Genomic DNA, 115,399 nt, shown 5'->3' on the forward strand with positions numbered 1-115,399 from the left:
GCGATTCATTAACTCATGATTAATTAAGCATTATCTAAAAATCTTTAAAAACAAATTAATATATTTTTCAAATATATATATATATATATATATATATATATATATATTTGAAAAAGAACACTGCTTAGCAGTTAGGGAAGCGTGCACACGAAAAACGATGGAGCAGAAGTTGGAAACTTGACTTGCCAAACACACTCTAAATCTGGTTGCAAAAACCATTTCAACCTCTAACTCATAATGGGCTTGATCTAACGCGGTAGAACTCACCTAGGAGAGAGTTAACCCTAACCTTGCTTTGGGCTACCCGAAAATCCTTCTAAGCCTGAACCTTTCATCTAATTGTTAGGGTCCCTAGGAGAGAGCTTTCTGAAGATATCATGATGCGTTGTAGTCGGTTTTACGGTTGAGGCTTGTGGGACACGATTGAAACTGGATTCTTAGATCATAGACCTAAAGTGAACTTAGGAGGGGTCAGGCTTAGGGACCCTTTCTGTTTCGGCCTAACTAGCCGAACAGAAGGCCTAGCCCATCAGGCAGCACAGCCAACCTCTTTTCTTCCACCCTAGCGACCCAGGCAAGCAGACCGGGCCAGCCCAGCCTGTAGGCGGGCCACCCTTGCCTCTCCCTTTACTGGGCCACCAGAAAATCAGCAAGCCCCGCCCAGCCGTAAGCTCTCGACCCAGCCGGGCCAGCTCATTTACCAGCATGATCTTTTTGCTTTAAATCGAATTTGCTATATATCTGTCGACAAATTTTTCTCCAAAAATTTGTCAAATGTAAGTACAGTACGATCGTAGTATAATTACACTGTAACTTGCATATAATTACACTGTAACTATAATATAACTTGTATGTAACTTTCAAGAATCTCTCGGTAATATGTTATTTCAGTAAAATAGAGGTCGTGGGAACAAATCCATTCACATATATGTGTGATGTGATTTTTTTTCTTCCATACCAGAACAAATCTTGTAATAGATCTAACGATTCAAAATTACGTGAAACTTACATACAAGTTACACTGTAGTTACATTCAAGTTACAATGTAATTACATACAAGTTACAATGTAATTACACTACGATTGTACTATAATTACATCTGTCAAATTTTTAGTAGAAAATTTGTTGTCAAATTTATAGGTGGTTCCGCTTTAAATTTGTTGTCAAAATTTAGCAGAGGTATGTTCCATGTAATTACAGTACAACTTATATGTAGCTTTTAGAAAACCTTAGGAGACATGCTATTTTTGTGAGAACAGAGGTAATGGTACTGAATCTCCTTAATCCGTGTTGGTTGTAATTCTTTTTACTACCTCCATGCACGAATTTTAAAGCAAATTGAAGAGTTCAAAATTATATTATAGTTACATACAAGTTAAAAAAACATACAAGTTACAATGTAATTACATTATGATTATATTATATTTACGTCAGTCAAATTCCAATAATTATATAGCAAAATCGCTTTTATGTCATCAAACAAAAAAAAGAGTCGAAAAATAATAATAATAAAAAAAATGGCCCACCGTTTTCATCTCCTTCCTTTTACTATTCTAGGCTTCTAGCAAAGCTTCGCCAATCGAGGCGACGCTTAAAATGGGAGAGCCCCGGAGGCGCGCGCAACCGCACCACGCTCGCCGGCGCCACCGCGCCACGAGTTCCACGGCCGCGGCGTCGTCGTCGTCGTCGTCTACGGTCCATCACCGCCCCCGATCGATGCACCCCGTGCCGCCGCCGGTGGCCGCGCCTCCTCCCGCGCGCCGCTAGGTCTCCCGCACGCGCCTGCATGCGGTATTGCGGTGGCCGTGGCGGTGGTTGACTGACCCCATGGCGTCGCGGCACCGGAGGGGGGCTTTCCCCGCGGGGGCGAAGGCGGCGCCCGAGGCCGAGGCGGCCAAGGAGAGCGTCGCCGTCGCCGTCCGCTTCCGTCCCCTCAGGTTTGGGTCGTTTGCCTGCAGGTTGATTGTTTTTTGGGGGTTTGGAATCTGGGGGGCAATGGTGGATTGATTTGGGCGGTGGTTTTCATGGTGCGTGTGGGGAAGCCCGCGGGAGGTTCGGCGAGGGGAGAAGATCGCGTGGTACGCGGACGGCGAAACCGTAGCGCGGAGCGAGCAGTCCAACCTCGCGTATGCCTACGGTATGTGTTTGATTCGGTACGGGGGACAGGGGGAGTTATTGGTGGAACTTGTGCTATTTCAAAATGGAGTAGCTGCTTTCTCAAGATATATCAATGTGGAATTTACTGGATTTTACTGACTCCCCAATTGTATAATTGTATTGGATATGTGGTGGCCTGCTTGATGTAGGAAGTAATAACCAATATATTCATCAAAGTTCAAACTAGTTAAAGGGTAACAACTGTAGTCTTGGTTAATTTTTATATGTGCTTGATAAATACATCAACCTGGATATTTGGTACTGCTTGATCTTTATGGTTTGATTGCACTTGTTAATACATGAACTATATCACATTTTTCATGCAAGGCATTGACTGTGTTGCTGTCACAATACAAATAAAAGATGTTAATGATTGGGTGACCATGCATATTGGGGCAAAATATGCCTGAACACTGTAATTTTTGGCTGTTTCATTGCATATTACATATAATTTTCACATGCGATGGTATTTTCCAATTCACACATCTTTATGATGGCACTTATCTAACTTTCTCAGTAAACATTTGAGGAATTCATGTTTACCATCCCATCTAAATTGAATTTCTTGAATTTGCTCGGTTACATTTAATGCAGTATCAAATTTAGAAGCCCTAATTTGCTTTCGATTTCTTCTTCAACTCACTGTTTATAATACATGAAACTCATATCAAGCCCACCTAGGTATATATAATATTTGAGGTAACTATGTTCAATGCAAAGATAAAATACTTCCTTTCTGAGGTAACTAATAGAGTACCCACAAGACTAACAACACTCCTTTTTTTTTAAAAAAAAAACAATTATCAGAGGCTAATACAAGATTTCATATCCAGACCGAGTCTTTGGACCAACAACAACAACACGTCACATATATGATGCTGTGGCTCAATATGTTGTTAATGGTGCCATGAAGGGAATAAATGGTATTGATCTTTTGTTCTTTTATTCCTATATTTCTTGTTATTTAAATAAACTTTTATGGTTACAAGAATGAAGAATAGTTGTTGCTCTTTTAGCAGACTTTGAAATGATTCAATTGTTTATTTGAGTTTCAAAAATGTTCAAGATATGCTGGGAACATAACTGAAGGCTTTGCAGTTTGGGAAAAAAAATGATCCATCTGAAATTTCACATATAATATGATCTTCAGTGGTGAAAGATGCCGCAACTATTTATTGCTTCTATTATTTGGGATGAATGTCAAACTTCTGCTTCTTGTTCTCTGCCACAGGTACAATATTTGCATACGGGGTTACAAGCAGTGGAAAGACACATACAATGCATGTAAGAACATGTGGATCAAGGAAGTTGCTTTAAATACTTATGTTTTCAATAAACATGGTAGTTAATGATTGATTCATTTGAGTATGCTTCATAAATTATAATGGAAGTCATCCAAAATTTTCTGGTAATATGGACATGTGATTCCAGCTTGGTGCTGAGTACTAAACATTGTCTGTAAATTACACTGCAATCTAGATTTGCATTACCTTCCATTTCCATTATAGATCCAACATAACTTTTTATTTAATTTTACTTGACTGTACATCAGATATGCTGCTTACTCCTGTAATCCTGTAGAGTTAGTTTTCTGCCAAATAATCTGGTTATAAGTTGTTCCACTGATCCTTTCATTGAAGAACGATAATTGTATCTCTTTCTTGAAGCGTGCCATTCGCGTTAGTATGTATTTTTCTTTACTTTTACTAGTAGACTGTAATGCTTTACATATTCTAGAAACCATTTATTTCTGAAGTTCTTCATCTACACTTATTTAATGAGCAGGGTGATCAAATATCCCCAGGGGTAATACCTTTGGCTGTGAAGGACATTTTCAATATAATACAAGAGGTAGTCTTTGGTAACCATACCTATGACCTGTCCACCATAATTCAATCAATCCTTTGTCATGGCGTGATCTATGGGTTTTTTCTTATATTTCTACTAATGTTTTATCTGTAGACCCCAAATCGAGAGTTCCTCCTTCGTGTATCATACTTGGAAATATATAACGAGGTTTATCATCATCCCAGTTTGTCTATTTTCTGTCATCGTGATAATTTTAATTCTAAGTACTCCCTCCGTCCCTATTTAGAGGGCGTGTTATTTTCTGGTGATGTCCCATTTTACAGGGCGTGGTTGTTTTTCTGCTGATATTCTCCCGGGAGTACCCCTTCACATGCATGTGAATGACCCTTGGATACCTGGGCTTAATAACTGAATGATGCACCATTTGGCCGGCCGCATGATGCGTGGTACCAGGAGGATTAACTTGTACATGCATGTAGCCGTTACAAACCATTCACATCCCGTTTAATTAGGTGCAATTTAGGAAGAAAGTAGTTTGTATGCGAGCCCTTGGTCTTGGTTAAAAAAATTTGGCGCCCTCTAAATTGGGACAGAGTGAGTAGATCCTATGTACCTTTCTGGTTGTTTTCATAAGAAACAACACCTAACCATAGTTTATATTTAAAAATATCAACTAAAGAAAAGAGAGAAAATAGTATAGCCACTGCAATCCTTTTTCCTTCCTTTTTTTTGGGGTAAATTAACAACTTGTAGCCAGAGTTGCTTCATGTGATTGAAAAACTAGCTATCTGTGCATGCCTGTTTTACTTACATTTTTTTGCCAAAAAAGTTTTGGAGCTGCATATTGGAAAAAAATGAATGCCATATTATTTATGTTGAGTGTGTTGTTCTGAACTAATCAACTTACATAATCTTGCTGCTTGTTTTATATTGTATTAATTAGAGATATTTACTTATTACAGGTTGTCAATGATCTACTAAATCCTGCAGGGCAGAACTTACGGATTAGGGAGGATCTTCAGGTATGGAAAGCCTCCTTTGTTAAGTAATGAAGTCTTTGTCATACTACCATTTAGTCTTAGTCTTCACAATCTTCACAATCTGTTGTACACTTTCACTTAGACAGTTACTGGCCGATGTACTATGGGATCGTTTTGATCCACAAAGTGTGGATACTTATGAAAACTCACTATTAATGTCGGATACCGTGGAATTTCCATGATTTCAAAAGGAAGAGAAATAATTGGCAATACCTCCAATTCCCTGTTAGGTAGTTGGTCTATGGTGGATGTAAAACTCGTGGATGATTTTCTTTCCTTAATGGAAATAGGGGGGCATCCCTTTCATAAAAAGATAAGTAGTGCTATGCATGTGTCCAAATGTGGGCCATAATTGAGTTAATTTGACCAGTGGAATATGCCTAATTCATTCAGAGTTCCCAATATAGAAATCACTTGATGGAGGAATAAGTATCTGATTTGATCGCGTGTCAGATAACAAATAAGCTGTGAATTGCTGGATTCGTGTCAGATAACAAATAAACTTAGTTCAAAACATTGTATTATCGTTTTGAACTAAGTTGCTGATTATTCTTGACTTTTGCTTATTACATCTCAGGGAACAATTGTTGAAGGGATAAAGGAAGAAGCAGTGTTATCTCCTGTACATGCTTTGTCCCTTATTGCAGCTGGAGAAGGTTTTTTTTCCTCCCTAAGGTTTTAGATGTCTGTTTTATGCACATTTTATTATCATGATTGCTTGCCAAGGATAATCCTTAATTCACAAACTTATCTTCTTTTCGATAGACACCAATTGAACTATCATGTTACAAAGTTCAATCCTCATAATAGACAAGGTGATGTGAATTGGTAGTTAAAGTAATTGGAGACCATCTTTTACCTGCCTTAGATTTCTTATGAAATAGGCGATAGAGCTTAGTGCATATGTAGTGTGTCATGAATCAACTCATATAAAACTACAATGAGTAGTTTATATGAATTGCAAACATGCTACTTCATTTTTGCTTTGGATGAAGGGTTACATCTTGCATTGCCGTTGTTAAAGGGAATAACCTTTTTTTGAGAGAGATGACTAAATGGATTACCACTGAGAGCTAAAAGTGTAAAAGGTCACTTACCTGCATCTAAGCAAATTGCTTTGTCGTACCTAGTGAAATTTCTGTTTCATGTGGTGCAATTATTGCATGGCCATGCGTGGTATTCAGTGCAACGGTTGCACATGCGTGGTATTCACCAACATTGGGCTGATGCTAGTATTTTCATCCACAATTCATGATTCCTGCAGTTAATTTTCTTTCCTTAGTTGTTTTTTCAGGAGGTGGCTGGCATATAAGGCCACTGTGTTTGGTTTGTGAAGTCAACCAAGAGATTATTCTGTAGTCTATTCTCTTCCTTCAGTCTTTCAATTTCTTCTTCAAATGCCTTGACTTTATCTTGTTGCCATCATGGAACTGACCAAAGCTCAGGGATTTGAATCCTCATTCAAGCAGGCCCTGTCGGGCCTCTTTGTTACCAATACCTCCCATGATGTTCTGGTACCAAATTGTCAAGGGCCTAGGTTAGGCACCCCTAACTTCAGGAAATAGATGAGAAAACAGAGAAAGGAAGTGAGAAGTTAAATCTTTGATTCTTATCCTGTAAACACCATAGGCAGGGACTCAAATAGGCAGCACAACTGCGACTTTAACCAGCCAGCTAACAATATCCTATCACCTGCCGAGACTAGTAAAGTGGTGGATGAAAGAGGAATTTCATTCTACCTGTAGAACAGAATAGCACAGCTGTTTTGGCTCGTAATAAAGCTAAGGTCCTGATTGAGCAAGATGTGCGGGCACCAGCATAGGCTTAATCCTCATTTGATTTGCAAGAACTAGAGTACTGACCAAACAATATAGCAAGTTGATAACAACTGGACTTCTGGACTTATGTCTTAACTAAATCAACCCTGTTGATCCCCCTTCTGGTGCCAAGGCTTGGTCCTGGACCAACTGCGTTGGGGGCTGCTGATACTGCATTCACCCTGTATGCACATGCCTGCTATTTATTGAACATTTATGCAAACTGATTGCCAGTTGTTCAAAGGCAAATTTTGCTACAGAACATCCCAATTTCGTGGTTTTAGCCCGTAGGACACCGCACGAACTCACGTTTGGGAAAAGACACTCCATAATCGTGGTAATTTGCCAACAGACACCGCGCCGACTAAAATAATGTATTTGTGCTGATAAAGTGCTAAGGGTCCCGATTTTTGATGCGGAGTGACCGAAATACCCTTGCGCCTTTCCGGTGCACCTTGGCTGCTCGTGTTCTTACCCTCGCCCACTTGGACACCACAAAGATCCCTCGGCATCATCGGCATGGGCGCCGGCGCGGCGCGCAGCGAGGTGACGAAGATCTTGGTCTCCACCTGGAGGCTCTGCTGCTGCTCCCCCCTCATCTTGAAGCTCAGTCTGCAGCTTGCCGCTGGAGCCAGCGACGCCTTGAGCACCGTCTGCTGCACCGCATTCGTCCACGCCGCTGGAGCGGCGAGCTGCCCATCCTCCACCGCGGTCTCATCATCCACCGGACACGAGATGAGCACCCCCATCACCGCAATGCAAAATCTCTTTGAAACAAACCAAAATATCATCTTCTGACACCAAAACAACCAAGAACAAGGAACCAATCCAATCACTGCAAACAAGAATACACACTTGGTTGTGTAAAAAAAAGGCAACATTTAAACGATCACCCACCTTGTTGTTGACCCGGCTAGTGTCTGGGGTCAGTGAGAAGCGTGTAAAGAGCAGGTGAGCAAGGGCATTTCGGTCACTTCACGTCAAAAATTGGGACCCCTAGCGTGTCATCAGCACGGATACATTATTTTAATCAGCGTGATGTCCACTGGCAAATTACCACGATTATGGAGTGTCTTTCCCCAAAAGTGAGTTCATGTGGTGTCCTACGGCTAAAACCACAAAATTGGAATGTCCTGTAGCAAAATTTGCCTTGTTCAAATGCACCTTTATACATGTGTAATTTCTTTTCTTAGTATCTGGTGCTTCATATTTTGTTGGGTCTGTAGTACTTGATTGTGGATCAATGCACTTACAGTTTATTGTGTTTGGTCTATTTTTTCAGAGCTTAGACATGTTGGATCCACTAACTTCAATCTGCTAAGTAGCAGAAGCCATACAATTTTCACACTGGTAATAGGAGAGAGAATTGTTTCTGTTTGTACTTAAAAGAAAAAAAAAAGTGAATCCCTCTATTTGATGTGTATATATCTCTATTGAGATTGATGCATGTAAATCAGCAAGCAACATCGTGCTTATTTTAGAAAGGAATTAGACTCTTATTAAAAAGACCTGCATTTGACATTGTGAGTGCATCTTTTATATGATTCAATTGATTTTTCATGCAGACAATAGAGAGTAGCCCCCGTGGTCAGTCTAACGAAGCGGAAGCGGTTACCTTATCTCAGCTGGTGGGATGATAATCTTCTCTTCCCCTTTTCTTCTTAGCCCATCACTCTTACTACTAAAATGATATGCACATATGTTACGCACCTGCATGTCTGCATTCCAAATATGTCTGTTTATTTAATCCATATTTGAATTTTATGTGTATTCATGCAACCAAAACACAATGGTTTCTTAGTTTTCTTACTCATTTGCAGAACCTCATCGACCTGGCAGGTTCTGAGAGTTCAAGGGTTGAAACTGCAGGAGTACACCAGAAAGAAGGGTCTTATATCAATAAAAGCCTGCTGACTCTTGGAAAGGTAGTCCTCATTTATATAATCGACATTCAATAATGTAAATTTCCACTAATATTGAAATATAGACATGCTGTACTCATGCTACTAAGATTCCGTAAGCCTAGCCATTTCATTGCTTCTGGAATGTATGTGTGGACTGTGGCTTTGTGAGTTTAGACTCTAAATCCTTTCTAAATTTCCAATGCCACAGTCCACAGGTATACTTTCTGCATGCAGTAACTGCTGAGGGAAAGAAGACAATACAGTTTCTTAAGTTTATTCATTTCGTGCAATTTTGTTATTTGATATTTTATAACTTTACCCATTTTTCCAGTGGTAGGAGCTTCCCTTCTTTTATTTGCAAGAATAAAGTTACCCATTTTTTTTATTTTGACTAAAAGAAGTTAGGTTGTATATTTCAGGTGATATCAAAACTGACTGATGAGAAAGCTACTCACATTCCATTTCGAGATTCAAAATTAACGCGGTTGCTAAAGTCATCCTTGAGTGGTCAAGGACGTGTTTCTGTAAATTTCTCAGGCACTGCTTACAAGTTAAAATACATTCATTATTTGATCAAATATTTGCATTAATTTTTTTTTGGTACAGTTAATTTGCACAGTTACTCCAGCATCAAGCAATTCTGAAGAGACACATAATACATTAAAATTTGCCCACCGTGCAAAGCACATTGAGATCCAAGCAACACAAAATAAGGTAGATATGCTTATTCATCAGAAAATTGTCCCCATTGTTTAATCTCCTGTTAGGTATTTTCTTATTGTTGCAAATACATTCATGAATTTCAGATTATGGATGCAAGATCTCTAATCAAGAAATACCAAAATGAAATTCGTCAACTAAAGGAAGAACTTGAACAGCTGAGAAGGAGTATTCGTACTGGAACCCCTATAGAAGACACCATGCAAAAGAAACATCATTTGTTGGAAACAAAAGGTGATTTTGGACTTATTGCATTATTAGTGCTTCGTGGTTTTGTTGGTATGCACTTTACCCATCATTTTTGAAAGAAAATGTTTACCATATCTATTGCCATCACTTGGGTGCATTATGCCTTTATTATAATCACCTATGATGCATTCATGGTTCATTGGTGGATTCTTAATTCCTAACACAAGTTCATCACATGGAAAGCTAGAAGATTGTAATGTCAAGCTTCAATCTAGACTGGAACAAGGAGAAGAAGCTAAAGCTGCTTTGCTTGAGAGGATAGAACATCTAACAGAACTAATTCTGGTTTCCGCAAAGGCAAGTCGGACTACTAAATCGTCTCACTGCCCAAGGCAAAGACATTCTTTTGGTGAAGAGGAGGTCTGATTACTCAAATAATTTTACTAAATGTTATAATTCGAATGAACTTGTATTGATATTTTGAATACAGTGTCATATTTATTATATTTAGTACCTCAAGTTCTTTAAAGTTTGTGAGCTGCTTATATCTGCAGCTTGCATATCTCCCATATGAAAGGCAAGACATCATACTGGATAATGAAAGCAATATGTTGTTTGTTCCTATCGAAGGATTCGGTGAAAAATTTAAAAGCTCCCCCAAGGAGGAGACGGAAAATCAGAAAGGACACCTTAACTGGCTGAATCTATGGGTATGCACATGAATGATGTTTAATCCACTGCATTTTAAACACTTTCTATCATAGTGAAGAGTTGTACCATTTTTTTTCATGTATCACTTATATTAAGCTATGAAGGTTTCAGAGGAATGGTTACCTTTAAGGAATACAGGGGACCGCGAATCACATATTCACATCCTTACTAATGTCGCTAACTTCCATTATGACAATCCTATACTATGATAGTGTAACCTTGCATGTAATACTCATATTCCGTGGCCATATGACATCATTTGTTTCTAAATGATTATGCAAGTTGAATTCTTCAAATGTTCTTTGCAGATTTGTACTTAGATTATGGAACCAAAATATAATGATTGAGTTTGCTTTTGTTTGTTAGGATTCTTCCTCTTACTGACCTTTTTGTGATTTGACTGCATGCAGAAGTGTGATAGTGGTTCTACTAATCTGACAAGTTCGGATGGTGAAAACCCTAGTTCGACCAAATCATTACCTGCCCTTTCCACACCTCTGGGGATCGGATTTTTTAATGTCACATCAGAACAAAGGATGTCAGATTATATGCTTGCTGAGAATGTACCGGCTAATCGGTTATGTGTTGGCCATGGAGAATTTCCTTCTGACAGCCTTCCTGTCCAGGAAACACCTTTGGTACAAAATTTGTGCTCAATGATTTTTCAATTTGTTGCTTGACACCTAATGTTAATTTCTCATTAGCTGGACAGAATTTCTATGCCAAAAATATTTATAATCTGGTACTGATGTTCCTCTCTAGAACATTTTATTTTCAACTAAACACTGATTATTTTTTCTCAAAAATTTGCCTTTTATCTCACACTAGGGAAGGAATAAGTGAACCAACATTGTGTACCGCCTATTTCCAATCAGAGTAGGACTAAACTGAAAATTGTAAAGGTTGCTATCATACATTCATAGAAGACATTCCACAATTTTGTTAGATTTTTTTAAAACATTCATTTTTTTTGTTAACAACAAGCGTAGATGTGTTTTCTGTATATACAAATCAGAAAGAATGGTTAAAGTTTGAGTTCAAGGGAGATTGGGAGAAAGAGAAGGTTGAGTAGGAGTAATGGAACAGCATGGCAGCAATAGTCTGGGACTTGGATTAATTATTTGATAGATGTACATTCTATTATAAATGTCTGAGCAGATATCTGTAAAAAATAGTGATGGCATGATCTTTTATGTCAAATAATAACAGGTTAGTAGAAAGACTTCAGATCATGTGGACATATTGAGAGAGCAATTCAATATTTTATCAGGGGAGGTTGCACTCCATCAAAGTGTTCTAAAGCGCCTATCAGAGGAAGCTGGAAAAAATGCAATGAATGAACAGATTGAGGTAATCTTTCTACTGTCCACTGGTGTGCTCTATGATATATTATTATAAGCACTCTTGTTTTCTAAAATGTGTTTCTGTCTATGTTAAGATGGAAATGAAGGTGGTCAATGATGAGGTTAAGCTCAATAAGCAGAAAATAGCATCTTTAGAAAGGCGGATTTCTAATTCAATGTCAGATAGTCGAGGCATGCATGATAATTTAGAACTCTCACTGGTAATGTTTACCTGCACCCAAGTGTGATTTCCAACTTTGTGTTCTTCTAACTATATACATATCATATTGTTACATTGGTTTTGGCGTTGTGCAGCCTTACATTGAAATACCTGAGCAACTCAATGAGAAAGCGTTTCAACTTGAGGTGAACAAATTGCTCTTTTATGCGTCTGTTCTATGGCAGTGAGCTTCATGCTCCTGGCTGGTAACATTAAAGCATTGTGTTCTCCTCTTAATGGAAAGATACATCATTCTAAAAAAAAGTATTAGATGGAATGGGAACTGAAGATAAGGTTCTTGTGGGACAAAATGGTAATACAATTATGCAAGTACTCCAAGGATCTGCATTGATGAAAATAATAGCATTTCAAATTTCCATAGTAACATCATGCTAGGGCCTTTCCATTTAAAGTGGTACAATGTTGTCGTACTCCTACACCATGCAGTATCTACAGGAGGATATGGTATTATTGGCATGAAAGCACAAAAGGTAGAATTTTCAGTGTTCCAAACAGTGATTGTAGTGATGTACTGATGTTTTCGCAAACAGAATCTTATTTTCCTTCAACAAGATGATAGCAGTCACAAATCTGGCTGTTAATGCTGTGAACATTGGTTGGTTGTGGGTTTGAGGACTGAGGGTAGGGTAGTTGCCTTATGGCGCTTTCGCAACCAAGGCTGCAAACTCTGGTAGATACTCTCTTTAAAATATATATCTGCTTGACCTGTAAGAGATGCGGTTGAACGTTTTGACTACTAAGAAACCTATCTCTGTTATCAAGTAGATATCCTAATACTCTTATTTCGAGTTGGTTAAAGGCCTAAGAAAATTGTAACTAACAGCATAATTTTTGCCGGCTGTTTCTTATTTCTTGCCACCCAGCCCACCTTTGGAGGCTGCAGTTTCCAGTGCTTACATCTGCTGCAGTGCACCGCTTGCGACAAGCCAAAAGGCAAAAGCCTGTAGCAGCTAAAGATTGAAAATTTCATTTTCTCATGTAGATCTTTGATAGCCTGCAAATTTGTGCAAAGAAGTTTTGCTATAGATTACTTCCTCCGTTCTAAAGTATAAGCATTTTTTGTATGTATCTGGACATCCCTTCATCCAGGTACATAGCCAGAAATGCTTATATTTTGGAACGGAAGGAGTATTTGTTTCCGTGTTGTTGACTGTGTTGCAGAGTCATTTTATGTCTCCATTTTGAACATCACTTTTTTCTTTAATTACTGCTGGTAAAAACAGCAGACGGCAGATTAATGAAAGACGAGCAAAAGATGATTAGTAAAATTCGTGGAGCAAGACAAAAGCTTGTAGTATTACTTATAGTTTTCCCTGTTTGCTATCAGGCAAGTGAGTGCCAAGAGTTTCTGTTGTCAGAAAGAACCACATTTCAGCACAACACAGGCATTGTCCAAGAAACAGGATCTCAAGCTCACAAAGGAAAGCCATTGCCCAGTGATGTATCTGATGAATTTCTGAAAAAGGCGTCACAGGTTTGCCTTTTCTCTGCACTCTAGGCCTGCTGTCCTGCTTCCTTCCATTCGAACTTCAAGCCAGTGATATGTACTCCCTCCGTTTCATAATGTAATACTTTCTAGCATTGCCCACATTTATATATATGCTAATGAATCTAGACACACATATATATCTAGATTCATTAGCATCTATATGAATATGGGCAATGCTAGAAAGTCTTACATTATGAAATGGAGGAAGTATATTGTGATTCTCAGGGATAAAATCGAAATTAAACTGTTCCTCCAGCCATTTATTGGCTCATATTAGTCATATATCTTGTTTCTTTTCTACTGCTTTGCTTCATAAGATTGAGTGATTGACCAATGAGAAGCTTGTAGCCAGGTGATTGGTGCTCTGTACTTAAACCATGCTGTCCTGTCATGATGATGTACACTTGTGCTGATAATTAGTAGTGTTAGTATTCCTATGGGATGACATGGGAATTAGTGCTTCAAAACAAAGGCACCGGAAGTTGACATTTGTGGGAAGGTTTTATCATGAAATGTGTTAGCATCTAATACTACCTCCCTTTTTTAATAGATAGTGCCGTTGACTTTTAACATACTGTTTGATCATTTGTCCTATTCAAAAATTAAATGTAAATATGCAAAAAAAAAAGTCACGCTTAAAGTTTCTTGTTGGATAATGCTACTTGTATTACCTAGAATGGTGCTCTTATGTTACACATTTTCTCTCCAGGCAGAGATTGATGAACTGAAGCAGAGGGTATCTGAACTCACTGAAGCCAAATCTCAACTAGATTCTTGTAACCATAAGCTTCTAGAGGAAAGTACATATGCCAAGGGCCTCGCCTCAGTGACCAGTGTTGAGTTGAAGGCACTATCAGTAAAAGTCACCAAACTGATGAAGCAGAACGAGAGGCTTAGCAGCGAGTTGGCATCAGGAAGAAACCAAAGAAGAGGAAGCCATGGTCCGAGGGGAGCTAGGAGGGAAAGCCACACGAAACGATATGAACCAGCTCGCAGAGGAGACATGAATGCTCTGGAGGCCATGCTGAAGGAGAAGGACCAAAGACAGGCAGAACTTCATACGAAAATTGAGGAGTCAAAACAGAAGGAAGCCTTCCTGGAGAAGGAGCTTGCCAATATGTGGACTGTACTGGCAAACTTGAAGAAAACCAGGGGAATTGACCAAGAAGATTTTGACTCCAAATACAATGGATCATGGGCCTGAAAGCACTGAAGCAGGTCGTGGTAGAAAAACAATCTTCCAATCGTCTGCTCTTCAGCAATGTATAGGCAGCTGTACCAGATAAGCAGGGTGCTTTTTTTGTACTCCATATAAGCAGCTGTACCTGGGTTCTTCTCCAGTCTGAAGTTTGCTGTCTGTATACTCCTGAAATAAGCTTCCAGCGTGAGTAAGTGCTTGTTGCTGGAATATTCACTGCTAACTGCTCCCGATTGATTTACAAATTACAAATGTGTGAATATATGTAAAGTAATGTAAACTATTTTATTTGTCCGTTCATCTTGTCTTTTGTCTTCAGTCTCTTTCACTAGGTTGCGTGAGCATGATATGATAAGTATACAACCAGATCTGGGCTTTGGAAGAGTGCTAGACTGCACACATGGTTTAACATTTGCCACGTTTTTTCTTTGTTTTGAGATCACGTTTTCATTTTCTTGTTCCGGTAAGAGAACGCATATACTTTCACTTTGATGTCATTTTCAACCTTACCAAGTTTTGATAAAGTTGCCAAAAAAAATGATAACATTTAGTTTGCTATTAAATTTTGGTAACTATACAGGAAATCCTACCAAAGTTTTGGCAATGCCAAAAATTGGTAAGGTTTTTTTTGGCATCAAAGTGAACAGGCCTTTATACTATCTTGTTTTTTTTAAGAATACTTTCCTGTTTCTTAGTATTTTTGTAGTCATTCCGTGTTGGTTTAGTTGCAAGGTTTGGTATAGTAGAGATGTTTGGTTCCGTGCCTAATTGGGGTAATACAGAATTTTGCTAGGACAAATAAACTTTGATAGCCCTCTTTACTCGCCTATCTTGTTCATCGGAAGCATTAACGCTGAACTTTTCCGTGGTGGAGATCAACCTTGCAGAAAGTGAAGCGGATGAACGATTGATCGATCTCGTCCTGTCGATCAAATTGCTCGCATTTTTCAACTTTCTGCAAGCACCGATCGGCCGGCTCGTGCGAGGCGTAGTACAGTACAAGGTGTCAGCGCGTAGACAAATACTTATTCTATCCTATTTTAAATGCAATTGTGAGTTTTTTATCTAACGTTAACTGTCAGTTTTATTTGAAATTTTTAATGATTAGTATTTTATTATTATAAGATAATAAAATATAAATAGTATTTTATGCGTGACTTATTTTTAAAAAGTTATATAATTTTTTTAAATAAGATAAATGGTCGAATGTTGGACACACAACCTATAACTAGACTTAAAATAGAACACATGGAACGCAGGGAGTAATACAATTACCTCTGGACAAAAGATTGATTGTATGTGTGTATGTCTGCCTTGGCAACCGAAAGTCTTGCACTCAATTGACTTCCTTGCCTTCTGGTTTGACATAGCTACACGTTGCAGAGAATCAGCGATCTTGCGATGTAACATCGGGCTCAGATGTGGCTGAGCAGAGTTGAGCTCGCAGTGTTCTTCAAACATGACGACATTGGGAACAGTGGAACGTGATCACGACAAGCACAAAAAAAAAGTGAGAGAACGGCAGAATATTAATATCATTCTCAACCCAAGACCCTAAACATAGTTTTCATAAACTCCACATCATCAAGAAATTAGTACTAGACACTGTTCTTCCAATGCAAACACCACTATTTCATATTTAACTTTAATGCTACTTATCTCACATGATGTCTTAGATGTTGTGTAGAAACAATGTCTCATGCAAGACATGGTTTTCTCCTCTTTCCTTATTTATTCACTTGCCACATCATTTTTCATTTTAGGTGACAGCTTATTCAATGCTATGAACACTATCTACTTATTGGGTCACTATCTACTTATTGGGTTGGGAATGGCTGGCGGTTAATTCAATTTGCTGCTGACTATTAGCCCTTGTCTGCAAGTGTTCCTGACCTGTTAGCATGTTGCTTTTGCTGGAGTAGTACTTCTATTTATCTTCAAACTTTAGTCATCTCTTTTTTTCAACATAAAATTTATAAATGCTTGAAATGGTGTTATAGGAGTACTATCTAATGGTCAGTGTGACAAATATAACCATGCGACTTTAATCCATCATAATCTAATAACCGAAAATTTAGTAGTAGTGTAGTACTACTACTCTATAATACAATTACTCTTTTGTGCTTATATATTATGTTACTCTATAATACGATGAAAAGTAGTATTATTTGTGGTTAGATGGCAATAGTTAACCATGACAATTATTCGAGTAATCTATAACACTGTACTACTCTGCATTGCATTTTGTGGGCCTAAAAGATTGCTGTACCAGAGAGTATAATACACCATACGTACACAAATAATACTGCTCTTTAAGGACCAAACGGGAGTCACTAATGAGCTTTTGTAAACTAGGAATAATCAACGCATAATAATGATGAAACAAAGTGCATAATTAATCATTCTCCCCAAGAATCAAACCAAAGCTCCATCTGATGACAAAGATCCAAACCTTTTGCCATCACCCAAATTAAAGTACAACAACAACACCACACAATGGAAAGCCGGGCCCACTTTATGACGAGCATTCTCATGGTCGGCGCCACGCGTCGTGCAGCCATTGGTGGCACGTCAGCATCATCGTCAAGGAATGGAATCCCCCGGGCTCTCACCTCAAGCAAAGCTACCTCCATTCCATCGCTTTCGCCTTCTATATAAACCCCTTCTTCTCCATGAGCTTGCAAGCATGTGTGTAGCAGTAAATCTGCACAAGAAAAAGATTCAAGAACAGTTTAGATTTCAGAAAAAGAAGTGATCGATTGATTGATTGATTCTTGCACATGAGCATGGCGAGCAGTGGCGGCTACTACTCCTACTACAACGGCCACCAGCCGGCGCCGTACTACTACGGCTACGCGCAGCCGGCGAGGGTCGCCGGCGGCGGCGGCGTCGGCGGGTCGCAGCGGCCGTCGGCGCACGCGCTCCTCCTCGTCGCGACGCTGCTGCTCGTCGCCGTGACCACGCTGTACGCGCGGTGCGAGGAGGCGGTGGAGAGCCTGCTCGACCAGCTCCGCGTCCTCCTCATCCTCTCCCCGCTGCTGCTCATCGTCGCCGTGCAGGTATGGGCCGCGAGCGCCGCCGCCGCCGCCGACCGCCGTGGCGCCGGCGGAGGCCTCATGTACCTCCTCGCGCAGCTGATGGGCATGGGCGACGGCGGCGGCTCGCCGTACGGCCGTTGGCACGGCGGCGGCGGCGGCGCGTCGTCGTCGCCGTGGGGCGTGGCGCTGGTGCTGGTGCTGGTGCTGTTCTTGGTGTCGTACCAGTCGTCGTTCCAGAGCTGGTGGTTCCCGCTGCTCAGCCGCCGATGAGAATTGCAAAAGCTCGTGCATGTAAAACCATGGTGAAAATATAGCAGAGGCTTCTTGGTTAATCAGAGCTAAGCTCGGTGACGATCGAGCTATATATAATTGAGCACAAGGGCGGAGCTAGAGCGAGATGGAGGGATGCCACTTGTTTAATTTACTCTGTTTTATATTAAGTTCAAGCTAATATGGGTGTTTAAATTTGTATTGAGAGAGGTGCACATATGGTGAAAATAAGTTAGGTATAGCTATATTTTTTTCTTGACCGGGTTCCTGGGTACCCCCCTCAATACTCTAGCTCGAGCAGATGGCATTTGGGTGCCGTATAATTATGCTTGTCCGATCTCCAACCGTAGTAACTAAATCCAATTTACCTGTGACTTTCGAGCGAATTTCCGGTACTGATATATATACTCTTACATATTTACCTGAAGGGGTTTCTCCTATTTTTGGAGAGGTATCAAAACTAATTGTATAAGTTAGAATAGAATTGGGAATCCATCTTTATGACTTTATTATGTTCTAGATATTTTTCTTCCTTTTTTGAGAGGTATATGCATTTTGTACCTCATAGTGCATAGTGTTAGGAGATGTATACCTCCAGGATCTATGCACTATGAGTTATGTATACTTTCTATGCCTCCCGAAAATCAGAAAAGTGTTGGCCAACTATAAGCTTGTCTTTTATTAAGTTTGATTGTTCTTTTTTAACCTCTCAATCAGTTAGGAGGTATATACCTCTATAAGGATGGGAGAAAACATTTTCACTAAATTATGATGGCAGGTGAAGAAACGACCGGTTTTGATAGTGAAAGTATTAGTTCAACTTGTTTTCGACTCATTTTCTTCTTTGATTTCAACATGTTTTGCAAACTGCATAAAAATGTAACTATATATGTTAACAATAGTTGATGCAAAGCTACTACTTCTATGATAATGGTATTTGTAGTATAATTTTTTTGCTGTTATTGTTAAGCATATACAGTAACAAGACAAGATATGGTTATGTTTGTTAATGACATACTATTTGTTGTTTGATGCTAATTTATATATGTCAAACTCCATATAATAGTATAAAAGATGTCTTGTTACTTTATAAATATGTGGATAGGGTTGGGATTGGGATTGAGAATGAAATAGTCCCAATTATCCATCTCTTCCATATCCCTATAACAATTCCACCTTTTTATTACCTAGCTACATCCATAAGTATCTGCGAAAGTATATATGAATATGGTGAGTGAACTGAAAGATATAAGTAAGTGTGTACCACGATGAATAAGGTGAGTGAATTGAAAGATATAAGTGAGTGTGTACCGCGATGAATAAGGCGAGTGAATTGAAAGATATAAGTGAGTGTGTACTGCGAGGAACAGTCAAAAGTGTTGTGGTATAAGCTATCTGTTCTTCTTTTTCTACCAACTTAATTTAGTTTTTAGGTGAATTAACTAGTACATACAGCTCAATATGATATTATAATCATGATGTTTTGAGTTCAAATATCATGGTTGACACAATATTTCAAGCTTTTAGATGAACAATGGTAAGGTACATAAAAAAGGACCAAGAATGTTCTAGGTCAAAAGTTCTTTGTTCTGCGTTATCTAGAATCTTCTTTTGTTGGCAACAGCACACAATTCTTGCCTCATCTTTTTCACTTCTGTTTATACTTATAAATCAAAATTTAAATTTTCAACTCAAATCTAGAGTTAATTTTGAGGTTTTCTTATCGTAGTTTATTTTTCAGCATTCGCTTTTAGATCGTTAAGAACACTTATATAAAAAGTTCATTTACAAATTATTTTTCGTTTACAAATATACCATTTAACTTATTTTAAGCTGTACATCCCAAGCGATACAAAGAAGCTCCTGTCTCCATCTTTTCGGTGCTCTTTTTCTTTTCTCTGCTGAAATCTAGTAAAAGCTCTGGTATTCCGGTTGCGACTAGATATGATATGATATATGATTACCTCAGCCAAAGCAGAAAATGCAATTTTGATTCTCAAACACACTCTTTCATTACCTGGCTTTAAGCAGCATTACCGTGCGATGATGTTCTAGATTTTGGAGCCTTGGAATATTAATACGTACGATCAGGTCTAACTGAGCTTGATACCACAATTATACAGAGTAGTTAAAATTTTGCCTTGGAGCTTTTGGCATTTCTTTATTATGAGATAGTTGCAAGTTGATTAATCAAATTAGCATCGAAGATTACACAAGCATGCGAGGGATAGATATAGATATAGCTAGACTAAATAAAGGAAGGAAGAATCTTCTAACTTTTGTCAACAATGGTGCCGTCCCCTCTCTTTCGGCTCTCCTTGATAGGTGACCAAAGTGACTTTCTGCGCTAATCATACGTGTGGGGCTCTCTCCACACGTGCCACCCTGATCCCAGATATTCTGTGTGATCATGAGGATATAATCACTTCTCTGGACGATAAGACTGTTTTTTTATACGTGATGCTGTTACTATTCATCATATTGAATATATATATATATATATATATATATATATATATATATATATATATAAAAGTTATATTTAAAGTAACTTCAATAATAAAACGAATCACGAAAATAAATAAATTAATTCATTGGATCTTCTCCAATAGACGGCTCACATTCACTCATATGTATATTTAAAAAAAATAGGGATTGTATCTCGTTTCAATGTGGTGATACCTAATCGATATTATGTGATACTTGTGATACTTGCGATACCGGTTAGGTATTAGGATATAATATTTCAGATGTACCATTTCGTTTGAATGGAATACCGCACATAGCATTCCTCGTAATTAAAGCAAGTCCAGAGGTAGTTCTTAAAAAGAATGGTCCAAAGGGGATAAACATCAATTAAAATTCCCTTGGGTAGTACTCGACCATGATCATTCTATACACACAGAAATTCATAAATTTAAAATGGTCCATCATCATGTGGGGATCGTCGTACCGCAAAATCATTTTAATTCGATCTCTCCACTCTCCAGATTCGTAGCGATCGGCGATTCATTCCGACGGTGTACTTAACGCCTGCACGTGCTCTCGCGTGCATATCACCGGAGGATTCGTTGCCGCCGTGCGCTACGACGTTGAGATCGATCCGCTTCATCGTCGTGGTCGTCACGTCGTCTCACGGCGCGCGTCGTTAAATTTGTCTCGCCTCGTTTTGGACCGAATCTGCATGTTGGTTACGGCGCCACTGGGCTGGGCTCGGTGTTGCGCGCGCGGCGGAACTGGGCTTTTGTCGTCCTCTTTTGGGCCCGAAACTGCAAAATGTACAGACTGATATGCCGCCCTCCGGCCCAAGCACTAAGGCCTGAGCATTAAGGTTTTCGTTTTTCAAACGGTCAAACGATATATTTTGTGAAAAAAAACTTTCTATGTAGAAAGATACAAATTTATTTTTAAGTTTGTAGCGAGTAAAATTCGATTAAGCATGCACTAGTGGTTTTCTTGTTTTCCGTGTCCTAACTTTATCTTCATCTTCATTAGAAACGAACACCACTTTAAAATATAAAACCGTTAGAATTTACTGAAAAGGCCGTACCGTCCCTGAAATCACGTCTGGTTCCTCGAGGTAAGTTTGTACACTAACAATTTGAAGTATATTTTTATGTCTCGACTCAAATTTATATTTCGATTTAAAATCGGGTGTTTTTATGTTTCTACGTTAAAAATTAAAGCTTGAAAACAAGTAGTAAACAACATCTTACGATGGCCCAGACGCATGTGGATTAAATCGCCAAAAGTCAACCAAGTTTGGCGAAGTTTTAATTGTTCGTGGATGACTTGCATCATCATTGTATGCGGGCACATGATGATTTTCCTGTTGGTTCAAGCTTCCGCAATCTCACTGGTCACTACTGTCCCCAGCTGCCATCCCTGATCCCTGTGTCCGCTAACCAGACCGCACAGCGACCGTCCGTCCCTTTCATTCCCCCGCATGCGTGATCCCCCATTCTTTCCGAGAAAAAAACCCGCGTGATCGCGTGATCCGATCCGATCTCCAATTCTCCATCATGGGCTACGACTGTGACGCCGCGCGTTGCCTCTCCGATCTCGGTGAGTCCGCCCCTTCTCTATTCTCCCCTCCATGCTCCATTTTTTTTTTATTTTTAGACCTTTTTATTTTTTTAGTTTTGCAACGGGTAAAGGTAATTTTAATCATGTATACTAGCGGAAAAAAATATATAATAATAATAATAATAATAATAATAATAATAATAATAACAACAACAATAAAATAAAATTACAGTGACCTTTGGTAAAAAGATAAAAATATAGAATTAATTTTCCATTAATTCCATTAGCTAAAAATAATATAATATGAAGTAGGAAAGTTATTCTCAAATTTTAGCAATTTTCAAAAAGCTTAAATAGAGCAAACTAATTATATAAATGAAAACAAATTTAATTACCTAAATAAAACAATTAGACCTGTAATTGAAAATCTGTTGCCGGTTCAGCTAAACATAAGCCTGTGGGTGTGTGTGGTATATATCTCTCACTCGTATGTCGTGGTCTTTTTTTTACATAGAAAAAATGCCCGTGCGTTGCGACGGGTAATTAAAATTATAACAAATGTAAAAATATTATATGATTAAGGTTTAGTTTCACATGATATGAGCTCTTTAAGAAAATATATTTATAATGAAATAAAAAAGTTCAGCTGAAGTGACCTAAAGTGAACTTGTTCCATACGGAGCATACACATGGTCCATGAGGCGGCCAAATAGTGTGGACGGCCTGAAAATAGAATCGGGGAGAAACAACTTAAGCGACCTAAAGTGAACTTATTCCGTGTGGGCGGCCTGGGAATGGCGTTCGGCCTGACGCGGGAGAAGCCAGAGCCGTCCAATCTGATAGACGGTCATCCCGACCTATATAAAAGTTCAACAGCCCAAACCCTAACCCTAAAATCATTTCCCCTTTCCCCTCTCTCTCAAAACAATGTGGCGGCGGCCCGACATACCAACATCCCTGCGACGGCGGTGGCAGTTCAGCAGCGACGGCGACATACTCCCCTTTCGGCGTCGGCGTTTTCTTAGTGTTCTTGAAACTGATCTTGTATTCTTGTAGTAGTGTTTTCTTTAGAATTTAGGTCCAAATTTGATGCGGTCTCTCATTTTTTTCTTTCTTTTCTTTTTTTTATTATTTTTCATTGGAGAGGGATTAAAGCGGATCGATCGCACATGCAATGGAATTTTTTTTATGGACGAAAACTTTAACCCATAAGCCATACAAATTTTTTTAATTAGGTATATATAGATATTGAATCAGATTTTCCTTTTTTTTCATTTTTTCGTCCTTTTTTCGTTACTACAGATGTCAGAAACGTCTTTATTTTTTTTACTGCGTCAGATATAATCAGATTCGATTTTTTTCGCCAATTTCTTTTTCACGCTTTTTTTCATGGGTGGACGACGGAAACACTTTTTAATTTTTAAGTAGTAGAGATTGAGATAGAGATATAGATAGAGAAACGGAAAACTTTTTTCGAAACTTTTTTTCTGGAATCAGACAGAAAAAATTTTACGTTTGCTTTTTACCGCGTCGATGGAATCGGATTCAATTTGTTTTTTTACCACGCCGTGTCACATATAATAGGATTCGATTTTCTTTATAATCGTACAAATACTTTTTTCTTTTTGGCCCTTTCTTTACCGCGTCGACAGAGTCGGATTCGTTTAAATTTTTTTTCCTTTTTTCGCCCTTTTTTACCGTGTAGACCGAGTCAGATTTGTTTTTTTTTCCTTTTTATCGCCCCTACTTTTGGATCGGACTTACTTTTTTCTTTTTTTCCGGTTTTTTTCCCTTCTTTCGCCCTTTTTGATCGGACATGTTTGTTTTTTTTTTCACACGGTTTTTTTTCGCCCGCAGATTTTTCTGTTTGTTTCGTCCGTTTTTTTATCGGACATATTTTTTTTTCGCCCGGTTTTTTTCTCCCATGGTTTTTTGACGGACGATGGAAGCACCTCTTATTTTTTTAGTAGTAGAGATTAATAAATATTTTCGGAAACTGAATTTTTTTGGCCACGCCAACACTACCATGTCAGCTGCACGTGGCGTGATAGAGTTATTTGGCCGCGCCAGACGGGCTGACGTGACCAAAAGATTTAGATTTAGAAATACTTTTTAGAGTGTTCTATTAATAAGGCTAAAAAATAAAAACTCTCAAAATTAAAAGAAATAAAAAAATTTCTCCATGCTCTCTCTATAGGTATACATGCATGTATATACTCCATCTGTTTCAGAATATAAGGTTTTTTTCTTTGTTGGATATGACATTTCTTAGTACTATATATTTGGACTCTTTGTCTAGATTCAATATCCGATAAAAAGACTTAAATTCTGGGCAGAGAGGGTATGTTATATACATGGTATATGTGCATACAAAGTTATACACACTATATATAATTTATGTATACGCATACAATGTGAATGTATAAAAAATATATATACATGTATTAAAAAACTAAAAAATTAGAAAAAAACTGAAAAAAATGGGAAAAAAAACTAGACTGCTCTCTCCGCACATGCCATGTGGTTGCGCCGCACGGAGAGAGGGCGTGCGATAGCAGTGAAATAGCTTTTTCGCGATCTCTTTCGATTATGGGCCTGTTAAGTTTCTAAACAAATATTTTTCACCATATCACATTGAATATTTAGACATATATATAGAGTATTAAATATAGAAAAAAACTAATTACACAGATTACGTGTAAAAATAGAGACAAATCTTTTAGGTCTAATTGCTCAGTGCTTTGACAATGTGGTGTTATAGTAAACATTTGCTAATGATGGATTAATTAGGTTTAATAAATTAGTCTCGTTATTTTCAGGCGGAATCTATAATTTATTTTGTTATTAGTCTATATATAATACTTTAAATATATATCCGTATATCCGATATTAAAAAAAAAATTTCATTCGCGACCTAAACAGGCCCTATGTCACGGTACCAAACTATCACGCCGGTTATGAGCTGCAGTTAATTGATTCGCTGGTTGCTTGCTCACGCGCCAACGTACAAACAAAACCTGCGTTTTCGCCGTGCACTCAAAACGCAACCGAGCGATGGAGCGAGCAGGAGTTGTTAATACTCTCTCGTTAGCAGCAGGGGAAGTTGCCGAGTTGGGCGTTGCTGCTGAATCGGCAAAGGAAAATGGTCAGTTATGGCAACTGACTGACTGTGACTTGTTCAAAAAAAAAAAAAAACTGACTGACTGTGACCGTCTCCGACCGAGTGCTGCCTCATGGCTGTCAGCTTCAGGTTTGCTCATCCCATACTGAACAGAGTGTATGTTCGTACTAATTTCGTTGTCAAACACCATCATTCGTAATGACATGGTGGCCCTTGTTATTATTGATGTGGAAAAACTTGACAATGTTTGCAGTTTGTTTTGTCCTGCGTGCAACATTTGCAGTTTAGTGGTAGTACCGCATCAACTTTGGATAAGCACCGAGAAAATAAGGGACCGGAAGTGTACTTGTTGCATGTTACAATTACTCCATTAACGTAGCAATCGAAGATGGATAAGCACCGAAAAAATAAGGGGACCAGAAGTGTACTTGTTTAGGATGGATATTATTTATTCTAAATTGTTATATTCTAAGATGAATATGGTATGTTACTAAGAAAAACCTGCCGAGTATAATGATGGAGCTCTCGTTTTTTTTTTCTCTACACAGAAATACGAACGCTCGTTTACGTAAGCGATGACTTATGAAGCAGCCATGCTGACTCCACATGGATAAAGATTAGCAAAATCATTTTTTACTAGCATCTGACTTCCGATTCATGGGTACACGAAAATTTCTGCTAAGTTGGATTCGTTTTTTCTCTCTCTCTCGATTTTTTGTGGTCGCGGAGAGTTGTAATAGTAGCACGAGTACGCGTGCGTAACGTAATTACGTAAACGTGCCTAGAAAAGACGACGAGCAGGAAATTTTCCAGCACGGCTCCGTTGTTTGGTATTTTACATTACAGACCTTTTATAAGATCTATTTCACAAATATGTCCCTATAAACCTAACTGCTAATGTGGATCCTGGATCGATGCCAAGTGCCATTGAGGTTACATGTTCTTATGTTGGAAATGTTGGCAATATGCGTGGCAGCCGGGGCACATCACGCTGATGTACCCAGGAGCTAGGTCAACACCGTACTCTCTTGGTGGTGATGTCTAGCTGACAAGTTAAGCTTGGAAATCACGTGAATGGCAGAAATACCTATGAACCCACATGTCAGCTCTCTCATATCTCTTCTCTCTCTATCCACTCATTTCACACTAGTTGGTCGGTGCCATATTGCATCACCGCCTCGAGCCATGGCTAGCGCTGTTGCCACCATCGCAGCCCCTGCCGAAGAGGATGCCGCTGTGTGGGAGCGCGCCATTGCAGCGACCGTCAAGAACGCCCCAAGACCCTAACCCTCGATGGCATAGTCAAGTCCACCATGGGCCGCCTCCCCCCGGAATGCTAGTTCGCGCGCGCGTTACCGGCGCGCACTTCCGGCCCACAAGGCCCACCGCATACGCGCACGTCTCTTTTTTTCTTTTTCTTTTTTTCGCAGTTTTTTTTCTACCGCTGTTTCTTCTCTTTTTTTTCTTTTTTCCACAGTTTGCTACTGCATGGATAGGAGAAAAAATCGTAATTAGTTTACTAGTGATTAGTTTCCTATTTTTACTAGTGATTAGTTTACTAGTAATTTTTAAATCTTAACTTAAAAGTTTTCAAATTTGGACTTGAAAGTTTTTAAATCTCGAGTTGAAAGTTTTCAAATCTCGAGTTGAAAATTTTCAAATCTCAAGTTGAAAGTTTTCAAAATTTTCAAATCTGAATTTGCGAATCTCGAGTTGAAAGTTTTCAAATCTCAAATTGAAAATTTTCAAATCTCAAGTTGGAAGTTTTCAAATTTTTGAATCTGGACTTAAAGTTTTCGAATCTAGAGTTGAAAGTTTTCGAATCTGAGTTGAAAGTTTTTTTTAAAATTTGACTTTAAAATTTAAATCTTAAATCGAAAGTTTTTAAATCTAGCTTAAAAATTTTCAATCTATTAATAAAAAAATCTCCAACAAAAAATTTTTAAAATCTTTCCTAATACTATAACTAATAGTATTAACTAATAGAGGAACTTAAGGGGAGTGCGCGCTAGCGGCGCGTACACGCCAGCTAGCCACCCCCGCCTCCCCCTCGGCGTTGTTCCTTGGTCGCTACCTATTCCTCGAGGAGCTCTTCGTCGTCGGGGTATGCCTTTCCTCATTCGTAAGCCTCCTGCGCCTCTCGGTGCTCCGCCGTCTCTCCCTCCCAGACAATCGCCTCATGAGGCCCACCTTCCTCGTAGATGTCGTCGAGTCCTACGACGCCACACTCCGCCACCTTGATCTCGGGAAGCGCTCCTACACGGCGGAGATGCGATGCGGTGCCAACCAATCAGTGTGGAAGGAGGGGACAGAGAGAAGAGAGATGGAATAACTGACATGCAGGTATAGGGGTATTTATGACATTTCACGCGATTTCTCTCCTCTTTAACCAAAAGTTATTATTTTAATAGGTGTGGTATCCAGCAGCAAATATCTAACTTCTAAGAGTTTATTCTCCAAAAGTCACTCCGTGCGGTGTCTTATAACTAAAACAGTGAAGTCACGATATTCTTTAGCAAAATTTGCATATCCTCAATTAATTTTTTGAGGGTTTATTTACAAAATAAGTTTATATTAAGATGCCCAAATGTAAGAAATCCAGCTCCATTTCGGCCAGACTCTCAAGAGTCCAAGAGAAGGCCGGCACGCCGGGCTCCGACCCGGCCAAAAATTCCCAAATCCAACCTGTACGCGCCTCTCTCTATTCTGATCCACACCACCCCACCACGCCGCCACCACCTACCCACCAAATAATTCCAACTCCAACTACTTCTCCTTCCTTCCTTCTCCTCCTCCTGGGCCTCCGCTGCCAGCGATCAAGCCAGCACGATCCCCCCGCGCGCGCCCCCAGTCAACCCCGGCGGCCGCCGAGGCAAATGCCGGCTGCGGGATCCAGGCGGTGAAGGAGCGGACGCCGACATGGGTGGGCTTCGTGTCGACCTCTCCGGCGCGGAGATCCGCGTGGACCCCGCGGGCGGCGCCGCCGCCGACGATGGCGGGAGCCCGCCCGTGTTCCTCCCCCGCCAGCCCGCCGCGCCCCCGCTCCTCGCGCTCGACATCGGAGGTACGCGCGTTTTCCTTGCTCTCTCACGCGCGAATTAGACGATCGTGGTGGATGAACTCGCTCCGGGGTGGTGTTTTTTTTTTCCGCAGGGACTCTGATAAAGCTGGTGTACACGGCGAGCTGCGGTGGCGGAGGCGCGGAGCTGCGGTTCGCCAAGTTCGAGAGGCGGAGGATGCAGGAGTGCTTCGACTTCGTCAGGGCGCAGGGTCTCGTCCACCGCAATGGTAGTGCGTTTTTTTGCGCTGAATTTTGGTTGATTCTCTAGCGTTCTAGCTCCATAGTTTTTGAGACTGCAAAAACTATGGATGGTAACTGCCTAACTGGCGTGGGACTTCAATACTTGATGAGGAATTGTTAGTTGCTCTCAATTTAGGACTGTAGCCTGTAGGAGCTCATCACATTTGGGAATTTCTGTGGCTATTCATGCCGGCATCTTTGTCTGTTCGTGATCAACAAAGCAAGCTCACTGTGGCTGTTGGACATGGCCGGTGACATTTGCAAGCGTTTCACTCCATCATGCCGGCGTGAAGAAGGCTATATATATGACGCGATTTTTACTGCGACCAAAATTACAATTTCTGTTGTTGGAGCTTCCTGTGTTCGTGGGAAGAAAAATGTTGGAACTATCTGTTGTGAGCTTAATTATATTTTTTTAATTACAGGATCAACTATGGGTTCAAGCAAAGAAAATATAGCATTGAAGGTATGATTTTTCTTGTGCTATGTATTAGTGGTCCGGAAAATCAAGATATCAATGCAAGTGGAGACCATTCCAGCAATCTGCTGTTTCCTCTACATTTATTTGCATGTTCATATGAATGTTTTACCTATTATCATACCCAAAGAAAAATCAAGAGCTTTGAATGGCTTCATTATTGCTCACTAGTGATAGCGGATGTATGATGGGCTTTGTATGGCATTCAATAGTTTACTATCATATGATTGGATGTTGCTGCTACAATCCATTGAAATCATATTTATTCGGTGGAACTCAAAAAATACAAACATAGAAATTAGTTGCTTACATTTTGTATATCATATTAGTTGCATTTAATTGACACAACTAATTCTCGAATTTAATTCATGGAGTTGCACTGCCAACCGATGCAGAGTTACAGAAACAATGTTGCAGTATCCCCAAGCAGCGGAGTGTAACTTTTTATCATTATTATTTGAATATTATTTTATTTAGCAAATCAGGGCTTTCTCCTCCTTGGTATGGTATCACTACATCATTATAGATGTTGGCAAGTATGCTTTTCGAGCATTTAATGCACAGCTTTGTGTGAAGACGTGAAACATTGTTGAATATATGATTTAGCAGCCTTAGTTATTGATCTAACATATATGATATTATCATCATCTTTTTCTTTGTTGACCTGAATAGAATTTAATGTGATCAACACTGTCTGCAGGCCTCAGGTGGTGGAGCATATAAATATACTGAAGATTTTCGTGAGAAATTAGGAGTTTGTCTTGACAAGGTTGATGAAATGGATAGTGTTGTTTCTGGAGCAAACTTTTTGTTACAGGTCAGTCATATGCATCTATATTCATTGTGGCCGTTAAATAAATCACTGCACATCTTGACCACTCTGTAGATTTTCAATTTGTATTTTGGATGGGACCACCAAATTCTTGAGAAAATTGCAGGCAACTTATCGTCTGTATCGTCTGGATATTTATTTCTTATTTGGAGATTGTTTTGGTTAAACTGATACTTTCTTGCAGAGTGTTCCTGGAGCAGCCTTCACACACATGAATGGAAAGAAAAGTTCTGTTGATATTTCCCCAAATAACTTGTTTCCTTACCTTCTTGTCAACATTGGCTCTGGAGTTAGCATATTAAAGGTTGCACTTCTTCCTCATGATACCTGTATGGAAATGCCTTACAATGCAGCTCATATAAACATGTTTTATCAAGTTTAATGTAGGTCACTGGAAATAGGAAATTTGAAAGGGTAACTGGGACACATATTGGTGGCGGAACAATGTTTGGTTTAGCAAAACTTTTAACAGGCTGTAAGAGGTAATCCCTATACTTTTATGTCATATATTGTCTTGGCTACTGTTTCCTCACTGATATGGTATAATTCTCTAGTTATGACGAGTTCTTACAATTAAGCCAGAAAGGGGACAATTTTGTTCTTGATCTAATTGTGAAGGATATATGTGGGGAACTTGTTTGCCAGAAGGTTTGCCTTTACCCTTTTCTTGTTTTATTTGATTGACCAAGACCTCTTGTCTTGCAAATTTAATTTTCACTTTGTCCTTGTTTCTTTTGTTTTAGTTTTGGTAGGCCAGTCGTGCTTTTGCATGCGGGCTAACTCTACCATACTTGATTGTATTTATTTATATGCAACAGATTTATTCTTTTAGCATCATTAACAAAGCAGTATGACTTCTAGGATTATTATAATTATTAATGACATGCACCTATTTATTTATCTTCAGCTATCTTTTAAGTTTTGAAGTGTTGATCCTTTCATTTCATCATTGAATATTTGTTCTTACATCTTATGGGTCCCTTCTTATATGCTCCAGCAAGGACTTTCAACTTCAACTCTTGCTTCTAGTTTTGGGAAAGTTATCACTTCTAAGAAGAAGTTAACAGATTACAGACCTGAAGATCTAGCATCCACATTGTTGAGCGCTTTTACCTATAACATTGCACAAGTGAGTTTTTGTTCGACCTTTCTTCTAGCTATTAAGTCATTACAGATTATGTTGGAAGTGGATAACGTAAGACAGAGGAGCTTAGTTAAATTCTCTTGGTTCCTTCCTCAGCTGTGTGCATCTATGGTACAACCACACTAGTTAACAGCACTTTCTTGAAAGAAATTACCTGGGAATATGCAGTTATAATTTGGAATAAGAAAAGCACAGTAACCAACGGTTTCTTCTGAACCTAGGTAGGGATAAAAGAAACATGTTTAAACTTAAGAATGTTTCAGCAGAAAGCAGTCTAGGCAAATGACCTCAAACATGCTGGTAAAACTTTATCAGAAAGAACTCTTGTTTTACCTTTCAACTTATGCAGTTCTGTTGTTACTATGTTTTCAGTTACTGGTTGTGGTAAAATAATCATGGTATTTGTCATTCAGATTTCTTTCCTTGTTGCATCAATCTTGCGTCTCAGAAGAGTGTTCTTTGGTGGATCTTATATACGTGGACATAAGAGCACGATGCAAAATATTTCTTATGCAATTGACTTCTGGTAAATACTTAAAACTTCCTAATATTTTAAGTGTATCAATGTGGATGTCATTTTTCTTCAAAAAGTTATATAAAACTGTATATTCATAATTGCAATATTCCATTTGTTGGGACTTTAATATGCGAGGTCTGTTATTCAGGTCGCAGAGTAAAATGCAAGCTGTCTTCTTGCAACATGAAGGGTATTTAGGAGCTCTTGGTGCCTTAATGAGTTATGGTGATTCTGGAGATAAAAACATGAACCTTGAGGAAATGAAAGAGGAGGTGAGTTAGTGAGTTACTAAGAAAATACTGTTGACTGTTTATCATTGTCCTACTACTCCAAAAAGAAAGAAAACAAATTTGGCTCTCATTCTTTATGTTTTTTTATCCAAGAAAAAGTTTATGTGCTACTAGATACAAATTACACAAAATCTAGAGTAATTCACAAGTGGAGGTGTTATCTGCATCAGTCTATTTGCAACACATGTCCTTTTGTAAACTGTTTGATATTTTCCAATAGGTGTTTATGTCATTAGGATTATTTCTAATTCCAAGCTCAAACGTGGGAGTTTCTTGTGCTCTATTTTATGTTGCTGTAGGAGAACATCCATGAATCAGCAACACCTATTGATGAGACATCAACAGATGAACATAATGATGGAAACATATTTCCTTATCTCCTTGTTAATATTGGATCGGGTGTCAGCATGATAGAGGTTTGCCAATACACAGCTTCTCATTGCATTTAGTATTTTATTTACAGGACAGTTGTTAATAGAGCATTGTTTTGTGAGGCAGGTAACTGGAAATGGGAAGTTTGAGCGGATTATAGGATCTCACCTAGGTGGGGGCACTATCCTTGGTCTGGCGAGGCTTTTGACTGGTTGTTCAAGGTAATATTCAGTATTCATTATGATTTGTTTATTTTATATCAATATTGGGATTTTATTTCATACTGGTTAATTGCTTTTTTTTTTGTTATTAGTTATGATGAATTCTTGGAGTTGAGCCAGAGAGGCAATAATTTAGCTGTTGATTTGACTGTTGGTGACATATATGGGGAGCATGGTTACCCAAAGGTATATATACCCATACTCTGACAAAAGGAATTTTTTTTTTGGTGAAACGTCCTGTGTGATATTAATCATTACTAAGCCAAACAACTAACTAAAAATACAATACATATATTTTTTATTTTTCCACCCTTAGTTCTTTGGTGGAAGTATCCATAGTTTGGTTAGCAAATGTTAGCATATATTTTTTCTGTCCACCATTTTATTTCCATTTAAATATGTAATTGACTCTTGTTTTTTGTTACATTACTCTAGTGATTGAAAATCACAATGTCCACTTGTTATTCTCTTTATGTTAGATTGGTCTTCCTGCGTCCACTACTGCAGCTAGCTTTGGAAAAGTGAGTTCAAGTAGACTTTCGGAATACAAAGTAGAGGATCTTGCGGCAGCTCTATTGAATTCTTTCACCTACAACATTGGGCAGGTATTTCCAGATATCTGAGTTACTAGGTGTCATTCACCAATAATGTGCTGACCTCATTTTGTTTCTCTTTTAGATAGCCTACTTTGTAGCTAATCTTTCTGGTCTGAAGAGAATTTTCTTCCGAGGTGCTTATATCTGTGGCCATGAGAAGACTATGGACAAGATTTCCCATTCCCTCAAGTATTGGTAAGAAATTCCTGTTAAGTTTGCTATCCAGGAACACTTTAATGCTCAGTTCAATGCGATTGACTTGTTACTAGTTCATTACAATTTTTCTTGCTCTCAGGTCCAAAGGCCAAGTTCAAACAACATTTCTGTGCCATGAGGGGTTCTTGGGAACACTAGGTGCATTTTGGAGCTATGAGAACATGGGTATTGACGGCTTGGCAGCACATGATGTCATAAGGGAGGTCTTGCTTGGCGCTCCTTACACTGGGCAGCTTCCATCTCTGCCTCTGACTCACCAACAGGACAATGTAAATATTTGACACTGACACGTTTAGCTGCGTAGTTTAATTACCCTATGTTATTTTTCCTTCAGGAGTGCAAAACCTTAATACTCTCTCTCTCTCTCTGTCTCTCTCTGCTGTTTTTAGGGAGAAGATACGACCTTTGAAGGAGAAGTAGAACGGCTTCGACATGACAATGCTGTGCTGAAGGCTGAGCTTGAACGGTTACAAAGGGAGAACACAGAGCTCAAAGCGAAGCTGGTAAAATCTGGCAAACCAAATACCTTTTATCATTAAACATAGGATGCAGTAGTGAAGCATGATTCCATGGCAACAAGAGAAGGTGTTTGAGGGCAAAAGTTCAATGGCCTTGTTATGGAGATCGAAGAGGCAGAGGCTGTTCAACCAGCCGACCACCTGGTTCAAGTCTTATGAACGACTCGGGTAGGGCCCAAATTTGTTAAGAGACTGAGGTGTGTGAGCAACATGGAAACGGATGCAACAAACAGCCTGATACTGAGGTGTGTAAGGTTGTTGTAAACTGTAACAGTTTGGCAGTAGTTTTGATTCAAACATGATTTTTACAGAGGAAGTGTGCACACAGGTAGTTTACCCAGTTAACATTGCTCATACATATTGAGCTCATGTTGTATATTTATTTATTTTTCTTTACTTATTTTTGTTGGTGTAACCTTTTCTCTGTTGTTCTGTATCTTGTAAATATGGAAGCAGCCGTGATAATAAACATATATGGTGTCTTTGTATATTTTGCGAAAATGTCTATATTGTCATCAAGAACAGTACAATACAGAAATGTTCATGATACTTGTCGAGCAGTTGTCTTCCCTATTATAAACCAAATCTTAACTATTGAAAGGTGAAACTCAAAATGAAATAAGGATGAGCCACATCATTCGATAAATATTAGCCGTTGGATTCACTACAAGATAAAAGAGGATAAATGAATCTTAATCGTTGGATTAGCTGGATGGTAAAAATAATAATTTAAAAAGTTTCCGGGGATGAAAGTACTAGAAAGAAAGAAAGAAAGGAGGGGAAAAGCTAAAAGAATAAACATATGAAGGTATAATGTTATACATATAATTTACGATATGTAACCAGTGGCGGATCTAGAAAAAAATTAAGCCTGGACAAACCTCATAAAGTAACAAGTAAACACAAATACTATAGTATTTTATAATGAATAGAAGCAAAATTGGGTTGCTGGCTAATAACTAAGTATGATAATTAGTGCTAATCTAATGGCGCATGTGCAGCTAGACTAATGGCTAAGCATTTTATTTAGCTATAATGTATGGATGCATGTGGCAGGGCCTGTTCACTTTGATGACAAAAAAAACCTTACCAAAATTTGGTAATGCCAAAATTTGCCAAATTTTGGCATAGTTGCCAAAATTTTGGTAGAATTTCTTATATAATTACCAAAAATTGGCAGCAAACTAAATGTAGCCACTTTTTTGACAACTTTACCAAAATTTGGTAAGGTTGAAAATGGTATCAAAGTGAACAAGCCCGCAGAGCCTGGGCTCCTGCCCATGCTGGCCGGGCCTTGGCTCCACCACTGTTTGCATCTATTGTAAAAACTATTTTACAAATAAACCCTCATCATAACTAAAGATTCATGGGTAAAGATTGAGCTATTTCGACTTTTCGAGTATATACAAAACGTATGTTTATTTGATTAATTTTGTTTCTAACAATTATTTTTAATATATTTGAGAAAAATTACTATAAGGACATGTACAGTTATGGTCACCGAATATAAGTTAAATGATTTTCACACGAATTTAAACGAAATCAAACTCATTCCTTAAAAACCTACAAATATTTGTGCATAGCCTATAAAAAGCATGTGCCAATAAAAAGTAAGGGGTCATGCAACCACGAAGACATGTAGAACAATAACTTATAAAATTTGTAACAAATATTAAGTTATTTAGTGTATTATCATAATATATTAGTTAGCCTAACCTATGTCTAACCTATGTTTTTTATGAGCAACGATAAACCCATAAAAAAATTACCACTCCCACGTACCACATAATAAAATGTCTAGAGTCGTGCGAATGGGCGATATAGGCTAGTTCAAAGTGAAACAAGACTGAAAACTTGGAAGGACTTTGTATCTATCCTCCATCACCTGTACATAAAACATGAATTTCGTTTTTTTAAAAAGACCAAAATTCTAATTCCATGATGGTTTCATTTACTGCGTATTATTCTCTGTATAAAGTGGTTCTTTTTTCTTTAACAATTTCACGATTTACTGCAAAGTATTCTCTGTATAAAGTAGTTCTTTTGTCCGTAACGAACAAAATTCTTTTTTTCCCTTAACAATTTCAAAAAAAATATTGGCATAAAGGAGTTTATTTTTACTTAACGATTGTACGACAAAATTATTTTATTCTTAACAATCTCACAAAAAAAATATTGCCATAAAGGTGGTACACTGTAACTGTGAAAACAAAAATTAAAAAAAAATGAAACATAACCATTGTCATAAAGGAGGTAAAACAAAAATTAAAAAAATGAAACATAACCATTGTGTCATAAAGGAGGTAAAACAAAAATTAAAAAAATGAAACATAACCATTGTCATAAAGGAGGTACACTGGAACACCCAACAAAAACAAACAAAAATTCACGACGCCTGAGAGATTCGAACTCTCGCGGGGAAACCCCATGTACTTAGCAGGCACACGCCTTAACCACTCGGCCAAAGCGTCGTCTGTGCCAAAGGTACAAAGCGCCTTTATATCTCATAAAGCGATTGCTTTTCACAAAGCGAGACTCTGAAGACATGAAGATATCTGAATCTGATCGGATATCCATCTCTCCTGCTATCTGCACTAGAAGAAATGAGACGCTAGCAAAGGACTTGGGATTTGAGAAGCAAGCATGACACTGACGTTATAAGCCACTGAGCACTTGCTTGGCTTGCAAGAGCTAACTTGCCTTGGAATACTGCGTCCAGATTAACCTCCTGGCCGCCACGTGAACTCACGCTGTCCTGCCGTTGGGTTTTTGTTCATTCTAAAGCTCCAGCAGTCCAGCCTCCAGCACACAAGAAAAAAGCTCAAAAAATGGATCACCTCACTTCCTTTGCCAATTCCAGCTTCCTTCTGAGAAAGGTCTAACGATTAGCCGCAAGAGCACACTTGCCCGCACGGAAAACGGAGCAGCGATTAGCAGGTGATTAATTAAGTATTTGCTTTTTTAAAAAAAAATAGATTAATTTGATTTTTTTAAGCAACTTTCGTATAGAAATTTTTTGCAGGGAGATGAGTTGAGAAGATGGGCTGGCTCTGCTCTATCAATGCATGGCGAATAGCATACCACCTGACGTTAACTTCCTGAACCAAGCAAAGTAGTACAATAGTACATGTCTTCACACAATCAAACACATTGACATATGTAGTACCTCTGTGGACTAGCTTTAGCTCAGAGCACCCGCAATGATAAAGTAAGATGCTCTCTATAAAATATGTACATCTCAGCAATAGACTAGATTAATAGTAAACTACCTCAATAGTATGTCTACATTGGTATCTATAGCTCTCTAATGCATTGCCTCGTTTTTCTCTATAGACTATCTCCAAGTTAGTAGATAGCTTTGCTCTCTCTCTTTATTTAATATCTTCCAAGTAGGAAAATATGCTGACATAGATCTCTTGTAGAGAGCCTATAGATAACCATTGCGGGTGCCCTTAGAAAAACCGAAATCTTGAACCGCCCCACTCCATGTAGCAAGGGGTTGTTTGATTTACAACTAAATTTGCCACATCTAATCTTAAGGCAAGCCACACTTTTTGATAGATAGTGTTTGGTTTCTGCCACAATTTTACTTTACCTAACTCCTAGCTACTTGGCATACATGTCATATACTCTATGGTACTCTTTTTTTTTTTTTTGCCTAACTTTGTCTAAGCTTAGTTTGTCATTTTGTTTGCCATAAAAGTTTGGCAAGATAAAACTTAGCCACCTTGGCAAAAAAAAATGTGACAAATTTAGTTGCCAGCCAAACAAGCCCTAAGGCTCTATTCTTTCCTTATTAGGGGCAATTGTAAATTTACCATAGCTTTGAATCGTTATTGCAAGATTGTCATTAGAAAATTGCAAAAACACCGCTAGAATTGTCATTTGAGTGGCATCCTTGTAAAATTGAAAAAACTAGTGGAAAATTTACAAATGCCCCTTTTTATTGAGATGAGAATTTTATCTCGATTTTCATTAGCACATATTTTAAACAGCTAAACGTTATATTTTGTGTTAAAATTTCTTATATATAATTGTTTTAAAATAATAGATAAATTCATTTTTTCAACTTTGAAACGATTAAAACCTAATTAATCATCCTCTAATGGTTTTTTCATTTTACACGCTCGTACTTAATCTTCATTTTCATTAAACTCAAACGAATTATTCTAACTAATCTTAAAAATTAAATATCCTAGTTATAAGCTGTCCCCTCCATAGTTAGTACTATAAGTTATGAGTTATAAGTTATAGGATTGAGATTCTCTACAGTCAAATGCACGGTGCTTTTGTCACTGACATGTGGACTCAGGGATTATTGGGTCCACATGTTAACAAAGTCACGTGATTTTGATTACAGAGGATCCTGAATTCCTGATCCTGAGTTTTGAGCAGTTGAGCACTCATGTTCAGACAGAGAATTTAACCGAATTCAGACAGAGAATGAATGATGATTGATGGGTCATGGCACAAGGACGCTAAACCGAAGTTCAGGTGTGGGAACGAAACGTGCAGGCTTGTTGCACCTCATTTCCCTTCCTTCACAAACCTCAGCACAAAACCGAACGAAGCCAAAGGCACCGCGTATATCTGCTGGACTCTGGAATCCAGCACACTTCACCGGTTGCGTGCAAGCCTCACTCCAATCCAAATATCCAATGACACCAACACCATCAATCCTCAAATGCTCATTCTCTATATAAAAACCAAACCCAAGAACTCCTCCAAATCGACTAGCTAGCAGTGCCTCTCTAGTCTAGAATAAGAAAATCTCATTCTCTCTTGGATTGCAAGCTACAGTGTCTGCTCGGTGCAGTCACAGAGCTAGTAGCAATGGTCGACATGGCGGAGGCGGCGGCGTCCATGTCGCCGGAGCTCGCCGCGGCGCTGGCGAAGGTGGCCGTGTTCGCGGTCGTGCAGGCGCTGGTGTACCTCATCCTGCGCAAGTCGTCGGGCGTCTTCTCCCCGGACAGGACGGCGGCGGCGGGGTCGAGGTCCCTCAGCTTCCGGCCGATGCGGAGCATGAGCGTCCGCCGCTTCCTGGCGGCGCTCTCCGACGTCCCCGTCGGCGTCACGGAGGACGGTGGCTCGCCGGCGCCGGCGCCGGCGCCGCCGCATCGCGGGCCTGCAGACCTTGCCGAGTAGTTCATTGTTCAGTGGTTTCAGCTAATTAATGACAGTAGTATACTCGTAATGCATTTGTTCATGGCTATTGTGAAGAAGGAATCATTTAACATTAGATATACTTAGTAAGTTAGTATGTGCTGTTTGTGAATTATTATGATATAGTTTGGCTTTGTACACATTAATAAATCTTTTATTTTACTGTCCATCCAACAGTTAGACGTATGGTATACTCGTGTTTTACAGATCAATCAATTAAACTGGATCATTCAGAGACTGATTAAAATACGTAGTAGTACTACCTGACTATATCAACTGAGAATATTCAGTACAAAGTTTTCAAGTCTACATGTATAAAGCATCTGAACCCGAATACCCCCGTATGCAAATCTGGAAACAGAAAATCACACAATAGTGAAGCATTTTGTTCAATTTGGACGCTGCTATCCACTAATATTGTCTTCTTTTATGCGCCATCGTAAAAAGATAAATCGCATGTAAATAGTAATGTAAAATGTTTGAATGTATACTGTTTGGACCATGAATTTGTCTTCTTTTTCTCCACATGTAAATCAAATTTTGAGTTGATTTTTTATGGTACTATATATGTTACAGTATTCTCGGAATCTTTTCATATTTTATTGTGATTTTTTATGCACTTTTAAAACAGGTAGCACGGTAGCTCATGAGATTATCTCGTATGTGTGAGGCCCAAACTAAGTAAACTTTAATTTTCTCTACTTTCCTTGCTATAGTTGTTGGGAATAAGTTCACTTTGGATCCCTCACGTTGAGAGCGAGTTTGAAAAACAGTTGAACCGTAATACTAAATATAATAAGTCCCTAATATTATAAAACTGAATTAAATGAGGTCCGACATTATAGCACCCAGTTTTGTCTGACATGACGCTTTGACTATAGTCAGCAACTCAGGCACTCACGACTTAGCCTAACTTGGTGTGGGGCTATGCTGAGTCTTTACTTCTCTCCTTCCCTCTTCCCTCTCCCTCTCTTGTTTGTACATCTCCCTGTGATGGAGCAAGGGCGGTTGCCCAAAGCAGTGTAGCGGTGAGGAGAGTGGTGTTGAGGTGGGGGAGAGCGAAACCACTGATGCCGTTCACGAGGAGGCGGAACATATGTTGTGGTTGTGAAGAAAGTGCATGAGGATGGCGCAAGTGAGCTCACTGGAGGCGATGTCGAAGTCGTGGGAAGCCGATGTGGGTGCGGTGGTAGATGTAGAGGTCATGCGGAGCAATATCCCAAGGGTAGCATGACTCGCTAGGTCATGCAAAGATGTCGATGACTTGATAGAGAGGGCTGCGACTCGGGCCCCAAGGTGATGGGTGTTGGCGGTGGGAGCTACAGGTGGTTGGTGAGGAAGAGGGGGTGGAGAGGCTGACGAGGATGTGGATGGAATTGAGATGGAGAGAGCACATGGTAACGATGCAGCAAGCAGATGCGCTAGACAGAGGGGAAACAAGAGAGCTCGAGAGCCGAGCGCTAGCTTGATGCTCGAAGCTCTAGAGGTTGGCAGTGACTTGGATTGGGCTCCTGGTGGCAGCGAACACCCTTCTCCTTGCCAGCTTCTCTCCTGTCGATCGCGATCCTTCTCCCTGCCTTCTAGCCAACTTCTCTCCCGTCGGCCATAGCCCTTCCCCCGCCACTTGCCGCACACCACCCTTCTTCCCGCCAGTTCCTCTCCCATCGGCCGTGGTCCTTCTCCCTGCCGCCCACAGTGCATCACCCTTCTTCTCGCCGGTTGATCTCCCCACCGCTCGCTGTGCGCCATCCCTTCTGCCTACCAATTCCTCTCCCGTCGGCCGCCGCCTCATCCTTCTCCCCATCAGCCATTTCCCTGGAAAGGATAGGGGAGGGAGAGAGAGAGAGAGAGAGAGATGAGGAAGAAAATGCTGACCACTGACATGTAGGTCAGCGTGGGTCTTGCTGTTGACTCAGCCATGTTGACCATAGTCAACTCGTCACGTTAGTTATAACTAGGCACAATACTGTCCTAGAAGGCTAGAACCTCGGATAATCTAGTTTTGTATGTTGAGAGACACGACGTGATCCAAACTCGACGTCAATATTAGGGATCAAAAGTGAACTTATTCCTGGTAGGTAGCTCCTAATGGGCCGTGAAGCCCCTATTCAAGCCCGATCTGGCTTAACGGATACACACACACACCCCTTACGTAAACCTGCAACAGCAAAGGATTGGAACCGGAAAAGAAAGATGCCATTTGCGTACATGTATACGCATAACGAACACATGCCACACACACACACACACTGGCACACTCCATACCCCTCCCGTAACGATCGAAAAGCAGTTGGAGATGGCGAGAGTAATTGCGCAATTGCGCAATGCGTATATATGGTCCCCCGGCGCCGGCATCACCCGAACGTGCCGTCCATCCATATATACCACCACCGCTGCCAAAAGGTCAACACCCCACTAAAGTAAACACCACTGCCACCAGGACGCGAGAGTGACACGGACACTTCCACAGACACGGCCGTCTCCCGGTCTCGTCTCTCGCCCACGTTTCTCGTCCATCCCGACAACGAGAGCCGATCGATCCATCGCGCGCGCGCAGCGGAAACCGGCAGTATCGCTCGAACGACGTACGGCTCGCACACCGCGCCCTGCACCGACGCGCCGCGAGACGCGAGAAGCCAAACCCGGTGGAGTCCAGCGCGCGGGCGGCACCGGTGGCGAGCGGGCAAATGCGCTGCAGATGCCGCGTTCGGGCTGGGGGTCCCCCGTGCCGTGTGCCTCACCATTTTTTTCGGTGATCTGAGCCCGAGGGAGGGGTGGGGTCCGTACGTCCGGGTACTAGCTCGCCTATTGGCCTCAAAAGCTGTAAGTTGGCGAGCTCTGTTTACTCACCTGTGGCCCCCTCGGCTGATGGCACATAGTGGGCACGCTACGGCGCCTGCGAAAATTCGGTGATCTCTCGGTAGGCTCCTCGCAACTGGCATCTGGAATTAACTCCAAGTACTACTTATTACTACCTCTGCCCAATAGTTGTATTTTTAGGATTTAAATTTGTTTCAAAATAATTATCACAATAACATACTAATGGTTTCATTAATCACTTCTCGTTCAAATTTCTTCCTATTTTACTGTCATTTACCCTTCCACTCTTACATACATATCATTTAATAAGGGGTATCATAATCTTTTTTCTTAAATTTTAATATATGCTAAACAACCTGAGTATAGGATGGAGGTAGTACTTATTTAGTGGACAAGTATTTATTCAGATTAATAGTTAGAAATAGCTTTTTTGCGAAACGAGAGGCAATCAATCATTAGTTTGGAAAAAAACAATTAATCCCTCCGTTTTAAGTTATAAGATGTTTTTGTCTTTGGTTAAAGTCAAACTACTTTAAATTTGACTAAGTTTATTGAAAAATATAATAATATATACATTACCAAATTAGGTTTATTAAATTAATAATTAAATATATTTTTATAGTAAATTTATCTTGGGTCAAAAATAATACTATTTTTTTCTATAAACTTAAATTTGTGTCTGCATTGTGCGTTCCAAGTAACTAGCTTGTCTTTTGTCTCGCAAGATTCTTCCATCTTTTGCTCATCGTCGGTGGGAGATCGATCGACCGATCGATCACCAGCATTTCTCGCTTTAAAGCCATGGATGGATGGATCGATCACAGATCAGAGATCACCAGGCCATGGTGCAGTGCAGCACAGCTCCATGATCGATCACATGAGCCCATTATATAGAGCTCCCACACATATGCCTCCTTTTATGCCTACGCTCATGTCGTCGCATGGCATTAAGCAATTAGTTGGGGAGCTTTGCTCGTTTTGCTTTAACCTTTTTTACAATGCTAGTAGTACCATACTTGCAAAGCCACCATTAAAGCGCCATGCCCTTGCCTTGCTTCAAACGTACTCCATGGATCTGCATCTTTAGTGTAGTAGTGATAATAGTACAAAACTCTTTTCCCTTGGGATGCTAAATTCATCATGATTATGTCCTTTTCTTTCGTCGGATGAATCATGCTTAACCTTGTGAAATTTGTAGGATCAAATCACAAGAACTAAGCCAATCAGAGGGGGGTGAATGGTTGGTATACCCAAAAACCGAAAACTTTTAGTGGAAATAAAAGTTACCCTCAATTTCGATGAAGATCGGTCTTATCGGAGTAGATTAGCCGGTCTGACCGAAGCGTAGCCGCCGGTCTGACCGGTGTTGATCTTCCGGTTGGACCGCCCTGGAATCCTTGCCGCGCCTGATGTCGCCGCCGGTCTGACCGCCTCGCTCCCGCCGGTCTGACCGCCGATGAGTTACCGGTTAGACTGCCGAAACCCGGTAAACACAAATCGAAGAACTCTTAAAGTAGATGACAACTTTATTGATTCTCTCTGTGTTTACAAAGTGCACCAACAGCACTCCTTACAAAAATTTCTACTAAACTCGAAACCCTAACTCAAAACTCAACTCAATTGCTCTCAAAAGCGATACCGGGAAGCCTCACGCTCCCCCTCTATTTATACATGAGGTAGGCAGCCTAAAGCCACGAACCAAACTCATATTAAGAGTCCTAAACACCTTAGGAAACCCTCTAGTACAAGAAAGAAACTTTACATAGCCAATCGTACCAAATTTAGACTCCTTCCAAATTCGACTCCGCATCCCATACGCACACAATACCTCCATCGTATGCCATATGGAATCTCCATCAACCACGTGCATCAACTCTAGCCTAAGTATCCCGCATGATCTCTGACCACCACGGACGTCGTCTTATCCCCAAGCCGACTCCCGGTCCATCACCGCAAATACTCTCCCGAGGCATCGAGTCACCTACACATGAAATAAACAAAGAAACCATATTCCGAGACCAAGCTATCTCCAACTTGACTGATTAGTAGCAAACAACAGTATTACATACGTATAGCATCCATCTAGAAACCATAATCATGAAATAATCATGGATATCCAAACAAACAACCCGAAACCTAAACCGACACAGCGTCGGCCGGTCAAACCGCGGGCTGGCCGGTCCGACCGCTCGATCACCGCCGGTCTGACCGGCACACACTACCCGGTCTGACCGGTCACATAAAATAACGAACCTGCGATTCACCTGTAAATCCAATCATCTCCAAAACCACTTCGTGAACAAAACCAATAATCTCTAATACCCAATTATTCATCACAGAATAATAATCAAAAACACCTTTGATTTTATAATCTCCCCCTTGATGAACACATTGGCAAACCAATAAAAAATGTTTTGGTGTTTGGAAAAATAAAAACAAAAGTGATAAAAAGCACACTTCGTATAAACGTACACATCGTGCTCAAAAAAATCCAAAAGAAAACTTCTCCCCCTTTTTAAAAGAAAGAAATTCCCAATTGAACCATAAAACATGCTCTTCTTAACAACTCCGAAAATACACCTTGCTTCTCCAAAATTCCAAAAATTCCAAAACATTTTCACATTACTTCTCCCCCTTTTGACAATGATTTCATCAAGCATAGGAATTATGTTCATTAATGTAGACGAGCTTAGCATACATATAGCATATCATGTCATGTGTTGCAATAAAAATAAGATGAACCCATCTATAATATAGCAAGCATGCATTAAAGTATAACCATGAACCAAAGATTTTACAATTAAGCTTAAATCAACAATCAAAATTCATGATTTCATACAATTTATAATGCAACATCTTAACAAGCACATAGGTTGAAGAATAAACACTAAACACATATACCTATTGTATTTATCACTCTTTCTCAAATAACCTTTAGCACAAAATAACCAAGAGAATTCTTTTAATTTTTTCTTTTCTTGAGCCTTTTTGCTCATTTTTTTTTCTCTTTTATTCCAGGTACGTCCCTATCGTCAAGACTGTTTCCAGGGATTCGGCACCCATTATTTTGCTCACATCGAATATGTCCTTGTCGTCAAGACTGTTTCCAAGGATTCGGTATTCATTTTTTTTTTCATATTTTTTATTCTCTTTTTCACAATGAGCAATTAAAGATATTTGAGAAATAACAATTCAATAAAGAATATATAGAGAGCATTTATAAATCAAACCATATGCTAGCATCAACATTGTATATTTTCTTAATTCAAGTAGAATTTAAGTGTCATGTATCATCTCCCTTAAAAGCAAAATCTAAATCTCATGAAAAGACTAGAATACATACAAGCTATGCTAGAGACAAATAAACCTTCAAAGTATTGCTAGCATACACAAGAAAATACCATATGTATAAACAAAGCTCTCTTTTCTCAATTTTTTCATTGTCATATTATTGCTTGATAAAACCATGAGGTACAAACTCCCCCTCAAATTATGCCAAAAGGATGAATTATTCCCAATTCACCACGAAGAAAAGCAAAACGATTAATATCCAAAGGTTTAGTGAAAATATCAGCAAGTTGCAACTTTGTGTCCAAAAACTGCAATTCAACATCTCCCTTCTCAACATGATCCCTCGAAAAACGAAAACGAATATCAATGTGCTTTGTGCGTGAGTGTTGAACAGGATTCTTAGCAATGTTAATAGCACTAGTATTATCACAAAAGAGAGGTACTTTCTCAACTTTAAGACCATAATCTTTTAAAGTAGATAAAAGCCAAAGAATCTGTGAACAACAACTAGCAGCAGCAACATATTCAGATTCAGCAGTTGATTGAGCAACACTAGATTGTTTCCTAGAAGACCATGCAATCAATGATGTACCAAGAAAATGACATGTTCTACTAGTACTTTTCCTATCAATTCTACAACCACCAAAATCAGCATCGGAATATCCACTTAAGCATATAGAAGATGAAGTAGAATACAAAATTCCAAACTCAAGTGTATGATTCAAATACCTCATTATTCGCTTGACCGCTTGACAATGTGAAGCACGAGGAAAAGCTTGAAAGCGTGCACACAAACACACAACAAATTGTATGTCTGGCCTAGAAGCAGTTAGATACAACAAAGATCCAATCATACTTCTATATTCCTTCTATTCAACAGCTTCACCATCTTCATCAGGATCCAACACAGCTGTAGAACCAATTGGTGTTGAAATTGGCTTGCAATTCTCCATCTTAAACCGTGTCAAAAGATCCTTCGTGTACTTCGTTTGATGCACAAAAGTACCTTGAGGTGTTTGCTTAATTTGCAATCCCAAAAAGCACGATAACTCACCCATCATGCTCATCTCAAATTCCCTGCACATAGTCTCAGCAAAATCTACAACCAAAGCGTGAGTCGAACAACCAAAGATGATATCATCCACATAAATCTGAACAAAAAGTTAATTATCACCATGCTTAAGAACAAAAAGCGTTTTGTCAACCTTTCCCATTGTAAAACCTTTCTCAAGCAAAAAGTTCTTAAGCCTATCATACCATGCCCTAGGAGCTTGTTTCAAACCATACAAAGCTTTAGACAGTTTAAAAACATGGTTGGGAAAATCAGGATTTTCAAAACCTGGTGGTTGTTTGACATAAACTTCCTCCTATATAAAACCATTTAGAAAAGCACTTTTCACATCCATTTGATACAATTTAAAACCTTTTGAAGCAGCAAAAGCCAACAAAAGTCTAATTGCCTCAATTCTAGCAACAGGAGCAAAAGTTTCATTAAAATCCAAACCCTCCACCTGGGTAAAACCTTGAGCAACAAGTCTAGCTTTATTTCTCACTATCAAACCATCCTCATTTGTTTATTTTTGAAAACCCACTTGGTTCCAATAATATTATGTCCAGAAGGTGGTTCAACTAAAGTCCAAACTTTGTTTCTCTCAAAATTTTCAAGTTCTTCATGCATGGCGTTAATCCACGATTCATCAGTTAATGCATGTGACACATCTTTGGGTTCAAAAGAAGCAACAAATGCAGAATTTGCACAAACATCATGAGTCGTTACCTTAGACCTTGTAGTCCGCTCACCTATATTACCAATAATTTGTTCCGACGGATGTCGTCGTTGAATGTGCAAAGAAGCAGCAACTTCTGAAGTTGATCCACGTTCTGTATCAGTACTGGTCGAAGTAGTAATCTCTGGAGAACCATCTTGAACAGCATCAACAGAACCCTCAGTCGACGACCCTAGCCGGTTGGACCACACTTCCTGTGCCGGTCTGACCGGAGGTGTGCCGGCGGTCAGACCGGGCGCCCGGTCTGACCGGCCGAGCCGACCTCGTCGTCGTCGTTGTCGTCGCTCTCGTCTTCAAAAATACGACCATCCTCCCCCTGAACCTGTGACAGTGTACCTGCAATATCGGGTCTAGTTCCTGGACTAGCCTCATCAAAAGAAACTTCGCAAGTCTCAACGATTTTGTTAGTCTCCAAAATAAGTACACGATAGCCACGAGTATGTGCGGGGTAACCAAGAAAAAATCCATTGGTAGAATGTGCCTTAAACTTATCCAAATTTCCAGATTTCAAGACAAAGCACTTGCAACCAAAAACACGCAAATGTGAAACTTTGGGTTGATGTCCAAATCGAAGTTCATAAGAAGTTTTTCCAAGTTTTGATCTCAAGAAAACCCGATTTGAAATATAACAAGCAGTGTTAATCGCCTCAGCCCAAAATTTTCTTGGAGTTTTATATTTATCCAACATCGTTCTAGCCATCTCAACCAAAACACGGTTTTTCCTTTCAACAACACCGTTTTGTTGAGGAACGCAAGGAGAAGAAAATTCATATTCAAGACCTCTTTCATTCCAAAATTGTTCAAATGAAGCATTTTTAAACTCACCACAATTATCACTTCGAATTCTTTTCAAAGAACCAGAAAATTCAAGATCCAATCGAAAAAACAAACCATGAAAGTGTTGAAAAGCTTCGTCCTTAGTTGCCATAAAGAAAACCCAAGAATATCGAGAAAAATCGTCAACAATAACCAACACATACCACTTTCCTCCAATAGATTGCACTCTAACTGGACCAACAGTGTCCATATGTAATAGCTGTCCCGGTGCATCCGTCATCACAGAAACAATAGGAGTATGTGAAGAAGAAACCATCTTAGCATGACAACATGGTGTACAAACCAAATCAAGATCTTTCTTAAATTTAGGCAAACCACGAACAAGATTCAAACCACTTAACTTAGTGAGATGATCAAAACCAACATGTCCAAGTCTACGACGCCAAAACATCACATCTTTATCAAACTTAGCAACCAAACATGTTATCACAGGTGAAACATGATTTTCAAAATCAGCTTTAAATACTCTTCCATATCGAGAAATATTCAACACAGAATCACCACAAGAATCACAAACTTTACTTCCAGTTTTCTTAAAGTGAACCTCAAAATTTTCATCAACAATTTGTGAAACCGAAAGCAAATTGTACTTTAAGTCCTCAACCAAAGCTACATTCTTCAATTCAAATTTTTCATTTACCTTAACCAAACCGGTAGCGAGAACGGCACTTGTAGAAGCATCACCAAAGATAATCGATTCAGTCTTAGATGCCTTCTTGAGTGAGGAGAACCAATTTTTATCACCGGTTATGTGCCGCGAACAACCGGAATCCACGATGCACACGTTCTCCTTCCTTGCCACCAAAGCCTACACACAAGTAGAAGTCGAAGCCTCAGTCCTGGGAAAAACACCTTTGATTTTACAAAATTTTCAGAAATACTAACTAACTACGAAATGTGATTCATCAGCGATTTCTCCCTGAAACTGTATTATTAGTTGAGTAATTGCAAAACGTGAAGGGACATGTTCCTTTAATTAGTTATCTCAAGAGTCAAGACAATTCCTCAAAAGAAAAAAAAAAGAGTCAAGACACAATTAAGATCGAGTCTTTATTTCAAGACATAATTAAGATTGAGACACCTGAAAAAGATCCAATCTTTGGAAAGGAACCACTCACCAAAACACTGTACCGGGCCACACAAACAGTAACGGATCGGACCAGCGGTTTTTGTGATAAGAGTGCCTGCATGGGATCTGTCTAAGAAGACAATCTAATTACTCCTATTATAATTAATTAAGCGCTAGCTGAATCATGAGCTGAGCTTTGGATGGTGCAGCTGCGGTGCATGTGATTAGCAAAGAATGTTCTAGACAGTATTCGTTTCAAAAAAATGTTCTAGACAGTAGGTTATTAAGTACTAGTTATCCGTATTTTAATGCATACCGCCGGTGACTTTTTAATAAACGTTTGACCTTTTGTCTTATTTAAAAAATTATATAATTATAATTTATTTTATTGTGATTTGATTTATCATCAAATATTCTTTAAGTATGATATAAGTATTTTTATATTTGTATAAAATTTTTAAATAAAACGAGTGGTCAAATATTGATTAAAAAGTCAACGATGTCATACATTAAAATACGGAGGGAGTATATTGTATGACAGGATTAACAAATCGATCGGCTTTCGTAAAAAAAATGGTCGGTTTCTGAGAAACCGTCGGTGGTCAGTTTTCGAAAACCAATTAATTTAGTAGCTAGCTTTCGTACGTCGGTGATCAAAATTTATCAGTTTTTATAGGTTTTCGTGCAGTTCTGGTAAACTATTGAAGAGCGGCGGTTTCAATTTAAAAACGAAAAGGTAAGATATGCCAGACCCAAAGAGGGGTATTGTGTTGCACTGTTGCTTTAGATCCTAATTACTAGGAGACCAACACTAATTAATTGCTACAGAATAGTACGTATACTTTAGTCATAATTACTACTTACTCCATTCTAAATTGATCTATATATTTTATAGGTACACCAAGACCAAGAAAAACTAATAACTCTCTCATACCATATTTACTCTAGCAACAAACTCGATGCATGCACTATCTCCACTATTTTCTAGCCAATAGCAAATCAAGATATTGCATGTGGGTTATAAATACTTATGTGCATGGATGCATGTATCAATGTTTATTTACTCCAGTACACAAATAACGAATATACTTAATAAATAAACACAAATATGTAGATTATTTAGGAATAATCTAAATAAACTATATGTAGATTAATTTAAAATGGAGGGAGTACTGAATAGTAGGAGTAACAGTAGGAGTACAACTTTAGTCTTGGCTCTTGGTTACATCCATGGGTCATGTTAATTATCAGGCCGTACATTAGCAAGGGTGTTAATTTTGGTACGTACTGTAGTGGCAAGCATGCATGCGAGTAGTAGAAATCTGCCGAATTGCTCCACCGAATTGAAAGAGTGGAGTTTCTGTATATAGCAATTATACAGTGGATTCAACCGTGCGCCCACTTTAAATCTGAGTGAGTTCGTACCTAATTGCGTCAATTTTCTCCTTTGCAATACTATCTTTATTCCGTGCACGTTCTTTTCATCTCTGCGCTTCTAGACAGCAATCTAGCTAATTCCCTTTTTTTTATGTATGGATTTGTCTCAGAATTACTCTCTCCATTCACATTTACTCGTCGCTTTTAACCTATAGCATGCATATTTAGGCAATAATTTGCTTGGATATATGAATGGCCATGCTATACCCTTCAAAACTAACCAGAACATCCCAAACCCACCAAATATGTGACGGATAAAACAGTAAGGAGAAAATTGATAGGGTAAACTGGGTAAAATATATATTGGGGACAAGTATTTGTGGGTGGATAATGGTCCAAAAGTGACCGAGTAAACACGAATGGAGGAAGCTACCTTTATAATATGTGTTATTTCGGTGTAACTATTTAATTATTTAATATTATCTATGTTCACAGATACTTGTAATTTTAATTTTAGGTCATCAAGCAATATTTTGCCAATATTTTTCTTTTTAAAAAATCAAATTATGCAGCATCGAACTTATAGCATTAGGTCTAAAATCGATTTTTTTTACTAAGTATATATATATCCTACTTTCAGAGCTAATGATCGCTTAAAATAATAATTATATTTTATATATGTTTAATCAAAACTGATAAATATTTATGAACAGAAGAAGAGTAGACAAATTTGTCTCCGAGAAAACTTGGGTTGTGTGCCGGTAGGCTGTGTTCATTTTGAGATTTATAACATTTTACGTATAATGGAGCAACGGATTAATACATGGTTAATTAAGTATTAAAAAACTTGAAAATAATTAATATGATTTTCTATTGCAATTTTTTATGTTATGTTTAAAAGAAACACGTCATTTAGCAGATTATAAATTGGGAAAGTGTAATATATAACACAATTTAACCTTAATACTAATATCGCTTTCTAAATATTAAATTACTCCGTACGCTTGTGGACCAGGTCTCCCAAAGTCCAGCCTACACCGACTTCAGCCTTCTTCGGCAGAGGACTTGGCAAAGCAATGTCGCGGACTCGCTTGTACACGGCCCGGTGTAGATTCCAATTTTTTTTTAACAAACTTCTAACTTTTCTGTCACATTGAACTTTTCTACACACATAAACTTTTAATTTTTCCGTCACATCGTTTCGATTTCTTCAAACTTTCAATTTTGATGTGAAACTAAACACAACCCAAACCTCTCTGGCTCTCTCGCTAAGAATTGCTTTGTCTATAAGCGTTCGAGGTACATTTCACATGACATGGCGTGTAAGGGTGTGTTTGAGGAGAAGAAGATTGAGGAGATTGGGAAGATACGTAAAACGAGGTGAGCCATTAACTCATGATTAATTGAGTATTAACTATTTTAAATTTCAAAAATGGATTAATATGATTTTTTAAAGTAACTTTCATATAGAAGTTTTTTGCAAAAAACACACCGTTTAGTAGTTTGGGAAGCGTGCACGCGGAAAACGATGTGCATTCTCACTCCCTATCACCCAAACGAACGCAGCCTAAGACCACAATTAGCAGCAAACATAGTTTGCAAAGTGCAAATACAAACGGATTCTGGCCTGCTTAGGTTGGTGATTGGATTTGTACCTTGTAAAATTGTTTTAATTTGTTTCCATAGTTTGCAAGGTTCTTTTATTTTTCGTTGGGACAATTCTTCCCTTGGTAGTACATGTTGCATAACACCAAGTAGTCGAAATCCACACCTAAATTTATCCAGGTGCTTTAGGGTTGAAAGTGATAAACAAAAATATTTTAAGCTTTTCATAAAACCAGGTTTGGTACGATTTATGTAGCCACTTTAATTTTTTAACACAAACGTTTGTGTTTGTTGCAAAATTAATTCAGTGCTGGTAGCATGGTGCCATAGTCGTGGGTCCATGTTGCATCCACTATGATTTAAAATCTGATGCCTAAGCTTTTCTACGCATGAGCGATTGCACTATCTATAGGTTTTGTTGAGATTAGAGATTTATCAGTAGTCTCTATCTTAAGCATGTGTAAGAGGAAATATCTGTGTGTGTACAAGTGTGGTATATGTGAGCTTAGGTGTCTTTAGTATAATCGGGAAAAAAAATCATTCGTGAAAAATCTCGATGTTACCACATTTGATTCCAATAAGATAGTGAAAAAAAAAACCTAACTTGTCAGCAATATGATTACTCCTATATATGTCCATGCATACGTATCACGTATGTACATCATGGCATCACGCATGTCGGCATGTGTGCTTCTTCTTTTGTTATTCATCATGTCCGCTACACCTATAAAACTTCTTTCTCTTTTTTTTCTAGTTACGTCCTCCCTAGTTATAATCTTGTAATTATTTTTTTTCTATATCGTTATGAATTTCGCACTATCGTTAAAATAAATGAAGCTAAATGTGGTCGATCTCCTGATAGTCTGCTGCAAACCGCGAGGAAGACGTACGTGCTAACGATATGTTTGGCGTATGACACACAGCCACATTCAATTCATCAGTTAGGTTATCGTCGGCCGGCCTACAGCTCGCGCCTCGCGGCACGCCGGCACGCGGTCTCGAGTCCCGTGGCCCCGTGACAATCCCCCCCGGTATTGCCGCTCCACATGTCAGCGATTCAGTGGCGCCTCCCGCAATTTGATGCGGCTGCGGCACAGGCACCACAAAACACGAGGGATAGCACGTCCGCCGTCGGTGCGGACCGGCCGGGCAAAAATAACGTGACGGCTGGCCAGCTTTCTCAGGGGCCGGTTCCAATGTTTGCCGCAGCATCCGGGGCTGGGCTATGCCTGGAGTTTACCTAATCATTTAGGGTGGGGTTTACCGTTACCTCATGATTCGGCGGTTATCGCGAGACCGTGGTTTCAAAATTTTAAAAGGTTACTGCACGATAACCGTGCGGTTTTGTAAACCCTGGCTATAATTGTGAGTAAAGTCACCGAGTAGATGAACAAACAAGGACAATATCTAGCAGAAATATGAAATTCATTTCGTTGGATCTAAACATTGTTTATCTTATTAAGAGTAAAAGTTTTACTTTCAGATTTAACTAGGAGTATGTCCATTCGTGAATCCAGTAATAGTTTTTAGGTTTCAACTACCCAAATGGTTTGCATTACATTTTTTTTCCAAGGACCAAACCATAGGTCCCTATTAGTTACCCCTTCCATCCCCAATGTAATGATGTATTAATAGCTCCTTTTTCACGGCCAATAACATTATAACTTGATTATAATTATTATTTTTCTTTTGTAATCTATTGTTTGATTAATTATTGCTAGTTCAAAGTTTTGGATGTTAGATTTTTTCTAAAACTATGAATATATTATATTTTGGTATTGAGGAAGGTGATGTAATTTGGAGAACGTATTTTGTGCATGCAAACTTCGCGTATACATATCGTGCACAACTCAGACGTGTACGCGTAGGTTATATGTGTTGAATTATACCTTCTTAAGAAAGTATACTTTTAACCTTGCAGTTTATAAGCAGGTAGAATTATAACTTCTATTAAAAAAAGCTACTCTATCCGTTTTATATTATAAGTCATTTGACATTTTCCTTAGTCAAAGTTCTATAGGTTTGACTAAATTTATAGAAAAAATTAGCAATACCTACGACACTAAATTAGTGTCATTAAATTTAACATCAAATATATTTTTGATATAAAGTTTATTTTGTATTGAAAATGTTACTATATTTTGCTACAAATATGATCAAATTCTAAGAAGTTTGACTAAGAAAAAAAGTTAAATGACTTATAATATGATACAGAGGGAGTATATAATTGACTTTTGGCATGATTATCTTATTGTTCAAAAATACCGAAGTCAGAAAATGCCTATGTTTAAGGTCAAACCAGACAATAAAATTCCCATCAACTAACAGCAAAAAAGTAGTCAAACAAGAAAAAATATTTTTGGTGCTGTGGTCTCCTATTTTATTCCTTACCAAAGTGTTAAATACTCCTTTGAACATCCTTGACTCGTTGAATAAAAAGATTCAGATGCAACTGCAAGTTACTGGCTGAACCCCCATGCAAAATCTAAACAAATTTAGCGGCTGATTAGTTAAATTCCCCCCCTCTCTTAAATTTCTAAACCCACACACATCCACCCACCCACCACCTTCTCCTCCCCCCCCCCCCCCCCCCCCCTTCCACTTCTACTACGGAAGCCATCTCCTCCTCCGCCGCTCGCCGTCGCCGTCGCCGGCGACCTCCACCACCGCCTCCCCGACTGTACAGCCTCCGCCGCCAGGCCGTGAGACGGGCCTAAGCCCGTTCGCGCGGGGCGGGATGAAGGGCCTGTGGAAGCAGAGCGGCCTGGCGGGCATGGCGTGCGCCGCGGACGTCGGCGCGGCGGGCGCGGGGCGGCGCGCGAGGCTCGCGGTGTACGTGCTCGCCGTGGCCTTCGCGGCATTCACCTCGTACGTGGCCGTCTCCTCCTCCTCGCCGCCCCCCGCCGGGGAGAGCGCATCGTGGTTCGGCGGGGTGTACGCGTCCACGGCGCCGTACCGCGCGCAGGTCTCGGGGTTCTTCTCGTCCATCTTCCCCACCGGCTCCTCCACCCCCTCGCCGGAGCAGCAGCCGCCGCCGCCGCGCCGCGGCGAGGGAGGCGGCCAGGTGAGTAGCCATGGGATCGATGAGCACGCGCGGGTGCGGAGCGGCGCAGCGCACAGCGTCCCTGTCGATCCAGCTGCGTCTACCAAGCATTCGGGAAGTGGAGGTGGAGGTGGTGCGGCAAGCAACAATGGCGGTGGTGGGAGTGCGCCTCCGCCCGGCAATTTGGCAGGAAGTGGCACTCCACCTGCAAAGGGAAGCGGCGGCGACGGCGGCGGCGCTCCGGCGAATAATTCCACAAGTGGCGGCGCCCCGGGGAACAGCGCGGTGGAGCAGAGTAGCCCGGCCGGAGATGGGGGTGGATCCCCATCCACAGCCAGTAGTTCTGCCGGAAAATCATCCTCCGCGAACACCGGCGAGGAGAGTGTAGATAAGTCCAATAAGCAATCAGGAAGTGGAGGTGAAGCTCCCAGCAATGGCGATGCCGTTTCTGACAAGAAGAACAGCACGGCGAAGGCCGATACCGAAGTTGCTGTTAAAGCATCCAGTGATAATTCTACTGGAACTGGAAGTTCAGCAAAGGGTGAATCTAATGTTGGATCTAATAGCAGTGCAGGAAGTGGAAATGGTGTTGCAAGTAGTGTTTCTTCTGCTGCTGTGAATAGCACTGCGGTAAAGACAGATGCAAAAGACGTAGTCGTTGCTACGAGTACTGATTCTGCCGGAAGTGTCTCAGATGTGAAGGCCGATTTGAGTAACAGATCAGATGCTCCGCCAGCGAGTGGAAGTGGACATTCCAACCATACATCAGATGTGACTGTTAGTCCGGCGAAGGGAAATGCTAAAGATGGCGGAGCTGATACAAATAAAGCGAGTGGGAGTGGACATTCCAACCATACATCAGATGTGACTGTTAGTCCGGCGAAGGGAAATGCTAAAGATGGCGGAGCTGATACAAATAAAGCGAGTGGGAATGTGGCTTCAACTAGTAATCAGACTGCTAGTACTGCAATGGTCGGAAAGAAAGCGGGTGGATCCCCAAGCAAGAATCAGACATCTGTAGCATCGACAAATTCGAAGAATCAGAACCAGACTAGTGCTGGAGTTGCTTCTGGTGGAAGTAGTGGTACAACAAGTAAGCAGGAGGAAACAACTTCGCAGGGTAGTGTTGGTTCATCTAAGGATCATCCTGCCCAAGCAATCAACTCAAAAACTAGCAACTACAGCGAAGTGCTGGTGAAGGGGAATGGATCATCAACAAAACAGGCATCACAAAAACAGCCTGATAAAAAGGTTGACTGGATCAAGGAGATGGCCAGCTGTGATATGTTCCATGGGAATTGGGTTCGGGATGAGTCGTACCCTCTCTACCCTGAGGGATCATGCCCTCACATTGATGAGCCCTTCGACTGTTATCTCAATGGCCGGCCAGATCGAGCCTACCAGAAGCTCCGGTGGCAACCTAGTAGCTGCAACATCCCGAGGTGAGGAAAAGTTACTAGAGCAGGCAATCAATTTTGGTGAATTTTTATTCCATCTTAGTGCATAACATGCCTAATTATATTCTTGTTATATTAGATTGAATCCAACTGATATGTTGGAGAGGCTGAGGGGGAAAAGACTGGTTTTCGTTGGTGATTCACTTAATAGGAACATGTGGGAATCCCTGGTCTGCATCTTAAGGAACTCCGTTAAGGATAAGAGGAAGGTTTTTGAGGCATCTGGTAGGCATGAGTTTAAGACTGAGGGCTCATACTCTTTCCTGTTCACGGTATGTATTTCCTAGCTTGGATTGATTCTGTTTTACTATACACTGCATCCATTTCAGAAATTGGAAGTGTTGTTTAATGCAAATTCTTGTCATTTAGGACTATAACTGCAGTGTGGAGTTTTTTCGCTCCCCTTTCCTAGTCCAAGAATGGGAGATGAAAGTGAGCAATGGAAAGAAAAAAGAAACTCTTAGGCTTGATATAGTCGAGCAATCATCACCAAAGTATAAGGATGCAGATTTTCTAATTTTCAATACTGGACACTGGTGGACACATGAGAAGACTTCTCTAGGGTAACTTATCTTGGTATCTTCACTGCTATTTGGGCTGGACAATCATCTCTATTTCATTCTTCTTGTTGAACATTAAAGATATGTTCTATGTGACACAGGAAGGATTACTATCAGGAAGGTAATCACGTGTATAGTGAGCTCAATGTTGTGGATGCCTTTCACAAAGCTCTTGTCACCTGGTCCAGGTGGATTGATGCCAATGTAGATCCCAAGAAAACCACTGTGTTGTTCAGAGGCTATTCAGCATCCCATTTCAGGTATATATCGCCTTTTTGTTTTGCGAAAATTTGACGAATCTCGGGTCTTGACTGAATTTTGTTGTGCTCTCAAATATGCAGTGGTGGGCAATGGAATTCAGGTGGTAGCTGTGACAAAGAGACAGAACCAATAAGAAATGAACAGTACCTGTCAACCTACCCACCAAAGATGAGCATTTTAGAGGATGTGATCCACAAGATGAAAACTCCAGTTGTTTACTTGAATATAACAAGGATGACTGACTATAGAAAGGATGCACATCCTTCAATCTATCGCAAACGGAACCTGACTGAGGACGAGAGAAGATCACCAGAGAGATACCAGGACTGCAGCCACTGGTGCCTTCCTGGAGTACCGGATTCCTGGAACGAGCTGCTTTATGCCCAACTTTTGATCAAACAGCATCAAATGCTCCAACAATAAAGGCAAGTATGGGGTTTTCTGGATGAGGGTGCTTGTAGTTGTATATGAACTGTTCGCCATGATAATAATCAACACGATTACCAAAAGTAAGGTCGATAGAGACCTAGGGATTTTGAAATCCCTATAGAGAGTAAAGCTGCCAGTTGATGAGATCTCTCAATACGCACACAAATTCTTGTGTTAGAGGCTTCTAGGACGTCATATTGTAAAGTTCATGTGTAGTTCTAATGAGTAATAGACAATAGTATAGATGCTATGATATAAAAATTATTCCTTTTTTGGCAGTTCCTGGCATTTATTTTGTATTTAAGGATATACAATATAATCTCATCTGTGACTTTATCATGAACCTCATGCTGCGTGACAACGAACAGCCCTAACATGCGAGGTACCACACTGCCACTTTACTTTGTGGATGGTTTTTCATTTGTGTGGTAAATAGCATGAGTTGGACAATATCCATTCGATGTATTTCGATTTTCGAATGTTAAATGTGGAAATGAGGTGAAACTGCTTATTGGATTGTAAAAACATGGTGATGCCCTAGCATTGACATCTTATGATGGAATTTTATTTTTGTCAAATCTGAAACATAGGATGAATCTTTGAGTATCTCATAAGCCTGCAATGGTGTGTCAACTGTCAACCAATCTGTTGGTGCTGGAGACAATTAGGCCCTTAGCGACCTCTTGAGTTTGCCGACATTTCTCTATAGTTAAGCTGTCCATGTGGGATCCAAAGGATTTGGTCCAGCTTTGCAGCTTTTGAGGATTGAAGAATGTAAAAGATGTTCTTACAACTGTTTGTTAGTCTTACTGCCCTGTTTGCATCAACCAGTTTTTTTATAGCAAATATGCAGGTGACTTTCTCATTTCCCCTCGTTGCATTCTGGAACTGCTAAGTTGTATTTGTGTATGCAGCAGCAGCAGCAGGTATAGCTCAGGTCTAGTTCTGCATTTCTCTACGCTATATATTGAGTGCCATATCGCAGATTGGAGTAGATGAGGATGGTGGCTATGCTGTTGGTTCTGTTGCGCGGTGCGCCCAAAGAGGCAGCGACGTTTCATCAACTCAGACATATCCTGAGCCAACCCGTCAGCTTGTGAGGAGGAATAAGTCTATCGTGCATCCCTCACCATAAAATCATCGTAAAATGAGTAGTATAATCCCTCCCCCATCTTCGAAAATCGATACAAACCGACTCCTTCAGTAATTTGGAAACAGTTTCTGTTAACGTGGTAAGTTGATCGAGGTTGACTTGCTAAGTAGTAGCTGCGATTCAATCAGGAAGCTACGGGGAGCACCAAATTGTTGGGCCGGAGAGTCCACGAGAGTGCCTTTTGGTAGTGCCCATCAAAGCCTTGTTCTCAGTCCTGTTGGTAATTTCCATTTCCTTTTTATTCTTTAACAGTGACACTTTCTTTTTCATTACATGAACATTCGCAGGCTCACGGTACTACATATCATAACATCACGAACTCAATATAACATATATAATTTGTTCAAAACATGATACTGATATAGCAAAAGTTGCTCAAAATATGATACAGAAATAGCAACATTTCCTCAAAATATAATAAGAATATAAAAATATGCTAAATTGTAGGGTGGTCTAAGGCCTACATGGAACACCCCATGAAGCCACCACTGCGTGTAAGTAATTGTCAGCACCAAGATTTAACATCCGTGGGGGTACGGTCATTCACCCAAAAATCCATCATTACTCTAATGCTTATCAATGAGTAGCCAATGTCGTTAGGGTTGTAATTTACTCATCTCTAAAGGAATTTCTAAGAGTAAAATGCACCGGTGGTATCACAACTTGCGAGGTGGGTGCATTTAGTCACTCATCTTGCAAAATGCTCAAACAAGTCACTCAACTTGCTTTGATGGTGTAAATGTTACCAAATACATTTTCACACGGATTGTTTGTTTTCAAATTGGAGTGCATATTGACATAACATAATGTATTTCTTACCAATGTGGGCAGGATGAGCATTAAAATTACAAATTAACATTTATATTTTCATGTATATGCTACTTCCCATGCTTTCAATGAACACGACTATATTGTACTTGGCAATCCATAACAAAATTCATCTTTAATTGGATTTTAGCTAGTACCGGTAGTATTGCACGTTGTATTATTATGGATCGTGTGACCATGTTTGCAAAACAAATTAACATAGCATATATCTTCATTGCGAACACTCCATACGACACATGTTTTATGTAATTTGCATCCCAAAATAAGATGTGTGACTTGTTAGAGCATTTTACAAAATGTGCGACTAAATTGCACCCACCTCACAAGTCAAGGTACTAACGGTGCATTTCACTCAATTTCTAAAACTTGGTCAATGAATAGTTGTGCCTATGACGCATGGACCAAAAAGATTTGATGTCCTAGCCTGTGTGGCGTGGGGAAACCAGGAAAATCATTTTTTTAGAAACAAAGTACAAATGTAGGTGCTCATAACTCACGCATACTCAACGCTACGAACACACACAAGCACACCCTACTCCTATAAGCATTTTCGAAAGGTTGTATTAGTATATTTTGATATTGACGAAGTCACCACGGGTGCTTTGCTATCGACTGGTACGTCGCCTATCACTAAAAAAAAATTAGCCGTAAAGTAAATGCGAGTATTTGTGTCAAGTTTATAACTTGAACCTGTCCTCCCTTAAGAATGTTCATTCATCTTTGCATGCCATTTCAATACTCACATTTTTTTATAAACTAACATATTACTCCCTTCGTTTCATAATGTAAGTCATTCTAGCATTTCCCACATTCATATTGATGTTAATAAATCTAGACATATATATCTATATAGATTCATTAATATCAATATGAATGTGGGAAATGCTAGAATGACTTACATTGTGAAACGGAAGAAGTATATAATATATCATTCCATGAATATGTAAGCTTAAATTTGATCTATATTCTCCAATCATAGATCAGATTTGGAATTGAGATTTTTTTATTATAAATGACTGTTGTATCTTTTTTAATCCCCCACACACAAAAAAAAGATTATTTTATAACTATCTACTCTCTGTGTTCCATAATATAGCTACTTTTGTTTTCCTGTTAAACAGCTAGAAATAGTTATGTTTTGGGAGAGTGATTAATATTCGAGAGGTTGTATGAAACGACAGAAAAAATAGACCAGCTCACAGTTCTTGTGGTTAGGTGAAAAATAATACTACCATATTTTTCTCATATGTCTAAGGTCCTTTCATTCATCAAGGTCTTTTCATTCAAAAAAAAAAACATACATCAAGGTCCTTCCACACCATTATGGTGTGAATTTTGATACCAAATTCTGTTTCTTTTAATGATTAAAGACATGCAAGTTTTGCTACAATTAGGAACAACCTAACCTGTCAATGCATGTCTTCCAGTAGACGCCAAATCTTAAAATAAAGATCTCACGTGTAACTTGTTGGATACTGCGTTTTATTTAAAACAAAAAATCTCCTAAGGCCTTATTCGGCTTCAAGGTGATTGAAAGGAATTAATGGAGAATAATTCCACGGTATAAAATAAATCGTCCTCAATCTTTTTTTAATAGGGATTAACTGAATAAAATCTAAACCGAAATGAACCTGATTAAAACGGCCAGGCTAATTAAGCATGCATTAGCTAAGGGATATGACTACCCAAGTGTGGAAACATCAGGCCATCACCTGTGCAATGGACAGCCGATAGCCCAGAGTCTGCAGAAGAGAGATTGGCTTCTTTGAGCCCCCCATGCTGGCCAAAAGCTGGATGCATAGACCACACCATGTCCCTGACCATGACCTGACACAAACCCAAATTTTGCTTGCTTTACGTCCCTGTTTGGCTGTGTTTAGATCCAAAGTTTAGATCTAAACTTCAGTCCTTTTCCATCACATCAATCTCAACCTGTCATACACACACAATTTTTCAGTTACATCATGTCCAATTTTAACCAAAATCTAAACTTTGCGCTGAACTAAACACAACCTTTATTCCCAGCCTCCCACTTCTAAATCTGACTAATCACCGCCCCCCTCTCACTGCCCCCACTTGATCTGACTGTTCGTTCGTTCCATGCACGATCCATTTAGTATCAAACAAAAAACAAGAAGATACCCATCGTGCCCCGCAAAAAAAAGAAGAAGAAGATACCCATCGTGTGTTAACCCATAAAAATATTAGTCATTAGCATAAGCCACTTGCGTTTCTAAGTGGCAGGATCAGGTGAACTATTCTATGATCAACTTGGTGTAGCTTTGTCTTAGATTTCACGTTAATGCTACTGAAACTGAACTAGTTTATGTGAAAACCCCATAAAAAAAATACAATTCCTACATTTCAAAGATGACCGTAGCCATCTCCCTAACATTTCATTGGGTAATGGAAATAAATCCTAGTAGCCTTTAGCTCAAGAGATTATAGCCAATTATTCAGTTGAACCATAATCAAAATCCTACAATCCTATTGACATATAATTGCTGTGTTCAGAATCGCTAGCTGCGGCTGACGCTGCAGCCACGGGGCAACAAAGACCTAGCAAGCAAAATTTCTGCTAGTCTACTGCATCATTCAACCTCAGCCTAGCTGAATCGAACAGCCCCCAATAATTCCTACGACAACAACCATTTGCATTTCAAAACCCGTGATTTCACGTGTAGGCTTACAATAATTTTAACACGGTCATACGAAATTCCTTTAAAATCCTCACACATAATATGCACACTTCCGAAGGAGGTCTTAGGCTGAGTTCGGGTAGTGAGGGTTAGCGTATAATTAGTTAAGTATTAGCTATTTTTAAACAAATATTAATTGATTTTTTAAAGTAACTTTCATATAAAATTTTTTTAAAAAAACATATCGTTTAACAGCTTAAAAAAATTACACGCAAAAATAATGAACATGAACATGAACGTTTTCATCTCCTAACATTTTGATTGCGTGTCATCTTCACTGGACACATATCCTGCTAATTGACCAACCAACATGTACACTGTGCCAGATTGCAAATTCTGCGAACGACGGCAATATAATGCATCTCCCTAGCTAGCCCAGCGCACATGGCGTTGCGCATGCGGATACAAAACCGGTGCCACCCATCACGGGGGACGTACGCATCCGGTCGATCCGAGCCGTCCGTTCCCTCGATCGGACGGCCGCGGCGATGTCCCGGCGGGAGGCATGTGCAAGCCGAGCCAAAGCCAGACAGACAGCAGCAAGGCAGTGCTGAAAACTGCACCATCTGCTAGTATTCTATTTACTGGTTTCTCTCCCCCATAAATAAGTGCAGGCAAAAGCATGATGAGCCATAAAAACCAAAGGCACCATCAACCAAATCACCAAAAGATAATAAAACCAAAAGCTCTCCTTTAATTTGCACCATCCCCAAATCTCCGACCTTCTCCTCCTCCATTGCCATCTCTCTCATTCTCTTTCTTTCTCTCTTTCTTTGTTTCTTTGTTTCTTTCTCACTCATCGATGAGGATTAGGAGGAGGCCACAGTGTGTCTCGTTGCAGAGCTCAGATCCATCCACATCCACCGCTGCAACCCAGAATGCGGCAGCAAGAAGCCGGGAGGGTGGTGGTGGCGATGGTGTTGGGAGGAGGCTGCACCAGCTGCACCACCATGGGAATGTGGATCTTGGCAAGAAATCGTCCGGGGTGGCAAGGCGGCGCCTGGCATTGTTGCAGCAGGTACGCGTGCTGCTTGCAGATTTTGTTTGGTTCTTGCACTCTTGGATCAGATGGCTTAGATCTAGCTGAATCGAAAGAACTTGTGTGTTTTGGCCTCAACTCGATCGATTGATATCCCAGGAAAATGGAGTGGATTGCAGCGACAGCAAGGGACCTGGTGAAGAACATGGAGGAGCTGGAGATGCTCACAGGAGGTAAGAGTGCTGAAGAACTGCAAAAAATGCAGACAGAACAAAGTCTGTTTGAAATTTGAGTTGACTGAACAACACTACAATAGAATGATAGTAGATGCACATTCAATCAGGTTACTACTCCCATTTATTAGTGTTGTTTTTCTTAGTTTCTTTGGTTCTACTACTACTACTGTTTCATAGTGGGTGACGATGCAAATGTGCAATTATAAATTGGTTTTAGACATTTAGTAGTACACTTCCTGTCAGACAGAACGGGCTGTAGGCATGTCCACCACCCATGCATGATGGATTGATGGACGCATCGATCCGCCCATAATAATTCAATTATATTTAGGCCATTTCTTGTTGGGGGTGGATGGATTTTGTTTGGTCTCTAGCTCTGCTGATCAATCAGGCTCGCATCACAGGCCACAGCCTGTTTGGTTTGGTTGTATCCTCGCGTGATCTTGCTTGGCACCTAGCGAGTTCGGCACAAGAAGTTCCAGGGGCAATGCACTAGATTGCCACTTGTATTTTGATCACATTTTTGATCAGTTTTGGTCATGTTTTGTTTGTTTGTTTGTTTGTTTGTTTGTGCAAATGATGCGTTTTGTGTTCTTAATGGCAGCGTGCCATTGCCATGCACCGGCGGCGAGGTGGGCAGCAAGTCGGAGCCGGCGGCGGCGGTTGCACCGGCGGTGATCGTGGATGTGAAGGAGGAGGAGAAGAGCGTCGGCAATGGCGGCGGCGGCGGTGGAGCCAAGAAGCGGCGAGGTGGTGGCGCGCCGGCGGTGCTGATGGAGGGGTCACGGTGCAGCCGCGTGAACGGGCGAGGGTGGCGGTGCAGCCAGCCGACGCTCGTCGGCTACGCGCTCTGCGAGCACCACCTCGGCAAGGGAAGGATGCGGAGCGTCACCGGCGGCGGCGGGGGACGCGGCGGCGCCAGCCAGCTCGGCCGCACCGAGCACCGGCCGCCGGCGACGGCGAGGAACCCCGCCGCCGCGGCGGCGCCGCCGCCCAAGGCCGACGAGCCAGGCCCGAATCATATCGCGCATCATTAATGCGACGCAACGAATTCCTTCCTATTTGGGGGTGCACATTTTGGCCGCCGGCGATGTGAATTCTTGCCGCATTTTTGCGGTGGCCTTTTCAACTGTCGGTCGGTGGTAGCACGAGCAGCAGGACCTGGATTTTCACCGTGATTTTCCGAGTAAATAGTGGCAGGAGCCATCGGCCATGCAGAAAAAGATTGTCACTTGCACGTACGATTGCACCTGAGAGAGAAAAGAGAATGGGTATCCACCACCACCCACCCAAGCCTGCATAAATAATTGTTGCCGTGGTTGGTGCAATTCAGATGGGGTGAAAGAAAAAAAACAGTACGGATCTTTGGAGGGGGGCCTTCTCCCTTCTGGTCGTAAAATCCGGTGAGATGGTTAACAAATCCAGAGTAATTTTGCCCCCCCCCCCCTCCTCCCCCCAAAAAAAATATATTCCATGTATGGCTGCACCGAATGCGCGCTACGTAGACGGTGCGAGAAAACCGAGGTGGGTGCGCAGTGACGCAAAAGACAAAACTGCACCGCACCACCGGTGGCGGCGGGGTAGTGGGGGCATTCCGCCGTCGCGGAATCTCCAACGCGGCCGTGTAGTGTGTACCATGGCACCGCACCCAAACGTGGCGGCCCGTGTAGTACTAGATTACTAGTGTACTACTACCTCTCCGCGAGGTGATGGGCGGGCAGGCTGGGCTACCTCTTTCTTGGGTGGAGTAGGCCGTGCTGCGGTGGGGCGAGCGATGGGCTGTGTGTTGTAGGCTGGGGGAGAATTGGGCTGTTTGGGCCAGATCATCACCTATTAGTTTCCCCGTTCACATGATCTTTGAGAAATGTCTAATGTGAGTCCGTCAAATAGCTCGAATTTGATTGGGAATAGCCTATTAGTTCCCTCGTTCACGTGATCTTTCGAAAATGTCTAATGTGGGTCCCTCAAATATAGCTCTAATCTAATCGGAATAGTATTGAATCATTGATGGCTATTTTTACTGGCATAGCGTCTATTTATCCTACATAACAGTTACATCTACATGACGTTTACGTGGCATTACAAACTTAATGGGACCCACATGTCAGTAGCAGTTCTACAAAAAAAACAAAATAATATATGAGGCCCACATATTAGTCATATAAAAAAGTAAAAAATATTATGGGACCTACTTGTCAGTGGTACTTCAGCCGTTCTGCTCAGGGCGATAGCAACCACGTCCATTACGCTATGCTGCGGTGTGTGGCGGGGATAGACGCACCACGTCCGCTATGCACCAACGTTTGTGGAGCTTTATCCGAGGATTAGGATCTCGTTCTCTGTGCAGAAGCGCCAGGAAAAGATCATCGCCTCAATGTTCTTGCCTTTTTTTTCTTCTTTTGTTAGAGCTCGGATTTGTCTACCCCTTTACTTTTGGAGAGTCTAGATGTAGAGATTTCTATGATTATTTCCCCGAATCCTGATCTATGATTCTTTCCATCAGTTTTTAGAAGGTTATAGATATCACTATTTTAGTTCACATTTGAGAAAGTTCTTCATTCCTCCCTTCTTAACTTTTTCACTTTTTCTGGTGCATTGTAAATGTCTCTTTTTTCTTACCATCAGTAATTCCTAGATCTATCTTAAATTTTAAGGGTGCCACGTGGTCCAAGGATAAGCCGGCAAAATTGCCAACTTAAAAAGATAGATAGATACAAGGGTGCAAGCGGGTAGGCCGAGTTGGGTCGTCCTTTCCAATTGCAAACTTGCAATCTTCAATACGTTTTACAACATTCGAGGAGGAAAGGATTAAACCACCAGTAACAATTTCATAACAGAGAACTATCTGAAAAGCCTCTTTCCTAGTCAATTGACTTTTCTTTTTCATCTACAGTTTTTAGGGAACTTCTTTTCCCTTTTATGTACATCCGCTGTCTTCTACATCTCATTTTATACGGGAGGAAACACAAATTAGTGAACCTGCACAAAACCGACAAGACCAAAACTAACAGCCTACTTCCCCCACACAAGAAATAGTGGAATGGCTAAAGTCCGCTATGCACATCCAAGTATCAAACTATGCATACGCCGATTGTGCACATGGCGCTATATGACGTCCGACTATGCATACCCCGTAGATCGTGATTGTACAACCGAAAATTGCCGACTTGATTTCTATTGCAACCTTTGCATCTCAGCTCTCTTCAGTCGCCTTTTCCGATACCTCCATGCGACTTGGATGCGATTTGCTGCAAGGTTCTTCCAGTAAGGTGATTCATACCTGTTTTTCATGTTCACGAAAGCATCAGTGAACAGAGTAAGTTCGGGTCATGGGAATATGATATCCTCCAGGCTCCAGCTTCACTAATTGAAAAATTCAAAATTCCTAGGTGATACAATAGACTGCGCATCTGAGGAGTGCCTTTATGCTGTGTATGTGTGTGTTACGTATGTGATATCATTAAATTCATATTTGAAAATACCTTTGTACGATATTCATTTCATAGTCGTTGGTAATATTTGCAAAAGAACTAATGGTCAAAGTTCTATGTTGAAGACCGTGTCAAAGCTTATATGCCCTATATTTTTAAATGGAGAGAGCAATGCTCATCCATCACATAAGTCATGCACAAATAATTGCACAGAGGAGCATATAAGCAGCTCACAAAACATTTTCATTAATAAACTACATCTGTTTCACCTTATATGTTTATATCCCACCATGTGCCTATATCTATGAAGTAAAAAAATAAAATTAAGAAAAAGTTAACAAGGAAACATGACGACACCGCCATAATATGACCTAATTATGTCTTTCAAAGAATCTAGTTAGGGCAAAGAATAAAAAAGTCTAAAATAACTACACACTCCACGTGTTTTGATTTGAAAAAAAAGTCAATTTGTGAACTTTGACTAATGATTATTCAAATTATAAGTGTATTTGCTGTATAAAATTATACTTCCTCTATCCCAAAATAAGATAATTTTTGCCCCCCTCCCGTTTGTCCCAAAATAAGTTCATTTTGAAGCAATCGTTGCATTGGAATTTGTAAAAGTAAGGGACAAATGCATTGAAAGTAGATAAAGTGAAAAACAATTACATGGGATTTGATAAAGTGTGGGTATTCTAGTCCTTTTGCTTTTGCATTGATGCACGTGGGATGGGTGAAAAATGAACTTATTTTGTGATGGAAGTAGTAGTACAAGTATATTATATTTCAAATACTTTCACAAAATGTTAGTTTTATAGATATCAGGAATATACTGTCAAAGTGTGACCTTAAGAGTTTTATCAATTAAAATACACCCTATAAAATTCTACAGAGGTGGTAAGTCTTAGTCTCCTCAATGGATAAATATTTTGAAAGGTTATTTGCTGGAAAACAGACAAATATACTTGGGAGAAATAAATACACTTTTCACACATTTCCTGTCACACATCGATAATAGAACTTGAAATTATGTAGGAGTAAATCTTCGATTTGATTTATTGCTTAGATTAATTTGGGTTTTTCTCAACCTAAATACCTAATACTAGTAGTTAACTATATTGTTTTGTGATTCATAAAATAAAGGTGTGATTTGCTCGGGTATTTTCTTACCTGATTGTACCTAGCACAAGTGGATTGCGCAAGAATCTTGAAAATTGTGAAGTCACTTCTTCTAGATCACGTGCTCGCAGTACAAAAGCTTCAACATTTGTTAAACATCTGACAGTACGTATGGCGACCAAACGCATGCCATGCAACTTGATCTTCCCACCATCTGATACAGTAGGATGGTAGCATTTTAGATGACATAATAAAGGGAAAGATCAGAAGGCACGAGCAGTCAAGAAAGCATAACATTTGCAGACCTCGGTTCACTGAAGATTGCTCCAAGTACCAGGAAAGGAGTTCCTCACCACAAACATCTCCTTCTTGCAAGGGAGACTTATTTCCATCTGCACTGATGCTTTCCAATCTACCCCTGACTATAAAAACCATCTTTTCAACAGGACCACCCTGATAAAGAATGTCACTTCCTGTAATATACAAGTTCTGCCTTAGCTTGTCACAAATTGCATCCCAGGTTGCATTGTCCATCAGGTTAAACAGCCGGACCTAAAATAGGTGGTGAAAGAAGGAAAGTGCAAGTTAAAGTCACCTCAAGTTCCAAAACATAATTGCATAGAAATTTTTCATGATATGCAAAAATGACAAAGTAGTTGAACATAAAACATATTCGGTGCAACTGGACTTGGAACTATGCCAGCACAGTGCATTGGCATTATGAGATCAACTAAATGATGGCACAGCAACCCCAATTATATAGGCAACAGAACTTATTCTGATTCTGATAACAAGTATGCAGCCACGCAGTACTATATAGTGCAGGGGCTGTAATGGATTGGTGGTGGCGTATCATTATTCTTAAAAGAAAAACAGAGTCGCATATCATTATTCTTAAAAGAAAAACAGAGCTCTCACAAGAAAAAGGAAGGCAAAACAGAGGAAATCGTTAAGCATATACACATCGCAAAAATTGCTGTTTCCTTTCATAAAGCAAAATTCAAAAGAAAACATCCACACAGAACCGAAATTTTACACCTGTACCACCTAGATTAACTTGGTCTACAGGAAGTTTGTTTTCAGTCCTTTCCTGTGTAAGGATCTACTGAGTAAAACCACTACCAGTATTCATTCAAAAAAAAAAACCACTACCAGTAACAGGAACTCATACCGGTACCTAGTAAAGTTGTCACTACATGAATAATTATCTGAAAGACAAGAAGCAATTGCGAACGGGGATATGTCCAGGCTATCAGGACAACTTGCATTAATAATTAAAATATGCACCTACCCAGTGTCAAGTGTCAACTAATTAAAGATGGAAAGGAAAAAACAGTTGCAAAGACACAATCAACAAACCTTCTTAAGGAACCCAAAGAAATGGCGGCGTATGCCCCTTTGAATATCTTCTGGCAAATTGCTCAAAAGCTCTTCTTCATTCACTCCTCTAGTAGCTACCCAGCTGAACCTCTCGGCAGATCTAACCCTCCTGCACACCCACAAAGCTTTAGGCATTCTCACCTTGCGGCATAGAAATTTGGGGTTTGTTACTGATGTGTTACTACTTACTACAGCTTGTTGATAACAAAACATTTTACTAGTACTAACACGAAGAAAAAATGGTACTATCTTCACTCACGAATAAAAGTCAGATTTACTAACCATTTATATCTTCTGCTTGCAATATTAGCCATTCTACATTATCAAGATATGTATGCATATAATTCCAGCATTTATCTCTAATACTCATCCATTCCCCCTTGTTCAAAATTGTTACTAAAACAACGTGATGGTAGCAGTTTTCTCCATTTCGATTCTTAGTCACATTTTAAATTGGATTGAAGTTCATTTTACCCCACTGAAGGCCTGAAACCGGACATTTCACTAGGTAAACAGATCTAGGAGAACATTTATATCCTTTTCAGGTAATATGATGTTTACTTCTTTAATAATGTGAAAGGAAAGAAAATTTTAAAAAAGGTCAGTTTCCTCATATCTCAGTTGTTTGATTTGGAAGATATAAGACCTTCTCAGATCTTCTGGCAGCCGCCTATGGCTCATCCACTGTTCAACATCACGCCTTCTTAATTGCATCTCTAGTCTCCTGCAAAAAAAAAACATATACCCTTTGGAACATTAGTTATCAGACTTCATTAGGAAAAGGCACTACCAGAGTGCCGCACAGTTTCTATTATTCAAACTGATTGTTGTTGCTATTTGTGTTCTCTTCAATTCTGTGCATATGTGTAACATCATTTACATGTATATATACTAAACTCATTGGCATCTCATCAGTACAATTCATATAGGATAAACTTGTGGTACAACTGCACACCTTTTTCCAAGAGCTTGGAGAAAATTCTGCATGGACCCTACGAGTAATGCGAAAAGCAACAACCCCAGTCCAATAATAGCCATAGTGAATATTACTTCCCATACAAAGTAACTTGGGATCAAATTGCCAGCTAGTGTACTAATTTGCTGCATCAGATAATTGAAGAAAATAGAAAAGATAGTAAGGTCAGTAAAGGCATATAAAAGATAAAAAGCTGGACCAGAAGTACAACAGTGGCCCACTGCTTTGGGTAAAAAAAGGGAGTAGATATTTAGGAAGGAGGTTGGAATCTTTCCTCCTTTCCATATACAGCTGGATACTACTGGTTAAAAATGTAACACGACAGAAAAAAACATATTTAGTTGTTTTAGTTGAATTAAGAGTGGATAATGGATACCCATACAATGACCCACTCCTAACTATATGGATAAAAGACAACAAATTCATCTTATAAGAAGAAATTAAGTTACCTGAAACCCCCAAAAGAGCGAATATATATAACGCTTAAGTCCAGGTTCTGTGGTTAGCAACACTGCCTGTTGGTAGATGCCATAAGGGAAATTACCGGTTTTAGTATCAAAACAGCCAGTTAAGTCTGAGTTGTTCAACCAATTGTTCCTATTTATTCCAGTAATTCCACAATCTGTACAATTATTACACAACGCTTTTGATATGTTTGATGCAGCACAAGAATCCCGTAGACATTGATTAACCCTCTGCAACAAAACATGAATGAAAATGAGATATATTTTTTATATATACTTGGTAGCTTCAACAATATTCTGACTACAGCTTTTTCAATCATCGAATCAAACAAGAAAACAAGTCAGTAAAGTGGACAATCATGCAAATGAGAATGTAATTAACTGAGTCTAAATAAAGTTTCTATTATCTAAAAAAAATGCAAATGAGAATATATCCCAGGTGAACATTTTTAGTTGAATGTTGAGTGAAAACAGGTATGATATTGTAACACCCTGAGTCCCCAACCTTTGGTGTTGCATGGTCAATTTATACTGTAATCCAGTACCTGTTAGCCCAGATCATAGCAGAAATGTAACATTGATAAATCAACTTTATGTCCAACATGCTAATGACAACTCCAAATAATTGGAAAAAGAAAAAAATCTTGAAAAAGATAACAGAACCTACTGATAGGCAACAAAATATATGGTTCCAAATCTGGGGAATTACAGACCTGCCTTTCTGAATCCAATCTGAACGGGCTTGGGTGGTTGGGAAATATCTGATTAATTGCGCCCATAGCTATATACCATATGGAATTGTCATTAAAGAAGAGACTTACTTGTAGTCCGAAGAGGTACCAACATGAACCAACGACATGCCCAGCCAAAACAAACATTAGAAGATTGATCACAAAGGTAGACCATGCTGACTCAAAAATGAATCCATTTGTAGATTGACCACCAAGCAGTGGCACAAATCTTATAATACGTGGTACATACTGAAGAAGAACTGTAGCACGCAACAAGTTTTTTGCATAGTTTGCACTTGATAACCCCACATATTTAGGGATAACTAGCAATATCATCACCTGAATCAAGGAGGAATGGAATCATCAAAGATATACATATAGGACAAAAGTAATTTCTGAAAAACAGGACAGTCTCTTTCAGATAATGTAGTAAGCAATTAGCCTGCAGAAGTCTGTAACTTTTCTAGCTTTAGACCAGATCAAAAATATATAGCTCCAATAGATTTGTTTTGACACTAGTTAGGAACAATCATTCAATATATTGATTGAAGATATGTAGGAAAACTACCTTATATTCTACACTGTTAATTGCATAAAGTTCTTGAGTCTCTCACACTACAGTGTCAGAAGCCTCTTAATGCTTCAAATGAGCAATGCCAAACAGCAAAGTGTTCATCTTTAACCAGGCCAAATCAGCCTGGTTATTGCTCATTTGAACAGCAAACCACCTGTGCCAAGTCAGGCCAACCACCTGTAATATAGTATTAACCAGGACCAGTACGAACAAGCAAAACTAATGGGTTTTCGAAGAAATGAAGAGTGCTGGGTGCTGAGAAGAAGGAAGAATGGAAAAAAAGAACATTGCTACAAACCCATCGATCACATAACTCAAACCTACTCCGCTTTCTAATATGGCAAACATATGTCAAAGTGAACAAAGCATACAATACCTGAGGGAGTGGAAGAACAACAAATAAGTCGAGTACAAAAAACCCACGAAGATAGCGCATAGCAATTTTCATAGGCTCATCAACCAAATCTCCAGTTCCCACTACTCTCGACTCCGGTGCTACATATGCTAGCCTGAACTGCAAAAGAGACTCAAATGTATGAGCATTTTTTTTGGCGGGGAACACTTAATGTATGACAGTATGAGCATGGTGCTTTTTCTTGGATTTGTAATATAAATACATCTTGGAATCTTAATATAACCAAAATGCCACATAGTTCATAAAATAGAGAAGTACTATCATGAAAAAGAAGAAACTAAACATGGAAGTAGATTTCCATATTTAACAGAAGGAAAACCTCTGCTGCAAAAATTACTACTTCATGGTAAACAACGTATGGAAAAAAATATAATAGCCTTGCATGCTAACTTTTAAGAGATTTCTTTAAAACTAAGGGCATGTGCAGTTTTTTGCCCAACAAGCCATGCCATAATGTACGTGCACCCAAAACCTGTGCAAATCCAAAAAGTGTGTATTTGGCCCATCATAGGAAATTAAAAGAATAAACCAATCATCTCACTTAAGAATACATTGGATCTGCATATTCATTTAATGGAAAAGGAAAAGTATAAATACAATAAATTACATGTTAATACATCACCTGAAGAAGCATGTGTAAAAAATATATGGCGTCAGTCACACTTCTTCCAGCAGCTAATGCTATCGCGAAATTCCAGTTGAACACTATACACTTATAATCCTGCACCACAAAAAAACAAATATACAGAAATACATATATGTACTGTGGTTAAATTGGATCCATTCTCTGTAATATAATTTTATATATAAATAGTTGCAAGAATAGAAACAATTGAGATGAACTGTTATGGTTGATTTTTTTATAGCGTTAGCCTACATGTTCAAACTGTACTAGTGGCTTGACAATGACACTTCACACAGACTAATAGTAGTGGGCTCATTTGTGTTAGAGCCATTGTGGATGTAAGTCTGCAACATTTGATATTGAGGAAAGAAATGAACATGTAAAGAGATGGCCTCAGTCCATTCTTTCATATAACAGTTGTCAAACTTGTAGCCTTACCTTATCTACTGACAATAGGAAGAAAAACAGAGGGTCATTGAATATGGATAGCAAGCATGATATCACAAAAAACTGGTTCCACCGATGAACAGCCTTATCATGTGGCTTCATAATTGGAATGTATGAAAGGTAATGCCCAGCTTTCTTCTTCCATCGATCACCGTATCCATAAAGAATGTTGTGAAACTACAATAATAAACGAGATATATCAAAAGCACATTCATCAGTAGAGAGATGCACAGAGCCACGGAGACATGAACAAATTCCAGTAACAAATACTCCAAGAAATTGCAAAAAGTCAACAACAACAGACAATGACAATAACAACAACAATGACAATTATGATGATTTAATGTCATTTGTAAAATTTGCAGCTTTGCAAAGTTCAAAAATCAAAACACCACTTGAATTTAATAAATTCTAGGGGATTTTTACAATGTAAATTTCTTTACATTGCTTCAGTTTTGTGCTTTAACATTTATGAAAGGGGCGAGTTGAGAATGTTTAATGGGACTTTTAGTTTGAGGATTATGTTTGTCAATCAACCATTGGATTCTAGCTCAAACCTGGCTGCTACTTGCTTGGTTCAATGAATAGAGTAAAGTGGTACGTAACCACTTCATCCCTTAAAACATATCCTTGGTAGGAAAATGAGGAATGGTATCATGCCTCCAAAACCATGGGATGACCCTATAATCGACTAATCATAGGATGGTTTAATTTGTCAAACCAAACAGATCTTAGATAACTCAAATAATCCACAGCTAAAGCATGAAAATACAATATGTGTGAAACAGTTGTTTCCTTAAAGGTTGCACAGAATGAATCAAGAGTCAATCAGTTGATCTATAAACATCTAAAATTTGACTACTATAACAAGGCAACCAAATAGTTTTGAAGACATCATTTAATATAGAGCTCCAAGCCAAGCCACCACATGAATCAATATGCTTATGCTTTTCTCAAAAGGAAATGTGTTTAAAAGGAGGTGGCAAGTCAGTGGTGTTCATGACTGAGAATATCACCTTGTTATCAAACGGAGCTAAACTTCTCTGGAAATGCCTTTTGTTTTTACAAGCACGAGGACAGTCGACACAATCAGGATTATCACACAGTCCCAGAGGCTCAGAATACATCATCAGGTGTTTGTTCTTTGGAACATGCTGGTCATAAGGCCAGTTACTTATTCCAACTTCTTCCGGCGTAACATGTGGTTTGCTCTTAACCTTTGGACGAGGCAGCTTATCAAGCATGTCTCTGTTTCCTGATGGAATAGCCACGGATGTATACTGAGTTGGTGCTGGGGTGAAAATAGGACCACTGTGGGATATGATTGAGTCTTCATATATATCATCCCTGACAGGTATACACATGGATACACTTCTAGTAGGAAATCTTTGTAGCTCTAGCATTGGAACATCATCTCTCTCTTGGCCAGACATTTCCTTACACGGAACCCAACATCCACTGCATTAGATGACATTACATTAAGTGCTGAAGTAGATAAGTAAAATGATCTCTGTTACTAGCATGTAAAGTATAATATTCTTGTATACAGAAGGTATGCGCTTAAATTTAAAAGATTACTCTGATAAGCATTCCTACAAGCAAATTCTTGCTCTATTTCCGCACTCAACAACAGCAAATCAGATTTTTATAAAGCTTCTTCAGGAAAAGTTGTTAAATACAAGGGACACCATTCATGCTCTAGCATTCTTGGTAAAATAGAGTAATATGTAAGATTGGTTATCCAATTTGCTTGAATCTACATTAAGACCCAAGAAAGGGATAACTATAACAAACTAAAGCAAAATGTAGAAAAGGTGTAAACACAGAGTACACATGTCATTTTATCTTAAAAGGAACGTTAGGAGAGACTGAAAACTGTCTACATAAAGCATAATAACGACATACACATGAAAAAATGGGTCATACTTCAGCAGGTAAATCTGTTAACAGCCAAAAGGCACTCCATCTCAAACAGTACTTATATCAAAAATACTTTCTGAATCCGTAGCTAAAAGCACATGCGCGGTAACTCAAACCATACCAACGACACTAATCACTAATCAAACAAATATTCATGCGAAACAGGCAAAAAGAGGCACAAACACCTATCAGGATATGCAAGAACTGCAGCAACCAGTATTCCCCAAAAAAAACAAGAACTGCAGCAACTAGCGAACCACCAATCCAGGACGAAGCCTTGTCACTCACATCCCCAGATCACATAACCAATTCAGAAGGACACGGGCGACGGCTGCAATTAGAACCACAAAAATGAATCGATACAGGGCTATTTATTAAAAGATAATTATCTCCGAGAGACGGAGACTTCAGACTTGACTAATATTTACCACAACCAATTGCCGGCAAACTTGACAGCAAGTGCTGAGAAGCTGCGCAGAACACAAGGTGTTAGTTTGATAGCGCAGCAAGCAGCAACTGGAAACTGAAAATTCAGAGCACCGCATAGGGAAGCGAGTGAAAATTCGCCCATGCGTTTGACTGCGCATTAGAATCGATATAAAAAAATCTACAAATGGCTAGAAACTGTAGGCGCTAGGAAATCCATCAGAAGAGGCTGATTAAACATCACCTCCTGAAAAAAATATATTATTAGGGAAAAAATGCTCCACGATGTTCATACGCTAACCAACCACCCACTATCACCATGGTTGCATTTTCTGAAGCTCCGAACAACGAATCTAGTACAAGGCAAAAAAAAAATTAAAAAATGGTCGAGAACTCATTCGGGAGCGAGGAACAAGCAACTAATTCATCCGGAAAAAAAACAAGCCAAATGCATCGCATCTCATCTCCCTGGATAAATGCACAAAAAAGTTCGAAAAAAAAAAGTTTGAGTGCTAAACCCTTCTCCACTCTCCACTCACGGAGTCACCGTACACTAACTGGCTAGAACATCCATACAAAAAAAAAAACATCAGAATCAAACCCCAACAAATTTAGTAGAAAAAATAAAAGCTCTCTCCTCCTCTCGGCTCCCCTAGTTAGAAGAACCCTCAACTCGTTCGGCGCGAAACTTTCCCCAAAAAATCAGGAAAAAATAAAAAATGCATCACCGCGTTGATCCGCCGCGGCGCCACGAAACGAGGAGGAGGGTGAGAGCGCCGCCGGCCGGCGCTGCCTGGGCCGCGGGAGGGAAGAGACGAACTCGAGGCGCGCGCGCCACGAAGAAGCTTCACTTCGCTCTCGCCTCTCGCTCTCCGCTTCGCGCGCGTTGGGACTTGGGAAGAAAGCGAGAGAGAGGGCGGTGGACTCGTCGCGGCTCGCGGGTGACCCCGAGCGGCGAGTCGTCCAACGCGACGTCCCATTGTCACGGAGTTGTCAGAGCCCACATGTCAGTGTAACCCATCCTTGCTGGCGCTCGCCTGTGCCATTGTGTTCGTCGCACCGTCATTCACAGAAGTACGCGATCCACTTGGAAGTTGGAACAGGGGATGCGTTGTAAGAGCAGGTACAATATGCTGACTCAGTGGGCTTTAAAATAGTGCCACATCAACAATTTCCTATGTGTATGAGAGAGAATTGATGAGAGAGAATGAAGCGGACGACTAAATTGTCGCCCGGCGTTAGCACTTTTCTCCACGCAGTATCGGTCGTGTGCAACCGACCCTGGCGCTAAAAACGCTGTTTGTGGGGCCCGCACGTCCTCAGACTATCCTGTGAGAACTGCCTACCCCGCGGCGCGCGATCCCCTTCCCCCAGTGGTGTGCAAATCCATCTCCGCTGTTCGTGCGCGATCTCATCACCTTCCGCGTGCTTCGTCTTCCATCCACGCGATCGTGAGCGAAAACTGTGCCGTGAAAAACTCTGATGCCACATCGTTTGACGAAAATCAGCCTAGGAAATCCACTCCTTCCTCACGAGCTCTTCTTGCCAACAAACACTAGTGCTTTGTAATTTTAGTACTACAGAGAAATTGGTTGGTATGATCTGTGATATGATCCTGGTGTTTGGTGAACAAAGTTCATCTCACAACACAAATAGCTACAATGATACAATTCACTCTTGATCATATACATTGATATGTGCATGTCATAATTAATTATTTGATTATGAGATACAGTCAGTCAATGGACAATCTATTGTACTAGTAGTTGGCTTTAACCATGGGCTATTAGCCCGCAGCGGGCTATACTATTAGCCTTGCTCTAAAGCGCTAAGAGCAAGTTTAATATTAATAGTATAGCCCACTACTAGCTCCAAATCATCTATAACTAATGTAATAGCCAATTTATACAATAATTGCTTATTATACTATTAATACCTTGTCCTACCTATCATATACATATTATGTCTTGGAGTTCGACAGTTCATGCTGCAGCTGGCTACAGATCTGTAGCCTGCTGCTCTTCTCTCTATTTCTTTATCTCTTTAAAATATGTTTATAGCTGGCTTATAGCCTGCTATTGTACCTGCTCTAAGAGCAAGTTTAATAGTATAGCCAAGTACTAACTTCAAATCATCTATAGTCAATGTAATAGCCAATCATACAATAGATGCTTATTATACTATTAATAATTGATCCTACCTGTCATACACACATTATGTCTTGAAGTCCGTGCTGCAGCTACCTATAGATCTGTATCCCGTTGCTCTTCTCTCTCTTCCTTTATCTCTTTATAATATGTTTATAACTGGCTTATAGCTTGCTATTGTACCTGCTCTAAGGCTGCTTTGGGAAGGTAAGAGTTTCTCCCCGCATGGAAAACGTGATTGACTAATTAAGTATTAGCTAAAAGAATATGAAAATGAATTAATATGATTTTTTTCTAAAATAACTTTTGTATAATTTATTTGAAAAACCACACTGTTTATGTGCGCATGAAAAATGAGAGTGGAGTTGGAGAAGGAGGGGAAGAATATAGCCTAGTAAGCACTCCCTCTGTCCGTGAATATAAGCGATGATACCCTTTTTGGCAAGAATTAAGGAAGTAGTAAAGGACATGTGATGTGACAAAGGGTGATGGGTGAAAGAATAAAGTAATATAAAAGTTAGTAGGTGGGAGAATAAATTAGTACAAAAGTATATGGTAGAGGAGTAAACTAGTACAAAAGTTGGTAGGTGAAGATTATAGTACTGTAATAGGATCCTAAACCCCTTATATTTTAGATAAATTTGATGAAGAAAATCACTTATATTATGGGACAGATGGAGTACCATTTTGGTTTGTTAATTGGCTTTAACAAACTTTTGTTATGCAATGATAAACAAGCACCTTATGCATTCAAGGAGTAGTACCAAGGCACATTGTTACGTAGGTAAGTAAATTAATTCATGAAATGCTCATTTTGATACACAAACTGGACTTGCTCTAAATCCCGTGAAACTATTTCTAATGGAGAGAAAAAAAGGGAAGAATAATAGATAAGACTTCTTGTGAAACCCAAAGATATTCAGAGGAGTAAGTTTAGTCTCATAAGAATTGAAAACATTCCATGTTTTAAAAGAGGCATAAATAGGAGTATCATACTTATTTTTTTCCCCAAATTTTTCCAGTGAAACCAGAAGACTGGCACATACTTATCCAACTCGGTGCTTAAAATACCTATGATATGTGCTCAAAACCCACACAGATTCTTGTTCTTTAACTGATTTTGGGTTTGCAAGGCATCTATTCTCATATTCTGATCTCTGACTCATTCTGTGCCTTGTGACTTCTGACTGAAAAAGGTTTTCTTCCCTGCATACTCTAGCAAATGCTCTATGTTGTCTGCATAAACCAGAAGACAAATGAGAGTAGTTATCCAGTTCAGTGCCTAAAATGCACTGAGAAAGATTCTAGTTCTTCAACTGATTTTGGGCCAGCAAAAGCATATATTCTGATCACTGACTCAGTCTGTGAGACTGACTTGTGACTGAAAGAGAGGTTCTCTTCTGTGGCCCGTAGTTGCTAACTACACGTTCAAACCTGGAACAGCTTGATTTAGTCAGATTATAATCATAGCATGGGTCTTACAAATATTCTTTGTACAAAGGCATATGAAATTATGAATGTACTGCATCTTTGAGTCTTTCCTTTCTGGTCGTTTGAATCAACTGCTGCCTTTCTGAACATTGTATGAGCACTAGGCAATTCAGATTAGCATTCAAAGTTCAACTGGAACATTGGAAAGAGCAAGATAATTAATTAACTCTTTCTCTGTGGTTAGTGGGAGTGGGGTTCTCGTTAATCACAAGCTGGCCGACCTTAAGTTGATGATGTTCTTCTTCAGATACTATACCGCAACCATAGGAATTGTTAATGTTGTAACTTTGCCAATACAGCGACTAAAGCATAGATTAGATGCTAGTGATGGTCTTATGAAAAGATTAGATGCTATTGATGACTATGTGACTCAGTTGGACTGTAGGACCCATGTTCGGTATAGATGCCTCCATGGTATACACTGAAAGAGTAGCTGTTCCACAAAAGTTTCAGCTTTTAGATGAGCTCAATGGTATTGGTATCCTACCATATACGGACCTGAAACAATCTTAATCTTGACGATATCATCTCTTCTGTTTTGAATAATTATATGACCTTTACAAGGCACATATTTGCTTGAAGTAATCCCAATCCAGAAAAAAAAAAGATCACTTTTTCAAGCCGTAACAAGATGCTTTGCTTTGTCCTTTGTATCCACAAGAAATTCCTTGCGCACAGTATCTTAAGCCTTAACGTGTCTACTGTTGTTACCTTGAAGTACAGTTTATTAGGAATTTTCAGTGCGGCAATTATTGATTAGTTAACTAGTAGTAACTAACTAACTAACCTCCCTCAGTAGTATCATGCATGATTATATATATATATATACACACACACACACTACTGCCGAAAGGGTGTTACCTTTCTGTGTCCTATTGCCTTTATTCGGTCTTCAGACTTCAGACTTCAGTTACGCTGTTTCAGTCACTCTGAACTCTCAACTCTGAACCCTATATAAGATCATCTCCTTGATCACACACATTTTGTATCAGGTAACTAACTAGAGCGTAGAATACTTCGATATACTGAGCACACTACTCGCAATCTCATCGATCTACATGGAGGCACAGGCTACCGTCGCCGTCGCCGTCGCCGGTGGCCACAACGACGGCGAGGAACGTCGCCGTCGACGGGTCCGCTTCTGCCGCCGTGGCGAAATGCGGAATCACATTCTGAAGCGTTTCCTTTGTGCGCTCTGCTGCTGCGGCTGCTGTTCAGGTAGCGAGTGATCGAGCATCGGGCAGCCATAGGAAGAGTCAATCATCCAACATATATTCAGATAGTACTATTTTCATTTCTGGTCATAAATTACTACTCCTCGTTTCATTTTTTTTCTAAGTCAAACTTATCATCAAGTTTAACAAAATATAGCAACATTTGTGACACCAAACTAGTTTCATTGAATATATTTTGATGATATGTTTGTTTTGTGTCGAAAATGTTATTATGTTTTTCTATAAACTTGATTAAGGTTAAGAAGTTTGATTTAGAAAAAAGTAAATAGACTTATAATATAAAACGGAGGAAGTATTTATATTTACTAGTACTAAGTAGAGATTGCATGATATGGTGTCATTCGTATCTGTAAGTTGTTGTGTCCAGCATGGTGTGGCGATGGGATTATTGATAGTATCTGCACAAGAACATCACCTGATCGATCACACCCTTTTTTGGCACTTTATTTTTCCCCTTTTTGCTGCTGTAGTGTGTGGTCTTTGTTTTTGGGAAGCTATAATAATAATGTAATCTGAATATGCGTGTTGTCTCTTGCTACATTCTGCCTAACTATATGAGGACACTCTTGTTTGATGCTCAGATGAAGGATTGCCCTAAAGGGTTTGTTCCATTTCCAGCTCTAATTAGGCAATAAGCACTTTCGGCATCAATGCATTTTGCGGCATCCAGTCAAAAAAAAAAATGTGGCAGGGATGATGGAATTTCGTATTGCCGTCTTTTTTCTGCCTGGAGAATCTGCAGCCTGCAGGTACCTTTATAAAAGGAGCTAATTGGGCTCATATCAGGGGAAAAAAAGGTGGCTATTATAGGATGGTAAGTCACAAAGAATGAATAAGTCCACTTGTCATCCCTCATCTTGACAAAACCGTCCAAGTGAGGTTCCATGGTAATATGAATGGTTGTTTTGCCTAACGTGGCATCCTAGTTAGAAAAAAAATTAAAAATATGTGGGACCCACATGTAAGTAGACTTTTTCTACCTCTCCCCTCTCTTCCCCAGGAGCTCACCAATGGGGAGAGGGGCGACAGCAGACGAGCCTATTTGCGGGAGGCGGCAACGGCGGTTGGAGGTCAGCAACAAGGCCAATGAAGCGGTGAGGGAGGAAAACCCGGGCTAGCATGTCCCGCATGGACAAGGCCTCCCTCCTTGCCGAACGCCGCAGCATACATTCACGAGCTCCTTGCCCTCGAGGCCTACGCGAGGCAAGCTACTACGGTGAGGTGGGCATTGAGCTCTGACAATGGCGGAGGCATCCCCTCCTACCACGGTAGCGCCGCCTCCGCCCTCTCCAGGCTCAATGAGGACGTGGAGGTGCAAATGCGGGGCATGCTGCCACCACTACACGCATCTTCGCAACGGGCGCCTACCATGAGTCGTCCAGGCTGATGAGGGCGCTCCAACAAGAGCTTCCCCCGCGGCATGGTACCCCCCCTCTCCCCACTATCGTGGTGCTATCCTCCATGCTCCTGTCCTAGTCCGCCTCCACCAAGATCTACAAGACTTTGTTGTCATCGTCAACTTTCTCCGCCTCCATCTCTATTCGAGTGCCGCGGGGTCCTCTTCGTCTTTGATTGCATGCCTGCATCTCCTGCCCCATGTCCTTCTAGTTTGACATCTACGGTGCCTTCGTCTTCGCACGAGTCCAGCTCACCGCTGCCTTGCACTATACGAGATATCCTAGTTCCCATAGGTGTCTGACACCCAAATTTTGTTCAAGAACTGTGGAAAGGGCGGTAATAGTGGGACTCACTTTGAGATGCACTGTGACACCGCCTTCGCACATATGGAGGCCAACATCGGCGGGAGCAACGGCGGGTTCTATGGCACCAGCTACTAGCAGGTGTATGCCATGGCACAATGCAAGGCCAACCTCTCCTCGGGAGATCATGGCCAGTGTGTCACCCATGTCGTCTAGCATGCATGTCGAGGTCGAGTGAGAATGACATATGGAGCCCACTTTCTTTTGCCACATAAATTCCTAGTCAGCACGATTAGACCGGATCAACTTGCAGTGTCGTCGAAACCATCCATCATACCGGTATGGGATCTGACTTAGACGGTTTTGCCAAGATGAGGGATGAAGATTTCTAGTATTGCAATTTATGGATGCCAATTAAACTCTACGTAAATATGAGGGATGGAAAGTGGACTTACTCCATCATATATAGTCTAGTTGGGCCAACTCTTGGGCTTTTGTCCTAGGAACCAAGACTGGACATGAATTTTCCAAGCCCGTACAGGTTGCAGGACATAATCACACTATAAAAAAAGCATCACAAAAGGGTGGCACTTTAGGTCTGGAAATTAATGCTAAAATTGGTATTTATAGACATTTTGTTACCCCCATGGAATGGAAAAATATAGAACCGACACCTTTGAGCAGCTATAAGCGTCATGTTTTCTTTCAAAAAAAGACACCTTTAATATATTATACGTGTTTGTTAATTAAAAAACCAACATCTATATTATATATAGGTGCTGTTTTTTTTTTTACAAAACCGGTCTCCATAAAAATCAAGCCAAACCAAGCAACGTTCCAACAGATCTTATCTACTCCTCTAAGTCCTTTGTCGATCTTATCTCTTCTCCTCCACATCTATCTCCCAAGACGCACCGCTCCTCTCTCGCTTCTCCCCAATGAGCACAAGAAAGCTTCGTTGCCCCCGCCGCCTCTCTTCCCACCGCCGCCAACGCCTCTCTCCCCAGCCACTCGCAGCCATCACCTCCTCTCTGCCCAGCTGGCGAGAGGGGTGACCGAGGGGCCTACGTGGTGGTCTCATCTTCACCGACCGCCTCCATATCGCCACCCTTCCGGTGTTGGACTCCTCCACCACGAGCAGCCTAGTAACCTACTGCCGTCGCAAACATCCAAGTTATCCAACGGCAATCAGGATGCCCTAATTAATGGCGATGGTGGTGCATCGATGGCACCACCTTTGACTCGATGGTGACATAAACGCTAGGCCCGAGCCCGAGCCCGACCTGGACAAGCCTGATCTTGGCCTGATATATTATCGGATAGTCTGGGTCGGGCCATGTTAGTTTGAATCAGGGTTTTCGGTTTTTATACCGTTTGAGTAAGAGTTATCGACGTCTCATTTCATTGTTATTATGGTTACCGTGGTAAACCGTATAAAATCCACGTAAACTTTAAATTCAATTACCTAAAATGGAGACTTTGGGATCATGGATTGTACTGTATATCTGTACACCAGTCAAAATGTAGCAGTAAAGTTTAATTAACCTAGTCATGTTTCGACGAAAAAGTAAGTAATTAACTATATATGCTACTATTGTCTAACACATCAAGGTCCTTGCCTTGAGAGTTCGTTATCGCCATGAGCCCATGACACGTGCATCCGCTAGGGTCCCCACTGTCAAAATTATCAAATTTCTCCAACTAAACACGGCTTGGGCGCAACGCGTAGTCACACTTAATTACGATGACACGATGAGCCGCCATGTATATATGGGTCATGCATGACGTCCACTGCACTCGTAAATTTGCAAGAAAGCAGGCAAGATTCTCCTGCTGCCGCATGAAGTAGGATTCTGAAAGTGATCGATTTGTAGCTTGTTGTGGGCTTGTGGCCTGACAAGAAGCTGAAAGTAGACATATCACGTCGACGATGTCGGGAGGGAACTGCAGGGTCATTTCTCCGCCGGACGTTTTCACATGTATATTGTGGCCATGGAGTAGTTAGGCGCAGTTTAGTTGCCAAAAACTTTTCCTAAAAAATATCACATCGAATCTTTAGACACATATATATAGCATTAAATATAAATAAAAAGAAAAACTAATCGTACAGTTTGCATGTAAATCGCGAGATGAATCTTTTGAGCCTAATTAGGCCATGATTAGTCATAAGCGCTAGAGTAACCCACATGTGCTAATGATAGATTAGTTAGGCTTAAAAGATTTGTCTTGTTGTTTCCAGGCGAGTTATGAAATTAGTTTTTTCATTCGTGTTCGAAAACCCTTTCCGATATCCGGTCAAACGACCGATGTGATACCCAAAAATTTTCATTTCACCAACTAAATAAACCCTTACAAACTTATACTACTATGTGGTACGTAACTTATAATTTGTGGTACTCTGTCTGATCATCAGTATACTGTGAATTTTAGACTTTTTTCAGTCTTAAGGATGTGACTTTGACCGTAACATTTTTACACAACAAATTTATCGCGTACATTCTGAAGGTCTAAAAACATTTTTACACCGTGGACACGAGTAGCGGTTGGAGGTCCCATCCTAGTCAAAGCGTCAAACGGTGTTTCACCACTTGTCAGAATTGTTTTAGATGTTCTATTACTTGGTGAAAAATATTTCAACTAGACGCGAAGTTATAAAATAATGATTGCAATATTAAAAAGCCAATACATGATACATCGAAGAAAACCAAATACAACATCAACAAAAATAATTGTTGCCAGCAAGCAACTTCGAGACAGTGGAGGGTGCGGTGCACGCCTTTGATAAAGTAGTGTGCATAATGTGTAAGTGCAACATCTGGTTGAATATAGTAAAACACTAAAATAAAACAAAGTGGAACAAAGATAAACATTGGGGAGAATAATGGAGAGCTTGGTCGCGTAACCTGTGACAAATCTAAATCGCTTGGGTGGGGAGCGTTTCCGGGCCAGGCAGGAGGTGAAGGCCATAAGAAGAAGAGAAGTACACCCTCCCGGTAAGGGAGAGGATGAAAAGGTGGGGGTTGTCATCAATATATCTCAACAGGTTTCTCCAGAAGTTAGAAATGAAGATCGGCTCAGAGAATCATTGGTGTGTTTTGTCCCCCTTGTTTTTGTTTCACCAACCAAGAAGTCACCCTTGATTTGATGATCGATCATCCCATCCTTACTGAGCCGTCTCTTCGAACCATTTACATATGCCTATATTTTTTAAAGAACATACTTTTTAACTAAATAAAAATAAAAACAAGAAAAGTTCTTCTGTGTGATTTTAGTCCGCTCTTCTGATAGTTTAACATCGGCGGTCTGTTCAGGGTATCAAACTCAATACATATATGACAAGAATTGCCTCCAAAAACCATACCATATATAAAATTCATTCTATTTTTTAGATAATGGATTATATTAACCCGGCCTCTACACCTTAGGGCAACCACAATGTGCTTAAAAAGCAGGTAATAAGCAATAAATGCACTCATCCAACCAGGTAATAGCCATTGTGGGGGCAGATAACAGCAAGAATCAGGCAGTAGTGCTACTGCCGGCAAGAGGCAAATAAAATATAGCATGTGTACAGTGATTTCAGAGAGTTGCACTAAAATAATAGAGTAGCAGTTAGCCGTTACATTTGTAGACGTTGCAATTTGTTGCAACAACGCTACAACCTCATCCCTCTACAAATACAAACACAACTCAGTCATTTTCTGCATTTCATCAAACAAGATGGATCCTCCCAATAGAGGTTTTATGCACATGCTTAGCCAGGGCTCCCAAAGCCAAACTTCTGGAAATGGTAGCCAAAACTCCACTTCTCCACAGTTCCCCTCAATATTCTCCCAATCCCAGTTTTCTCAATCCTCAACACCCACTTTTCAGAACTTCCATCCTTTTGGGGCTCCAACCAACTATCAACCATATGGCAATTCTACTCCAAGCTTCCACGGTTTTCAGCAGCAAGCACATTGGTTACACTCTACACCAGTGAGTTTTCAAGGTTTTCGTCCTCCGGAAAATTGGGTGTACTCACCTAATCAAATTACTGGGTCTGCTTCTTCCCACGGATCAGAATCAGCCTCTCAGTGCCCTACAAGAATGTGGTTGATATCGAAGAGTCAAGTGACAACAGTTAAGAGGCAGGGAGGAGAGGAACACGAGTCAACTGGACTGAAGAGGAAAACATAAGACTCCTTAGCTCTTGGCTGAATAATTCAGTGGATCCCATAAATGGTAATGATAAGAAGGCAGAATACTATTGGAAGGCTGTAGCTGCAGAGTTTAATAGCAATACATCTAGAAGTAACCGCAAAAGGACAGTTGTGCAATGCAAGACACATTGGGGTGGTGTTAAGAAGGAAATTGGAAAATTTTGTGGAGCTTATTCTCGAGCTAGAAGCACCTTCAGTAGTGGATATTCTGATGATATGATCATGGAGAAAGCTCATATTATGTTTAAGTCAGAAAACAATGAAAAACCTTTCACATTGGAGTATATGTGGAGAGAACTGAAAGATCAACCAAAATGGCGAAGGGTCTTAGAAGAAGATAGTAAGAATAAGAGGACTAAGATCTCTGAATCAGGTGCATACACATCATCATCCAACCAAGACACGGACGAGGAGAACAGACGCAAAGAGAAGCGCCCTGAGGGACAGAAAAAAGCCAAAGCCAAGTTAAAAGGGAGAGGTAAAAATGTCGCACCTTCTCCTTTGGGGGACCGGCCATGTCAAGACTTTGTTCTTTACAATGAAGCTATAAAAGTGAAAGCAGAAGCGATGCTGAAATCTGCAGAAGCAACATCGAAATCAGCTGAAGCAAAGAAGGAATACACAAGAATGGAGAAGTATCAGACATATTTAAAATTGTTGGACAAGGACACTTCAAATTTTAGTGATGCAAAACTGAAGAGGCATGAAGCTGTCCTCGAAAAGCTAGCTACAGAACTTGCTAAAGAATAAATGATCACCAAGTGATGTTGTATCCCTGTTACTTAGTGTGCCACTATGTGGTCTATGATCAATTTGCTGCTAGGATTTAGACTTAGCAATTATTAGACTTGTGAACTCAGTGTTAAGTTTATAGGCTAAGTAAATGTTGGATTGTAAACTTAGTGAATGATGGTTGTATCTTTGTACTTGTAGAAGATGTTATGTACTGATAATATGTAGCCCATAGTCTTAATTGAACTTATTTGAAGTTGTTGGCCCATAATTTCTTAGCACTTGATTTAACAGCAGCCTTCAAAATACATATGTAGCAGCAATAATTAGCACAATTATTTATAATCTTGCTGTTGTGATAGTTTAAAATAGTTGTAAAGCAAGACATAGATGTTTATAAAACTATTGTTTCAATATATAAAAAGCAAGACATGGATGTTTATAAAACTATTGTTTAAATATATAAAAAGCAAGACATGGCTACTAAGAATCTAGCTGTTGGAATACATCCAAGCAGCAAGGCATGCCTATTGAGAATCTAGCTGTTGGAATACATCCAAACAGCAAGGCATGCCTGCTGTGAATCTAGCTGTTGGAATACATTCAAACAACAAGTCGTAACATAGTTGTATAGAATATAGCTGTTGGAAACTAGCTGTTGGAACAAAAGCAACACTGAGATGTTAGCACATATCCATTCAGTTGTATCTTCTATAAAACAGGGTATGCAGTTCAACAAGATATATACCATTGCCTTTAATTCAGTTCATTCTCAACAAAGCCACCTAGTTCCCATAAAGATGTCTAGTGATTCACAAGTCCATTCTAGTCATTCTGATGAGTCCATCACTAGTGAGAATCTGGAAGATATGATGTGGGAAGAAATTAATGATCCTACTGAAGCTGAGCTAGAAGCCCGGCTTGAAGCTCAACTTGAGATGAAATTGATGGCACGCCTAGCTGGGAACTCTAATCAGCGTGGAGGCTACACACGCAGGTACATCAGTAGAGATCATGAAGACGATCACAACAGGTTATTTGCTAAATATTTTTTAGACAATCCTTTGTACACCGATGATCAATTCCGTAGGAGATTTCGCATGAGGAGGCATCTTTTTTTGCACATTGTACAAGCTCTTGGCGAGTGGTCTCCATATTTTTGTCTTAGGACAGATGCATTTGGAAAGGTGGGTCTTTCACCATTTCAAAAATGCACTGCTGCCATGCGAATGTTGGCATATGGTACTCCAGCTGATCTTATGGATGAGACTTTTGGGGTAGCTGAAAGCACAGCAATGGAGTGTATGATCAATTTTGTTCAAGGTGTGAGGCACATATTTGGTAAACAATATTTACGTAGGCCTACCGAAGAGGATATTCAACGCTTACTTCAGTTTGGAGAGGCACATGGATTTCCTGGCATGTTGGGTAGTGTTGATTGCATGCATTGGGAATGGCAAAATTGTCCGGTTGCATGGAAGGGGCAATTCACACGTGGTGATTATGGGGTACCCACTATCATGCTTGAAGCGGTTGCCTCAAAAGACTTATGGATTTGGCATGCTTTTTTTGGTGCCGCTGGTTCAAATAATGATATTAATGTGTTAGACCAATCCCCATTATTTACTGATGTCCTACAAGGAAGAGCACCTCCTGTTCAATATACTCTCAATGAGTCAGATTACAACATGGGATACTATCTAGCTGATGGTATCTATCCAGAGTGGGCAACATTTGCCAAATCAATCATCAGACCACAGAGTGCTAAGCATAAATTGTATGCACAACGTCAGGAATCAGCTAGAAAAGATGTGGAAAGAGCCTTTGGGGTTCTACAGAAACGTTGGGCCATAATACGTCACCCGGCAAGAGTTTGGGAAAGAGAAAAGCTAGCAGATATAATGTATGGTTGTATTATTTTGCACAACATGATAGTTGAGGATGAGAGAGGTTCCTATGACATACCGGATGACAACACATATGAACAAGACAATTCTCCGCTCAGATAACAGGACTTGACCATGGACCAATATATGGATTTGCAGAGGTACTAGAGAAAAACAGGGCTATTCGTGATCGATCTACACATCGGCGTCTCAAGGAAGATTTGATAGAGCACATCTGGCAGAAATTTGGAGGTCAACCACAACAAGATTAGAGTGTATTAACTTACTATCAACCTTGTACTTTACTATTTTCATATCAACCTTGTACTGTAATATTTTCATGTCAACAGATTTGGCTCAATTACTTGTTTTTGCAATATACTTGTATTACTTTGCAATCTACCAGATTTGTCTCAAAGCACTTATCTTAATATGTCACATATTGAACCAGAACAAACAAGAAACAAATAATCACACATGAACAGTGAGGCATAAAATGCATGCAAGTGGGTGAAAGGGGGCTTACCAAATGGTCTACTTTGCAATCTACACCGATCTTTCAGATCCGATGCACATAGCCTCCGGATGAGGACTAGAAGCCGAAGCCGACGCCTCCCATGACCTATTCAGCCTCCACAACGATGGCGGAAATTTGGGGGGAAGAACCTGTCGATGCGCCTGAGGGGTGGGGTGGGGGTGGTAGGGGAGGGGAGGGGGTAGTGGCGGCGATTAGGACGACATCAAGTCGGAGTCGGCTGGAATCGATGGCGGCTTTAATGGAAGGATTTTGGATCAGGATCGGAAGAGAGTTGGATGGAGAGGCGCTCCGGGATAGGGAGCTGCTCCTCCGCCGGCCTAGGCTGCTGGGCATTGAGGCCTCGGAGGCCAGCCTGATGCGGCGGCCGACTGCTCCGGATCAAGCGATGCAAGCAGCGGCGACGATGGAGTCTCTTTCTCTTTTTTTTTTTTTGGATAAGGCAGCGATGGAGTCGAGACTGGGGATCGCATCGCCCGCGGGAGGAACTGAGAAAGTCACGGGAGGTTGGGGGTAGCGATTTGTTTTATTCCGTGGGCCCCATCTTAATTCCTTCTCTGTATTCTCATACATTGTGATGGCTAATTTAACTACTACTCACTGACATATGGTCCCACACTAATACCCACTTCCATATTACACATTGCTGTTGCCCTTAGAAGGTGTACACAGCCCAACGTAAAGAAAATTATAAATTTATATTGATGTGCATGTGAAGCGTGAAACACATGTGTTGCTGCTAATAAGAGAGAACTACCACGAAGTTCCATCTTGACTCTTGACTATTGGAGTTTTGGGCGGCGGGTGAGCCGTGAGTGAGTCGATGACAGGGAACCCGGCCGTCACCGTATTTTCGTCAAGGCAGAAACGGTCACGCTGCAGAGATAAAAGTGAGGGGCTGCGCTCAGGCTATAATTCCAATGCAGGAACATTCCCAGAACCTGGCAGAAAACTGAGATTGCTCATCATCAGTTGGTAAACGAGCTCATACTATATGAGGGTGTTCGTACGTCATACTCGTCATTTTGGGAGATTCCGGTGAAATTTTGGCGCGAATTTGGTCATTCGTCGTCAGTCATCACAAGCTCGTAATCAGGAAAACCAGGAATATATATATACATATATACATATACATATACATACATACATACATATATATATATATATATATATATATATATATATATATATATATATATATATATTGCAAAACCATCGGTCGTCATGTCCTCTTATTCTCTGGTTTCCCTACTTGTTTAGTACTAGCTATAGTATAGTTTTCTTCCATGACTGAACAAGTGTGGCAAGTCAAGTCGTTACGTTAGAGGAAGGCAAATAATCCATCTATTTTCCCTATGTCTCAGAAAATTAAAAGACGACTTATGATAAGCGTATCTCCGTGGTGGTGATGTAATGTTTTTGGCTGCCGAATCAAACTGATTCATCACTACGCGTCTACGCGTAAACTCAAAAAAAAAGAAAGAAAGAAAGAAAAAAGCGTGGCACGCAGCAGTGTCACTCGATCTCACTGTCAGCGTCGGAATGAGTAAGTGGACCATAAACACAGGTCCTACACGCCATATCCTGCGAGCTGATGGATACACCTGCATGTCGCGATCGGGACGCATATGCATGAATTAATATAAATTAATAAATTGATTTACATTCAGATAAGATAATCTCCTCTAAACACACTGCAAATTAAAATAGTCAGTCCAGATCTCCCCGAGAAGAAAAAAGTTAAAAGAATTAACAATGTGTCCAGAGATTTTCAATCCTTACCGCGTTTCGAGTTTCGACGTACGCGACGGATAGAAACACCAACGAAATTAAGGACGACGAACGAGATGATGAGCACGATATCATACGCGGTTTGGCCCTGCATAATACCAAACTAGCTATATCCTCAGTGCTTATCTCCTCCCGGCTCTATCTCAGGTTTTCATGGCGCATATGTATCAGACTAGCTAGGCATCGATCGTGAATGCGCGCATGCATGCATGACGTACGACGCATCAGCTAGCTAATTTGCTATAGCTAGGTTTACATAAGTTGTTGTATATGTTACAGCTATAGGTTTATAAGAATAGTTGTACAAAGTTTACTCTTCACTTATCCTATACATATCAATACAAAATAAAAAATAAACTAGAATACTCCTAATTTATCAATAATACAATTAATTACTCACTTTATCTACTCCCTATACAATTATTCCCTATTTTAAAAGAACTCCAATGCAATGATTATTTAAAAATAAACTTATTTTACAACAAAAGTAGGAGCCAAAAATAAACCTATTAACAGAGAGGGAATATATATGTAAGTATAACCCAAGCACCTAGCGTACGTGTCCATGCTCAATTGCTCATGAACTAGCCGGGCTAGCTTTAGCTATAGCTATCTAACACCGGACCGGCCGATCGATGTTCGATGGAAAAATAGCCAAACCGTTCGTCCGGCCGGTCGGGCCGGCGGCGCCGCCTATAAATAGATTGCAAAGCACTCAGCGATCCCCTCTCCTCCTCGTCGATCCCATGAGCCACTGCGTTCTAGCTAGCTAGCTGCTGGGCGGTGGCCGGGTCACCCACACTGATCGATCCACTCGATCTCACCTACACTCGCCGTCGACGTCAAGCTGCACCGCGCGCTGCGCCGCCACTGCTTGCCATGGCTCCGCCGCAGCCGCCGGCACGTCGGGTCGTCGCGCCGCGGTACGTGCCGAGGAGGGGGATGGTACTCAGGGCCGTGTTCGCCGTCCTCCTCTCGTGGCTCCTCCGTCGCCGCCGCCATCACCGTCGCCACCGCCGCCGCCCGCGGCGCCACGGCGGCGTCGAGCCCGCACCACCAGATCAGCCGAACGCCGCGGGCTAACGCGCGCCCACCACTACTCCGACCAGCTGCATGTACATGCAATATTACTGCTGCTTAATTTAAGGGAGTGAGTTTTCCGGGTTGTGTTTTCCTGTGGTTTTCTTGTTCCAGCTCGCTAGCTTGAACAAGAAAGGTTAACTACTTTTTAACCTGAACTTTTAATTCTCTTTCTCCGTGCTGATTAAACTGCAGGTCATCAAGTAAATTAACCCAGCCCAGAAATGGTCAAGTAGATAGAACGGAAGCAGATCCTCTAACTTAACTGCACATGCAGTTGATTCATTGGCATATGAGTCCCACTTTGCTATGGCCTACATGTCAGTGACTCAACTGCGCAGCAGTTTAGTCAGAGGATCCCTTTTACACTGGCGTAGAGACCAAAGCTAAGGTCTACGGTGGAGTCAAGCAACCGGTGGTTGGGACTTGGGATTGATCAGTGATCATCATATCGGGTGGACCTGTGCGGGTCAACGTTAATTATTGTTCTTTCATTTGTTATTAATTAGTTAAATTTGTTCGTTCCTTATATATATATATATATATATATATATATATATATATATATATATATATATATATATATCCCTCCGTTGATTTTAATAGGACATATTTTGATTTTTACAAAATAAACTCTGTAGTTTTTTACAAGTGATTTTTAAAACTAAAAGTAAATTCAATTAAAAATGTACAAGTAAATATAGTGTATAGTAGAAGTTATACCAATAGGATTTTAAAATGGTTTCACACAATATTGTTTTTTCTTTGTAATTTTAGTGATAATAAAACTTATGAAAAGAAAGTGGTCAAAATCTGACCTTGGACTTTCTAGATAGAAATTAAAATATATGTCCTATAGAAATCAACGGAGACAGTATATAGTAACTGGATAGACAAGCTGTCCTTGTAATGATGTAACTTGTGTTGTTTTCCCTTCCAAGAAAGTAGCCCCATGTAATGTAATCGGTCGGTATATGAATAATATATATCTATTCTTTCGTTTGTCTTGATGGCCATTCAATTCCATCGTTGCAATATATCGAATATATAATATTATAGAGGCTCTTATCAAATATACAGTATACAGTAAAATATTTCTACAACACAAATTGCACTGTGCACCTAGCTGAAGACTGAAGTGTTAATTTGTCGTTTCAAATGAACAGTTTAACTTTGCACCAAGGTGGAAAAATAATTTCATCACTTTGCAGCAGCTAAAGCACCTAGAAGATCTACCCATTTTTGCATCCCAATAAGCAAGATTCAGCAACATCGACATGCGACGGTAGTGAATATATCCCTGAGACCTCAGACCGGTCGTACAAACATATTCGGAAAATCAGAACACCAAGGCAAAATATTGGTATATGGGCCGTATATGGGCCTGTCTAGATCAGGTGGTGTAGATGCCATGTGAACTTTACTAATATATGGGCCCAAAGCCTATATAAATTTGCTAATCTGGGCCGGTTTGTGAACTGGCCAGCAAAAATGATCATGTTTTTTTTTTGAGACTCTCTACTAGAAATTATATGTATACTTTTCCTATGGAGGTGAATCATCAAAGATAATATGATCACAATCATGGAGAAATGTGCTGATCACACTTGAAGGTTACACTGACCGTGTAGTTACTTAGCAGGCAAATAAGAGTGAGCTTAATTGTGGTCTATACTCTATAATGACTACCGACCACTCGCTGGTTTAATTAGCTGCAGGTTTCATTTCGACAACCGAATTTTTCAGAGTATCAATGGCTTGTTAATGCATTGACTAGCTAGTTAGTTCACATGCCGACACTAAAAACTCTGGTGATCTCACCTTCAATTCAAATGTGAAATGGACAAGAAGGAAGAACTGATTACTCCGAGTAAAATCAAATGATTGCGCAATATATAAGACAGGACCAAGATCGAGGAGGGTCAATTTTTCGCCATCAATATAGCGCCTTAAAAATGCATCTATAGTTCATTGATGTAGAGCTTATGGCTTAAAAGCGAGGTCACTGTCTTCAGAGTTGGTCACTAGTCGGCCAGCTCTTGATTATCTTGCATTCAGCACCCAACTAGGGCTCAAGACAGCAACTAGAATCAATGAAGTTATTGTCAGTGCAGGACATATGAAAGCTTCAGACAACAACACAATGCTACTACTCATCAACAATTATAATAAATATATATACTACTACCACCACAATTCAACATCGTCGTCGATCGCCAGGAACAATAAAACTATATATATCATGAATGTATTAATGGTAAAAGGCATTATCATTGTATCATTATGAGAGTTCCTTAAAAGAAATACCCTTTCTTCTTTATTGTATGTTTGATGGATTCTCGATCGATTAATTTCCTTATGGTCTACGGCATGTCTCTCCATGAGTGAGAAAGGCTAAGCTCCGTACCCTAGCTAGCTATTACCTGCAGGCTGGCCTGATCAGTCAAGTGGCCATAATGCAAAAGTCATCCAGTGATTACTTCACTGATTTGCACAAAAACGTATGGCCAGTACACAAAAAGGCTGATGAGATCTACTATTACTACCACCACTACTGCTACGATTCAAACATTTCTGAAACTATCAACTCACATTGGCTCAACAATGATTTGCAAGGCCGTGCAATATTCATTCACACATTTAGCCAGCCATTCAAGAATAGCAAAAGATCAAAAAGAAAAAGATCTCTTCTTCCTTCCTTCTCTCTTTCTTCGCATTGCAATTCATCACTGAAACCCTGCAGGGAATCTGGTGGATGACTTAAATTAACAACATTGAAGCCCTCATATGGATGGCATAAATGCCCTCCATTTACTAGGATCAAATGCACATTTATTTGCGAGGGAGTTATTTCTAGCTCATCATCGCACAACAACCTACTGGGATCGATAGATGAGCTCGAAATATTGCAAAAGCTATTACTACTAGCATAGCCCTTCCTCCTCTTCTCTTCTCCCATCTCTCTCCCTCTCTAAATGGCCACTGTCCTCGTGCACCCTGTCCGGTCCGGCCGGCTAGCTTGCCAATGCCATGTGTCCACTCATCTCGTACTGTCTTTTTCCCCTGTCTAATTAATTAAATTTGCTGGCTTTATTATTTTGCATGCCATTATTATGAACCAACCAAACATACTACTCCTACCAATTAGTAGCAGCTGGTCATGCAATTCCACACCTCTCTCTCTCTCTATCTCTGTTTTTTTATTCGGTTCTTAGCTTTGGAAGAATTTTTTTTCTTAGACAATAACATCCAAAAAGAGCATGGATTTCCTGCTTTCGTTTAATAAAAAATAGAGTTGATCCAGTTTATAAGTGAAACTGGACTCAGAACCTTACAGCTAAACGTTTATGGAAGATATTGTTGCATTGCTATTTAAATTGTGTGTAGATGGTGGTTGCATGCTATTGCTGAGACAGCATGGCATGTGTGCGTTTTTTTTGCAAATGACAATGACGTCGATCGCCGATGGCTTTCGTTTGGATTGTTGATAAAAGTAGCAGCATGTACTTTCGCTTCCCTGTCTTTTCGTTGGGAAAATGCTACTACAGCCCTGTTTAGTTCCAAAATATTTCTTCAGACTTCTAACCTTTTATCACATCAAAACTTTCCTACACACATAAATTTCTAACTTTTCCGTTACATCGTTCCAATTTCAACTAAACTTTTATTTTTGGTGTGAACTAAACACACACTCTAAAACAAAATATACCACCCAAGAACACCAGGAGGAGAGTCTTCTCTTCATGCTGTTGGTGCAAATGGGTTGGGACCATAGTATCTACACACATATATGCCATTTTCAACTTGACTAACTTGAGTACTATACGTTGACCAGAAATAGGAAGAGGAAGAGTACAAGGACCCTGGCAATATATGCTGATTAACCTATGACAAAAAAAAAAGGATTGATGAAATTAAGATTTTCAAAGTGTACAACTATGAGAAGTTGAGAAGATAATTAATTTCTTGCAAGGACATCTTGGGAATGTCACTTGCATGTGTGAGGTGCAACGTACGTAAAATTCGTCAATATTCTGTGTAGCATTGGCAAATATCATCCCTAGGCAAGAATTATATTGAGAAATTGTGCGTAGCGATTCGTGCAGGCTAGAGATAGGGGACGATAAGAGTAAAACTCGTTAGCCTATATACATATTGACCGTGTGAGAGAATTGATCATATATGTGGATCTAGATTGTAATAAAACCGACCGGTTAAATAACAGAACTGATACAACAATATATGGTAAATGCAAATGCATTTTTCTATTTTAAAATAATTGTTAAGAAATGAATCACAGTATATGCTAATCTGCAAAAACAGCAAGAAATAGGGACACGTGACACTTGGCGCGCTGCGATTCGTGCAGGCTAGGGGGCAGGGCTGAGCAAGGGCAACTCATTAGCCTGCGCAGATTGAGCTGGGAGGAGTTAAGGGCGTGCCACCGGATCACAGCTCGCCCATTTCCAGCGAAATTGTTCATCACCAGGGACCATATTCGTACATTTATATGTACACACATTATATGTGTGCGTCCATGCATCCATCCATCGCCAACTAGTATCATTAGTCCAAGATTGGATGGGTCCAAATAAGCTGGTAGCTAGCCGGCTTGATCAGGAGCAACCTTTACTGTTTAATATGCCATTCCACTGCATGCATTTAGATGGCCCAACATTTCAAGCCCCCTCAGAAGGTAGTGAACTCTTTAATAATCCCCCTTCCTACTGCTTTGGAGTCCTGCATGCATGAATGGGGCAATGCCATTGACCTATATCTTCAGGAAAATATGTCGTCGGTATTTTTTTTTCTTCGTGTCAACTACTCCCTCCGTTTCATATTGTAAGTCTTTCTAGCATTGCCCATATTTATATAGAAGTTAATGAATCTAGATACACATATATGCCTATATTCATTAACACCTATATGAATATAGACAATACTAGAAAATTTTACATTGTGAAACTGAGGAAGTATATACTATCTTTGTTTACAAATACTCACATGGACACTGCACGTAGAGTATTCATGACCCGGAGGAATTATAACTTGTTGGTTTTTTTAGTTTGACTTTGGCCAATAAAGGTTTGACCCAACAATAACTTTAAGACTATGTAATTATATTGTAATATAAATGTGGTATAGTTAGATTATTGTAGTCAATAATGGTGCCCTAATATTCTACACTTGGAGCTAATCATTTTTATACTAAAAAACAGTGGTCAAATTTGTATATGATTAAGTCAAAACATATAAGTATTTATATCAAAGGAGTAATTTAAAACTGTTAGATCTATATATGATCGTAAATAATGGCTTTATGGAAATGGAGAGAATGATTTTTATCTTTTTTGTGTAAATTTGTAACCACTAATGGACGAACTCTTACCCGGCCAATATGGAATCATGTATTACCTGTTTTCACTTTAGTAATACAAGGATCCATAAATAAATAATACTTTTTTAGGAAACGGAGAATATAATGCCCCAACCAAGTGCAAATTAACAGGGAATGAACTTTTCTGAAAGTTAATGTATAGAACAATATCATCTAACATTCAGTGAAATTCCCAAACCAATAGCACCAAAACATACTGTGCAATTTATATTTTCTTTTGAAATGCCCCGGTGTCCTAAACTATTAAGGCGTCCACAATTTTTTTTAGAAAAAATCAACATTTGTAACTGACAGTATATATGTTTAGTTAATGTCATGCATGCGCGAAAGGGCCTGTAGCCTAGTGGTTACAAGAGCCTCAGTAGCACCTGAGGTCCTGGGTTCGACTCCCCATAGGAGCGAATTTTCCAGGAATTAACGGCGTTGTGCTTTCAGTGGTAGGCGATGTACCCGTCGACAGCGAGGCGCCTATGGTGACTTCGTCAATCTCTCCAGGATTTGCCGGCCCAGTCTTCGAAGATGCTCATAGGGTAGGGTTTGCGTGCGTGTGTTCATAGGGTGAGGATTTGCCGGCCCAGTCTTCGAAAATGCTCATAGGGTAGGATTTGCGTGCGTGTGTTCATAGGGTGAGTGCGCGTGCGTTGTGAGTATCTGCGTTGTACTGTGTAATTCTAAAAAAAAAGTGGGTGCCAAAAAAAGCTACATTTGAGGTTCTAAGTTAATCGGAGAAAAAGAAAGTAAGAATTGCACAATTTGATAGTTATTATAGCCTTATAGATTCAGATAATGACGGTGAGTTAGTGATGTTGTATACAATATACATATGTGTTATTAGCGGTTTTAAAAGTCAATGTAAAAAAAAACATGTTGAAAAAACTCAAAATTAACTCTAAAAATAAAGTTTTAAAATTCAAACTTTAGCGAAGGCTGATAAACTAATGAACAAACAATGAGAGATGTTAATAGACATATACATATAGTTTGCATAGAAAATACAATATACTATTTCAAACGGCACAAATTGCACGAGACATTTGACTAGTTGGACTAATTTAATTTCACATGCTTAGATGTAAGCTGACCAGCTAGCTAGGTGCTTATTAAGGGCCAAGTACGTTCCTTTCGCGTAATCAAGTACCTGCTGCCACCAACCAGCTGTGTGTGTGGGCATTGCAATTTGCAAGAAAAGAAGAGAGGCCAATGCATATATTGCCTCTCTGGGAGTGGGCCCCAGGTGGCGGTCACGGTGTACTCCCACCGTCCGTAAAAAAAAGATAAACCCTAGGTTTCCGTGTCCAATATTTGACTGTACATCTTATATGAATTTTTTTTATAATTAGTATCTTTATTATTGTTAGATGATAAAACATGATTAATACTTTATGACTTGTTTTTTTAATTTTCTTCATATTTTTTTAAATAAAACGAATGGTAAAACGTTAGATATGGTTTGTCTTTTTTTTGGACGGAGAGAGTAGCTTCTAGTGTACGGGCCGACTCCTCACCGGACCGTCGCGATCGATCGATCGGTCGCTGACCCGTGGGCCCGGGTGCCGGTGGCGCCACCACCGTTTCGTGACGATTTCTCGCGAGGCCAACATGTCCTTGTATATGCAACCACGCGTGCCAGCGCCTCGCTCGTCGGCATTTATGCTTAGGTTATCCGTGCCGTCGCCGAATAGTGTTCTAGTTGGAGAGCTTCGAATGACCGATGCTTGCCTTCGCATCGCCATTAACTACTCTCTCGATGATCTCTCTTGTTCAACGCGCACAATGACATAATGCAACTATAAGCCCAGTTTGAGTTCACTAAAGATAAATATTAAGTGCAGACACGTAAAATGAGAAAACCACCAGCACATAATTAATTAAGTTTTAATTATTTTAAAATTAAAAAAAATATTTATCTGATATTTTAAAACAAATTATATATAGAAATATTTCGTACGAAATAAATTGTTTAGTAATTTGGAAACGTGCTAACAAAAAACCACGGTAATACTTGTATCTTAATTAGAAAAAACGAAGCTGTAACTACCTTAGATTTTCTTTTATGATCATCGATGATGACAAGCTAGTAATCAATTAGTTAATTATTATGGCGTCGTCGTTCCAAGGAGGAAGGAAGGAATGGTCAAGATATATAAATAAAAAAGACAGGGGCAAGAGAACAAAACATGATTAATTTTGATAGTAACACCGGCAAATAAATGATGAGAGGATTGCATTTAGACCGGAAATAGAGCAGCAGCAGCCGAGCGAGCACACACTACTGGTACACTTTAAATTTCAGCTAATAGATAGCTAGAACACCTTTTAATTTTATGGCATTCCGTATATATACTAACGTTCTAGCTACATACACATACATACTCCTATATACAAGTTGTGCAATTCGCGGGGCATTTAAGAACACGGACAAAAATTTGGGCCAGAAAGCACTGAAAAGATGGGCAGGGATAATGACAACTACGAGCTCTACGCTGCCGCAACAGTATGGCAAATTTAAGGCCTCATTCAATACTGTCGTACACATATTCTCCAAGCAAAAACCAACCCAAAAACCCCCAAAAAAGATACCTCCCCGGAAACGCTCCCAAAAACCCATATCTCCAACCCACAAATTTAGCCAAACTATATCTATCCATATATACACATGAAGCTAGTATCTCTTCCCCCCTCTCCTTCCTCCAATAATCTTTGAGCAGACATCGTCTCTACCACTCCAACAAAACACTTCATCCTTCTTCTGATCAATTCTGATTTGATCTTGATGTGGTGCAGTTATTATTAGCATTAGCTATAGCAAGAGACAGAGACAGGGAGATGTTGCAGAGATACACTAGCTACAAGCTAGCTAGGTACTATCTCCATCACAAAATACTTGTTGCTTTGAGTTTTTATTTGTAACTTTAGATCATTCGTCTTATTCAAAAAATTATGAAATTATTATTTATTTTGTTTGTGATTTGCTTTGTTATCAATAGTACTTTAAGTATAACTTATTATTTTTATATTTTTACTCATTTTTCAAATAAAACGAATGATCAAACGTTGTAAAGAAAAAAGTCAAAGCGACAACTAAACCGGGACGGAGGTAGTAGCTGGCTGGCCAGTGAGTGAGAGTAGAGTGTAGTGTAGTGTGTGTTCGTGCGCGTGTGCAAGCTAAGCTCGAGCTGGTGTACTTAGTTAAGCCGCGATCTAGAGTAGGTCGAGACTTATTTGGTCCCGGGCCGGGGCCGGAGGCGATCGATCGGTCTATCGATCGTCCAGCCACGGCCAACCCAGCCAGCCAGCCAGCCGCCCCTGCCCCTCGCCCTGGCTCCCCTCATCAAAACGCTGGAAACATTTCGCCAGCAGCCGCAGCTACCGTGCTTCAATGCCGCACTTATACTGAACCTGCCCAAGAAAAAAAAAACCCTACATACCCTCTCATCTCCACCGTTCATATCACACATTTCTCCAATGATCCAATCACACATATCACCGTTCAGAAAAAAAGAGAAAATTTAAAATGGTTTGTAGTGATAATGTGATAATTTTAAGAAGAAAAATGTATGGTTAGATGGGTAATAAGAGGAGGAAGGAGGAGGAGTAGAGTAATAAACAGGGGCCAGAAAAAGGGAAGCAGGGGGCATGAACGCATCATCCAGCTTTACCAGCACTCTCTGTTTGTTTTTTTCTCTTTCCATTTATAACCGAAATGAATGTTCATTGAAGGCTTTACATTAATGGACAGAAGTCAATACCCGAACCATTCATCCTCTGCTGCTACAACACCAGCGACAACGCGCGAGGTGACAAGGATGCATATGGATGGATGGATGATGATGCATGGATGATGATATGATCAAAACGGAACAAATCCAATGGGTGAAAAAGAAAGAGGAAAAGAAAATTTGTGGTTTGTGATGGTGGTGGTGTGTGATTTGGTGGTTACAACAAGAGGAAAAGTGACAAGCATGGTGCGTTCTTGACTCCCTCGTTCTGAAAGCCTTCTGTTGATTGGTGATGTCCTGAAAACTGATTGATTGACTGACTTGCATAAATGCCTAAGAGCGATCGAAAATGAAAAAAAAAATAAAAAAAACCCGAATGAAATTCCTGCAATCTGATGAGAGAGGAGAAAGAAAAAAAAAGATATGCAAAAATGCAACGAAAACCTAAACAAGAGTTATTTTTTTTGAACGATGCATGGTTTGATGGATGGATCATGGCTAGCTCGATAATGGATGGGCGAAAGAGAGAGAGATAGAGAGAGAGTTGCATCAGCTTCAGATGCAGCAGCAGCAGCAGCAGCAGCAGGTGGAGTCCATGAATGCGAGCATTCAACGCGCCAACCAACTCTCTCTCCTCCGATGATGGCGAAGCGGGTGCAATGCAATGGCGAGCTCGGTGGCGGCGGCGGCGGCGATCAGGGGTGGTGGCCATGGGCGGAGCAGTTGAGCGCGGCCTTGATCTGCTCGACGGTGGTGGTGATCAGCCCGTTGACGGTGGCGACAGACTCGGCGTTGAGCTTCGACGACGGCAGGCTGCTGACGAGGATCTGGAACGCGACGGTGACGACGGACCCGCCGCCAGCGCCGCCGCCGCCCCCGCCGCGCGCGGCGGCGAGCGGCCCCGCGCTGCTGGTCGACGCCCCCGCCGCCGAGCCCGGGCGGCCATCGGGGAGGATGGTGAACCCCGACGGCAGCAGCGGGATGCTTGACGGGTCCTCGCCGCTCATCACGACGTTCGCCGCCGGGATGTCGATCGGCGAGTACACCACCAGCGACCCCGACGCGTCCGTGCAGCTCTCCTGCAGTATCAGCATGCTGTTCTGGCTCGCATTCAAGCCCTGCAGATCGAGACGACGCCATTAACGACGTAATCGCATTAAACTCGCCGCAGCATGGCATTTCGAGGTTTAAGGTTTGGAGATGCGATCATGGAGAGGGTTAATTAGGGCTAATTACTCTTAGCAGCGAGATGCAGTTCCCCGGGTTTGAGCCGTTGGGGATGCGCGACACTTCCTGGACTTGATTGCCGTGCGACAGGACGTCCCACTGCAGCAGCAGCAATGGCGGGCACAGTGAGTGAGTGAGCGACATCAATGGCTGAGAGAGTGGATGGCTGACCTGGGAGCGGGTGTTCTCGTCGCGGACGAAGGCGAAGACGTGGTCGCAGGGGACGGGGAGCCAGATGGAGGTGGCGGCGCTGAGGACGACGCCGTTGGGCTGGCCGGGGTCCGTGCTCCGGTGCATGGTGACGCGGACGCTCACCTCGTTGGAGCCCGACAGCGTCGTCCACTGGTGCATCTGCGACGCCCCCAGGCTCGAGCAGAAGCTGTTCACCATCCGCTGCGACAGCTTCATCATGCTCCTCTTCCCCTCCGGCGTCACTGCGTGCCCAACCACGGCGAGCCCGGACAATGTCAGTGTCATGGCGAGAGAAAAACGCAACGACGACTGTGATGTCGAGCGCTCGACGGGTGCATACCACCGGCGATATGGTGCGGGACGCCGAGCGCGACGAGGGAGGCGTAGCGCTCGCACGCGCGCTGGAGCGCGGCGAGCCAGCGGTGCGCCCCGAACGCGGCGCCGCTCAGCACGAGGTCACGGTACAGCACGTTGATCGGGCTCTTCTCCTCCACCTCCATGTGTTCGACCCAGGTCACCTGCATGTACGCGAGCGTGCGCGACGTCGTCAGCGAGCCGAAACCAAAACACCATTGCGTGCGGCACATTGTCCATCGCGTATACCTTGGAGTAGCCATTGGCCATGTCAGCGATGAGGCACCCCGACGGGAGCCGGCGGGAGCGCGGCGGCGGCGCGCCGAAGTGGGCGTCGCGCTGCAGGTCGACGGAGACGTCGGCGATGGCCCATAGCCCCTGCTCGATCTGCCGGCAGTAGCGGACGAAGTTCACCTCCCGGGTCGGGACGGCCGGCGTCATGATGTGCAGCTCCTCGTACATCTACACCCACAACACAAACATCACAAGATCAAAATGGAAAAAACTCACAAAAGAATTTGCTCGATTGATGCAATGGCAATGGCAATGTGGGTTTACCAGAATCAAGGACTCGCTTCTCCCTCCCATGCCATTCACGAGCACATCAATGGTGTGAGCTTTGGACACGATGCTTGGGAAGAACTCCATCCACTTGTTCTGCGATGGCGATGAACCAATCAATCAAATGAGCAAAATGGAGAATGGTTGTGGCGTCGAACAGCTTGATTACCGTGTCCATGAACACGTCGGCGAGGGCGACGGCGCTCATGAGCACGAGGCCGGACTCGCGGGACCCCTCGACGTTGATGCTGGGGGCGCGGTACGAGCCGCCGGGCTTGGAGAAGATGCTGTCGTAGGTGTCGACGTTGAGGGTCTCGCGGGCGTCGCCGCCGGACACGCCGCCGCCGGGGCTCTTGGACCAGATGTGGTCGCCGGCCTGCGCGAGGCGGATCAGCTCGTCCATGGCGCGCGTGGCCATCTCGGCCATCATGGGCCGCTCCATGTCGGACACGGGCGCCGGCAGCTGGAACGGGATCCCCGACGAGCCACCGCTGAGGAGGTCCAGGTCCAGCGACGGCCCGCCCATCCCGCCCACGGACAGGTCCAGCGACGACACCGTCATCGGCGGCGTCGCCGGCGGCAGCTGCGTGAACGGCCGGCCGAGATACTTCGACGTCAGGTTCGACACGCGGTCCAGCTGCTCGCACGTTCGCCGGACGAACACCGCAACAAAACACATCATCAGAAACATCAACAAAGCAAAGCAAAGCAAAGCAAAGCAAACCGCGTCGTCGACGGCGGCGGCGGCGGCGGAGGTGGGGCATTACCTCTTCCTTGAGGCGGGCGTTCTCCATGCGAAGCTTCTGCTCGTCGAAGTAGTCCTCGCCGACGGGAGGGCCGCCGCAGGTGGGGCAGATGACGTTCTTGAGGGCCTCGCGGATGGCGATGTTCTCGCACCGGATCTTGTCGTTCTCGGCGCGGAGGAAGCAGTTGTCCGCCCGCTCGTGCTGCGCCTGCAAACCGCAAACCCCACACCATGGATATCATCATCCTCCCCGCAAGAAACGAACGGAAGGAAGCAAGCACGCACGCCGGAATCCATGGCGATCGATCGATCAATCAAGAAAACCAATCGGAATTCTCCTTGTAATTTACCTTCATCTGGGTCCGGCGATTCTGGAACCAGAACTTGATCTGCCTCGGCTCCAACCCGAGCTCCCGGCTAAGCTGCGCCCGCTGGTTCTCGTCCGGGTGGGGGCACTCCTTGAACATCCTGCACAACACGGGAAACAAACACACGCACCATTTCATCCCTCCATCCATGGCGCCGCCGCCATGGCGGACGAAAGCCAACAACACATAGAAGAACAACAGCAGAAAAAAAAAATAGAGAAAACGCGTACGCCTCGAGCTGCTGAATCTGGCGAGGCGTGTGGCGGTGGTAGCGCTTGCGGCGGCGCTGGCTGTCGGAGCCCTCGGGTTCGTCGCCGAAATCCATGGCCGCCGCCGCTGCTACTACCTCTGCCTCTTCCTCTCTCTCTCTCTCTCTCTCTCTCTCTCGCAACAACAGCAGCAGCAGGAGGAGGGGGAGAGATGGATGGATCGATTGATCTTTGCACTGTTCTTGATCTCTGCGTCCCCTCTCGGGGCCGTATTTATACAGGAATTCCCAACTCACAGCGATCCAAAACAGGAAGGAATTTGCAGGCACCTCAACTCATCCAATCCAAACCCCCCCTTTCGTCACGCCATATCATCCATCCCCTCCCCTACCACCACCACGCTGATTCCAATCTTGCTCGCGCTTATCCCTCTATCTCCTCTCCATCATCAGAAACGCTCGCTTATCTGATCTCTCTCCCTGTATCCTCTTCTGCTACTACTAGTTTTCTGGACTGTTCGTGCCAATCTTTCTCCTGCTGCTGCCGCTGGTGTGCGCTAGCTAGCTCCTCTCCTCGCGTAGAGGAGGAGAGAGAAAATCAAGAACAGGAGAGAGAAGAGAGTATGAGTGGTAGTAGTAGTGCAGTAGCAGAAGCAGCAGCAGTAGAGTGGTAACCGGTGCGAAATAAGGGCCGAGGTTTTTAAACACGGCGCCCCGTCGACCACTCTCTTTCTCTCTCTACAGTGCATCTCTGGTGGGTTTGGATGGGAACAGCTGGAGCCATTTAAGGCCAAACGGGTCGGGTTTTTTTCCCCTCTCTCTCTGTCCGCGCCTCCTCCGCCCCTGCGCCCGCCAAGGCACAAATGCAAAGGGGCCGGAAACCCCTCCCTCTCCTCTCCATGCTCCTGTACTTCTATTTCTGGGAGGAGGGGTTGCCTGTACAATGTGTGCGCATGTGTGTCAAAAGAAAATGCCGTACATTGGGTTTAGAGAGAGATAGAGATAGAGGCTCCTATCGGATGGCCTATTCAGCTAAAGAAAAAGCTAAATTTTAAATTTTCAAACTTAATTTTGATATTGATTTTGAGATATTTTCAACATAGTTTCTTTTTCAGCATTGGCTTTTAAGTCACCGAGAATACATATATAAAAGTTTTACCTACAAATTTATTTTTATTCTCTAATAAGCCGTTTTGGCTTATTAAAAGAAAAGACAAACGATGGGGCCAAGAGAGAGAGAGAGAGAGAGAAAATGTGGTGAGTATGGAGAAAGGAAAAATGTGATGCACATAAATAAAGGAAAAGAAAAATGTGGTGGATATAAGAAAGAAGAGACAATGTGATGATTTGGTTGTGTGCTAGTAGCTGATGCAGTGGTGGTGGTGGTGTTTTTTTTTTTTGCCTAAGTTGATGACAATTAGAGGCGGTTTACGTGTGAAGTATTTTGGTGATGGATAGTTTATAATGCTGAAGGAGCGATTGCGATGATTGGACTTGTAACTAGTTTGATTAATGTTACGTACGTCAATTGACATGACGTATTAATACAGCCATGAGGGTTTCTGTCACGACTATAACCTAAAAATAAAAGACATACTAATATAGCCATTAGTTTTTTTTTTACAAAAATTGTAACAAATACGAATTAATAAAGGCATTAGGGGTTTGTCAAAAATTGTAACACAAAAGACATAAAGCCATGAGAGTTTCTCAAAACCATAACACAAAAGAAATAATAATAAATTCATGAAGGTTCCTTTCAAAAAATAAATTTATGAAGGTTTTCCCAAATCGTGATACCAAACACATACTCATAGGCCTACATTTTTTTTTCAAAATTGCAATTCAAAAGGCACATAGATAGAACTACAAGGGTTTTTCAAAACTATAATGTAAAAGATGCAATAAGGTTTTATAAAACTGCAACATACAAGATGTATTAATATATTCATAGGGGTTTTTAAAATTTGTAACATAAAAGACGTACAAATAGAGATAAGAGGGTTTTTCAAAGCTATAACGTAAAAAGCATACAAATAGAGCAAAGAGGATTTCTCAAAACTACAACGTAAAAAACGTATGGCCACGGGAGTTTTATAAAATTGAAACATAAAAGATGTATTAATATATTTATGTGGGTTTTTCAAAATTGTTACGTAAAGTACATATGTATAGATCCATGAGGGTTTTTAAAAACTATAACTTAAAATATGCAATAATTGAACCATGAGGGTTTCTCAAAATTATATAAAAAAGATGGAGCGAGGGTTGTTATGCTGGTACTTTACTACTCTTTTTCTTTGTTTTTGTTCAACATGAGAATATCTAGTTCCACCCATTTATAAATCCAATAGAGGATTCTTCATGCATTTATGTTTATAAATAACTAGTTATGTGCACCTATAAGTTTTATGGATGATTCTAGCACTGTAAATATGTATTAGAGAAAGGATGTTAAAAGTCGTGATGTTTTAACTATATGTAATCTTTATATCCCTTCATTCAACCTATTTATTTATATGTTTCTACAAGCTTGGAGGACGATGCAAGTCATGTAAATATGCAGTTGGATGAAAGCATGCTTAAAGTTGTGGGCCTTGTGGCATTACTAATCTTCTTATGTTTTCTCTACGATCTACACATCTTGTGTCTTGCATCTATAAGTTTGGTGGATATGTTTTGACGGCTCTTGTACCATAAATATGGCTAAAGTTAGACAAAATTATGTTGGCAAAATACAATTGTTGGTTTATTAGAAATTCTAGCCTTTAAAATTGTATGGAATAATTGTTATCGTTTGTCTACCCTTTAAATTGTATGGAATAATTGTTTTTTTTACTCAAGTATGGAATAATTGTTACCGTTTGTTTGGTTAGAATGGTTTATGATGGGTAGGAATCTGATGGACAACTCAACATTGAATACAAAAGTAAAACCCAAAGACCAAATAAACGAAAGATATCAGTTATGTCAGCTTCATAATGTTTCAGAAAAGTTTGACTAATCCATATTTTATATTTTTTCTAGACTAATGTAGCATCATAATGTGTTGGGCCATGAGTTATCTCTAAATATTAAAATAGGGAAATTATGTTACTATGCTAGAAATGTGTAGCCTTTGAAAATGTGTGGAACGATTATACGTTGTGATAATTAAATATGGATAATCCACTTGGGATTTATTTTCAAACATCATTTCAAATGATTGCAGTGTTGCAATCAAAATGTTTTTCAGTTTTCTCTGCAAGTACAGACCTTGTAACATATTATATTAAACAGAGAAAATTTAACACAATTCTACCGATAATTAGAAATGTAGCTATGGTAGCTTTCGGACAAATTTGTTATGCAAACTAAAACATTATGTATTTTTCTCCTATTCATTTTCAATTATTCCTTAGAACTAGTAATGATAATTCAAGTTGGGAATTTGATTGTTTTGGTCAGTTTCTTTGCTTAAAAATTTGGTTTTCCAAATATGGCCACAAAAATTACGGCTAGGAAAACTGAAATAGTTTGATTTGGTATTTTGCTATTATTGTTTACTTACTTTGAATGTGTGCCGGGAAAATAATCCACCGAATCAAGCAGTGCACCAGATTAAGTAAACAAATCGAGCAAGGAACCGAGCAATTAGGCAAGTGACCAACATAGAGAAAAGTATGAATGTATTGACAAGAATGAACTCACAAGGAATACCAACAATATCGAACATGGAAGATAGTGAGTCGCGGACCTCATGTAGCACTATATATCTTGCCACCTCATGGAACAATAGAACTCATGCACGCCTTGATCAGCACCTCGCATAGCAGTCACTCCGTGGTACCTCTCCCCACATGGCAAAGGTAGACGGCGTACTTGGCAGCGATGGGATTTGGTTGGTCGAACTAGGGTGCGGATACATGATAGCGTCTTAATAAGAAATATATAGTAGAGGATCAAGAGAGGAGATAACCCTCGCTTGCTCGGCATGCGCATTCTCTGGGCGTTTTAGCTAGAGCGTTACTTGATCAATTTGTTCGATTTGATCAGTTTATTCGCAGGTAAAAGTGGAACTGACGATCTTAAAGAAATAACCATCAAATGAATTTAGCAAAAGCATAACCAATGACCATATAAACTAACGAGCCTTGTTTTATTTTAGTTTTGTAAGTTGGTTCTGAAATAATATAAGCGTACTCCTAGGTAATATTATTCTAAACATTTTGTTTGTACGCTAAAATTTATATATTTATGGTTTTATAATTATGTGTTTACATAGATACTAAATTGTTTTAGAAAAATATCTATTGACCTATATTAAATAGAATATATTGAGTACAGTTTTTGGAATATTTTGTTTTAATTTAAATTCTTGGATTATTTTTCACCATGTAGTAGACTTGCAGGTCATTCATCTCCCTCCCTACTACTATTGGGTTTGGATGCAACCAAGCAAACCCATTTAGGTTAAAAAGTGCTATTACTTTTAGATCATTTTTCCTCTATGTTCATAAATGACTCTAAAGATATTATTTCCATTATGATTTGTTTGAGATATTGGCATATACTAGTCAATTTTGTAATCTTTGGAATACATTTAATATGCATTAATTTGTTGCTACTTATGTATTGATATGGAACCAAGTATGGGTGTTAACACCCGGAGAGGAAGACTATCTGGAATGATAGTGGAGGCGAGCCCGGACTATCCGGAATTATATTGGAGTCGTGCCAGGGTGGAGCGTTAGACAATACATCATATTATTTTTCCTTCTAAACTTAGAAAAGTTCATTGATCTTGGACATTAGCCACTATGCCATCTTATTTTTATTCTAAACATAGAAGTTCAATCATCTAGAACACCAGGTACTTCATCATCTTATTTTTGTTCTAAACTTAGCAAAGTCTGACATAATGGAAAGCTTAGCCACTACTTCATCTTATTTTTATTCTAAAGTTAGCAAACTTGCATGAGTAACTGTCATTGTATATATTATTTGTGCCTTAAATGGAAGATTGGTCTAGATATGGTGGCATATTATGCATTTATGCTTGATGACTAGTTTCAAGTTTATTTATGTACATGTTAAAAATCAATTGAAAAATATGTATATGTTTGTCTACATATGGGATATTAAAAATGTCTTACACGATTTGGTTTTGCTTTTCATAAATGTTCTTATGCATGGGTGACATTATCATGGAAAACTATAGTCATTTAATTTGTAGTTATTAATTTTTAATGAAACGATTGTTAAGAATGTCTTCGACATATCATGTTCTAGAGGAAATATATTGGTTGTGCTTGTTTGCAATTTTGAATGGTGTATAATTCCTGAATATGCGGTATTAGCGAACTAGTGGCAAAAGAATATCTTCTATACTTGATAATATATAATGTTGATGAATTAACTCTACTTATTACCACTTGATTCAATTTTAACTTTATTTAGGCTAACAATATTGTGTTGGTCATTTGATGTGATTTACTAAGAATGACTAAGACCAACATTCAGATATTAGGACAAGTAGATGGAGCACAATTTATTAATAGAATCTACTTCCATACCTTCAAGATGGATAATTTCTATAGCATAGACATGTAATTAATTATATGATAGTATGCTAGTCGTTAGCAATATTAGTTAGGAGACAATCAACATTATACACCGTGATTGTAGAATCAACCTTTTGGTAGAATATAGATCCATATAAAATGATCTTAATTTTGAGCCGTTAAATGTTAACAACTAGCTATCAATGAATTTGAAACATTAATTTATTCACCTTTAAAATAAATAAAATCACCGCGGTTGAATTTTTTTTCTAAAAGTGGCGTTGTGATGAATCGTTTCATATGTACTTAATATATATGTGTGTGTTGTGATGTGCTGATGTGCCTTTCCTTTTAATATTTTCATTTATTAAAGTGTTGTGCTTCACTTTTTCTTTCTTTTAAGTTATAACATAATTTTCTTTTGGTTATGGAAACATATCATTTTGGACATTGGCATGGTCTTCAAAATATAAGTTTGACCACTAATTTTTATTTCATAATATCTAAACAACTAGATAAAACTATAATATTATAAAAGTATCTCGCATAAATCTTAATTACATACAACTTTTATGCATCTAATTTAAATATCTTATAAGATACTAGTGTTCAAAGTACGAGAGATGGCATTTTTTCATGACCAGAGGGAATAATAGGTTATAATTTGGTAGTTCACCAAGCACTTTTGGTACTCCAAAAATGAAACATATATTTTGTGATCTTGTGCTTTTGCAGCTTGTCAGTAGTCCTCTAATATCTCCCTTGTGCTATTGTAAATTTGTAATCATGAAGTTATCTCGTTAAAGTTGTGAAATGTCGATTTTGGTAGAGGGAAGATGTGATGATGAGGACATCCTCCACTATTACCCGCTAGCAAAGACGCAAAAGTCGGGCGGCGACCGTGTGAGCCTCTGAATAATCCCACCTTGCTTAGCTTGGGAGGAGGAAGCCACCTTAAAAGGGAGAGCCACCATTCCCCTATTGGACTAGTCTTTTAGGGAGATTGGGCCTTTCCCTGAGTGGGTGTGCCAAAGAACTGTTGGGGTTCGAGCAACCTTAAGTTATTGGGCCTCGGCCAACCCCACCTGGGTCAGATTGTTATCATTTGGTATCAGAGCAAAAGTCGGGCGGCGACCGTGTGAGCCTCTGAATAATCCCACCTTACTTAGCTTGGGAGGAGGAAGCCACTTTAAAAGAGAGAGCCACCCTTCCCCTATCGGACTAGTCTTTTAGGGAGATTGGGCCTTTCCCCGAGTGGGTGTGCCTATGAACTGTTGGGGTCCGGGCAACCTTAAGTTATTGGGCCTCGGCCAACCCCACCTGGGCCATATTGTTATCATGTGATATTTGATATCCTAGTTGTTAATGTTGCATATGCTCGATTAATGCCGTGAGGAAATCTGTAAAAGAAGATCAGCGAACAGTTGGCGTTGCAGAGCTGAAAACGATGATGTATATGAAGATACATATTTATGTATGCAAGATACGAAAAAGTACGAAATGAGAGTGAATAAAGTGTGATATATGTAAATGGTAACATCTAAATTTGGCATCTAAGATGGAAAAACAGGAAAACACAGTCAAATCTGGAAAAGACCCGGTTTACCGTATGAGGTAGGTTTGACCGCCGCATAGAGTCAGTCAGACCGACTTCAAGCCCAATTTGTCGGTTCTCGGGTTTTCTTCATTGACCCTGGGGTTTTTTTTTTTAAGTTCTTATTGATCTCTAAACTTAGTAGGACATAGAAAAGATCCTGTGGAGACAAGACAAACTTGTTTATAAGAGCTATGGCTAGTTCAATTTTTAACACCCTGACCATAATCCCTACAATCTATCGAATCATTCTTTTGTCTTTACTTTTTAGGCATGGTTTCTACTTTACCCATGTTTTGTCTATCTTTATCAATTTGTGTCGTAAATTGTCCTCCTTCGCTGCTCGAGTGCAATATCCTTTGTAGGTTTGTCTCATAAATCTTCTGATTCACCCACGAGATGATAGTTATATCCATATCGATCTAAGTCGGTCTAGAGGCTAGTTTTGATATTTAAATCGGCTCTGCTAGTCGGTTTAATCTTCAAAACCCATCTTGGTTTAGAGTTTTCTAAATCAAGGTGATTCGTGACTCCATTAACACCGAAAATCATTAGGTAAGTCCGTCTTGGCTAGAAAAGGCATCAACAATAAATATCCATAAGAAAAAAATGGTTAAAACAAGATGAGCTTCTGCACCCCAACATAACAAGCAACAATCGAGTAGCTAAATGCATTCACAATAGAAGCAACTTATATGAGTGTCCTTAAGATGCCATACAGGACTAAGACCACACCTCTAAAAAGTTATTTTACCATAGTGCAAGCGGCTTCAAGTAATAACTTCCACTTTTCATGTCCGTCTTGATATTTTTCTATTTCAGTCCTCATATTTTATTAATTCATATGGAAGTCCAAAATTTGATACTATACATACCAAAATACATAAACTAATATAAAATCTCTCCTCACGTCTTCCCCTCTACCATTCTCTACCACCCCCTCTCCACTATTCTTTGTCGTGTTTCTTCTCCCGAGTCCTTCTCTTGTCACCCCTAAACTTTTTAATCTAGTCAGCCATTGCCAAACATCATTGCATCGTCGAGCGCATGACACAGTCCTTCTCGTCTCGATGCCGAAGTAACCCAAGCTGACACTAGGTCAATTTTCTGCCACTGACAATCAATCATGCCAAAGCCTCGTCGGAGCTTGTTATGAGCTCACCATGCTGGCCACGAGCTCGTAGGTGGTGGGTAGACGGGCTCGGACTCGTCGTCATCATCTTCCTGGTCAACGGTGACGAGGTCCCCCAGCTGGTATGTCCCTCCCAACCACCGCTCCTCCACTCTCCATATTTGGCCACCGTCGTCCGCTATCTCCATCCACCAACTCTATTTATTTTATCGGACGTTGTTCTCCAGTAACCGCTCTAGCTCAACCCTCTAGATCTAGCGGCAGAAAAGTACCACACACCGTGTGGCAGCGTGACGTGTTCGTCCAACTTAGATGTCTCCTTACTGAAGAAACCATGTCTGCTGCAAGGCACGAACACCTTATTACCGATGCCACTCACCCACACCCCCGCTCTTCGCAGCAGCATGGCTCCTATGTGGCAACCAGCAAGCTAAAGTCACTCTACCACTCATCATGTAGGAGCGCTGTGAATGGCCTAATTCAACCATCACTACATGCATCCAGCGCAGAGATGCAGTTGATAACAGTACGGAACAACGTAACCTCCTTGCTCGATCGATCGACCTCGCTACACCATCCCTACTACAAAACCTACAGCAATCCTACTCCATCAGAGACACTGACCCATCAACAGTTGAGCTAGATCTCCAGCCTTTCGATGGATCGATGGATGGATCACCGTACAGATCCCTCGATCTCCCGATTAGTGCCGGTTACAGTTAGCTAGCCGCCATGCGGGCGGAGGCAAACGCTGGCACCACCGGGTTGGGCGTTTCGGGAAAGCGGATTTAAGCGAGAGGGCTTCTCCGTCCGCGTTGCAGCAGGAGGCAAAGGGGGATCAATATTCTTGCCGTTTCCAGCCGCGATTCGATCGATCGGCAGCAGCGCGCGCGCCCATCCCCCTGATCCTTCTCCGCTTCGGCAAAATGGGCACGGACACCGCAAAAATGGCTCTTGTCCACACTGCCAAGATAGAAAAGCATGTGTATATGTATGTACGTGCTTGCTGAAAGATGTATATGTGCGGCCCCGAGTTAAATCTGCCTCGCCGAGTGTCATGCTGTTTGCCCAGAATTACAAACGAAGCCTTTGGCAGTTAGCCCAGCATTGCACTCACCAAGCTCATAGGCTGATCCAAGAACAAAAAAAAAATTTAGTGGACTCAATTACGCAATTTCTTTAATCTGCAGCCATTTACAAAGCTTTAATTTATTATTCATGTGAAAAAAATCGAAGGAGGTGCTCCTAGGGTATCTATGGATTATGTAGATGTAGGGGGGACTCAAGTCCCAGTCCCCCTGCACCCACGTTAGATCCACCCCTGACCAGCTAAAGGCGTTGGATGATTCATCACAGGATTCAATGGCAACGAGCAGAGTAAAAAAAAAATTGGTGCAAAAAAACCTGATGAATCAGGAGCGGGAGTTTGACGACGATCTCGAGCTCTCCACGTGGCAATGCGTGCCACCTGGAGGCGGCTGCGGCGGGGACAGCAGCCAGCCGAGCATGCAGCTAGCTGGAGTAGCTAGGTAGCCGTGGGGCCCACCGCTCGTCAGATCGCTGTGGGGCCCGACTAGGATTCAAGTAAGCGGGCCCCAGCGGCCGTACGTACTCTCTACGCGTCGAGATCCTCCTCCCCTCCTCTTCGCTAGGCTAGCTAGCTGTGCGCGCAGCGCCAGCGACTCTACTGTCTACTCCGCGTCGGGATCTCAAGAGAGAGCTCTGGATGACTGTATCCCATCAACCGCGCCATGCATCCTGGAGCGAGAGCTGAGTAACCGTTCGTTTCCTACGAAAAGATTGGATGAAGTTTTGGTTTTTCTTTTCAAATTACTAAAGGGTGTGTTTCGTGCGAAAACTTTCTATATGAAATTATTCTAAAATATCATATTAATCTTT

The 115,399-nt window shown here is 40.6% G+C and overlaps 9 protein-coding genes and 1 non-coding gene across 16 annotated transcripts; 7 read left to right on the forward strand and 3 right to left on the reverse strand.

Annotated features, from left to right (window-relative positions):
- Positions 1-1,597: 1,597 nt before the first annotated feature.
- On the forward strand, positions 1,598-14,913 carry LOC127777992 (kinesin-like protein KIN-7G). Of its 4 annotated transcripts, none has more exons than XM_052304623.1 (22): positions 1,598-1,937; positions 2,043-2,137; positions 2,991-3,080; positions 3,389-3,441; positions 3,943-4,008; positions 4,120-4,173; positions 4,929-4,988; positions 5,584-5,662; positions 8,106-8,173; positions 8,389-8,451; positions 8,644-8,748; positions 9,147-9,251; positions 9,334-9,441; positions 9,534-9,681; positions 9,884-9,993; positions 10,191-10,346; positions 10,758-10,985; positions 11,557-11,697; positions 11,786-11,911; positions 12,006-12,056; positions 13,259-13,405; positions 14,130-14,913. In XM_052304623.1, the coding sequence occupies exons 1-22, from the start codon at positions 1,828-1,830 to the stop codon at positions 14,622-14,624; spliced, it is 2,658 nt and encodes an 885-aa protein (XP_052160583.1). In that variant the 5' UTR covers positions 1,598-1,827; the 3' UTR covers positions 14,625-14,913. The 4 variants fall into 4 exon arrangements, with proteins under 4 accessions (XP_052160583.1, XP_052160579.1, XP_052160582.1 ...); XM_052304619.1 differs by having other exon boundaries at positions 9,887-10,056; XM_052304618.1 differs by having other exon boundaries at positions 1,599-1,937; positions 9,884-10,056.
- Positions 14,914-17,280: 2,367 nt separating this feature from the next.
- LOC127775944 (uncharacterized) lies at positions 17,281-18,461 on the forward strand. Its single transcript, XM_052302264.1, has one exon. It carries the CDS (start codon positions 17,399-17,401, stop codon positions 17,924-17,926), a length of 528 nt encoding a protein of 175 aa, XP_052158224.1. The 5' UTR covers positions 17,281-17,398; the 3' UTR covers positions 17,927-18,461.
- Positions 18,462-27,745: 9,284 nt separating this feature from the next.
- On the forward strand, positions 27,746-34,048 carry LOC127777176 (pantothenate kinase 1). Its single transcript, XM_052303716.1, has 17 exons — positions 27,746-28,137; positions 28,227-28,361; positions 28,800-28,840; positions 29,553-29,669; positions 29,869-29,988; positions 30,072-30,166; positions 30,239-30,332; positions 30,682-30,813; positions 31,242-31,354; positions 31,494-31,617; positions 31,935-32,051; positions 32,134-32,228; positions 32,321-32,414; positions 32,708-32,833; positions 32,907-33,019; positions 33,120-33,309; positions 33,430-34,048. The coding sequence occupies exons 1-17, from the start codon at positions 27,993-27,995 to the stop codon at positions 33,577-33,579; spliced, it is 2,001 nt and encodes a 666-aa protein (XP_052159676.1). The 5' UTR covers positions 27,746-27,992; the 3' UTR covers positions 33,580-34,048.
- Positions 34,049-35,947: 1,899 nt separating this feature from the next.
- On the reverse strand, positions 35,948-36,029 carry TRNAS-GCU (transfer RNA serine (anticodon GCU)). Its single transcript has one exon. It is a non-coding gene; the product is annotated as a tRNA-Ser (tRNA).
- Positions 36,030-38,247: 2,218 nt separating this feature from the next.
- LOC127777568 (uncharacterized) lies at positions 38,248-39,155 on the forward strand. Its single transcript, XM_052304173.1, has one exon. The coding sequence runs from the start codon at positions 38,392-38,394 to the stop codon at positions 38,701-38,703; it is 312 nt and encodes a 103-aa protein (XP_052160133.1). The 5' UTR covers positions 38,248-38,391; the 3' UTR covers positions 38,704-39,155.
- Positions 39,156-54,108: 14,953 nt separating this feature from the next.
- On the forward strand, positions 54,109-58,394 carry LOC127777440 (protein trichome birefringence-like 1). Its single transcript, XM_052304033.1, has 5 exons — positions 54,109-55,992; positions 56,087-56,279; positions 56,377-56,570; positions 56,669-56,827; positions 56,909-58,394. Exons 1-5 carry the CDS (start codon positions 54,245-54,247, stop codon positions 57,249-57,251), a joined length of 2,637 nt encoding a protein of 878 aa, XP_052159993.1. The 5' UTR covers positions 54,109-54,244; the 3' UTR covers positions 57,252-58,394.
- A 4,157-nt stretch (positions 58,395-62,551) lies between these two features.
- LOC127777279 (uncharacterized) lies at positions 62,552-64,593 on the forward strand. Its single transcript, XM_052303853.1, has 3 exons — positions 62,552-62,955; positions 63,076-63,149; positions 63,757-64,593. Exons 1-3 carry the CDS (start codon positions 62,740-62,742, stop codon positions 64,187-64,189), a joined length of 723 nt encoding a protein of 240 aa, XP_052159813.1. The 5' UTR covers positions 62,552-62,739; the 3' UTR covers positions 64,190-64,593.
- A 1,030-nt stretch (positions 64,594-65,623) lies between these two features.
- LOC127776840 (probable cyclic nucleotide-gated ion channel 20, chloroplastic) lies at positions 65,624-76,614 on the reverse strand. 4 transcript variants are annotated; one of them, XM_052303401.1, is made up of 15 exons: positions 76,389-76,614; positions 75,663-75,704; positions 75,420-75,565; positions 74,331-74,772; positions 73,306-73,491; positions 72,865-72,963; positions 72,204-72,341; positions 71,344-71,592; positions 70,508-70,753; positions 70,038-70,183; positions 69,729-69,806; positions 69,062-69,191; positions 68,008-68,254; positions 67,754-67,916; positions 65,624-66,432 (listed from the first exon to the last, which is right to left on the reverse strand). In XM_052303401.1, the coding sequence occupies exons 4-15, from the start codon at positions 74,745-74,747 to the stop codon at positions 66,327-66,329; spliced, it is 2,205 nt and encodes a 734-aa protein (XP_052159361.1). In that variant the 5' UTR covers positions 74,748-74,772; positions 75,420-75,565; positions 75,663-75,704; positions 76,389-76,614; the 3' UTR covers positions 65,624-66,326. The 4 variants fall into 4 exon arrangements, with proteins under 4 accessions (XP_052159361.1, XP_052159362.1, XP_052159359.1 ...); XM_052303402.1 differs by lacking the exon at positions 75,663-75,704; XM_052303399.1 differs by lacking the exon at positions 76,389-76,614 and having other exon boundaries at positions 75,420-76,354.
- Positions 76,615-88,025: 11,411 nt separating this feature from the next.
- Positions 88,026-89,404, forward strand: LOC127778007 (protein ALP1-like). Its single transcript, XM_052304645.1, is given in 2 exon segments — positions 88,026-89,197; positions 89,200-89,404. Coding segments are annotated over 2 exon segments (1,287 nt in total). The 5' UTR covers positions 88,026-88,036; the 3' UTR covers positions 89,326-89,404.
- A 12,107-nt stretch (positions 89,405-101,511) lies between these two features.
- Positions 101,512-105,913, reverse strand: LOC127778101 (homeobox-leucine zipper protein ROC8). Its single transcript, XM_052304757.1, has 10 exons — positions 105,254-105,913; positions 105,006-105,123; positions 104,678-104,863; positions 104,080-104,547; positions 103,908-104,006; positions 103,599-103,811; positions 103,336-103,513; positions 102,975-103,237; positions 102,813-102,902; positions 101,512-102,694 (listed from the first exon to the last, which is right to left on the reverse strand). Exons 1-10 carry the CDS (start codon positions 105,346-105,348, stop codon positions 102,272-102,274), a joined length of 2,133 nt encoding a protein of 710 aa, XP_052160717.1. The 5' UTR covers positions 105,349-105,913; the 3' UTR covers positions 101,512-102,271.
- Between the last annotated feature and the right edge of the window lie 9,486 nt (positions 105,914-115,399).

The sequence above is a fragment of the Oryza glaberrima genome, chromosome 6 (assembly GCF_000147395.1).
Source record: "Oryza glaberrima chromosome 6, OglaRS2, whole genome shotgun sequence".
NCBI classification, from domain to species: Eukaryota; Viridiplantae; Streptophyta; class Magnoliopsida; order Poales; family Poaceae; genus Oryza; species Oryza glaberrima.

What these genes read in the sequence shown, in the direction of transcription:
- LOC127776840 (XM_052303402.1), bottom strand. Translation starts at nt 74,747, where the DNA reads ATGTCTGGCCAAGAGAGAGATGATGTTCCAATGCTAGAGCTACAAAGA. An exon ending in TCCTATTGTCAGTAGATAAG is followed by an intron (nt 72,964 to 73,305) that starts GTAAGGCTACAA and finishes TTTGTGGTGCAG; the next exon opens with GATTATAAGTGTATAGTGTT. An exon ending in CTGCCAGAAGATCTGAGAAG is followed by an intron (nt 69,192 to 69,728) that starts GTCTTATATCTT and finishes GTGGGTGTGCAG; the next exon opens with GAGGGTTAGATCTGCCGAGA.
- LOC127777568 (XM_052304173.1), top strand. Translation starts at nt 38,392, where the DNA reads ATGGTCGACATGGCGGAGGCGGCGGCGTCCATGTCGCCGGAGCTCGCC.
- LOC127777992 (XM_052304618.1), top strand. Translation starts at nt 1,828, where the DNA reads ATGGCGTCGCGGCACCGGAGGGGGGCTTTCCCCGCGGGGGCGAAGGCG. An exon ending in CAACCTCGCGTATGCCTACG is followed by an intron (nt 2,138 to 2,990) that starts GTATGTGTTTGA and finishes TTTCATATCCAG; the next exon opens with ACCGAGTCTTTGGACCAACA. An exon ending in TTCTGAAAAAGGCGTCACAG is followed by an intron (nt 13,406 to 14,129) that starts GTTTGCCTTTTC and finishes TTTTCTCTCCAG; the next exon opens with GCAGAGATTGATGAACTGAA.
- LOC127777440 (XM_052304033.1), top strand. Translation starts at nt 54,245, where the DNA reads ATGAAGGGCCTGTGGAAGCAGAGCGGCCTGGCGGGCATGGCGTGCGCC. An exon ending in CATGAGAAGACTTCTCTAGG is followed by an intron (nt 56,571 to 56,668) that starts GTAACTTATCTT and finishes TATGTGACACAG; the next exon opens with GAAGGATTACTATCAGGAAG. An exon ending in TATTCAGCATCCCATTTCAG is followed by an intron (nt 56,828 to 56,908) that starts GTATATATCGCC and finishes TCAAATATGCAG; the next exon opens with TGGTGGGCAATGGAATTCAG.
- LOC127778101 (XM_052304757.1), bottom strand. Translation starts at nt 105,348, where the DNA reads ATGGATTTCGGCGACGAACCCGAGGGCTCCGACAGCCAGCGCCGCCGC. An exon ending in TGGCCAATGGCTACTCCAAG is followed by an intron (nt 103,514 to 103,598) that starts GTATACGCGATG and finishes GCGTACATGCAG; the next exon opens with GTGACCTGGGTCGAACACAT. An exon ending in ACGAGAACACCCGCTCCCAG is followed by an intron (nt 102,903 to 102,974) that starts GTCAGCCATCCA and finishes CTGCTGCTGCAG; the next exon opens with TGGGACGTCCTGTCGCACGG.
- LOC127777176 (XM_052303716.1), top strand. Translation starts at nt 27,993, where the DNA reads ATGGGTGGGCTTCGTGTCGACCTCTCCGGCGCGGAGATCCGCGTGGAC. An exon ending in GAGCAAACTTTTTGTTACAG is followed by an intron (nt 29,670 to 29,868) that starts GTCAGTCATATG and finishes ACTTTCTTGCAG; the next exon opens with AGTGTTCCTGGAGCAGCCTT. An exon ending in GGGAGCATGGTTACCCAAAG is followed by an intron (nt 32,415 to 32,707) that starts GTATATATACCC and finishes TCTTTATGTTAG; the next exon opens with ATTGGTCTTCCTGCGTCCAC.
- LOC127775944 (XM_052302264.1), top strand. Translation starts at nt 17,399, where the DNA reads ATGAGCATGGCGAGCAGTGGCGGCTACTACTCCTACTACAACGGCCAC.
- LOC127777279 (XM_052303853.1), top strand. Translation starts at nt 62,740, where the DNA reads ATGAGGATTAGGAGGAGGCCACAGTGTGTCTCGTTGCAGAGCTCAGAT. An exon ending in GCCTGGCATTGTTGCAGCAG is followed by an intron (nt 62,956 to 63,075) that starts GTACGCGTGCTG and finishes TTGATATCCCAG; the next exon opens with GAAAATGGAGTGGATTGCAG. An exon ending in GCTGGAGATGCTCACAGGAG is followed by an intron (nt 63,150 to 63,756) that starts GTAAGAGTGCTG and finishes TCTTAATGGCAG; the next exon opens with CGTGCCATTGCCATGCACCG.